The 144179-nt window shown below is 45.3% G+C and overlaps 3 protein-coding genes across 4 annotated transcripts in view; 1 reads left to right on the top strand and 2 right to left on the bottom strand.

Annotated features, from left to right (window-relative positions):
- Window positions 1-61019, bottom strand: part of LOC308144559 (triple functional domain protein-like) — a 69266-nt gene extending 8247 nt beyond the window's left edge. The window contains 51 exon segments of the mRNA XM_080515694.1: window positions 1-13; window positions 94-144; window positions 245-337; window positions 422-511; window positions 592-661; window positions 765-868; window positions 956-1022; window positions 1140-1288; window positions 1984-2079; window positions 4489-4659; window positions 4744-4937; window positions 5030-5137; window positions 5231-5474; window positions 5621-5720; window positions 5822-5964; window positions 7371-7472; window positions 7632-7822; window positions 7963-8074; window positions 8177-8269; window positions 8354-8443; window positions 9058-9127; window positions 9220-9329; window positions 9457-9523; window positions 10490-10608; window positions 10693-10887; window positions 10980-11102; window positions 11338-11453; window positions 12275-12389; window positions 12479-12628; window positions 12719-12910; window positions 13012-13131; window positions 13275-13397; window positions 13399-13443; window positions 14017-14217; window positions 14303-14323; window positions 14325-14478; window positions 15586-15755; window positions 16449-16640; window positions 17141-17263; window positions 18025-18255; window positions 19694-19825; window positions 21360-21551; window positions 21972-22094; window positions 22943-23186; window positions 24079-24275; window positions 24455-24559; window positions 26513-26705; window positions 28210-28324; window positions 31516-31590; window positions 43289-43339; window positions 60798-61019. The exon segment at window positions 1-13 is cut by the window's left edge and continues 65 nt beyond it. Coding sequence (XP_080371820.1) covers window positions 1-13; window positions 94-144; window positions 245-337; window positions 422-511; window positions 592-661; window positions 765-868; window positions 956-1022; window positions 1140-1288; window positions 1984-2079; window positions 4489-4659; window positions 4744-4937; window positions 5030-5137; window positions 5231-5474; window positions 5621-5720; window positions 5822-5964; window positions 7371-7472; window positions 7632-7822; window positions 7963-8074; window positions 8177-8269; window positions 8354-8443; window positions 9058-9127; window positions 9220-9329; window positions 9457-9523; window positions 10490-10608; window positions 10693-10887; window positions 10980-11102; window positions 11338-11453; window positions 12275-12389; window positions 12479-12628; window positions 12719-12910; window positions 13012-13131; window positions 13275-13397; window positions 13399-13443; window positions 14017-14217; window positions 14303-14323; window positions 14325-14478; window positions 15586-15755; window positions 16449-16640; window positions 17141-17263; window positions 18025-18255; window positions 19694-19825; window positions 21360-21551; window positions 21972-22094; window positions 22943-23186; window positions 24079-24275; window positions 24455-24559; window positions 26513-26705; window positions 28210-28324; window positions 31516-31590; window positions 43289-43339; window positions 60798-60867 — 6415 coding nt within the window. The 5' untranslated portion in view covers window positions 60868-61019.
- A 5832-nt stretch (window positions 61020-66851) lies between these two features.
- On the top strand, window positions 66852-69557 carry cfap90 (cilia and flagella associated protein 90; the record flags this gene model as incomplete). The annotated part of the gene is made up of 3 exons (XM_080516454.1): window positions 66852-66971; window positions 67223-67339; window positions 69378-69557. The coding sequence occupies exons 1-3, from the start codon at window positions 66855-66857 to the stop codon at window positions 69555-69557; spliced, it is 414 nt and encodes a 137-aa protein (XP_080372580.1). The 5' UTR covers window positions 66852-66854.
- A 3047-nt stretch (window positions 69558-72604) lies between these two features.
- On the bottom strand, window positions 72605-131595 carry adcy2b (adenylate cyclase 2b (brain)). Of its 2 annotated transcripts, none has more exons than XM_080516181.1 (25): window positions 131191-131595; window positions 113276-113473; window positions 109134-109295; window positions 107861-108010; window positions 104075-104223; window positions 101868-101979; window positions 99111-99238; window positions 97363-97521; window positions 95681-95813; window positions 92906-93082; window positions 92770-92810; window positions 92581-92661; window positions 90752-90821; window positions 90559-90656; window positions 89542-89626; window positions 86067-86207; window positions 85076-85204; window positions 83763-83947; window positions 80697-80781; window positions 78133-78291; window positions 75561-75707; window positions 75285-75392; window positions 74458-74572; window positions 74200-74324; window positions 72605-73424 (listed from the first exon to the last, which is right to left on the bottom strand). In XM_080516181.1, exons 1-25 carry the CDS (start codon window positions 131452-131454, stop codon window positions 73272-73274), a joined length of 3354 nt encoding a protein of 1117 aa, XP_080372307.1. In that variant the 5' UTR covers window positions 131455-131595; the 3' UTR covers window positions 72605-73271. The 2 variants fall into 2 exon arrangements, with proteins under 2 accessions (XP_080372307.1, XP_080372308.1); XM_080516182.1 differs by having other exon boundaries at window positions 86067-86204.
- Between the last annotated feature and the right edge of the window lie 12584 nt (window positions 131596-144179).

Genomic DNA, 144179 nt, shown 5'->3' with positions numbered 1-144179 from the left:
CCTCCACTGATTTCTGGAAACCAGAAAAAAAAAAAAGTTTGATGAGATTAAATTTTTTCCCCACCCGAGACACTCGGCTCTTTATCGTCTCACCTCCAGGTCCACAGATTCCAGCCCGGCCTTTACAGAGTGTTTCAGGAAATCCTACAAGGCACACAAACCCCCCCAGAAAATAAGCCCACATACAGTCACATGCAACGACGGGGGAGCTGTGGCGCCCCCTGCTGTGTGGCAACAGACGAACCTTGAGCAGCAGCTGGTACTTCATGATCCTTTGGACCGGCTTGATGAGCAGATCTGTGATCTGCAGCCTGTGTCCCAGACGCTGCTTCAGGTCCTGCGAACACAGGAGAGTTTCCCTTTACGGCAGCAGCGTCTACGTCAGGACGCCGAAAACCTCGGAGACGGTCGGGCCACAAACCTCGAAGTAGGTGTCGATGTACTCTGAGACGATGTGCTCCGACTTGGGCTTGTTCTGGCAGTACACCACGTACATGTTCAGTCGGCGTTCCTGCGCACAAACGGGAATCACGGTTACGATTCCGCCAAAGCGGCCGGAAATGCTCTGGAGAGTCAGCTGGGTCCACAGACCTGCTTGAGGAAGAGCGGCCCCAGCCTGTCCGGGTCCTCCAAGCATTTCTCCAACTCCCTGAGGAAGAAGCTGAGCAAGGACGGAAAAGACGTTCAGGTTATTCTGCCTGCAGTGTCGCTCCCAAACACACCGTTACAGTGATCAAGAGCGAGGAGCCGATGGCGCTGCGTACTCTTTGTGCCAGTCGTAGATCTGATGGATGTTGCCGAACACGATTTTGTCTTTCCCCTTCATGTCGTCGGGAACGCCCTCCTCCTTCATCCTGCTCATGTAGCCCTGAAGACGCAGCCACGGGAAGACAAACTCGCTCGTTTTCTGGTTTATTTCAGACAAATACTTGAAAAAAAAACAATCTCAGCTCACCTCCACCACCAGGCCGAGGTCTCTGACGTAGTCCCGCTCCGTCTCCACCAGCTCAAGCAGGATGTAACTGGAGCATGGAGGAAGAGCACAGATGGCGGGCTTAAAATTAGAACCGGCAGATTAAGAAGTCCCCCAACGTTCTGGTGCTCCGTGTGCGTGTGTGTGTGTGTGTGTGCAGACGTACTGTCTCTTCTTGAGGATGCTGGTCCGGCGCTCGTCCAGCTCCTCGATGGGGGAGGAAGAGGAGAGGAGCGAGTTGTCGGAGGGGTTGAAGGAGGGAGAGCTGCTGTCTCCCTGCTCCACCGACAGAGAGCTGGGCCTGTCCTCCAGAGCCTGGGGGGGGGGGTCAAAGGTCAGCCTGAGCTGGTTACTCGCATCACGTTTATGCAAATTACATCAATTACTACTAATATTTCTACTAATGTCCAGAAAATGCCTGAAGGTTCTTGGTTTTGGGCGTCGTCCTGCGTCTTCTACCACTTTATGTCACAGCCTGTTGGCTCGACATTTGTGTTTGAGCAGGTCTCTCTTGAAAATAAGATGCGTCTCAATGAGATTGGCTGGAGAACTAAAGGTCAAACTGAATAATATCAAGGACTTCTCCCAGAAACGACAGTTACGCCACACATTTCATCTCACCTGCAGCCCGAAGGTTGTAGAATAGCAAAGATTATTTGCAAATTCACATTGGAAGTTAATATAAAATGTTATTGACGGTAAATAATAAAGAAAAAGGACAGAAGAAATTAAATAATGCATTTCTGTGTCTAAATGAGTCGAGTATAGAAACAGAATGTCGACACGGTGTAACATTTGACCTCTTTGGTGTTTCTTGGATATTTGTGTAATTTTTTTTTTTGCTCCTTGTTCATTTGTTGTTAGTTGCTGCATTTTTTTCGACGTGTATTTCTTCTATTTTCCTCCCAGTTTTGTTATTCTGTCAGTTCAGTCGTTCACCGACACTCAAGTCACGTGGAACGTCTGGCGGTAAGACGGCCCGCGTCTGGCCTATCGTGTTTGCGTCCTACCATCTTGCTCTTGACCAGCTCCTCGATGGCGCTCACCAACTCGGCGGCGCTGGGCGTCTCCGAGCTGGACGGACGGACGGACAGGCGAGAGGAGGTCTGGGCAAAAACAGAGAGATGAGAGGAGGGCGAAAAGGAAAAAAGGAAAAAGAAGAATGAGAACCTGATGCATGTTTTTCTGCTGCATCTGACTTTACAATCTGGCCTGAATTCAGTAAAGAGTACGGAGGTGGCTCCTTGAACACTCTGACACCTTAAACTTTAAGAATAAAGTTCGTGCTGGAGTTACAAGAACAGAAGGCTCGGATGATCTCGTTTCTTTGTTAGTGTTATCCTTGTCAGTCTCACTTGCAATGATTTTGTGAAAATGTGTGTTAAAGAGATAGGGTTAGATGCTTCATGAGCTAATCTGAACATATATTCATCCGAGATGCGCTTCCACTGGTGAAGGCCGAGTGCTTGCGGGGTTTCTATGTCAAGCTTTAGAGAAACTTGCAAAAGTAAAAAGCCAAATCTGGAGCATTGTCAATGAAAAGGTCAAAAAACGTGAGGCTGAAAGTAGGTGAATGAAATGAAAGTGTGGAAAGGGGGAAAAAAAAATTATCGATATCTCAGGTGGTGAAGAACAAAAGAGTTTTAAATCAGGAGATAACGGAATGGAAGATGATGTTTTCTGCTTTCTCAGATGATGATGATGATGATGATTAAGAGCGGGCCTTTGGAAATCAAAAGAAAGGATGCAAACAGAGCGAGGATGGCGGAGGTGTGTATATATATATATATATATGTATGGAAGGAAGGATGTGTATATATAGTTCAGGAGACTCTCACCCTTGCTGTGCTGTGCTTCAAGACTTTCCCCAATTAGGTTTTCTGGGTGAGGCTGTGTGCCCTTCTGGCCTCGCCAGCATTTAGAGGTGCCAATTACTCGCATGGGTCATGAGGTTAAACGCACAGAGGGTAAAAGGAGATGAGGACAAGCAGGCCGGGAGGGCGGGGGGGGGGGGGGGGGGGGGGGGGGGGGGGTAACAGGTGATGGTTGGGGGAGGAGGAGGGGGGATGACGGGGAAAGGGGGGGGGGATTTCATCTCATTGTGTCTGGATCGTCATTCAGGGGAGCTGCACGTAGTGGCACTTTCCTTTTCGGTAAGAGTAAAAAAACAAACAAAAAAAACAAATTCCTTTCAAATCGCGAAGGAAAAAAGAAAAAAAAAAAAAGCTATTTTAAGAAGCTGCTTTTCTAACAGGCTCCAAGCTTTATGACGCTGTACATTTTCTCTATCGTGTAGACGCTGGTGCAGCTTTGTGATCAGTCTTTGTTTAGAGCTACATGCACACTTTCTATCTGCCGGGTGACCCTCGGCTCCGGGAGAGAAGAAGTCAAAACAAGTACAACTGAAAAAAGATGAGGGAGAAAGAGAGCGAGAGCGAGAGCGAGAGAGAGAGAGAGAGAGAGAGAGAAAATAATCTACAACTAAAGGAAATCAGGAAGTGTCTCAGAAGTGGATTAAATTACGTCTGGAAAAAAAAAATTAGAATAGAAAATTCAGACTAAAATAAAGCTGCTATCTTCAAATCTTTCTATTCAGGAAAACGTTTGTAGAAAGAGGAAGGTTTTTTGAATTGAGGGAAGGAAAAAAAATAACAAAAAAACAAGAGAGAATTGAAGAACTGACCGAGGGAAGAGACAGAAGGGGGGAGAGCGGGGCTTTTTCAGATGGAGAGGTATGGAAACTGAGACAAAGCAAAGACAGGACATAAATCAAGGTAATGCTACAGAATGGCAAACAGCAAACGATACAACCAGGAAACAAAACAAAAAAAGAGAAACAGAAATTAGTGTCAGAGGAGCCTCCGCTTTATTCGAGGAGGAGGTCTAGGCTGTGTGAAGCTGCTTCAGAAGAAGAGGGGATGCAACATGCCAGAAAATAAGAAGAAGAGAGTCATCGAGAAACCAAAAACTGGAACAAATAATCTGTGTCCCTGCTGAATTGACCTTGAAGAAGAGTTTACACTAATTTTCTCTCAATCTACAACAACTTCTGTCTTTTAACATTGGACCGAACATGCAGATTTAACTATTAGAAAAAAACTAACTTTGGTGAGTTTGCCAAGCATGAACTTCGATTGTGTTGCTAAAACAAGCAAAGGAAAAACCTGAATATCGAAGTTCTCAAAGACTGCGTGGGTTTAAGAACTAGAAGTTCCGAACTTGGCACAGGTAAGAAACCAGTGCAGCTGAAACCACTGAACAAAATCACTCCCAATATGACGCCCGTTTAAACGACTGATGTCACACCTGAAACAGTCAAACGGTGATTTCGTCGTCTCATAAGTGAAGACGCTCAGGTTCAGATCACCAAAAAGTCCTTTAAAGCATCTAATGGGAACCACGCTGCTTTTTTCTTTTTTCTTTTTCTGAATTCCAGGCCTTTTGAAACGTTGAAGCTAAGTGCAAGAAGAGAGTTCACCGGCTCTGCCTCACGGCTCCGCCCCGCCTCCCCTCACCTTGTCGTCCTGCGAGTCCGGCTGCAGCAGGCTGTGCTGCTGGATGGCCATGGGCGGAGGCAGGGGCACCGAGTCGGCGCCCTCCTCGCCCTCCTCCTCCCCGCAGCTCTGCATGCCCGAGGAGCTGGACTTGGACAGCGTCCCGCTCGACAGGCCCTCGTTCCGAACCCTCTGCGGACGAGTCCAAAGACGAGTCCCGAGTTAGCGGCTTGGCCCCGGGATCCGAGACGGGAATACCTGCGGGTTCTGCCCCACCTCCTCCAGGGTTTCGTCCTGCGGGGTCGCCGCGCTGTCGTCCGAGTCTTTCTGGGAGCCCATCGTCATCTCGCCGCTCTTCCTCACCTCTCGGCTCTTCTTGTGCTTGTGCGCCAGCTTCTTCACGTGGCCGTCGGCCTTGCCGCTGCTGAGCCGGCGCACCGGGCTGGTGAGCCACTTTCTTAGCGTGTTACCTTGGAGAAGAGGCGGAAAAACACACCGTGATTGGAGGGAAAAAAAAGCAGTTTCTCGTGCTGGCAGAACACACGGTCGTGTCGGGTTGTACCTGGTCGTTTGGGCCCCGGCGAGGTGTGGGAGCCGATCCCGTGACCCGGCTGGAGCGTGGCAGACGAGCCCGGCATGATGGAGTCGTTGCTGCACACCGACAGAGTGTCTGCGACGGATAAGCAACACCACAGTCACGTTTGTGTCGCTCACAAAAAACAAAAAACAAAAACAAAACAAAGATGGACGCGGCTTTGTCTACCTTTGTGGTTGAAGATGCCCTCCATCTCCATGGAGGACCTGGAGTGGGCGATGCAGAGCATGGAGCAGGGCACCAGGCCCTCCTGGGCCGGCGAGCGGTCGGTGGTCCTCACCAGGCACCAGTCGGGCTTGTCGTGGCACCGCTCCAGAACCTCCACCGTCTGGCCACGGCGCACCGTCAGCTCGTTGCTGTTGCTGGCCATGAAGTCGTGGATCACCACCGTCAGCTCGCAGCCGCCAGAGAGCTGAGGAAGGAAGGAACGCTGCTAAAAATGCATCGGAGCGCCAGATTGTTGGGGGGGGGGGGGATGAGCTGAGCAGACAAGTATTTATAGAACTGCGGGAATCGTTTTCTTCACTTCTGCTCGCCGGAGTGTTTGTGCTCGCTCACCTTGTCGCTGTCCAGTGTGTTCTGAGAGGTGCGGGAGGCCAGAGAGATGGTGTCTGGCTGGCTGCTGCCTTCACCCTGACTGTCCAGGTCCTCTCCGTCCCTAAAAGATGCACACATCATTCATGATCCGACATTGAGGTTCTCCACCCCACCCTTCAGCAATGCCAGTATGAACCCCCCCCAGATGTAAAGAGAGTTCACCTCCGCCCCTTGTGGTGCTTGGCTGTCGTCGCTTTGGGAATGTGGATGGGCTCCTTCAGCGCCCCTCTGAGGTGGATGGTGCGCTCCTGGATCACCTCCCTGATGTGTTTGATCCAGTCCTGCTTGTTCTCGATGCTGGACGCCTGTTGTTAGCCAACGGTTTTGAAATTAGAAAGGGGCAAGCAGACAAACTTTACAAATTCTTGTTCCACACTTTTGTTTCACACGAGTCTGAATTCACCTCTTCCATTCATTTTGAGGTCCCTTTCCCCAATTTTTTTGGGCCGTGAAATCTGTGAAAACTATTTCCACTTTGCATCCACTACTGAATTGTTTCTATTGTCAAAACTGGCTGCAACTGTTGGGCTACAAAAGGTTTCTGTCATAAATCACACGTGCAGCTTTTTTGGGGGGTTTTGTTTGCGAGGATCTGAAGTCGCAAAACACTTTGGGTTTCAGACTTGTGAGAAACAGTTGAGGGCTGTGCTGTGGGATTGTTTGTACTCACCATCGCTCCATGTTTGGATCCCTGACTTAGCTTTGAATTTGAAATATAAAATAGGAGAATTTCACTGGTTTGCTTTGAGAAGACGCACAGCAACATTTGTTTGTACACCGACACAATGAACCGCACAAGAGAGACAAATGCACAACACTGACAATTTGCCTGGACGGAGGAATGGCGGCCAATTGCAATGGATGGTTTCTGCGTGTGTGTGTGTGTGTGTGTGTGTGTGGTTAGTAATGACACGATATACAATGCAAATAACACATGGCTTGCTCCTCGGCGGTTAGCTTTGTGATTAACGTGTATTAATAAGTTGTGACGCTGCTGAGTGTGTTAAGAGATTGGCTTCATGCTGCTCCAACGGCTGACACAAATTTCAATCCATCTGTGGCAGTACTCAACAGGGAAAAACTAACAAAGCGGGGGGGGGGGGGGGGACTGAGACATGTACTTGGATGAGCCTTAATGCGTCTTTCTACAGTTATCATGGAAAAGGGGTTTCTGGTAGGAAGAGGAGGATTGTGGGCGGTCGGGAGCTGACTTGGTGGAGGCACGTCGGCCCACATAGAGACTTTGAGATACAAACATCCACCAAAACAAAAACAAAAACAAAAAACACAGCCCCAGATACACAGAAATGCTCATGTTAATCAACAAATGGAACAAGGCTGACAGGGGGAAGGAGACGGGAATGTAGGAAGAAACACAGGGTTGATCACAGAAGGCTTCCCAGACACATCGAAGCTCAAGCAATCAAGACGACGTCAGAGTAAAGGAGAGACCAGAAACAAAGAAAGGCAGGATGAGGTCTGAATGTGAAGGAAAAACAGTCTTCGACCGAAACTCAAGTTTTCAGATGCATGAGTGGCGGCTTTTTGTTTCATATCGACTCGTCACATTAACATTCTGCGATTCTGTAAACTTGAATAATGTTGGAATTTCGATTGATTTGAATTCTGCATTTGAAAATCTGTTTTGGTCGGAACCGGAAAAAAAAAAAGAAGGAGGCGTCTTTATAAAAAGATTTTTTTTTTTATTTACCTTGAGCACGATCTTGTTGTCAGAGGTCGGTGTGCGGCCCACCCATAAAGCAAACTTGCAGGGGTCTCCCTCCACGTGCTCCGTCACCCCCAACTCTGAGGTCTGGGAGGAAACAGTGATGACAACATGAGAACCTCTTCAGAAGGTCCTGAAAGCTTCTGCCTGGAAGATTCTATGTGAACTCAGGCTTGAAACAGGATTCAAATCAGTAACATCTCCAAGAAAAAATAAAAATAAAAAATGTTCCTGCCATCGACTCACAAAGAGTTTGCTCTTGTAGATGTATTTGCTCCTGCCGTTCGAGTCCTTGACCTCCTTGCTGAAGACGAGCGACATCTCGAAGAGAAAGAGGTGACGCTCTCGACCTTTACGGATCAACGTCTTCGGGTCCCAAACCTGGAAGGAATCCTGGAGGATGAGCTCACCCTGCGACTCGATGTTCTCGTCGAAACCTGGAAGAGGAGGGAGGGAAATTACCTGGAAAATTTGTGGATTTAAAAAAAACAACAACAAAAAAACCCCACACAGTTCACCACAAACATAGGAGAAAAAAACCAACTAAAACTACTACATCCAGTTGTGTGCTGTTCACCTTCCAGCATGGAGAGGTGCATGGCGTCGTTGGCTTTCTTGGGAACACTGAGCATCACCTCCAGGCCGTCCTTGATCTCTCCTTTGCCTTCCTCGCAGCATGTCAGCAGCTCCTGAGCGGCCCGACACACACACACAGAAACCATGACGACAGAAACCACGGAGATGCTCGCCACGACGTCCAGATCCGGTTGAGCTTTTTTTTTTTTTTTTACCTTCAGCAGGAGCTGATACTTGGTGATTCTCTGCACAGGTTTGATCAGGTAGGAGGAGATGGAGTTGGCCAGTCGGTGGCGTTGTTGGATTTCCTGAAGTCGAACAATGAAAGTGAGGTGAACGTGCAGAACTTGCGAGGCCAGTTGAGCTTAAAGCGATCGAAAGAGGGAACTTACGTCAAAGTAGTTCCCAGCATGCTCCAGTATAAGCTGGGTGGAGTCCGGCTTGTTCTTGCAGTAGTTCACGTACATCTGGAACTTATCAGCCTTTAAGAAGAAAGACGCCGATTATAATTAAGGAAAAGAAAAAAGGATCATCTTCTCAAGAAAGAAAAAACACTTTCACCAACAACCATCAAGTTTGACACGTGTACCTTTTTTTTCTCTAGACGTTCAGAGTCACTTTTAAGTCTTACACTGCCAACAAACCAACCACACCGATGATGTCACCAACAACCAACTGACCGACCAGCCAGCAGCGAATCAATCCCCTACAGACGACCAACAGCCTCACTAACCAGATAATCTGCTTCACTAATCATCTAAACACAAAGCAACAGAAGGATCTGCCCAACTACAAATAATGACAAAATAGAAAACGTAGAACAATTCCTCAGCAAAAGATGATGAAACATCCTCTAACTCTCAATGGAGCCGATGTACTTTCACCGCCTCGCGTAGAACAAAAGACAGAGAGCAGCTTAACTTCCTCAGTTTAAACTGAATCTGGAACTTTGGATCAACAGCCTGCAGGTTTCAACTGTCTAATAAAAGACAGGTCCATCTTTGTAAAAATCAACTAGTCATCAATCAGTTGAGATGACTTTCTAATTCAAACGGTTTTTTTTTTTTTAGGTCAGGGGGAAAAACGGGGAACGCACCCATGTGACGAAGCAATGCCCAACGTCCTCTGGCAGCTGCTCATATTTCTCCAACTCTTTGAGAAAGATGCTGCCGAAACGAGGAAAAAGAAATGTAAGATACAGCGAAAATGCAAAACATGAAATAAAATCGAATTCCTTTTTAAAAGATGGACTTCTCACTTGTGATGGAATTCGTAGAGGTCCTGCATGTTCCCAAAGATAATGTGCTCCTTGTTGATGATTCCGGGGGGAATCTCTTCAACTCCACTGGTCATCTCCCACAAGTAGGTCTGGACGGAAGAGCCAGGGAAGGAAATGTCATCTTTCATTTTTTTTTTTTTTTTTAATCAAGTGAAAAGTTGTTGCACATCTCTGGATAAAAAAAAAAATAAATAGCCTTAGTAGAGATTAACTCACATCCATGCACTCTCGCAAGTCCCGGACGTAGGCTTTCTCTGTCTGAATCAGCTCAGCCATGATGAACCTACACACACACACACACACACACACACACACACACACACACACACACACACACACACACACACACACACACACACACACACACACACACACACACACACACACACACACACACACACACACACACACACACACACACACACACACACACACACACACACACACACACACACACACACACACACACACACAGAGAGCACAAATTAGCACTTGTCATACTTTCCTCATTCACGTCATGATAAATCAGCCTGCCAACAGCTCCATTTCGGCTTCGTCCATTTACGCTGATGAATAATGAAAGAGTTACGAGCCATAAAGCGCGCTCGTAAACCAGCCAGGAGTGACTGAGATCATGCTGGTTGATTTGTGCCGCTCGTATAAATGGACGCCGTCTCCTGGCCGCGTCCGCTACATGTAGCGTCGTTTGTGCCTCGGCCGTCGCGTCTGCAACTTCTTGCTGCTGGCACAGCAAAAGGGCGAGGATGAGCGGGGGGGGGGGGGGGGTTGAAAGAGATTCAACATTTACGTTGAACTCTCTGAGTAAGTGCTCAGGCTGGACGAGGATGATGCTGGCGGGTGACCTTAATGCGAACCAACTTACAAACCACTAACGCTTCCCTGCTGCATGCTTCAGGCAAGGAGCCAATATTTTAATTACTTGTGCTTTTGGAGCAATATAACATTTTTTTTTCCCAGCAGCAGGCAAAAAAAAAAATTTAATAAATATAAAGCTGCGAAAATGCTGACTCGGCTTAGCGCGGACCGTTTAGAAGTGCGACTTTAAGCCGCTAAATGCGAAACAATTCTCAATACGAACAGCCTGCAGCACTTCTTCAATTTGCTAAATTGCTCTCGTCGAGCGATCGCGGAACTGCTTAGATATCGTGAAACATCTGTTCTTCATCCGCATCGTGTCAAGGAAGACGTTTTGCTCGTCCCACTTCAAAAGCGGCGAGTGGCGACGTACTCTTTCCTGCGAGCCGACTTGCGTTTCTCCTCGTTCAGCTCGTGGGCGGCGGCGTCCCTCAGCTTGACCTCCGAGCCGGGAGCCGTGGCCGGGATGATGTCCAGCTGCAGGTCCTTGCTCTGGCGCAGAAAAATGAGGAGAAGGTGAAAAAGGGGGGGGGACGGAGAGTTTGACCGTCCGGGCGGAACGGCGTGCGCACTCACGGCTTTGTTGGAGTCGGAGCAGATGCCCAGGGCTTTCTCCAGGCTGCAGCGGTACTTGTCCATCCGCAGGGAGAAGTCTCGGTAGCGCTTGTCCACCGCAGTCACCCACTTCTTGATCTCGGCGGCGTGGCTGTGGCCTTTCTCGCAGAAGCCGTCGGCCAGCTGGATCAGCAGCTTCACGCGCTCCTTGGTTTGCTGGGGGGGGGGGGAGAGCGTGGCCGTCACGCACACACGCAAAGGTCCAAACTATCGCCTGCATTTTTTTTTTGTGTGGTAAAGACACAAACCTTGGCTGTGATGTGGAAGTCCTCGTGCTCCTTCAGTAGTTCCTGCGTGTGATGGATGCTGGAGCCAGTGGACGTGTGTGTGGACAGGTAAAACTCCCCGGTGTCATGAATCCACTCCAGTGCCTTTCAACACACACACACACACACACACACACACACACACACACACACACACACACACACACACACACACACACACACACACACACACACACACACACACACACACACACACACACACACACACACACACACACACACACACACACACACACACACACACACACACACACCAACCATGATGCATAAAGCTGACCACTGGTTAATTTAACATTCGCCATTTCTTGGTTTCCTGTACCTGTTTGGCGCTGCGTTCAAACACCACGTACTGCTGACACTGGTCCAGCCGCCGTTTCCTCATGGTCCAGAAGTGAAGGACACGGTTTTCCCGCTGCAGAAGCTCATTGAGGATGTCTGCAAACGTAAAGCGACAGCTCGTTTAAAAAAAACAACAACACTAAATTCACTTGAGAAAATAAGTGTTCAAACCATACCAAAGGACATATCAATGTGGCACTAATTTATGGGACTGTAAAATCTGAAAAAAAATACCCACGGCCCCCGAGGCATGCATGTTAGCTGTTCCACCCCCTTGTGCTCAGATCTTATCTGGAAGAAGAGTCGTTTCCTCCTCCCCTCACTCAAATCTCTTCTAATGTGAAAGAGTGGGTTGAATTTGTGAAAATAGTTGGGAATTACCACATTTTAGACCTCATGCTTTCAGTTTCTGCATCATTAATGTAGAAAATAACGCCAAGTCTATGAAAGTGTTTCCCAATCTCGCGTCTCACATCTTCTTTAAGGAAACAAAGGATCACAGGGAGCTTGACGCTCAGCATGAGCTGAAGAGAAACCACAATAAGTGGATGTTAAATCCTCAAGGAATTAAGTTGCCGCCATAAAATAAGCTGCCATTATTCCAGCTAATCTTTGTGACCGGCTCATAATTCATCTGTGCTGGGTTTAATCTAGCATGGCGACATATATTGGCACAACACCCGTCTTCAGCTGCTGCCTCAAGCCAGGAGCATAACTCTCCTTTTTTCCTGCCTTTTAAAGATCAGAGGTAACAAAAAGAGCTTGTGGTCGTTGCACCAGTTCTGCCTCCAGTGTGTTCAGGCCTTCCTGAGGGTCAGAGGCTGAATGTTTTCACCGTTCAGCTGAGTGTCGAGGCTCTTTGGTTTCCTGCATCGTCAGCTCCGACGGCCTGGAGCGGAGCGTTTCCCGGTACTCACTTTTAACCTGCTGCTCCGGTGCTTTGACATGACTCAGCATCCCCGGCATGTTGACGCTGTTCCTGTGCATGTACTTGAGGAAGACGTCGGCGTTCCGTCTGGCCAGAGTGCACGCCTGATTGAAAGATTGACAATCGCACGTTGATACTGGAGCCTGAAACTTTGCTGTGGTGTTGAAAGCCGACGTCCTCTGTTTGCACTTACCTTGAGAAAGGCCTCTTTCTGCTCCAGGTGCTTGCTGATCATGGGGGTGACGTGGTCCGTTTCACAGTTTGGTCCCAGTTTGTCAGCTCCTCCGCACCAGTCCTCCTCTCGCTTGTATTCCTGCTCCAGGCTCTCCAACACGCTGCACACCTGCGCAGAGAAACAGTCCACTTTGCCGAGCGTTTTCTTTTATCGTATGCAGAAATGGCAAAACAACAAAACTGAATCGGGCCTTTTCACCTGCTCAGAAGTTTTGTAGAAGGCCACAGAGGCATTGACCAGCTTGAGTCGGTCCTCCATCTTCAGCATGAGCTGCTGCCAGTGGGAGGCCACGCTCTCGGCACAGTCTCTGATCAGGTCCATGTCATAGTGGTTGGCCTGGAGCAGAGCCTCCGCCTTCTGCTGCACCTGCAGGGCACTCTGGTGGGTTTTCTGCATCGGCGAGAAGAGGCGGTGGAACGCGGGGTGAGACTAAACTCCCTCAACTCCGTGAACAGAAAACACTCTCGAGGCGACCGGGTGAGCCGCGTTACCTCGATCGCATGCTGAAACTGCTCGTGTTCCCTCTGCAGTTGCTCCGCCTCCTGGAGGGAGCTCGCCGTTATCAGACCCGCGTTCAGCATGGACTCGCCGTTACGAATCCAACCGAGCACCTGAGAAAAGAAAAACATACAGAGGAAGCTGTAATCCGAGAACATGGAGATGAGACTGGGAGAAGTGATTAAATCCTGATCCCGATGTGCTGTCGTTGCAGGATTTCTGCCTGCAGGTGGCGCCTTGCGGCCGCATGCTTCACCTGCTTGACTTCGGCCTGGAGGTGTCTCAGCTGGACACACTGTTCCAGGTGCCGGCGGTGCTGCTCCGCCGCCAAGTCCAGCTCCTGCTGCTTCTCATGGAGGAACTCCAGCAGGTCCTGGACCCCGTGTGGCCATGTCCACGTCCCGATCGCACAGCAGCTCCACGCCTGGACAAAAGGACACACGATGCTCAACTCGCTGCATTGCCCGCAAATTCGACACAAGTTGCTGAGTTTTTAAACGTTATTAACTGCTTTGTGTTGGACACACGTGGCGTGATGTAACCATTCCTTGTGCGGAGCACCTATTAGCATGTGAGATCACAGGTGAGTTATTATGGTTTGTGAGTGGGGTGCCTCTCATCACAAACACTGACTGCAATCTGACCCGCGACGCCTCCACAGTATCAATATTAAACTAATGTAGCAAACACAGAAATGTGTTGCGGCAGCAGCCGCCACCGCGAGCTTGTATCCTGCTTTAACCCCCCAGCTGAATGACGACGCCGCCTGATGTGGCAAGACTGGCGACAGGGGATGAGGGATCAGGGTCAAGAAAATGTATTTAAAGCAGAAAAGAAAAGAAATAGCAAGTAAAGTTGGCAAACTTTTTTTTTTAATATTTAACAGAGTGAAGATGATGAAAGACACAGAAAACTTAGGAGATAGCATTGGGGGGGGGGGGGTGCCCTAAAAACGTGACTTTTCCGCTTTGAGGATTTAGATGTTAGTGGCAGTTCACTGACCAGAGGGCCTGGACTTCGTTGACGTACTGCAGCAGCTCCTGCCCCTGGTGGATGACGTCGAAGGTGAGGTTGTTCATGGTCAGGGCCTTGTCGGCGTGGTGCTGCAGCCTCTGCTCGGCCAGCGTCAGGTCCTCCGTGTCGAAGTCGTTCATCTGACCCGTGAGCTCCTCGTTCCACGACTCCAGGTCAGAGATGATCTGAGGGGGGAGAAATCCTTCCCACGTTAGCGCGCCAGGCTGAACGCCGTCGGAAGTTTCCCGCCGGTTTCCACGAGAGACTCACGTCGATGGCGTCCCTTTCAAAGGATGCGGAGCTGCAGGAAGAGTTCCAGCTTGATCTTCCTCTCCTGGAAGAGCTCCTCCATCTGCGCCTGGGCCTCGTCGAGCTGCTGGAGGACACTCTCGATGTGGTTGATGGAGCTGTTGTGGGGCGTCTTGTTGCTGGAGATGGCAGAGTCCCTGGAAGAGGAACAAATCCAAGAATTAGGTCCAGAGATTATTAACCTATAGGCTTTAACGTACGACAAAAATGCTTTTGAAATGTAGAAAACAAACTATTTACAGTGAATGAAAGGGCACAAAAAAAAGGTGTGGGTGCAAAACCATAATGAGGGTCAAGCGGAATCGAGACCAGATTGCAAACTGCCCCCCTGCGTATATTTTGAAGGCGACAGCTTCTGTAAGGTCTGGAGAGTGAGCGTGCGGGAGGTTAAATGTGAGTGAGCAGAGGTCGGGTGGCACTCCGCTCGGCTCCCGGCTGATTATTCATGCCGACAGATGCGCCCCTCCGCTAACAGTCCGCACTTGAACGCACACCTGCCGGTGCACACGTGTGGTTCGCTTTCTGCACGGGACACGGGGAAGGGTGTGCGGCGTGACGGCCGCCTCCCGGGGGAGGGGGGGACGGCAACACAATTAGACACGTGTTTGTAAAGGAAGGACTATTATGCAAGTCCTCGCAGAGGAGCCAGTGCAGCAGGAAGAAAAAGGAGGGAGGAAAAATCGAAAAGAGGGAGTTGGAAGGAGGGCAGGAACATCCTCTGCATAAAAATAAAGCAAGACAGTGAGGGTCAACTTCATCCAATCTCCAACACTGGAAGACAGACACTTTGCCTGCATATTTTCAGTGTTTTTTTTTTGTGTTTTTTTCTTGCTGAATTTCACTCAAAAGCTGTTTCTACTGACACATCCCTGCCAAAGCTCTGCTGAGAGAAGACTGGAGGAACACAGTTATGTAAGAAGACATGCAAATCTTTTGCTTTTCCTGAGAGGGTCACCGCATCTTCTCTTTGGCAACACATGTGCATCATCATCATGTGTCACTGGGAGCTCGCGTGACTTCTAAGGATGATTGACGCTATTAGTTCGACCTGTTTAACCCGCTGCCTCTGTTTGCACTGATAGTAGCAATGCACGATTTTAACCCGCTGCCTCTGTTTGCACTGATAGTAGCAATGCACGATTTATTTTTGGACTCACAACAGAAGTGAAATTCAGTCTCGTTCTCCATTTATAGTTTTTTTGGGCAAAGAAAAGGGAAAAGAAAAAAAAAAAAAAAAAAAGCACCTGAGCTGCTGAATGAGGTCCTCTCCCTCCTTGATGACGTTGACGGTGACCTGCAGGGTCGTCTGCTGCTGCTGACCGAAGCGCTTGATCAGATCCTGGACGGCCTCCACCGACTCGGCGTAAACGTCGTCCAGCAGCTCCTTCTGGAGGTCCTCCAGCCACGTCCACAGCTACAGAGGGGAAATGTGGCCATACTGGTTTTTAAGGCTGACATTAGGGCGAACCGCTCACAAAATGAACCCAGACAAAGCAAAGACCAAATGGCTTCAGTTAACAATATTGCAGTAAAGACACTGTAGACACACTAATAAGATCAAAGAAATTCAGATGAAAGACCACAGATGAAACAGGGGTGAACGTTAGGTGCCGTGTAGACACTTATTATGGTTTACAGCCACGGGTGTACTGAGCCTTTCCTTCCCTTTTATTCCTAATAATCGTCTCCACGTCTCTGAAATTCAAGCTGATCGCCAAGATTCACTCGACGCAACGGTCGGCAATACTGCTTTAACTTTTGATGACGAAACAATATGAAAAGTTTAGTCCAGTCTGCAGACGGAGTCGCTCAACTCATTGTGAGACGGTTTGGGATTTTATCCCCTCGAGTGAAGAAGTAATCGAGCAGACGGAGGGGCGACAGACCATGTTTTCACCAAAACTATTCTCACTTGAGAAGATCCGAGAGAAACATCCACAGGTTGCAAACCGTTTGTCCGTTGCTGACTAATACAATTAAAACACACACTCCACATTTGATGTGGCGATTATTTCCCACTTGCTCCGTGGGAGCTCTCATCCACATGAGCAGCCCACCATCCACTTCAGCGTTACGTCACCCTCTCTCTCTCTCTCTCTCTGCCCACCTCTTTGACGTGCGTGTGGAAGGCGACAGACATGTCCAGCAGGACTTTGCGCTGCTCCACGCGGCGGACAAAGTCTTGGATGCGGTCTTCGAGCTGGTGGGCGGCCTGGTAGATCTCCTCCGGGTCGCACTCTCCCGTCTGGGCCAGCTGCTCGGCCGCCTCCAGCAGCTTGTCTGCATTGGTGTACGTGTTCTACGCCGCGGGGGGGGGGGGGGGGGGGGGGGGGGGGGGGTTCCGGGAGAGAGGAGAGGGACAGCGGTTAGCGTTTACAGCTTGGATAAACGTGTCTTTGAAGGTGAGCAGAGGGCGAAATGAAGAAATCAGGGATAGACGAGAAGAGAAAAGAAAAAAAGGCAGGAGGAAGCCTGAGAGCTGCACACAGAGAGGTCGGGACAGGAATGAGAGATGGAGAGTGGGTGAAGGTGAGAGAAAGGAAAAAAACAACAAACAGAAACAAACAGCTTCAATGAGGTCGGATGTCAAAAGGTCGACGTTAATATTTTCTGGTAAAAGCTCTGCTTTGAAATGACTTTTCTGCACTTTGCCATCTTGATATTTGCAGTTATTGCGAGGAATTGTCAAAATGTTATGTCAAAAAGAGAGACTGAACAATAATAACTATCGTGAAAGGCAGCGTCGAGGTTCACTCGTCAATGTTGAGCCCCTTCGCCTTCAGACAGGAAGTGTCTTACCTGTGCCACTTCCTCAAAGTCCTCGTGGCGTTTCTGCAGGGCCCGTGCTCGGTGGAGCGACTTTCCCACGCCCGTGTGTTTGCTGAGGAAGGCCTCGCCATGGTTTTCGATCCAGTCCAGCACCTGTGCGGGGAAAACACTCGACGAGTCAAGACGACGCACAGCGAGCGGGTGAGACGGACAACCACAAGGGGGTGCTCTGAGGTGGGCCTCGTGTGCAACGTGTGCCGACGGTTATCAGAAGTGTGTGCGGCAGCCAGAACAACCATGGAATGATTAGTTAACACTGCGCGAGGCGCTACCCCCTGAGCCCGTCTTCACACACTCCCCCTCCCTGCACCCTGTGTCCGTCTCGGCTTTTAACAGATGAACAGCATCTGCACGGACATATGACCCAATTCAGTTGCCATAGCAACAGTTGCCATGTCGACACATTCAGGAATGCCCGTGTTTTGTTTTTTTTGTGCTTTTTTTGGGGGGGGACTGTAAGTGACTGTATTATCATATTGGACTATTTGATTAAAGCACGCTCGCTGTTCTCGTTTTCGGGCTATTGCTTTTCCTTCTGTGCAGAGAAAATTTACATTTCAGGCATTTACTCAACATTCCTGCCGGCTGAACTCGCAACTTGCTCAAGGACGATGAAATAAACATGACTGTGGCTGAGATCAAACCCTCTATTAAGTGCTGAATCCTTCTACCCAGAAGGCTAACGTGCAATTTTCACATTACCGTTTTACTAGCTGGAGAGAATCTGGCCATCAACTTTGTCCCTGTAACCTGCCAGCTTGAAGAGCCACACAGTGAATTCTATAGAAGTGTGTGTGTGTGTGTGTGTGTGTGTGTGTGTGTGTGTGTGTGTGTGTGTGTGTGTGTGTGTATACCTGTTGGACGTCCTGTTGAAAAACGCAGAGCTGCAGGCGCTGGTGCAGCCGCACTTTCCGGTGCTGCCAAATGTTCTCCAGCTGCCTCTGATGGTGCAGCACCTCGTGGATGATGTCCAGGACGTGGTGCACCGCCTTGGAGTAGTTCGCCGACGCCGTCAGGGAGTCGGCGCCGCCCGGGGTCAAGGGTCGCTGCAGCTTGTCCAACAGTGCTTTGCCATCTTGGCTCACCTGATGGGAGAAAATATGTATATGGATTTAAATACGGCTCGGCCAGCAACTTGTGTTCACACACTTTTCAAAATCTAACTAGTGTCTGTCTGAGAAATAACAAAAAAAAGAAATGTAATGAGAGGCTACTAGTAAAACTCCAGAGCAGCAAACGCGTTTTAACATATTTTCAGTTGATTTTCTGTGATTATACAAGCTGCAGTAGATGGACAGTATGTTGTGAGATTCTTGTATAGTGGATTATTAGAAATGGCATAGTGAAAAATTATGAAAACATCTGGAATACTCTCTTCGTAAAAATTAAACACAAACGCTCCTTGATTGGGGAGGCCGGGCCTCAAGGGGTTGATGTGATCTGGCAATACAGAATTGAACTACATAGAAATACACAAAAAGCTTTCAATAATCAATCAATATGAAACCTCATTTCCAACAAAGTTAAAACCCCGTAAAAAAAAAAAACACGACTGAGGAAACACAGAAAACGGTCATTAGATTAATTGAATTTGAAATTCTCTGAGAAAACTATGAGGCCAGAATATAAAATAAGAGCATCTGCGGTGGTGTTAGGCTGCATTCGTGTCTGTCGGTGTGAGGGGCTCGCACATCTGGAAAGGCTGTCACAATGCTGGAAAATATCAAATAACAACATCTGCTCCTATTGCAAATTGATTATTCCAGCAAGACAGTGAGGCTTCAGTGTGTAAAGAGTCCAGGTGCTGAACTCAACACATCTTTCACTATTAGAAAACAGCTCGCTTATTATATAGATGAAACTCCAGCAAAAAACAAACAAACAAAAAAACAACTGTTGAGCAGCTTCAATCCTCATCAACAATGAACCCAGACTGTAATTAGACTAAGTGATGTAACACAATGGTAAACAATTGGGGTTGTAATTTAGACGTTTGTCGAATTTCTTTGACTTTTATACTACCGATAAAAAGTTATTTTGGCGGGTTTAAACTAAAAAAACCAAAAAAACCCTGCTTGACAGCGTTTCTTCAGCTGCAATAGTTATTTCTCCTGATTTTCTGAAATTGACATGTGACACAGGGAGATCTTTGCGCAATCACACGTCCACCGAGAGCAGAATCGATCCAGAGAAAAGCTGATTCCATCATTTCTGCATTCAAGGCGTTGAGCGCATCTTTATACCTTTTACCGTCTCACAGCGTGGCTAAATCAGAACTGAGGATTTAAAAATGAAAGGCAATGTGAATCATGGACTAATGAGGTAGATCAGAAAGAGCTTCTAAGAAGTGTACTCATACCTTACATAACCATAACAATGCTGCGAATTAAACATTTCATTACATAACACCTCAGGTCTCGTTCACGAGTCAATTTTTAGAAATTGCTGTCGAACCCATCATAAAGGCACCAGTGTGTGTGTGTGTGTGTGTGTGTGTGTGTGTGTATGTGTGTGTGTGTGTACCTCGGAGTATGCAGCAGTGATGTGTTCATACAGGCCTTGATGATGGTGGATGCCGTCTTCAAGGTCCTGCAGCTCGGAGGGCAGATCCACCTCGCCGCACGCCTTACACCACGAGTCCACGTTACTCATGTACTGCAAGGGGGGGGGGGGGATGGAGAGCATATCGCATGAAGCAGTTCACACTGGACATGACGTGACACATGAGGATTCATACTTTGTGCACAGAAGAAGCAAAAAATCGCCTGGGGGGATTATTTTCCTTTTGTTTATGGAACTCCTGAGACTTTTTTTCAGATGCGTTATCTACGGGCTGATCGCTGCTGTGCGCTGGCAGGCGGCGACTTCCTGCAACGTGCCGAGGCCCCCTTCATGTGGGAGGGATGCAAAAACAAAAGCGGTCAGACTGAACCTCTGAAAGCCGTATCAGCAAGTTCAGCTGATCTCTATCTAATTAAAAACCTTGCAGAGATTTTTTCTTCCGTGACAATGAGAAGAACATACATGAGCAGAACAAAGACTTAAAACAAAAGCTCTGTGTGTCTGTGTGTGTGGGAGGGGATAAAGGCTGGGGCGAATCCTTTTGGGACACAGTTGCTTCTATTTCAGCTCAGCAAAACATGAAAAGGCCGGCTCGGTGACAGCGATATTCCAGGTCGGAAAAGTCGCACCACCCATGTTCCCCGTGTTGGGATTCTGGGCCGGGAATCGGTCCACAGTGGTTCGACTAATGAGCGCAGATCGAAATACCAGCGCATAACAAATACTTTAGTCACGCCCTGCATAGGTTTATGTAAATATATGGAAATGGAATGCATATGTTGGGCTTTATAGATTTAATGAAGCCAAATGGGTATTTTACAACCTGGGGAGTGTAAGTTTCTCTGTTCTTGTTCAAACACGAGTGGAGACCAGGTCAACATGTCAACTGGCTGGAAAAAAACACACCAAGGGAAGTTTTCCTCTATTCCGCTCCCATTAAAACTGACTTTAGAGATTAGTGGAGCATTTTAAGGGACGAGTTTTCACGTTTTCCAGAGTTGAGAATAGAGAATACATACATTTCTTCAGTAGATTCACAAAAGTCCTTTCTATCATATATTAATCTAATTAATGGTAGAAAACCTGATACTTATTACCAAATATCCATGAAGAAACCACATAATCAGTATAATATGATGACAAACTGAATGTTTCACTTAAAAAGTTAACACAAACAGCCCCTAAATGTCTTCTGATTCTGTATATAGTATATTATTGAGGATTAAACTGAAGCAAAGGTGACACAATATGTGATTGACACTTCGGCAGTGGCTGGATCTCTGACTCGGTGCAGAGGAATCACCCAAAAAAAAGCTGCAGATGTATTTCTGCTGGAATTAGGAGACAATCTACATCCAGCAATGATCGGATGATAAGCTGACAACTGGGAAAAGAAAGAAAACAAACCTCTCAAATGTGACTTGATGAGTCATACTTGGGACTTAAAAACAAAAAACCTGAATGAATCCTGTATCGACATGCCCCGCTCTCCACAGGTTCTGCTTTTCATAACCGTCAAGTTAACCAAACAGTTTCAAAGCGGTCTTAAAATGTTAAGCGAGATAAAGAATGTGCAGGTTTCACGTTAGAATAATGCTTTCGGCACCGACAGCTATCCGCGCCCTACCTGGTCACATTTCTGGTGGAAGCTGGCCGACATCTCCAGCAGCGTGCTCCGCTCGTCCAGCGCGGCGGCGAACGCCTTCCACTCCTGCTCCAGCTGGCCTGAGATCTGCTTGATCTGCTGCGAGGCATAGTGACCGGACTCCAGCAGCCGGTTCCCCACAGACATGATCCGGTTGATGTTCACGTACACATTCTGGACGGCCGGACAGAGGGGGGGGGTGTCAGAGTGACAGTCGTGAGCAACGTGTGCGAGAACCCACTCAAAAAGAACAATCTGGACACAATGTGGATGGGTGGAGAGTGCGGCGAGGGATAATCGGGCCGCTGCTACTCTTTCTCATCCAACCCCTGTGGCTACACCGGTTCCTCGTCTCAACCGTTTCATAATGCTTATGCAAGGCCGACTGTGGATAAGAGAATAGGATTACTTAATACCTGGTTGTGTTGCTGCTGCAAACGCGCGGAAGACGCGCGAGTGCACGGGAGCGCACAACAAAACACTGGAGGTTGTGGCTCAGCGCAATAACGGTGTTATTATACAGCGCGGGTGCACGGACTGGAGTCCAAGTGGGCGGAAAGCTCATCCCTCCCGCTGCGAATCGCTGTGCCTTACCATGCAGTTCATCGCAAAGTGGTTGTGCTGGGTTTGCAGCTCGACGGCGTGGGGGTGGTTGTTGCCGATCTCCGTGTAGCCTGCCAGGAACAAGCCCTTGTTGTGCATGATCCAGTCAAACATCTGCCGATGCCAGAGCAGACACACAAACACACAGAGACAGAGAAAGTGTGTGTGTGTGTGAGAGAGAGACAGAGAGAGAAAAGGGGGAAAAAAAAAAAGTTAGCAAATGAACACATGCACACTCGGATCATCTGTAACTCGTGCAGATTGCTGCAGGCGCAGGTACAAAGACAAACAGCTGGGACTGAGCCTTGCGGGCGAGTTTTTGTGTGTGTGTGTGTGTGTGTGTGTGTGTGCTGCTGCAGTGTTCACACAGTTGTCATCTTTCCAGGCCAGAACACAGAGAAACGGACCGCCTCTATTAAGAGTATCCTCTCAGGCTCTCCTAGAGAACAACTCGTGGCCTATGGTGTCCTAGCAACAAGCTCCTACTACTGCAGTGTATCCAAGACTGCAGCTCGCGCTCTGTTGCTGCAACCTGCTATTTCATTCCACTCACTCAAACATGGATCTCTCAATCTCCCCCCCCCACCAATGCCTCATTCTATTTTGTGCTGCAGCTGTCAACATCTGCGCTTCCTGCATGGCAGCCAGAGGAGGTGGCCGCGTACCTTCCCCGTCTCTCGTGCTTGAATCGTATCTCGAGTGCAACGGCGTTTAGTTTTCACTCCTGCTCCCAGTTTTATTGGCGACATAAAGTTAGATGTAGTATTTCAGGATGAAAGCAGAAAAGCAACATCGGTTCATGACGGCTCCACAATCCACTTCAATCAATTCCTCTCTGTGGGCGTAATTAAGTTTTTGTTTTGGTTTGTTTATATTGGCATTTGTCTGCCCTACAGTGATTCCCCATGCTGGGATTATCGACAGCCGCTATATGGCTTCTCTGTTCCCGGCGGCCCACCGACCTTCTCGGCGTCCTGTTCGAAGAGGCGGAGCTGGAAGCACTGGTCCAGCTGCAGCTTGCGGACGTGCCAGGCCTGGTGGAGGTGCTGCCGCGTGGAGTGCAGCTTGTCCAGCAGCTGGGTGATCCGGGGCACCAGGCCCTGGGTGTCGGCGTTGCATCCTCCGCCGCCGCCGCCGCCGCTACCTCCGCCACCACCGCCGTTACGATTGGAGAAGGACTCGCTGCTTTGAATGCGCTGGAGCAACCTGGAAACAACCAATGCATCAAGGTTACGGCTGTCACACGACACAGAGCGAAGCATAAACACAATATTGCATTAACAAAACAAGCATACAAATGACAAAATTTGAGTTCGCCTGTTGTGTTTGTTTTCTTTTTTTTTTTAAACTTTTTTATGATTTACAGTTCAAATAAATCCTCAGGTATCTTATAATAGCCTTTTCACAAGTTCAAAAGTTCAATCTCACCTCTTTAAATCCTGTCTTGTCAACTTTGACAGAATCTGGCGCATGCCTCTCATAATCAGAACGCCCACACTATTCAAGATTAACAGGATTTTCCTAAACTACCGGTAAACAGACCATTGCAGTATGATCGTCCAGTCACAGAGCTTAAAGTACCGTAAATATGGGCAGGAGGAGCCACTCATTGAACATTTCTCGACAATTCAGCCCCCCCCCACACAAAAAAGATCTGCTTGTCCTCTTAAAAAAACATCTTTCTTCCATTTGTGGCTCTTTGAGAACGTCTCTAAGTTTTTATTCCTGCATCAAGTGCTCGTGATTTGACACAAGCCGCGGGACACAGAGACTGACCTTCATGCCCACAGAGCTGAAGACAGACTAACTTAAAGTTGCTAAATCTAATACAGACACTCGGCACTGCAATATTCACAAACGCAGAAGATTTTCAAAATATAAATAAACGCATGATCTGCACATCTTTACGTTGGCAGACACACACACACACACACTTCCCTCACACACATTTGCTCTTCCAAATTCAGCTTCTGCAACACGAACATAAAAAGGCAAAGTGGAAGAGACAAATATAATCCTACACTTTCAGTTTTATCCTTGTCAAAGCTTCTGTTTAATGGCAAAGCTGCTTTTTTTCTTTTTCTCCCCCCCCCCGTACCTCTGTCCTTCCGTGTCAAGCTCCTCAATCGGCGCTTTTATGACTTTCTTCTTCAGAGTGGCATGTTCTTCTATCATCCGCCTGGCTCCTTCCAGGTCCTGTGGGAAATCCTTCCTTGACACGGTTTCTTGCATCTCCTCCAGTCGCGCCAGCATCTGGGTGGCGTGGCCGGAAAACTCTTCGAACGCGACGCGCACCTGAACGGTCAGAAGGGGGTTTTGAGTGCAAAAACCATTACGTATCATTCAAACGAAAACAAAAAAAAAAAATCCTCCCTGCTGCTCGCCTTCCGAGGGGAAATCTCCTGCGGCAGATTAGAAATTGAGCAGATGGCTCAGAATGGAGGGGGGGGGGGGGGTTGGTGGGCCGGTCTCACCTCTATCCATTCTTCGTGGTTGTAATCCAGACTGCCGTCGAAGTCTGCCGTGAGCTGTGAGGGGTCCACCACTTTTGTCAGGCCTTCTAGCGACACCATGGTGGTCTGCAGGAGGAGAGAAAGTAAAGGGCAGGAGTTTGACGGAGCTTCCGCTGGACTTAGAACTAATGCAGCTCACTTGAGTGAGCGGTTAAATGCTTCTAATCTCTCCTCTGCCGCCTCCAACTGCTGTGGAAATGTCGGGATACTTCGTAAAGACGCAGGCAATCCCTCACTTCTAAATTGTTGCAATGCTTTTTTTTTTTTTTAAAGTTACATCAGAAGCCTTGTAATCAACGACTTAAGCGCATTTGATCCCCTTCCTTCTAGGATAGGAACCTTTACAGCTTCATTATGCCAGAAGACTTATAGCAGCTCCACACGTCTCTGCCCCCTTCTACTCTTAACAATTAAACGCTTCCCCACCGGGCACCGGTCCTCCGTGATCAACCGGCTGTCGTGCTCCACTTCAGAGTCGGGTAAAAGAAAAACTCTGATCTTCTCCACAAAACAACAGTTGCATATTACAATATCAATTTCAGAGAAACACCAAGGAAATATCTCCCCGTTCGGTTTCAGTGCCTCCGTGTTTCTGCTAACCCACCTCCGCACAACACCCCCACACACATGGCCAAAGACGGATGGAGACAGAACGAAGCTGGATCGGCTTTGTGTAGGCCTCACAAAGCAGAGACGCACTGGTGTCCTTGGCTTTAAAAGGAGAAGATAAAGGAGAGTGGCTCTTGCCAGCGGAAAATACTGATACAGCTGTATTTGCCATTGTTGTTAGCCAATTGATTTGTATGGATGGCGACGCTGGGAGCACGTTTCTCCCCCACTGAACCGCACGCTGTATCTACAATCAAATATGGTGGCAGCAGTCACCTGAAGATGGAGAATCCTCATGCGGCTGCCGGAGAAATGCTCCGTTTCCCGGTCAGAGAATCAACGGATTCGCTGCAGTTTTAGCAACATCAGATCTAAATGCAAATGCAACGCGGGACAAAAAACCGGCCGGGTCACATGACAACATGTGCACATACCAATGCACACGTAATGTGGCCCAATCAATGCCCCGATGCGGCACGGCAGGGCAGCTTGGGAATAATTGAAGCCTGCCCCGTAGCCATTCTTCCTATCAAGCGATCGATATCTTATCGGTAGGCCACAGCGGACCCGTGTGCGTACGAGGGAACGATCTGGAGCGATTTCCACGCTCGCACGGCCAGGCCACTTTCCGTGGGGGCCAGAGCGTGTGCCAGTTTATCTGGAGCCGCTCCCACGTTACATGTTAGAGCAACAGAGTTTCCACAGGATGGAGCTAATGTTGATCGTTACCACAGTAAGTAGGACTGAGGGCGGAGGGGGCTGCTCATCCAGGCTTCATTAGAGAGCGTTTAGTTAGCGGGCTATGAATCAGGAGCTGAAAGAGCACGCCGATGCTCATTCGGGGAAGAAATACACCTGCTCTGAGTGCACTCCACTAATTAGCTGTGAGATGTAAAAAAATAAAAAATAAAAAAAATAAAGAAATACTGACAGCATCACGACGCTCGGGATCTGCTATGTGCCAGTTTTGGGCTTGAATGTGATGAAATGATAGAGACAGCTGGTTGGTGATGTACGCAGCCGGGGGGGGGGGGGGGGGGGGGGATAGAGAGAGAGAGAAAGAGAGAGAGATGATGAAATGTGCTGACAATGAGCAGCTCGGGAACGCGGAGGAAGAGTTGAAGCTGGGGGGGGGGGGCACAGCGGCTGTTATCACAGCTCAGCTGACAGAAAATGGTGGACTTCATATTTTTTTCCCACTTTTACAAACATGCGGACGCTTATAAGTGGAGACTGAAATCCATATAAAAGAAAAAAAAAAAGCATATGAGAGCCAGATCCATCTTTGAGTGTGCAGCCTTTATATGCAAGTGTGATATATTTCCTTAACTATATACTGTTATCTGTGCAACACCCCGTGGAGGAATGATCCAAAAGTTCACACCCAACCCAAACAAGCACAAATCCTACCTCGAATTCAAACTTGGAGCTGCCAAAGTTGGTCCTCTGCTTCTGCCAGAAATTGTCGGGTTTGATGATGAGGGCGACGTGGATGCAGGAAGGGAAGGACTCCTGCAGGATCTTCAGCAGAGGCTTGATGCTGTCCCACTTGGAGCCGCGCATATCAACAATGACCGTGAAGCCATGTTTACACACCTCCTCGCTGGGTACGGACGGGAGGATGGTGGCGATCGGCGAGAGTGGGAGGAATTAAAGAGAGAAGATTGGAGGGAGGGGGGAGGGAGGGAGGGAGGGAGGGAGGGAGGGGGGGGATCCAAGAGCGATTGGAGAGAGTATAATCCAGAGAGAGACAGATGACAGGCGTGGGAAAGGATGAGTGAGGGATGATGGAGAGGACAGACAGAAGAGAAGATGGAAAAAGGGGAGGGAGAGAGAGAGAGAGAGGGAAAAAAAAGGAGAATCAAAACAAACAGTGAGATGACGCATTTTCTATACTGTGAGCAGCCTACGCAGCAACCACTCATCCAACACACCCACCCACGCACTCCAACACACACTTACATCCACACCCACACACACACACACACACACACAAAATACACCTGCGAGGGAATGAGTCACAAATGTGTGCATAAATATATATATATAAAAAAAAAAAAATACAAATCAGCATATTTGTGCCGGAGCAGCCGTTTTCCCCTGTGGTGCTGCGCTCCTGCTGGCATTAATATCATCATCTGACAAGAACTCCATGTACAGTGCTGGGAGCAAAACGCGCTGCAGATACGCATCAAAGAAACAATCTGTACTCAGGACTCAGGGAGCAAACTGTGGCTGCTCCATCTCTCACTCCTCAACATACATCCTGTCCTCACCATATCCAACTTATTTCATCCGGACTTCAAATCCCGCACGACTCTACACAACCCCCCCCCCCCCCATCCGTCACGCTCGTTCAGCTCAGCACAGTTCTTTTCAGACCTCCTTCTATTCTTACATCTCGTAAAATCTCCATCACATCATCTTTTTTTTTTTTTTTTTGGCTTCCCTGCGGTGTGCAGAGGTTCCCAAAAATAGAAAAGAAAGATCGCAACACGTGCAACACATTGACATGGTGGCAGTGTGGCGGCGATCCGCCGAATGACAGCAGAAGGAGAACATTCGGGGTCTGATTTTCAAACACACACACGCACACTCACTCACACACACACACACACACACACACAGAGCAGATGGAGAGGGTTGACGGGATGAACAGGAATGAGAAGCCCGCAGAGCGACGCTTTACCTGGGAGGTGAGGAGCCGCTCGCTCGCAGTAACTGCCACCGCCGCCGCACCGCTTCGGCTACTGCGACACTTTGTTTTGCTTTCACACACACTTGCTCGCTCGCTCTCTCACTCGCGCGCGCACACACACACACACCTCCTTGCACATGCGCTCTCGGCTGCATGTCAGTTTTAATCCACCCCCCCTCCTCTCTCGCTCTCTCTCTCTCTCCTCTGTAGCCTCAGCTCAGTCTCTCGCCGGCTCCCTGCAGCTCGTTTTTCAATTATTACACTCTGCGTTTCCCGTCTCTCCTCTCACATGCTTGTGTCGGCTGCCTCACGTGCTCGCTCGTGGGGCTCCGTGCACTTGCTCTGGGTGTGTGTGTGTGTGTTTAGAGGGGCTTCCCCTCTTCGACACGAGACGGCACAGAGTGTGTACCTCGGGATGCCGGCGAGGTACGCGATCAGTCTCCTCAGGTCGTCCGTTCGTATTCTGTCGTGGTTGCTGCGTGATGGAAACGTTAGAACTGGACCTCCGCGTCTGTCTCTGCCACCTGGGGGAACAAATAAAAACACTTCTTCGGTTGCGTATACGGATCAAAACATACAACTTTTTTGTACAGACAACTTTTAAAGGCTGAATCCACCGAATTCTTTTTAGTAACACATTTACAAATTCAATATAGTAAAACTATGGGGTTATATTTGTGCCAAAATTCTGAGCGAGCGATGGGAAAATTTGAGCGCCAAAAAATTTATTGTGCAAGCACACTAATAACATTTTGAGGAAATATTTAAATTGCGCAAAGACAAACTTGAGATTGCGCGCTCAAAAATCATTTCTGCGCTCAGATTCTTCCTCTGCGTGCTCAACCTCTCTCTCTCTCTCGCACTCAACCTCTCTCTCTCTCGCGCTCAACCTCTCTCTCTCTCGCTCGCTCAAATATCTCCATGTCCGCGCTCAAGTTCTGCTGTGCGCTCGCTCAAAATGTGCAAAGCCCAAATGTGACAGACACGGTTGTCCACCAATCACAGAAATTTGGGGCGGGCGTTGAATTCTGATTGGTTACTTCGGTTTCTGGAAGTGCCTCATAACCGACGAAGAAGAAGAGGAAAAAACAAACTGCGAAGGAAAACAGAAATAAGGAAAACTAAAGATAATGATCCTGGATTACAACATGTTTTCCCCCGCAGTTTGTTTTTCCCTCTTCTTCTTCTTTTTCTTCTTTGTTGGTTATGAGTCACTTCCAGAAACCGAAGTAACCAATCACAGTTCAACACCCGCCCCAAATTTCTGTGATTGGTGGACAACCGTGTCTGTCACATTTGGGCTTTGCACATTTTGAGCGAGCGCACAGCAGAACTTGAGCGCGGACATGGAGATATTTGAGCGAGCGAGAGAGAGAGAGGTTGAGCGCGAGAGAGAGAGAGAGGTTGAGCGCGAGAGAGAGAGAGAGGTTGAGCACGCAGAGGAAGAATCTGAGCGCAGAAATGATTTTTGAGCGCGCAATCTCAAGTTTGTCTTTGCGCAATTTAAATATTTCCTCAAAATGTTATTAGTGTGCTTGCACAATTAATTTTTTTGCGCTCAAATTTTCCCATCGCTCGCTCAGAATTTTGGCACAAATATAACCCCATAGTAAAACTACTATTTACTCTGAAAACCGCTTTACTCTTGCTAATTATACAATATAAGCATGGGAACGCCGACAATATTAGATTAGGTTGGTTTTTTGTTAAAAAGACACTGCAAGAGCTCAGCTTAAAATCAGTGACTGGACATGTTTATTTTCAAGAATTATCCCGTACAGCAGAAACAAAAATGGATGGATGTTAAAAAGGAGTATTGGGAGAATCATGCGGCAAAAAGATACTGATGTAATATTCAATTATCAAACAATATATACAGTGCAAGTCTGGTCTATGAACCCCCCCAACTGATTGATAATATATAGGCCCCTCCCACCGTGATTAAAGCTACTGTACATGAAAATACATGACTTATATTCCAATCAAATATCACTGATTAAATAAAGTACACTCCGATCCAGTGGAGGCGATAAGAAGACGAGCACAGTCGTACATCAATGACGGCATACAAGCCGTGGAGAGGCACAGAGTCGAAGCGTAGAGGTTGGAGAGTGGAAATGCGGCGATCATCGCAGCCTTTCTACTCCCGTCAGTGAAGGACGTGAGCCAAGCGGTTAACACTCGCCTCAACAGATCTCACAGTCCAAAAATGCGTCTAAGGCTAATTGGTGAATCCAAATTTACGGCTGAGTGTCAATGTGTCTCATGGTGTTTGCCCTTTAATGGACTCATGACCTGTTGAGTGTGTAATCTATATTGTCATATTGTTATATTTTATTCCAAAGGGCTGAACGCTGTTTTTCGGTTAGAGAAAACGATTCCCCCAAAGCTGGGGCGATCCGTCCTTTCAGAGTCATGAAATAAGTTTTCGATCTGATGACTGAAATCGAGGACCCAGTGCTGCCAAACGCTTCATGTTTTCACGTTATGTAGGAACTGTACCACGCGTCTTTCCAAGGATTTCCACACAACACTATTTCTACAGTGCTGCTGCCCTCCGGAGCCTTCCAGCCTCAATCCATGCTCACTGTCCCTTTTTTTTAATTGGTAGTTGGGTATCATTAACAGAGCGCGGTCATGAGGGCGAAGCTTGAATATCAGGTAGTAGAATAATATTTTGCTCCTCGTCTGCGACCGCCGCTGCTTCACTCACGTGGGAACTTGTAAACACAGACCCGACTGTGCTCAGCCCGCAAATTAGTGAGTTCAGCCGGGTTGTTACGCGCCTCCAGGTTCGACCCGGCTGCTCGGAGGGAGAGAAATCAAATGCTCACGTGGCACCAGACGAACACGCTCTCTTTTTTTTTTTTAGGGGGGGGGGGTAGATTTGAGATAATAGGCTTAGCTCATTTACCCTATTTTTCACATCACTCCCCCCCCACACATCATTTCAAAGCCAATTACTCCGCCAGCGACCGCCACGGGATGTGTGAGCTGACAGCAAGTCATCGCCATGGTAACGCTGGCCCCCGTTTCTCCCGTTTTGAATTTTCGGTGCGTTCGACTGAGTCACCGCCCTAGTTGTTGTGATTCTACCTGTGACCTTCGCCACAGACACGGGGGGGGGGGGGGGGGGGGGTCGCAGAACACTCTAATTAAGATATATTGTTATTCTGATCTATCGGTGCTGTGTGAGTGTCTCTCCAGCACGTATAGATACACACGATGTACACACTGCTCGTACGCTGGATGAATAATGTTTTTTCTGTGTTGTACAAATAATCCTGCTGGATGTTCTTGGCAGTCTGTATCTCCATTTCGGCCTCCTGTGAGTTTTCTCTGGCAGGATTTGGGTGCGTGCATGGCTGAGCTTTACTGGGAGGGGTGGAGGCAAAAGCCCGGGCAGCTCGAGTGCTCTGTTCCGCGGTCGTGACAGGATGTGTATTGCGAGTCGTCTATGTGTGTGTGCGTGTGTGTGTGTGTGTGTGTGTGTGTGTTTGAAGAGAGGTCAGGGGGTAAGTGTCTGGGCCTCAGTCTGACCCTGTTATTATGTCCACAGTGCGTCTGTGTGCGAGCGAGAGACGGGAGGAGAGGCCCCTCCACAGCTTCGCCCTCGGGACTCTGCGCTTCCCCGTTTCCGCAAGCGACACTCGCCCTGGTCACACTGCGGTGGCCAGGCGGTTTTGTAAAACCACACACACACACATAATCTTACCTGACAGAAAGGCAACTTTCTCTTTGAGGATGGGGAGCACCTCCATCGCCCTCATCTCCTCATTTCTCCTGAAACCTGCACACAAAGAATGAGGCGATGAGATTTTCAATCCAAGATTTTCTCAAAAGTTTAACCCTTCTGTCACTGTTTGATTTATTTTTTTTTGTTTGCCTTCCTTGAAAGCAGAATATTGAAGGTTGCAGCAGATTTAGTCCACATGCAATGTGGAGATCAGTTGTTTTTTTTAAACTCCTGGAATTTGAGCTTGAGATGTGCGATTCAAACTTAAACCACACGAATACATTGATACCGAAGAAAGAGGCAGAACAAATAATAATGGTGAGACAAGTTGAGCCTGAGCACGGGGGGGGGGGGGGTTGAAGGAGGAGAATGTAGAACCGCTCATGAGGGGAAACAGGGTGCAGGAAACATTCAAATCCAAAAGGCCACCTCCGTTCTTATTGATTTAAAATGAAACAAGGCAGCACGGAACACAAAAGAACTCCCACCGAGGGAACTTTCACGTCTGACAAGGTAAGAGCTGAATGGAGGAGAAAAAAAGCCGCAATCACGTTCGACAAATGATTCTTAAAATCAACGAATGAATGGAAATTAGTGGAAGTGGTAAATAAATGTCCCACAAGTCAGAGGAGAAAATGGAACTAAACACAATCCAAATTGGAGCCTCCATTGGGGAAGTGGGAGATTATAAGCTAAATGTGCTTCCTTGGTTTTTCCTCATATTCATAAGTTGCAACCTCCAATTCAGTGAAAACATCTGATGCGTCTGAAAAAAAAAAGATCTTGCAAAGAAAGACATATCAACATAACGCAGTGGTTGAAACTTGACGGCGTGAGGAAAAAGTATTGATAAACCCGCTGGGAATCCATAGCAATCAGATGTGGTGTCGGTGGTGTTTGGAGAGGAGGTCGGGGGACGGCCACAATCGTTGGGATTGATCTTCTGGGAACCGTGGACGCCAGAGTGAGCCGCCGAACCCAACGACAGGCCGACACCGGCACTCATAAACCGCGAGGCAAGAGTTAATATCGTTGGTTTGAAAAACCCCTGGACGTATTATGCTGCTGACGTCCCAGCAAAATAAATTCCCTTCCACTCTCAGTGAAAAACTGCACTCGCAGTATTTTTTTATTTTTATTTTTTTTAAATGGCACTATTGGTGAAGGCCAACAATCTGTCAGCTGCGTAACGTGACTATAAATATAGTTACTTTACTCACTTCCACTCTGTTTGCCTTCCCTTCAACTGCTGAACTGCGACATTTTCCTATAAATAAGTGGTACTTGATCGTATTCGCTGGTGAATCACGCAATAGTGGCTGAAGCTTCAGTCGCCCAGTGAAAACTAATATTCTTTTTTTTTTTTATCACCACTGGATGCCTAAATATACTTTACTATGAATAAAATACTCAAATCTTTAGCACTCCTCAACAGGCTGGTGTAAATGTTGCTTTATCTGGAGAGAATGAGGAGAAACAACAGGAAGATGCTCAATGGACACCACTTAAATCGTCCACTTCCACCAAATCCAGCATTCTCAGCCACTTTCCCCGTGTTGGTCATGTTCATCTACTCAGTCTTAGTCTCACTCGAATTGATCCGATTCCATTCAGAGTACAATTGGTTAAAAACAGTTGGCGGGTCAACAGAAGTGACTCTCTGGTCGACAGACTCACCAGCAGAATGAGGCTAATGCCAAAACTTCAAAACCAGAATTCAAACACACTCGCTGTTGAGTGGAGGACACACTGTGTCCAGGTTTCGTCCTTCAGGCGCCGCAGAGGTCTGGCGTGTGTGACTGATGACCCAGACACCTCCTGTTACCCACGTGCCCCTTTGTCTCTCGCTCTGACGTCCCCGCGTCCGACGAACTTCCCCCGTCTCTCCGTGCTCCACGTGGACATCTGACAAACGGCCCCACGACTTTCCATCTGATCGTTCGCAACGCGTCACAGCGGTGAGCTCTACTCCGAGGGCCTTGGGAGTGTTTCGACTGTGCAGCACTTTGCAATTTGTCTCCGCGCGTTACATAACGGCGCACTGTAAGGAGGAGGAAGGAAGAAAACCTCCCTGTCGTCCTTTTACTATTGTTGTTCGACAAGCACGAACGCATCCGGCTCTGGGGCGCCGAGTTGTATTCCCGTCTCCGCTCTCAGCATGGCGCTGTATTTACGGCGCTATGCTAATGAGATGGTAATTCTTTCCCTCCACCAGAGGAGACGGATGGGAATCGGGACTCGTCTCTATTTTTACTCCTCTTCCCCTCCCCTCGTTTGTCTGCAGCCCCCCCCGAGGGGTGCCGCACACAAATTAGCGCCATTAACTACATTTCCCACCACGCTCCCGTTGTGAGTGGGTTTGTAGTTCTGTGTATGATAAACAAAAGGCGGCTGTTGTGAATGCGGAGCCCAGGCTTGGCCTCTTTCTGGGATAGATCATACCTTTTTCTGAGAGAGAGGGGGGGAGAGAGAGGGGGGGGAGAGAGAGAGAGAGAGAGAGAGAGAGGGAGAGAGAGCGAGACTGTGATGCAGCTAATGACTGCTACCTTGGTTAAGCCAGTGATTTTTGAAAAAATATTTGAAAATGAAATGTGAAAGTAGAAATTCTACCTTGCTTTTGTGCAAGTTTGCATCATGTTTTTGTTTTTTTTTACAGCCTAATATTATGCACTCTTCCGTGGCCTCGTATCATAATAACTCAGAGACGGGTGCATTTACTTCTCCAATTTACAATCGAAACGTCGAGAAGGAGCAAGTAACCGTTCTCAGTTTTTAAGACGTTTTCCTCGGCTCCTGTTTGCGCGCGGCGTTGCATGAATTAAAAGCCACGTCTGCAGAGCGTGGTTCTCCGAGCGCCAGCTTTCCTTTTCATTTTGTTTTCAATCAGCAGAGAGCAGCTGCGGCCGCGTTGTGAGACGGCGCTGTGCTTTTGCTCCTTTTTGTACAAGCGACCAAAGAGATTTCTGTTTTAAAGAAATCTCAAAATCTATTCGACGAGAGCTGGTTTTGTAACCGCCAGCCACATTATATGGATGGAGCGGCTGTTTCTGCACTATCCAGTTTGAGTACTGCAACAAATAAATATATCTACTGGATTATGTTAACGCCTGTCAAGAGTTCGTCCTCATAACAGTGTTTTCTCTTGTTCTTAATTGCTGCGCTTCTATCATCTGCCCAACGGCCTCCAGGTATGAAATAATGATTGCCAATTGATTGCATTGAACATAATTTATCGCAGTGTTTGGGTACATTGTGCAGGTAGATGTCACAGTAATGGGAAAATTTGCAGTATATTTTGCAGGCCTGCGAAGAAACACCCAAGTGTTTAAAGCAGTCTGTAATTAATCCATTTATTGATCTAAATCACAATAATGGTTGGATATATAAATGTTTATGTGAACACGTTAGCTGAATTTTTCTGACGACGTCTTTTTTTTGGTGTTTTTTTAGGAGCACCCGTCTGTTTTGATGCATCAAGTAAAGCGGATTCAACGTGGATCTGTGAACTTTGACTGCCTGAACCTCTGAACTGAATCAGCGCAGACTTCAGCGTTACACACAGAGTTCACCAACTGCATATTAAAACCTGCAAAATCCCCCCCCCCCCCTTTTTCTTTTTTTGGCACACTGCCATCAAAACACTGCCTCATACATTGATTCCAGTACGAGCCGTATCGGTGCCGCTTAATTACATCAGCGATATCGTTGCCACGTGAAGCTGTTGGCGCGTGTACGTGGAGGTGAACCGCAGCATATGACGGGTCCGCATGCGATCACCGTGGAGAGACTCGTCTTCTAAAGGAGACGACCATCCTTGATGTTGCCCGCCGACTTGCCGCCTGATTGGCCGGCTGCCACTGAGCGGGAGGATAATCAAAGGTCAATGAAAAAGCTAATGTTGACAAGATGACAAGCATGAAAACCGTTGCATGTTTGCGAGCACCGGCGTGTGGACTGGGAGCTCACAGTGGGAGCTTTGTCGCCGCGTGAATTCGCTACTGTACCAGTGGAAAAAAAATAACGGCCACTGGATAAAGATCTGCTCAGTCACACGTCGGCTGTTAACGCGCCCCACTTCTCAACACCGTCCATTCATCATGTTTACACAGCGACAGACTCACGTGTACTTCTATTACCAAAAAGCATCCAGATCATTGACGACATTGATCATCGAATGGCCTCTAAAAACAGAATGTGTACAAGATGGGACATCATGTTACATCTGCGGTCATTCAGGTTTTTTCTTCTTCTTTGTAGTGCCGTATGACTCATCAAATCACATTTTTTAGAGCTTTTTCTTCTTGCACGTATTTTCTGTGGGAAGAGACAATGCTGCAGACCCTGGACAAAGCTACTGTCTGACCGGTAACCGCTGAAGAACCTCTTGAAATGAAAAGCACATTTAGAGATTTTTTTTTTTCACCCCTGTGCAAGCTAAATGATCATTTACCGTCATCTTGTTCATTGTCCTGTAAAACAGCGTCAAACATAAGATTAAGTGTTTCTGTTGGGTCCACTTCAATAAATGACTTCCGATATATCTGAAGCACCTCTCGACAAGCTCAAGATGAGAGCACAGAAGTCGCAGGATCTTGTAAAGTGTGCTTTGGATTGCTGGTGCCACTCCAGCTCCGTTGTCGTCATATATTTCAGTCTGTATGATTGAATGTTGACGCAAGCCTCTCTGCATATTACCTCGACTCCTGCTCATGAAGAAATGACCTTCACTGTAAGTGTTTGAGAGCAGATTTTCTTCCCCTTCTAAACACCAAAGGTAAGTTTAAAGACAAGACCCATCACTTTCCAGTACTCCGCACTGTTCAGGGACTGGAGAAAGTGGCACGGCAGCTAAATATAGAGTGGCCAGGTCACACACACACACACACACACACACACACAGAAGCTCATGGGCTAAAAAAGTAGGGTTTCTGGGTAAAAACCATGAGTTTAAGGGCGAAAGAGAGAGTGAGAGAGAGAGAGAGAGAAGAACTCGGAACATTTTGGAGCCAGCAGCTAATCATTATGTCATGAGCAGCCAGAGAAAATACAGAGTGTGAGAAAATGATGAGGGAATCAGGCAAACGGCGGAAAGTGAGTGAAGGCAAGGGGAACAAAAACTGAGGACAGGGAAGGTGGAGGGGGAGGCGGAGGTGGACACCATGGCACGGGAGCGGAGGGAAAGACTAATGATAGATCAGTCGATGCCAAATAATCCCTTTCTTTTTCGGGGCCCGAGCCCGAGCTCTGCTACTTCCTACTGGAATGCGAGGAAGTAATATAATAATGATTTTACTTTCCCCTATGGTACACGCTGCTGCATTTTTGACAGACGAAACGTGCTCGAACCGTCGTGAAAGTTTGCACACACACGTCAGAAGTGCTGAATCGTTTCACATTTTCTGGTCATTGCACACGCGTCTGGAAAAATGGCGCCACAGCGCCCCTACATTGTTCTCACATCTATTATGAGCAACATGCTTTGACACGCTTCACCTATGTCCAGGAAATCTGATAGTAATAGCCACCGAATGGAATTTGTCCCGTATATAAAAATGTGGCCAGAATCTCAAAGGGCGTGGTCATGGCGCCCGAAAGAATATCTGATGGTTCGCCATGAAACAGGAAGTGATGTGTAACTCTGCTCTCCCTGCTGCAATCTGCCTGAAACTTTACATACGTCATCACAGTCCTGCCCTAATGTATATTCACAGTTGCAGTGCAACCGTGTGGCGACAGGAATTTTACATTTGTGACACTCTGGTGTACTATCGTCATCCCATTGCACTCTGGCGTACACCAAACCTCAACGTGCACCAAGTCCTATGCTGCTTGCAGCTTTCGTTTTCTTTACTTTTTCACATTCTGCTTGTTCTCCCTTCTCCACTCTTTTTTGATGTATTTCAAGTAAAATCAAGAGAAATGTGAAGAATCCAAAAGAGTTTCTTGAGATAAAGCGTAACCGTAGGAGACTAAGGAGGGGCGCGATGGCCTAACAGCGTATCCACCCACGCGTCCCCCCGCCCCTGTACCTGTCAGCTGGATGAGGGCGGAGCCAGTATGGGCGTACTGCCACTTGTGACTGGTGGCCCAGCAAGCCATGCCTAACAACCCGTCCGTTAATTGTGAGGAGAATCCACGAACTGCTGTGGATTTGGCCGCCGATCGCTGACGGGAGAAATGCAGACGGCTGCTACCGTCAGCTAATGATAGGCCGATGCGGCCGACGCGCTGAAGGGATCCCAGTCCACTGTGGGCACAAACGCTGCAGCTGAGGCTAATCCCGAGATTCCTGAGGGGAGATATTCCGATCCTGCAGACGACCGAAAACCGCCCGTTTCGGCGTCGTCTACGCGTCCGTATGGAAAAGCTGCAGCACACATTTCCAAGCAGAAAACCGAGCCGTTATTGTGGAGCTGCCAAACTCCGTGCGTCCGTGGTATCAGCGTGCACCTCATGTGGCATTAGGTGAGCTGGTAATCTGCCCGTCTTTTGGAAAGGCAGGTTCCTGGAGGTAATCCTCATTGTGAAGGAGGGGCAGCAATTATAATATGCCTGCACTGCATTTATGAACCTGGAGAAGCTGCTTAGCGTGAGGAAGGAAGACCTGAGAAAGACGGGGTGGAGGGGGGGGAACCCTGAGGATGCAGGAGAAGCTATGGAGATTTATGATGTACACGCAAGTCTCTACTGAGAACTTGATCAATAGTCACCATTATTCCTTATGGAGCACATCTGGACGTAGTAGTAAGTGGCCGTCAGCATGTATTGAGTCTGGAGAAGCACGACCTCATCCAACAAAGTTTGTTCTCAACAAATCCTTCACTGCACATCAACAACAGGTATACTCTATAACACAATGCAAATGGCTGGAGGAAATGTCAATATTTTTGAAAATGACCAAGAAGGTTGATACTATTTTAGTGACATAAATGAGTACGTCAAGCGGTACAGAAAGTAGTGATGGACAGAAAGATGACTGATTCCCGCAGCAATTGAACAAATTAATCTCAGAACTATTAAGCCTTCTTTTAATTATAATATAAAAGCACTGACTTTCTTTTGCAGCACTTCAAAGTCAACAGACTGAGCTGTCACTGAAAAAGTTATTATTACCTTGATGATGCTCTAACTGAAGAATAAGGTGAAATCCTTGTCCATAGCTAAGCTTCAAATCCACTTAATTCCACAAGCTGGGATAGACGATGCTCGTCTGCAAGCTTGTAGACAAACACAAACCACCTCCAGGACGACTCCCAACATCCCTCGGTTGATTGTGTGAAGCTGGTGAAGCACGGTCATCACTGACGCGGCTGCACCCACAAGTTAAATGGGGCAGGGGGTGATAGCGTGACGCCAGAAATGTCAAACATCCTTTGTTGAAGCTGCCACACGATGCCACTGCAGTACATCATACGCGGGTCGCGGAGGTTACTGGGTCACTAATGCGTGTGTATGCGTGTATGTCGGGATATGTCGACTCTCGGTACACACCTCAGAGACTTCAGAGTGGCACGGGGGGCCTGTTTGAGGTCAAGTGGGCATTAAAGTCACTGATACAACAAAGTAGTTTACTCAACAACACTGCTGCAAGGCTGCCCCAGAGCGATTGCGACAAATACCTCGGGGAGGGTCTGAAGCGGGTGTGTTTTTCTATGTTGGTTACAGGGGAAGAAAAAAAAAAAAAAAAAGGGAATGCAACAGCTGTCTGGCCATAGACAGATGGGGTGGGTGGCACAGTCAGCTGAGGGAGAGAGAGAGAGAAGGAGCCGTTGCCAACAGTCAAGCATCTTCTTCATTCGATAAAAAAAAAAAAAAAAAGCCATTACATGTAACCTCAATCTCATAACGGCTCCCCCAGCAGCTGACGGGAACCTGTCGGTTTTCCTCCACCAGCTGCTCCGGGTCAAAGGAAACCAAAACCGCGCGCCCGTGTGCGTAGCGTCCCTGCATAGCTGCGGACTTCCCACATTCACGGCGTACCGGACATTCCTTGCTGAGGGATGTGCGGGAATGGTCAGAATTCCTTTAGACCGAGGGCGCCGACCAGAATAGAGTGCCTGTGACACCGACCCCCGACCGACTCCCGATGACCACCACACTGTGAAATTCACTGAGGAAAACAGATATTGGGCCGGGCTTGCAAACTTGCTTCATATTCATGAATGCCGTTTACGATGTCGATTCTGACACCTCCGTGACTTCACTCAAATAAGCTCAACAGTGTGTGGTCTGCAATTAGCATTTTCGCTGACCCGATCTTTCAGATGCGACGTACATGTACCCTTAAAATGCCAAGCCCCTGCCACACCGACAGTTTTAAGATTTTTCATCAGCCTGACGAGCGGTAATTGCCAATATCTATCAGCGCAGGCTGTTGTTATTGAGCTGAAGCTGAAGTGCTGAGCAGCTGCCAAAAACAGAGGCTATGGGTTGTTTTTTTCCCCCTCAGATCGTTGCTGAAGCAATAAGTTGTCAAGACAGCCTGCACACCTGTCCAGCACAATTTGGAAAAGAGTCTGATGGCGTCAGATCAAGAACACCTCCGCTTGGAAAAAAAAAAAAGAACAAACCGGTGGGATCAGCTGGTGTGAAGACGGGGGAACCTGGCTCGGGCCTTGGCAGATATGAGTGCGCTGGAAACAGCCGCCACTTACTTTCACACAGCTGTATCATACTCCATACGGATTCAGTGTTCCATTCTAACCATCACTGCCTTTGCTCCTGAACCTACACGCTTTTCTATTCTTTCTTACACACAGTGAGCCTCAAAATGCTGATTTCTATTGTTAGTTTCAGGTGTAGAGTTTAGCGCTCTTGTGTAACAGAAAGAAGATCTCAGTTCCATGTCTGACTCTTGACAAGTTTGCATGTTCTCCCTGAGCCCCCCCCCCCCCCCCCCCCCCCGCCACAATCCAAACCACATTCTAGCAACGCCATCTCCGAAATTCCCCCCAACCATTCTTGCTATGACCATTATATTCACGGAGCTTGTTCTCCCGTCTCTCCTGTCGCCGTCCAGAAGCTCTGATTGGCTGCTGCAACGCCATGCTTTGCCGGATGACAAAGAACCGAGGGGAGCTCAGTCGATTGGCTGCGGTGATCCGACACAGCTGTGCGCCTGCAACAATGAGCCCACTGTCTGTACAGCTGGCACCGACTGTAACACTGTAACACACACAAGCAAGTGAATGACCAGTTAACGACAAAGGCCGAGTAATGACAAGTTATTGCTGCGCCTTGTGATTGAGCTTGAATTAACCATATTCTTAGCTGCTTTGTGAGAAATATATGTATATATAGACGAACGCCTGAACTCCATTTGAACCACTGTGAATGGCCCACTTGCTACTCTCACATCTTCAAGGCTGTTTCTCAAAGCCTCACACGTCGGAGGTTCTTCAGTATTTTCCTTCTCAACACTCTCGAAACCATTTCTCCAGCAACTCGTTTAGTTTAATCCGAGAGAGGGCGGACGTAGTCCACGAGACGCGATTTTTCAACAAGGGATATTTGTGTGGCTCTTATCCCATGCTGCATTGAAAATGAGGAGCTGTCGATGGAAACAGGGTATCATTATTGAGAAACACAGAGAGGACAGCGTGAGCAGCTCAGTATGTGTGCTCGTTTCCAGTCCGCTCAGATTCGGAGTCCTGCTTCCAGTTTCCCCCCCTTTTTGTCCCTAAAATCTGAGTTTTGGCTCAAGAGACGGAGTGGGAGAAAGAGAGAGAGAGCGAGAGCGAGAGAGAGAGAGAGCCTCCTTTCCTTTGCCTCCGTCTCGTCCTGTTCTCTCCATCCGTCCAGACCTCTAATAGCAGGGTAGACCAACCGAGCGACAAACAGGCCTGGGTTACCCCAGCGACCCAAACACAGCAGGGGAGGAGGAGGAGGCAGGGAGAAAAGAAAGGGAGAAAAGAGGGAGAGAGGGAGGAGAAAGAAAAGACGGCCTGTTGTTGGTGCCAAGAGTTCATTCGCCGGGGTCTTTTAATGCCACCTGATCCTATTCTGACAAGGCGTGACGAAAGTGAGAGGAAGCATTATCTGCAACACTGAGTTTCATCCATATAGAGCTAAAGTGACAGGCGGGAGAGAGAGATGAAAAAAAAAAAATGCTAATTTTACATTTGAGGGTAGCAGACAGTATGATTTGTTAAACAGCGCAGTCATCATTTCAGCTACATTTCATAATCAGCCACTTGCAGCTCTGCCTGCTTGCTCCCGCTATTCCAGTCTAATCGCACGCGCCCTCTACAGGAGAGAACCTCCTCCTGCAGGACTGCAGCAGCAGCTTAGTGAAGATTTACACCAAATCATCTGAACAATACATTAGTAGATAAACTATTTGGATTTCCAGACAGACAGGCACAGATTGGGGGTGTGGGGATGGAGTCCCAGGGAGGCCGGGTGGTGGTGGTGGTGGTGAAAGTGAGACAGTAATGGATCCGCACCAGCTTGTGACACTCCCTCCTCGCAAAGCACATCTGTCTCGGGCCAAAGGCATTAACATTATGCAAGTCCTCTCCCGTCACCCAGTCAGACCAGTGGCTGAGGAGACGAGCAGATGGATGGACCTCATCCCACTCCTCCTCCTCCACCACCACCACCACTTGCCTCTGAACCCAGGAGGTGATACACTGGTGAGCAGAGGAAGTTTAACAGAAGCACTTCCCTTAAAGCGTGATGCAGAGTATTGTGGAGATGTAATTGCTTTTGTGTCGTTTTCATACCCCCCACCCCCCTTTTTTGTTTTTTTTTTCTCTGCAGGCAACTGAAGCCGCTTCTGTCGAAGCCCTGGGGCCGAGGAGCAACCTGCCAACTCGCTGTCCTCCTTTGAATCTGGGGTTGGAGCTTTTTTGGGCTTTTCGGTGGTGCGACTGCTGATAAATGTCCAGCTGAAGTTCATCATCGGTGTGCAACCGTCTTGTTCGGACTTACCTACGGCTCGTGTAAAGGGAGAGTCTTAAACGTCTGACTCACTATATGTCTAATTAAATCATAAAACCAGAGGCGGATGACACCGATATGGAAGAACTAACCAATCTAACCACTCTAATCTTCTTTTGAGACTTTCTAAGAAACTGAAAAAGGAAGCATTAAAAGGACGCACTGATAGAAAGGGGAAGGGGAAAAAAATGGTTGAAGGATGATGGGATGGAAAATTGAGCGAATCAATCATGATAAAGGAGACGGCATATGCGTCCATCTCAACTAATCATGAAGAGCCTGCTGTCGCTATGGAGACGGCTGGCTGGAGCCAATCACAATCTGGTGAACATAGGATGTGGTGGTGGGGGTGGGCGGGTGGGGGGGGTCTGGAGGCAAAAAAAAGGAATAAAGGAGGTGTGTGACAATGACCTGTCACTGTCACATCGGCACACTGAAATATTAAACGTGTGTGAGAGTTTCTAGTTTTACTCTCCTTGTGGGGTCCAAATCCTCACAGATGTCACAAAAACTGGAGAGCAGTTTTTTTTTTTTCACATCAAATAATCGACTTCATATATGTTTTTCGGGTTTTGGGTCACAAAACGAGTTACTTTTACTTTTACTTTACTTCTTTTACTTTGCTGGGTACTGGAATTTACAGGTACCAGGCAGGGGTTAAATCTTAAACACATATATTTGACATTTGAATCTAGAATAAGGAAATGTATTATCATGTAGTGGGCCAAATAACCAAAGCAACACAGTGTATAGGTGACAATCTTATAGTAATCCTGTGGTTGAGTTATTGTATAATAAATGCTTGTTTTACCTGCGATCTGGCTCGATACATCTCCTTTTGGCTCTTTAGGGAGGGATCCATCTGGAGACAGAAAAATACAAAATACCATTAACAACAAGGGAAACCAAAATTGCCTGACAGTTTGTACATGTTTATGGTTCAAGAACTGGTTAGTTTAGTTAGTTGACGAGTGCAAAACAGCATGTATTGCCAGAAAGAGCTTAAATGGGTGGGAGTGGTACAGTTTTTGCAACTTTGTGCAGCGAAGCGGTTGTGTAATGTTCATCTCTCCTTTACATGCAAACAGTGAGAAAGCGAAATACATCTATTTGAAATAGACCAATTTTTCAATCAAATTAATTTACGGGAAACAGAAAACTAAAAGCAGAAAACAACACAGAAGTGCCGTCATCAGAAAAGAAAAGCAAAAAAAAAAAAAGAAACCCGATGGTGCAGTAAAGCTACAAAACCTACACTACAAACAAAACTAAGACTTGAGTGGTGGTGAGGAGCCAGGACCTCCGGCGGAGTTCATAGTCCTGATGAGTCGAAGGAACAAGCTGCGGCACAGTCCTCCTGTCACTGAAACAACAGTCCCTCATAAGACAAAGAGAGATCCTCCACAGTCCCAAATGACCTTTCACGCATTCCACTCTGATCAGATACCAGCTCGTCTGCAACCGCCATGTTGGATCCAGGAATTTGCTGCACGAGTTACCAGTCACAATCAAGAGGGGGAAAGGAGCAACCGAGAGAACCAAGACGTCATCAAAGGGTTTTGCAATAGCAATTGTGATGAAAAGCTTTCCCAACAGTCACTTCTACACTAAAGTGAAAAAGAACACTGTCGCCACCGTCTTCAAAACAGAAATCAGAGGCCCGATTTCTCAGAAAGCACATCGATTCGAGTGAATGTTGCAGCAAGGAAACTTGAATTGGACCCTGTCTGTGTGCTCTAAAAGAGCATTTCGAGTTCAAAGTGGACCTGCGCGAGTAGGAGTCATCTTCTCGTCAGCCAGTAACTCATGACCGAGGCCCACTGGTTTCTCGGCCGACACAACAATCGGCGCATTGATCCAACCTATAGCTTGTGTGTGTCGGAGAGAGGGCCGCTGCTGTGACTGAGGGGGAAGATACGGTCGGTGTCATGTGCTGTCAACATGTAAACAGGCTGGACGCTTCACTGGTGGAGCCAGTGACACATGCTCCTTCTGTTCTGACTCAGGATTAGTCCTTCCTTGTTTAATCAGCGACGTACCGCAGAAAAGCTGAACGCTGCACTTGGTGAAAGGGCCGGTACTGATGTGGAGGACGAAATATTAACACATACAAACTGAACTTCCCTTTCGTGGACGGAGACCTCGCACCTTCTGTGTTCGTTTCTTCTGTTTTCAGAGAGCTTGCGGATGTGCAGCAAACATCGTAATACCACTGATGACCTGTGGGGGCAGTGTTGTGCAGTATAGCTCATGTGAGACTAGCAAAAGGAACAAAGAAAATAGAAATAAGGATTTATTCGAGGGAAAGATTGTGAGACGTTATGTGTGGAATTAAGCAAATTTACAACTTTAACTCTCCCGGACAAAAAAAATTAATATTCAGACGACTTATTTCATCTGTTTATAACCCGTTTCAGCGATGTTTGGATTAGAAATGTTGTCCCATATTAAACCAATAACACACACTGCCCTCTAAAGCGTGTAACCATGCCAATGTACATGACGCATTGGAATATGAAGGCAGTGACGCATGACAACGTTCGACATGCCTGTTGTAGTTTACGTGCGTAAAGGAAACCTAATTGGGCCAACAAAGACATTACGTCTGTAATATCTGGTTCACAATAGTTTAAATGACACAATCATTACAATGAAAGTAGCAGGAACCTGCTCTTCTGGTCTAGTATGTATAAAATATGAACGAAAGAGCTTTGAACAATAGACGTTTAAATTTGCATTTCAGATTGAAAGGTGTTTTGTCTAAAAGCCAAATAGAAGGTGCCATTGAATAGGAAGTATTATTAATGGTTGATTACTTCCATTACTCTCATATGTCAAACGTGACAGAGGCCTGTGTGGAACATGTATTTAAAAGAAGAAAACTGATCCAACACTCACATGCCCCAACAAATACACAGTTTGTTTCGCCAACATATGTTTTGTTTGTGTCATTATGGGATGATGAGGAAAGGTGCCAAAGAGACTTAACGCAGCATATCAGTTGTCTCCAAACTCGGATATCGCGTCCTCAAACAACCAAGTTGTAGCATTTCAGAAAACAAACTAACAAAACTGCCTCGAGGAAGTCTGTTCCTGTGACTTGAGTCGAGTATAAATGAAAACATTATATTAATTTACAAGAACATAGTAACTTCATAGCCACAGTAACAGAGGCAGAGCTGCCTGCATGGGTCTCTGACAAATCCAACATCCTAATAAATATTCAAACATCATCCAATCTAACACGGGACACTCGGCTCCCTCTCCTCCCTGTCCTGGTGTGTGTGCGTCACGCTGGTTTCAGAACTCATTCATGTGATTGGAGGAGTGTGACTGTGTACAGTCACAAATCGTGATCTCAAAGGTTCATTCATATAATTGTTAAAACAACATAATGTGCAGCTCAATCGAACAGCCAACTCATTTCGAGTCAAAGGTTGTGTTGTGAACAGAAGAGCCATGAAAACATTTAGGAACAATACATCATTCTACAGTGGTGATGATCGGATGGAAAATACTTGGTTAATACGATCTCTACATTATGATGCAACATTAGCTTACTGAACTATAATGGCCGCATTATAGGTGCATTCCAATGATCAATACCTCTTTACAGCACGTCTACGTTACTAAATGCAACATATAGACTCCCTGTCACCGCTGTGACTACAGTGTTAAGCAGAGTGAACTGCGCGTGCCATAAGTACGACAGAAAGAGCGTGTATACTAGCAGAGGGACTGCTGTCCAACGCAAGGGTCAGGGTCAAGACCCGGTGTCAAGGCATGCACGTCTTGCTTAAGAGCTGCTGAACAACTAGCACGGAAGAACACGAAACACTTTCTTTACAATGACAATATCCTTGTCTTCTATTCAAGCATTGGTCTGTTTTTTTGTGTGCTTTTTTTAACATGCATTTGCTAATTCGGCCTTTATGATAAAGCCATCTTCATGCCAGCGATTCCCAGAAGTGCACAAAGTATGGCAAGGTACCATTTTAACAACCTTTGGCTTGTGGCCACTTCCATTAATGAACGGGGCGGTAAAGCGCGCGAGTTAAACGACACAAGAGCAAACTTGCTGTTAAACGAGAGCCAAAGCCACGGGCCTGGTGAACATTACATAAACACAGCATGGGAAAGCAGAGCCGAGCCGTCGAGAGAGGCACAAACACCTCGAGGGATTTCTCTCCCAGTCCGTGTACCTGGGAAAAACTTCACAGGGAATGAATGAGATGAAGGGTGGTAAAAAAAAAAAAGAAAAGAGGGCAGAGAGGAAGGCAGGAGAACAACCAAACACCAACATACTTCACATTTTTGCAATGCCAGAGATGTCCACTTAAGCCGCACTGTGCAACGATGTAATGCCCGGCTACAGTCGTGGTTGCCTGCAAGTTATCGCAATCCAAACAATGAGACGTGAAGCCGAGCCAGACGTCAAACATGCACGCATTTAAAGATAAAACACGCTGTATGTGTGCTCGTCGTGAGGCTTTTTTCCCTCTGCGATGTGTCCGTTGGAGCAGCGGGTTAAACCCAACCACACACAGACATGCATACACACCGAGCCAACTTTTTCTTTTTCTTTTTTTTTTAAAAGACCATGCTAGGATAAACCCGCGGCTGAAACGTCAGCCAGGCCGTTTGGATAAAAGTTAAACAGGTCACGCACGCATCAAAAACGCCGTTGAGGAAATGACAAGGCAAGGAAAAAAAAAACTGCAACGGGGGTCCCGCAAAACCTCCAAACTCGTCTTCTCTGCAAGACGCGAGTGAACTCACCGAGACTTGAGCCCGGCCAAACACTGGCGGTACTGTACGCTACACTGAGCTCCCCTCCGCGAGACGGCTCGCTCTCGTCCCGACACACACTGTTCCTGTCTCCGAGCCCGCATTCACACAAGACCACCCTTTCTCTGGGCCCCTGGCCTGCCCTGCCTTCTCGGCAGGCACACTCATCGTTTGACTCACGCGCAAAAAGGAAAAGACCCCCACTTTTATTTGAAAATTCCTATTGTCTGGCTCACGCTCGCCAAAAATGAGGTGTGAGGCACAAAAACAATGAGCAACTGCGCTGCCGGAGCGGCTGTAGGAACTGTGGAGGTGGAGGGGGGGGGGGGGGGGGGGCTGGAGGGGTGGGCGCCAACGTTTAAATGTCAAGGGGCACAAACGGCGCTTTCAACAACACGGTACCTTAGGGATCATCCTTCTGAGAGGATTTTTTGTTGTTGCCTGGCTTGTTGCATTACGCATTGCAGATTCCGCGAGATACTGGGGGGAAACTGAACAATGGTCCTGGATTGTACATTGTACCAAGGAAGACCTTCAGCTGAGCGACTGGAATTAATATGTAGATCGGGGTTTCACCACGACGGCCTTTTTCTCCAAGATCTGTCGGCAGAGTTTTGTGTTCCCGCAAGATGAAAGCCTTCTGTGTCGCCACTATGTAGAAAGATTTACCCGATATCTAAATTAAAATCATTTAACTAGACCATTTCTTTTACATGCCTGTGGAGCTCCAACGTGATAATTAATATCTTATCGAGTATTATCAACATTTAGAAGTTCAGCCACCAGGTGAAAATTACTGGTTGTGCATGTTGAGGGGCAGTATTGTAGTTGAAGCTCTGTTACTAATCTACCGTAATCATACTTTATTAGTTGTCACCGCTGTAGGATTTGAACCCGTGAACTCCCGATGCCGAGTCTACTTCTCTCACCTCTGTGCCACATCTGCCCCCACGCTTTGAAAGTCTAAAAGCTGCTTCATTTCCACCATAATTAATTAATAACGCGACAATGATGCCGATAGGCAGCGGGGTATCATTTACCAGACTAACGTTGGTGAGAAAGAGCAGGCTCACCCATCAATTACATGAAAACTGTTATTTTCAGTGGTGAATCAAACGATGTAAACAAAACTCGTAACACGTACTCTCACAACAAGCACGCGGACATTCGTACGGGCTGACGGCTAAATTGGACGGCTATTAGGGGGGGGGGGGGGACTCTCTATCATAAAAGTGCCAGATGTTATTGTGGATCTACTTGCACATGTGCAGAAGCACTATTAACTACAGCAAGGTGTGCATTCGCAGTAGCAGCGTTTTGTCCATTATTACATAAACCTTTCACGGGAGAAAACATTGCATTTCCTGCTGGCGATGGAAGCCCTTGCTATAATGTAAAGCTTTTCACACCCTCTCGTTTCCATTCAGACGTTTACATTAGAAATCTGCCTTCGCTGTACCTGCACACGGCAGTTCATGCCAAGTCTGTGGGCCGTAAATGTGCAGATGGCCATTAATAAAGACAAATCAGGGACATGCAGGTCCATGCACACGTGATCGCGAGGCTTGAACAGACTTAATCAGAAGGTTTGACCCTCATCTAACCCCCCAAACATGACTCAGCTTTACTCATACCCCACCTTTGACACTATACACAATTACAATCGTTCATTGTGACTCTTCACACCAGCCTCTTGTTTCAGTCTTTTATCTGTGACTATGAAGGGATTGATTACTGTGAGCATCCAATCCAGTCGTTCTACATTCCAAACAGTTTATCAGTGTGTCTGTGCACGTCTTCGCGACGGCACATCAGGCACACGTTCTCCTGTGCAACCCCGTCGTCAACCAGTTGCCCGGCGTCTTTCAGGCTGAGACTCTCGGGAGGGAAACGACCTCCGGTGGATATTTAAGAGGCCACTGCTTTGCAGACTTGAAGTCCATCTTGAGGACTCCCCTCAGAGCCAGACTCTAAACCCTGTCCCTCTTCACTCCTGGATCTGATGAAGTGAACCTGAAAAGTCTCATCTGGCCTCACTCCGACAACAAGGCCCTCTTCAGTGGCGGGTCCAGTGTGAAATCCTCCCGACGCTCAGCAACCGTGACGTTACCAGAGGATCAACACCTTTTTTTTTTGCTTTTCGCACTTGGCAAGTAAAAAGAGGAGGTGAGAGCGAGCCACCAGAAGAAGAAGAGCGAGATGGGGAGGGCAACAGTGAGATGGCAGTTTTGAATGCACTGGAGACCCGGTGGAAAAAAGAAAAAGGAAAAAAGGAGCACAATGGTCTTTCAGGACTTGTCCCAGTTTGGTTCACTCTCCTCCTCGCCGTCTCTTTCAGCTCTCCGAAACAGGAGCAGAGACCAGTTTTAGTCTCTCGCAGTGAATCAATTGCAAGTTAACCCAATTTGTTCGGTGCCCTCTTTTATTAACCAGCTGAAACTCTGTTAACATCCGTCCGTATTTAACTCCACTTTTCTTTCATGTGCCTTTTACTCGCTCTCCCTCTTTCTTTCCAACTTTCACAGCTCCCTCTCTCTCTCTCTCTCTTCTTTCCACTCCACCTGCGCTGAACAGACTTACTTTATATTTCACTCCAGCAGAACAATACGATCATTCGCTCGATCCGAGGTGTATTGTAAAAGGCTCCTTTTATAACGACGTGCAAAGTGAAAAATGGCCATCAGCAAAACCTGATTCCACCACAAACCGCCACCTGCACTCCCCACACTCTCCCTCCCCGCCTCCATCCTTCCCTCCCCTCCGACGTACCTCCAGTCGTCTCCTTCTCAGCCTTCTCTCCATTTCTCTCTTTGCCCCCACGACTCCTTTCCCTCTCACGTTCCAGTTTGGTTTAAAGAAGACGGCAGGAGCGGGAGATTTTGTTTTCCTTTCTCTCCCCACCGTCGCAGCAATTCGCGATAGAGAAATTACCGAACGGGAGCGCAGCAGATGAGAGGGATAAGTGGGACAAGCTCCTTTTTTTGAGCACACACAGGGAGGCGAGGGGTTTGAGTGTGTGTGTGTGTGTGTGTGTGTGTGTGTGTGTGTGTGTGTGTGTGTGTGTGTGTGTGTGTGTGTGTGTGTGTGTGTGTGTGTGTGTGTGTGTGTGTGTGTGTGTGTGTGTGTGTGTGTGTGTGTGTGTGTGTGTGTGTGTGTGTTACATGAGTACATTTTTACACATTAACAGACTAGTTCCTTCGCTAATATGCCAATGGACTAAACTTAATATTAATGTATGAAATAACTTTAATCCAAACTTTAAAGCAAAATGATACCCGCAGATGACAAACTTCTCTTCAGCCACTATGAAAGTGAGAAAAATACCTTGTATTGTTTGCGCCGACGCGCTCTACATAAAACTTGGTTTCAATCTGATTGCGCTGAAGCGCGATCTTTGCTTCCTTTGAACTGAACCTGTTATCAAGGCAATAAAAAAAGTGTTTCTCTGTTGTTGGTTCTTATCAGAGAAAATATCGCTCTTATCTGAACCACAACCTGTGTGTCTGTTAGTGGGAATTTGGAGATAGCGCAGGTTGGGTTGGGTTTTTTCTTTTTTCTTTCTTTCTTTTAACCGAGCTGGCTTCGTATACGGCTCCTTGTAAAAGTAGTAACCATGGGTTTACATGGTGGCTGTTGTTGCCGCAGTGACGGACACAAAACAACACTTTGATGGGCTGGTAACCTGTCCAGGGTGTCGCTTGACCTTCGCCCCATAACATCTGGCGTCACGAAGGAATGGATGAACGCTACAGACTCTGCAGACAAACTCTCCAATCTGATTCACCAAAATCTGACCATGAAACCAGATCTCCAAGTAATAACAAAGGGCTTTGCTCTTATATTGTATGTTACCTATGTGACCTTTATTTTGGTGAGCAGCATCCGAGGCACGTGAAAGGACAGATAAATCTAGATTCAGAAATGTTCACGACCAACAATACAATGATTGTCGTCAGAGAAAGTGTTTTTAATGAGCGGAATCTTGTTATGGTTCATGTTTCTGTGATTAATTTTTAATTTCTGTAAAAGTGAGGAATTCCACTCGAACATTTCGATCAGAGCTCATAGTTATATTGAAAAATAATGTGAATAATGCCCACCTTCCCATTCAGTGCAGTCAAAATATATTACTATACACTGGTGAAGGATAAAAGTTAATTATCCATTTCTTTAAAATGTATCATTGCTAAACTACATCCCTGCAGATCATTATCGGTACATTCAAAAGAACAGTTTCTGCAGCAAAACATTTAACTTAATTAACATTTTTTGGTGGGTATTTTCTGCTTTAGTCTGGAGCACAAAACCTGAACCCCGAGTTTAACACAAACATTTTAGGAATAATACCAATTACGCCCTTAACCGCTGACAAAGTTGATGTCATTTTATAATCTTTTCTAAAAGTTTCAACCAAGACACTGAGAAGAGCTGGCTCAGTAATATATATCACACATGTGAAACAACCTTCATCCCTTTATCAGGAATACGCTAAAACACTTACTCACAACATGTTGTTGTTATATATTTTACTTCAAGATTTAAAAGCACGCACCCATTCATGCCATTTATATGATCAATGGATCGAATAAACTGTTTTTTTTTAATAAAACTTGCAATTTACACGACGATCAAACTGACAAGACTTTGATTGCAAGTTTAAAAATACTGTCACGTTTAAATAAATCCATCAATCCGATGGACAAAGTAGAAATGAGATGCTTTCTTGTCTATGCTATTATAAGGAATACTGCAGAAATAACACCACTCAATAATAAGCGGGTGTTTTTGTCCTATATTGTAGTATTTGCTTTCATTTAGAAGAAAACAAAGAGATGCACTCTTTACCAAACAATGTTGCTTGACCGACAAAGCATTTATACTAATAAAATACTGATCTGTGAGCAGTCTTATAGTGCAATGATGCACAACAAATTTTTTTTGGAGCTTCTTACCTCACTTGAACCACCTGTACGCCCACGCACGACCACAACAACACACACGATAATCCCAGAGAACAAACAGCAGATTAGATTAGGTCAGCGTGTGTAATCCAACGAACTCTCACCTCTCACATGCCTAATGCCGCGAGAGCTGACATCATCAGTCCGCCTCGCACGCGCAGACACATCAAGAGTGTGTCTGATTTGGTCAACGCGTCGGTTTTTCCCTTCGTTCACCATCTCATACTGATTTTGTGTTACCAAAACATTGCATATGGATTTATCCCCCCCCCCCCCCTCCAGTTTGTGTATATGGAAATCCCATTTTTAGAACCAATTTCTGATGTTTGGCCACGATAATTCATCTCTCTTATTAAATGCAACCCAACCCCACCCTACCTCATAGGGAAGCGGTTACTTTCTACAGGCGTCCGACAATCAGGGAAGTGAAAGCTGTTGCCCTCCGTAACCGAATCTGCCGTGTTTTGTACGACTCCCCGGGTTGTATTACTGCGGCACAACCGAGAGTTCGTGTTGACATCATCTGTGCTCTGGGCTGCAAACAAACCCAGCGCCGCCATACTTTTGAGGTCAAAATATTTTCCCTTTCCCTTTACTTTGACAGTCGGCCTCAGCGCTGCACATCGACATCCTGAATTTTCTTTCAGCGTTGCTTCATTTGCGTGGAAGATTCTGCCGTTGTTCACTCTGGTAGCGCATATGAAACAAAACGATGCTTATCGCTGTTTTTTTTTTTTTTTTTTAAGACCTCGTAAATCCTCCCCATTTACCCTCCGACTGTTTGCTTCCAACCACTAAACAGACTGCGGTTCAGACAGGAAACTATTACCGCCGGCATGAGAAATTCACCTCTTGGCTCACCTCGTGACATTTATTCAGCCTAGACTTTGCTCACAGAATACGTCATCGCGACGCCAAAGCAAACCTGACCCCGCTGACCAGGTCTTTACAAGCTCTTTCTGTGATACGAGGATCCGGCACTTCTGCAAAGCCGGATGACATATTGCGCCAGCGTGAGGATATACACATCCACCACAAGAAGTTCGAAAAGAGCCGGTGGAGACGGTGGTGCTTTGAGCAGAGCAGGAGGAGATGGTGTAGCTTGGGGAAAGAAAAAAAAACTAAATACAATTACGAAAAGCTGAGAAAATGCCGGATTCAGAAAGATCACCACCACACTTGACCCAAGATAGAATCTAAAGATATAAGTGAGAGAAGAAAAGAAAAAAACAAGACAATTTCATGATTGTGCCGTTTAATAAATACCCTTTTTGGCAAAATTCACTTTGCTGTGATTTCCCCCTCATCACATACAAGTTAAATATTACCATATATTAATGTAGCGTGAACAAGAATGTTTCATTGTAGACATAGAATCATCACACTAGTGTGATAGATGCATCAAAAGTGTTGATTTCAGGCTAAGGCAAAAAAATTTAATAAATGTATATATATATATATATATATATTTGTTTTTTTTGAGCCATCCATGAAGGCGGGGGTAAAACCACCACGGGGCAAACACAGAGACAACTTCCACACATGCATACCGAGTGGCAGTGCAGGGTCAATTTAACTCATAGCATGTCTTTGGATTGCAGGAAAAGTAAAAAAAAAAAAAAAAAAAAAAACCAGGAGAAAAACCTGTGCAGGGAAAAGTGAAACATGAAAACTGCACATGGACCAGCCCGGGACTGGAAGAGGAGCAGATTTTCCATGATACGTCTCAGGGAGGAATAAGAGGTTATTCAACATCGCGATGCACATCACATCTCCCCCCCCCCCCCCTCCAGGAAACGCTCTGCTCCGCAACAGTGTTCCTCTCCATGCCTTGAAGTCTGGTAAATGAGTGTCTGATCGCTAATGATTTACCGAAACTTTGGCCCATAGCGCCGCAACCTTCAACACACTCCAGCTCAAATACAGATGCCCCCCCCCCCCCCCCCCCCGTTTCCTCCCACTCACGACGACCTCGGAGCAGATTAAAGAGAAGGTTGAGAGGCTCCGGCTTGCAATCTGCCCCCGTGTACCTGCTCATGTTAGAAGATCATCCGTTTAGTCAAGAGAACCTCTTTTGGAAAATTAATATCGACAAAGCGACTTCCAAAATAAAAGCAAGTTCAGAGAGGAATAGGACAATTCTGCGACAAATGAGTAAAACTGATGGCTGCCAAGTTATATTATGTCCGTAATTCTTTTAGCTCACAGTATAAAAAAAAAAAAAAAAAAAGCATTTCGTACGTCGATGAGATCCATTTAAATCTCCATCCATATCCACATGGCAGCAGAAATGGGACGCTTTTTATCTTGCAATGCTAATGTTTTCCAAGTGCTCTGGCTCAATGTAACCATCCACTCAATGTTGCTATACTGCCCCGCTTAATTTTACAAGGGACGAACGCTTTTTCTAACTGGAACGTTGCATTTCTAATGCTGCAACAAAGGCAACAGTTCAAGTGGGAGCCCATTTTTTCTACCCTTCATGTTTCAGCTTAATCTGTGGGCCCTTTTTCTAAAAAGAGCTTTTCCCCGCGGCCGTCCATTAGCTTTTGATTGGAGCTGCCTTTGCTAAATAAATGGCTCAAACTCTCAACAGTCCCTTTTACCCTCCAGCTGGCTCCCACTTATTAATGCTCGCTTTGCGCTCTCTCTCCACAACAGTGAGTGGAAATGCCCGATATTTCTGTGTGCAGAAGTTAAAAAACCAACAAAAAAAAAACCCCAAACAAACCCTTGTGGTCGAGACGCAAGACTGAATGTAGTCGACAGCGTGAAACAGGGGTTATAGTGAGATGAGAATATTGTAAAAATAAATTAATAAAAGCCCTTTTTAGTGTGAGTAAGTGTGAAAAAAAAAACTACTGACAAAAAGCAGTGACTGCTGATTCCCCCCCCCCCCCCCCCCCCCCCCCCCCGTACTGTGAACCACATGACGTCTAAAGGCAGACAAGAGCATCTTCCACCGAGTCTCTCGGTGCTCGCAAACCTTCTGCAGCCAAATGGTCTCAGTCGGTCCTTTCATTGCACAATTTGACGATAGTAATCATCATCACGTCATTACGAGATTACAATCTTGTATTGAATTTGAGACAATTATTTTAATTTGCCTGTATTAAAAGAAATTTAAAAAATCTGTGACTAAAATAAAAGTTGTACTCAACATTTGATTGCATTGTTAATAGTGCATTTCCTTGTAGAAAGTCAAACTATGTGTTTGGTGCTGTACATTCACTCATATCAATGACCTCAGTCAATTTGTCCCCGGTGAACACTTCAGAATATTACTGGAATACACTGAGCTTGAATAAACTATAATATGAGACAAAGTCTTGTTTAAAAGAATTTATTTATATACAAGTTGTATTCTGTAAACACATATTGTTGTTCTTTTGTTTGTTGCTTTTTTTTTAAAAAAGAAAGTGTAAAACAAGAACCCATGCATTGCACGAAGAACACTTATTGATTCGTGATATTAATTCCCAACAAATCACTCTGGATCTTCGTCATAGTTTCATCAAGCGCTTTCAATCAAAGATTTTTTTATTAAATGCTAATTTAGTTCTTGGATCTCAGTGGGACGATGCCAATAACAAATAGTTCTTCAAACCTTGTGCTGCAATATACAGGATTATAATGGACTTGCATTGACTTTTGATGTGTGAATTGCTTCATTCTGTTAAACCTTTTCAAGCTCAAAGCTACTCGAGTCGTGCAGATTTCACACCTGGCTAATGAAAGCTATTCGAACCCAGCGTGATTGTTGAAGGTCACAGTTTGGACAATACAAAACAACTGTATGTACGAGTATGTACCTTCACTGAGTTTGGAGCTTTTACAACTCGTGTTGTACATAATGAATAGAAGTTCGAAAAGTTAAAAATGCGCAGTTTTATATCGACCGTATCATTGCAAATTACCACGATCCTGTGAAATCTCTTGTATTTCCAGCTTCAGAACGAAAGTGACCGCCCCCCACCTCCTCCTCCCAGGTGATCTCATCGCACTTATCTAAGCTATCAATGTGCATTGTGGGAAATAGCAGCTTTGGGCAGGTCTCACGCTAGCAACTTAAAACCGGGATATCTCAGCTTGTCCTGCTGTGATTACACCCATCTCTTCCTAGTCCCTCACACAATCTCCGATCATAAGGACTGTGCACATCTGCCAGGAAACCCCCCTTCAAAGGGATGTCACGCTTGTGTCAGTTCGTGATAATCATGGACACTGAACACGATGTGAAGGGGAGGAGAAAAAGAAACAAATAAAAAACAGCGGGGAAATGTATCACAGAAAACAAACATGTGACCCCCAAAAGTCAGCCTTCATTCATTCGTCGGGGTATTGATCTGCGATGTTGCGTCCATCTGGTTTACTCCCATCCCATGGCGATAAAAGAAATCTGCTTTGTGCAGCATTAGGCTGTAGCCTCTGCTCTGTGTCTGACTTGGCAGCTTTAAGCCTGGAGGAAACCAAACCTTTACTGAGGGACCGCAATCAGTCTCCATCTCCTGGATCAATATCCATTAGTCTCAGAGTGTGTGTGTGTGTGTGCGTGTGCGTGTACAGACCTCATCCTGTGTGAATGGGCCTGAGTCATAAATGCCCGGCTGTGGATCAGATTTCTTCCTCGGTCTCTCCTTGCTTGTCCGTTTCACTTGCGTTGCACAAACACACACGCGCTCATTCAAAACCTTCCGGCCAACCGCCGCCGCCGGACGCTCATTCACGGGCTCGCTGCGAAGACGGCCGTAAATTTTCCGCCGTGGAGAATACGTCGCCACTGCCAGCGAGTAATAACTGTATAAAAATCAACACCAAATCAGACCCTTAGTCATCGGTGTAGCCAGAGATATGTTTGGAGTGGAATAACTTGATGATTGACAACATGCCACAACAAAACTCCCAACTCCGGCGCTCTGAGGCCCGGGTATTAATTCCAGTCTGGGAAGCCGGGGATGGAGGGAGAGAGGGAGAGAGAGAGAGAGAGAGACAGGGGGAAGCTTGTTATTTTTTTTCTTCTTCTTCTTTTTATTAGTTGTCATTTCGCATCAGGGCAGAGAGGCACAACGTGATGCAACAAGAATGAGATGGGAGGGGTGGGGGGGGTTAAGCAGACATTGGCGAATGAACGCTCAGGGAGCAGACAGACAGAAGGAAAGAGAGCAAAATGAGACAGAGAGAGAGAGAGAGAGAGAGAGAGAGAGGGGACACGGGGGAAAGACAAAGAGAGCAAACGCCGAGGGATGGAAGAAGAGAAGAGGATGGCGAGGAGGGGGAGCGTAGCCTGTGGCAAGACACTCAAACCTGTACATGTTGGAACAAGATTCCCAGATGTATAAGAAGGAAGTTCATAAGCAAAACAAAAAAAAAGAAAAGGTGGGGGGGGGGTGTTTGGCTCTGAAGGCGACACTCAACCCTCCCATCAAGATCAATGTAGAGAGACGGAGGTGGGCCGTCTATACTTAGACCTGTATTGGTTTCATAGCTGGTTTTTACTTGACGTTCCTTTGAAAGACGCTTGAAGAGACGGGGGACGTCACGACCCGGACGGACAGCTCAGACACAACCATAACCAACACAGGATTTGTTTTTTAAAAAAGGATTTCGTATTTAAAGGTAATAGCTATTGTAATTGTAGAGAGAAGCAGGAGCCCCAAACTCGAAAGGTTGTGAAAGAGCAACTCCAGGAGAGTATAGAGTGCAACTTTAGACATCCCAGATAAAAGATGACCGACCGTGAAGGCGTCTCCTGTGATTTATAATCTTTGGTCTTACAGTGACGGAGAGGGGGGTTGGGGGGGGGGGGGGGGATGTCTGGCGACTGCAGACAGATCATCTTCTGACAGTGTCCAACATTTCACGACTCCAAAACACAGCCACGCTGCACCGAAACACTGCGCAGCAGATTCATTTCAGGGTGGCAGAACGCCGGATCACGACCTCGTTTCTCCTGCACGGAAAAATCCTACAGGACCGTCATTCACTTTATGCATTTATCTCCTGAAAGCAGTGGCGCCCTACATACACGGGCGGTAAGATAACCTCGCCTAAATACAGATGATCCCTCCGTTTATCCGTGAGTGCAGTTGTGCACGCCAGATGTTAGGTGACCACAAAAAATTTGCAAAATTTTTTACCAAAGTCGATTTTAATGTCTTTGTACTGAGAGATTAGTTCCTCCACACTCTCAGATTGGGGGGGGGGGGGGGGGGGGGGTGAAGCTTTGTGCTGGTCAAATTTCAGATTTTAATGCTCCGTTGTTATGCCATTGCCAGCAGGAGCGACATTTCATGTAAATTCATGATCATTTCGCTGTCTTCCATATATTACAGACACAGATTTGGCGTATAGAGTACCTACAGTTTCTTTGAAAAGAAGGCGAGAAAACACAAAAGTGAACTGAAGGTTAATCGTCTGTGTTATAGCCTCTGGAGAGCAAACAAATAAAGTTAATATATACTTTAAGTGCCACATTGGTAAACAAACAGCCACTTTTAAGCTATAAAGTAGCACTCCAACAGATGGGCTTATAGTAATAGGAAGAAAATGGAGGGGGGGGGTAGCAGAAAAGTGTAATTACGCGACAAATTAACAACAGATCTGATTAAATGCAAAGTGGAATGGCTGCAGCTGTGATGGGATGCGTCTCGCCTCTCTCCTCGCGAGGAAGCCGTCGCGATCAGCTCAATACGGATGCCCAACTTCCCTCTGTGGCTTATTATCTCTCGCTAGACACAAAACCACAGGAGCCAGAGGCTGAATGTCAATACGCTGCATTCTCATCCTTGCTTACACTGTGTGAACTGCGCCTCAGAATCTGAGTTCCACCACTCCGACACACAACGGTGATCTCGAGAGCCCGGTATTCTGTATTTTAGCCCTTTTCAATCGTATGTCACAGTTTTAAGATCAGTGAAAAACAGCTAATAAAAAACACAATTCTACACACGCACACGAACTGGACAGTCACCCGTTTGAGAAGTCACTGAAACCTACATGAGCAGTCCTTCTTTTCAAGCCACCAAAACAAAAACAGACCTGGATGGAGACGCCAACAGACGTGACATCAAGCACTCAATCCAATGCACTGCCTGCAGCCAGGGAACAGGGCTGCAGGCTTATCTGGCACATGCAAGTGCAGCCCAACGGGCTCAGCAGCTTGTCGGTGTCAAAGAGCCACAACCAAGGCTGCTTTCCACTGATTCACACAGAAACACACACCCCTTAAAATACAATGCAACCAATAACCAGTGGCTCTGTTGGATGCACCAGCAGTGGAAACTCACTCACAAATGTCATTCTTTTCACCTTTTGCATTATTTTGTGTCTGTTTTTTTTTTTTTTTTTTGGGTGGCGTAAGGGCTTGAGATCACATTTATAGGACGTGTAAATCTCCACGAGGAGCCCCGGAATTCTCGGTTTATGAGCCATTGTTGCAGCCGGATGAAATCACAGTAGGCCCGGGTGAGGGCTTAGCTCCCACAGGCAAAGTGTTAGCTTTTACAGGAGCCGGGGGTTATTGTGTCCCGATCAGAAACAGATCGCTGCACAGCAAGCCTTTAATTTGGTCTTGTTTTCGTTGTACGTTTTCGGGATTGGAACCGCCGCGATGAGCAAAGTAAAGAAGCAGCAGCCTCTTGGCCTCGGTGGCTCCGGCTAGCTCCTCCCTTTGCACGGCTGCACACCCAGGCGAGAAGTGCCACGCCGTGTATTGTTTACATAGCCCGAGACGTCGTGCTAAACAAAAAAAAATTGTGACAGCGTGGAGGGGAAAAAAGTCCAAACTCACGAGTTGAAAGCGGCGAACGCTTAACCCGAACGGACACGCGTTTATACGTGGACCCCCTCCTTCCTCCTCTCCTCCTCCTCCTCACTCGGGACTTGTCAGGATTACACAGCAGCTTTGTCAACTCACTGCCAGGCTAGCTTCGCTAAGGTGGCTAACGTCTGTTAGCTCGCGGACAGGATTCACTAAAAATCTGATCGGAGGAGGAGGAGGAGGGGGGGGGGGGGTGGTTCACTAGCGAACAGGGGAAGCTAATGCCGTCGGGTCCATTGTCGGACAAGGACAAACACTACTGGCTTAAACTCGAGCTTGCATCCGGCGTAATCAATCCAAACACCATGCCGCCTTGATAGTTCGCCCCCCAACAGTGGAAATAATCACTTTCACGGAGAAATAACGTTGATTGTTGAATGGTTAAGAAAAGTGCTGCCTGTGCTCGAGAGGCGGTGTGAAACTCCCCCTCCCGGGAGGGGGGGGGGTGTCCGATAATGGAACCAAGATGGTTAGCGCTCTTGCTAACGTTGCAAAGTGTGTGTGAAGCTACCCGAGAGAGAGAAAAACACCCAAAAGATGTATTCTTGGAATATTTACAAAACTCTGCCGTCTGTTGTACACGCTGCTCGTGTCATCGGTTGGGCATTTTGGTGCTCGCGAAAGTCCCTGGGAGCTTGTTGACAACACAGGACAGGAACAATGTGTGGAGCCGGAGCCGGAGCGGCTCTCGGCGGAGCTCTGCAAGCGGGGCTGAGCGCGACCTCTCCCCCGCCCCTCGCGCCGCCGCTTACCGGTCTTGAAGAACGCCTCGATGTCGCCGGCGTCCTTCGTGGTCTCCTCCGCTCCTTCCCCGGAGCTCATGGTGGTCACAACCCCGAGCCGCGCGGGTTTAGAATCTCCCGAGTAGATCTCCAAGAAAGCGGACGGGAACGCGGCGCACGGTCGGTCACTCCCGGAGCGTCATGGAAGCCACACGGACGGTCGCGGCGCCTCGGAGGCGTTAGGGATGCCATCTGCGGCCCTCCATCTTTGGGGGTTCGCGAAACTAGAAACGATCGGTCGTGGGGGGTAGGGGGGGCACCGGGTTCCTCCTCGGAGTGGAGCCGAGGGGGAGAGTCACTGGTGAGACGGAGGAGGAGGAGGAGGAGGAGGAGGGTGGTGGTGGTGGAGGCGGGGAGGGGCCGGGTCGCTGCTCGGTGAACGAGCTAGTCGAATAAACGAGGGGCCGTGAACGCAGCACGGGGACACTGAGGAGAAGAGGCAACGTCTGAGAGAGAAAAATGAAAATGTTCAAACTACATTTAATATGTGTCTCTACTGGGGGTGGGGAATAATAAACGTGGAGTAATCCTGGAGCCCCGTGAGCTTTGTGTTTAGTGAATGGGGGGGGATAAAACGGATAAATAAAGAGTCCTGGAAACAACACAGAGGGAAAAAGGTCAGCTGGTTTGATTGAGGTTTTCTTTATTGGGACCTGTGTGATCTGAGCTGGATCACTGGGGCCATCTGCTGGTTTGAACTAGGAACTGTTCAAACTGTCCAATATTCCGCCCCATCGCTGACCTTGAACCCACTCACCCCTCCCGGCACTCAGCACCAAACCTCTTCTAAATATACAATTCAGAGAAACCAGTCAGTCTTAAATGCAGGGTTCTACCTGCACAGGAAGAACATGCAGATTCCACACGTGCTGATTTACACAGAAAGACAGGACCCACACTTGAACCCGTGACCTCTCTGCAACCAGAGTGCTTACCACTACACCACTTTGCAATAAAGCAATATAAAAGTATTTATTTTCCTTCAGGGCATAGAAGCATTTTCTCTATGGAGTCAGTTTTAGATTTAGTCTGCAACCAGCACAGTTCCAGTTTTCACAATTCTGTGCATTTGAATAACCATCACAACATTCAGCAAATACAGTTCTGATCATGTACTTTAATAAAGTGTTTATCAGTTTCATCCTCCAATTATTATGAGCCTCAGATTTTTGCATGCTGTCGCAAACACTGATGTACAAAATAGAACATCACTGCATTTGTAGTAGAACTCTTGTCTGAGTGAAGCATCGCCAAGCTTTTTCTGGTACACCAGGTCACTTTTCTTCTGTCTGGTTTCCCTTTTCCAATTCACACATAAACAAATATGCTTATTTCAAGTTTAGTTTCTCCCAAAGATGTCATCCTCTTTTCTATCCTCGTTACCTTGAAACAAACAATTAAAGCAATATTTTGGATTGTTGGAGGAAACAGAACTACCTGGACGACACACATCCATATCTATTTGTAAGGTGAAACAAATACTGTTTACGTTACTAAATAAATGTAGTTTTATCAGTTTATATGAATTATAAAAAAAAAAAAAAACAACAAAAAAAACAAACTATTAGAAAATAAGTTATTAATGACAAATTAACAAATATCTGGTAATAAATAATGCAAAAACTGATTATTTTTTATTAAAACTGCGCAAAACAGCATAACATGTTTGGAGAAGAAATATGTGATGGACTTTATGCTGAAACAAATTCATACACTTGCTCGTATTGCTCTACGCAGGCAGGTATTTAATGCATCAGTGTCACTGAAGAAATGGACATGAAATATCGTATCCTTGCTTTTCAGCATTTTATCATTATTAACACTTCTGCACAGCGTGAACATGGAATTTCTGTTTAATTTGTATTTCTTCCGTCACACTAACGTGTTTACTTGAACCATCCAGCAGGAGGCAGACTGACACTGGGAACTGCTGAGCTCTGGAGAAATACATTAATTTCTCAGAAGTACAGTAAACACTAAACACAAAATAAATGCTGACATTGTTATCCCACACATTCACAGGTAGAAGATGTAAACTGCACAAAAAGTTTGCTCCTCATACCAGGCCTCAAGAAGGCGGATATACTCTCTAAGGAAATAAAGATTATCCCTATGTGGGAAGAATAATGAGTCTTATTGTTCATTGAGGTTGTTTTTGAGTTAATCTTGACACTCAAAACTTAAATAAATAATTAGAATAATAATAAAAAAGATATCTGTTTCACAAAACATTCTTGAAACTAATGAAGAGAATTGATTTTGGGGTCTTTAATTATGTCTAAATCTGTTTTCTTCCCTCTATGAAGTTGCTCTCTTTGGTATTTTTTAAAAATTATTCTTTCAGTTGAATGTCACTACCCTTTTTAAACTAGCCTTGTGGGAGTCATTTGTTGTTCAGGTTCACAGCGTAAGTATTTGGCTTGTGAAGTATTTCCACTAATTAGCATGAACTGATTTTTTACATGTAATTTTTTTTTTTTTTTACATTTTTACCTGAAAGCCTCATTATTCTCTGGATGTGTGTGTGCGAGTGGTGTCATAATGATGAACACTTCAAAGATCCAGAGCTTCTCTGATTAAAGGCGAATGCTGAAAGGACAGAAAGATATTATGTCCGAGGCAAATAGAAAAAGAATCAAATAGAGGAAAACAAGTATCCGTGGTGACTCTCTTTAATAACTCGGTCCTAAGGAATGACTGACCCCGGCCTTCGGGTGGCTTCATTCCCAAAGTTACTCCTTCCAAATAGCAATATGTCCCTGTGAAATGTCAACTGTAATTACTCCTGCGCTTCCAGACAACCTCTGAAATGAAAGAAAGCAGGGGGTGATCATGCTCCATCTCTCTCTCTCTCTCTCGTTCTCTCTCTTTCTCTCTGTGCTTTCGGTGGTCTCTTCAAGACGCACCATCATGGAACTCCAGCGTCAGTGTCTCACTCAAGACACGTTGAGGTGGAGGACTGGAAGACGACCGGATGTTCCTCCAACCGAGCCGCAGTCGCCTCGTTGTGGTTCTTCAGCCTCCTTTAGTTAAAATGTAATGTCCCTGTTGGGAGACAGTAAGCCGAACAAATTCGTCACTATGAAGTGTGTGTTTTTCCACGTGAAGCGCTGGAGCGAGACCAAGATGTCCCGAAGTGAAGGTCGGACCGAACGTCCGCCAAGCACCGGACAAACGCACAAGAGAGGCTCTATCATTCACACCAACAGGCTATTTAGGCCTCAAACACGTGATTTTGGACTGAGGAAAGAAAGTTGTAGTACCCACAGGGGGAATTCTACAAAAAAACAACAACAAAAAAAGACTTGAACCTCAAAGTGTGAAGTCTCACATATGATAAATCGAGATCTTTATGTGTTGTGATTTCCGTTTATAACTCGCCGCTGCTTCCTACAGACTCTTCGCCAATGGAGAACCAGGATTAACGGATCGTGCACCATCTGTACCTCCGTACTCCGGCAGGTTATTTATGCATCATCTGGAGCGCCGCGCCGCGCAGCGCTGGAGGTGTCGTCTGTCCAGGGTTATAAAGTGTGATTGTGCCGCTGCGGGGTCACGCAGCAGATGCAGGGGGGGGGGGGGGACTTTTGAAGGGCCTTCGAGGGACAGGCGCTCCACGCTCCGACGGAAGACACTGGTGCTTCTGCGTAAAGATCTGCTGTCACTTATTTTGAACGTCTACTAAGGGGATTTAGTCAAATGGGTGTCAGCGTTGCAGACATTTTCAGTGGTTTACGCTCAGACTTATGGGACCAGGCTTGTTGGAACCTCTGGTCAGAGCAGATAAAGGGCAAAAATTGGGAAATGTAAAAAAAAAAACCAGTGTATGACTGCCACAATATTGTATAATTATATTAAGACCTGGCTCAAAAATTCTATAATATATCATTTCTTGGTGGCGGAAATTCTGGACAAACGAGGAAAAAACAAACAAAAAAATAACTTGACAAAACACAGAATATTTCAAATTTAGGCTCGACGGCCAATAACTCTTGACATAGGTTGTTATATTATAAAGGGAAAACAACATGATGAGTTTCTCTCAACAACTGAGTGTTATATTTGTGGTTTTGCATCAGCTTGAAATTCTCCAAGAAAATTAGTGATTTGAGTAAAATAATATATATGTTGATTTCTGGGTATTGTCGGTGTTCTGCCTGAAGCAGGTTGTTTTTATGGGTTCAGCTCTAAATGCAAATGCTTGAAAAAAAGCTTTGAGCAACATGACCACACCCTCTGGTTACCACGACCACAGCTACAGTGAATTCATGCTTCCATTAAAATATCTCAATGCTTTCCGTGGACATAAAACCCCCCAAAAAAACAGGAAAGAAAGGTGGATTCAGGTTTTCAGTGAATATTCGGGTGAAACAACAACATGGTGAATTCAGAGGTTGTACTTCCTTATTCAAATATGTATAATATTGATTTTAACAACACTTATTCAGTCCTTCCGTCTATTGATCACTGTACACATTGTGCAGCTCACATGGCCTCCTGCTGCTCCACGACTCAGTGATATGAGATCAATGAGAACTTATGCATTAAATTTTAATTTATGTACATCATGCAAATGCAATTCAGCTGCTTTTCTCCCATTATGAAGGTGGCTGCTGTATTTATTTACTCCTCGTGTTTGTGCTTCATGCTTCTGGGCCAACTTATACTCATTTGAATGGTTTTGGTTGGCAGAAGATAATTGTTACCGTCAAAACCGTTGGCTCGGCATGAAAAGAAAAAGATCGAATGCATAAAGTTGTTTTTTTTTAAATGAGTGGGTTGAAGAATTTACTTACTTAGAGTCAATTATAAACACACACACACACACACACACACACACACACACACACACACACACACACACACACACACACACACACACACACACACGCACGCACGCACGCACGCACGCACACACACACACACACACACACACACACACACACACACACACACACACACACACACACACACACACACACACACTAAGCCGAATTGGGTTCAATTTAATGCTCGGCCCTCCAGAGCCGTAATAGATTTTTTTATGCGGCCCCTTAGAAAACGTAAGTGCCCACCCGTGTGCCCTGCCCTCTTGGGAAAATAGTCGGCCTGGAGGAAGTGTTAACCTGAAGAATAATGATTTTTTTTGGGGGGGGTGGGGGGGGGGATTGTGTTGAAATTATTCTGTCTGCTAATAATATAAAACACATTGCTTTGCAGCAATATGTTTTATTATTCGACCTCTGTCCTTAAACGCTACATATATTCTTCACAAGACAAAACTCAATGAATGCATTCAACACGTGACTTGTTTTTTTTATATTGTTTAGGCAACATGATTCTGTGGCACACAACAATCATGCAATATGAGGTCCAATCTCAGCCTCTGCCTTATGGCTTGTATTAAATTATAAGGTGTGCAAATAGCATTTGGCCCAAGAGAAAAGCACAGTTTATTAAGGGACATTTTCATATAATTGATTCTGGTTCCTCATTGGAGTTCCATGTTTGGTTGAATGTGTGTGTGCATACATGATATGCCACACCACTACCTCCACCACCGAAAAAAAAAAAGCTTCAAGTCACCCTAAATAAGGCATAATGTATGAATATATATAGGACATTTTCTCATAAAGTACTATTTAGATTGAGTCACTGATGAACACCTTTCTCTATTAACATATAAGTGGAATTATTACAGAACCTTTCAAAGTTAACAGTAAAAAAATAAGCTCAAACATGACAGTTGATTTAGTGAATTATGTGTGTTTGCTATTTCTTTGTAGACAGATTTAAACAACAACAACAACTGAAGATATCTATGTTTGTTTTGTCTTTAAGAGATTTATGAGTATGAAAATAACGGATCGCCCCTGAAGGCAGCAGGAAGTAGCTCGGTATCTTAGCAACCACAGACGCTTTCCTGCTCTCGGTTTTGTTCGGATCTTTATTTTTCTTCTTCTCACTTTTCTGAGGTTTTTTTCTTCTGCTTCTCAACTTTAGGGGGAACGTTTGTCTGTTGGCTCTATGGACGTTCACCTGGAGGCACAAAAGAAACCTTTGTCTACTCTGTCTGCCTTCAGTTACATCCCACCGCGGCGAAATGACCCCAAAGAAGCGTCGTACTTCGGCAGAGAGTCAAGGGTAACTTAGCTGCTGTGCTAACTGAAGCTCACCTCTCACAAACATGTGCACAAGTTGATTTTAATAGTGTAACAGCATCGCAATATTATACAATATTCATCAATTTGTTCACGAAACTCTCCATCATGTGCAGGAAATGAAGTAAAAATAGCATTTCTGTTAGATTTATGGGAACATTAAAGGGAAAAATATGAATATTAAATATACATTAATATTTGTCAGTTAATTGTAAGCTCTTTGTCCATGGGCAGGCCCCAGATGTGTCCACATACGACCAGTTGTTCAACCAGCCTGAGGGCTACGATATGAGGCTTCACCGGGATGATAGAAGACACAGTAAAGGACGAGGACTCGAGACAAACCAGGAGGTAAGCAGCTCATCACAGCCATCCCTTTGAGATGTCAAGAGAAGCAAACAAACAAATATGAAAGTGGGTGTTTGTTCAATGACAACACACAATTTTGTACGCGAGAGTCACGAAGAAACAAAAGGCAGACGACAAAGCATCAACGCCCTCGTCAGGAAAATAAAACGGTTTCATGTTAGCAAACAATGTGGTGAATTACAGCGAGAAAGTCCAAGCAATCCAACAAAGCCAAACAACTGCTGACATTAAAAGCGTGGAAGGAAAACAATGCTTTCTACATACAGAGAGAAGAGAAAGAGAATCAGAATCAGAATATATTGAAACCCTCCCTGCCCCATAACAGCCTGCAAAATAATCCCAAAAAATGCTTACATAAGAAAGAAAATCAGTGAACTAATTTGAATCTAACATACATTGAATTCATTTTAGGTTTACAATTCATCAATTTCATGCAAAAACAATTCAGTTAGCTCTTCACTGTAAGCAGCTCCAGTTTTCAAGCATGGCTAAATAATCCATAATCAATTATTTTAGGTGAGTTTCCCCCTCCTGTGGTAAATTATGGGTTTTAAATAGGTTGTTTTGAACGCTTTTCTCTAATGGAATCAGAATTGCTCCAGTCATCGAATTATCCAATGTCATTTCATTCTGAAAAGGTTTAATCTCCTCGCACAAACCCTTCACAGTTGTTTCACAGAGAGTTGCGACACGGAAGAAGCTGTAATAGTTGCTTTTCTCGTCGGTGACGTCAGTGACCTTTGACCCGCGGCCACCTACTCACTCCACACAGACCACAGAGGAGGCCGATCAAAACGCCACAGCCTCTTTAAAAGCTCACGATTCACCGTCATCACCCTTTCCCGGAGTACCTCAGAGTGCTTTGAATGGGCATCCTGTGAAAATGACTTTCAAAAGAGCATGCATTAAAAAAAACACCAAAAAAAAACCGTGTTCCATATTTATGAGTCTGGTAACATTTTCCACCACTGCGTCGGCTGACATACATCTCAGAGAATTATGACATTTGTTTATGGCTCCTCTTTTTGAAGCCATTTCATCTGCGCAGAGTAATTATTCATGTCAAGAAAACTGGCTGGCAGTGAGTTTCTGGGTCAGCGGAAGCAGATATGGAGGTGAACAAAGCCGCCGCACACGCCGCCGAGCTCGTAATTACAGCGAGTTGAGGTGCGGGCTGTCAAAGGTGGTGACAGTTCCTGCCGAAATAGGACGTTTCCCCTTTACGGGACTCACACCTGAATGCAATCTTTATTTATCGAATGGTTCAGAAGACAGTGAGAGCATGCTGCTCGTTATATTCGTTTGAAAAAACATAACTCAAAAACATAAACTCACCACTGAAACCAACAGAGTCAAAGAAATCCCAGTTAAAAAGACTCACGCCGAGGCACACGGCTGCACTGGATAAGACCCAGAAACTCCACTTTTCTTTTGAGTGTCGTATCATCTTTTCTTCTCTGGGCTTATTATGCGCTGTAACATGTTGTACGAGGAGGGAAGTAATATAAGCACTATTACAAAAAACGGTTTAATAAGGGCGTGATTTGTGATCAAAGCAGGAGGGGATCTTAAAAAAATAATTTAAAAAAAGGTCTAATACAAGAATAATTGCAAAAAAAAACCCTCACAACAGAAACATTTACATGTCCGTCTAGCCAAACACACATTTGATATATTAAACACACTCAAAATGTATTATGTATGCACAAATGTAATTACACACACATTATTATGCACTAATAATTCTCATCAGATGGAAATATCCTTGCGCGCACAAAAATATTAAGACGCGTGCACACAATTGTCCACGTGCACTCACATGGAGGTTTGCTACAAAAGCAGGCAGATACATAATGATCTGGGGGATAAAAAAGATGCATCGGACACATTCCTCCACAATGTGACATAAAAACACGAATCAATTCTGCATTAGTGAGGAAACGGTTTCTCGTAGAAACGTCACGACCTTGAACAGCTCGCCCTCGTGTCTCTCGTCGTTTCGTCCCGCTTCCCTTCCCAGGAGACGTCCAGAGTGGTGCCGGTGCTGTCCTCCTCCGTGTACGGCCACCGACTGACCCCCGCCCTCTACCAAAATGGCCGCCAGCACGCGCGCGTGGCCTGCATCAAGGCCGAGTTCTTCATGAAGAACGGGATCGTCTGGAACGTGGCTGAGGGATACGGATCCGTGACCCCCGTGTGAAAGCCTGGAGATGTCGGAGCGCTCACTGTGGCGGTTTGAATTATTGACCCGCGGTACAGTGGCGCAGTGGTTTGCACTGGCAGCGTATCCGGTTCCTTCCTACAGTTCAAAAACGTCCGTATGAAGTTTAGATAGATAGATAGATAGATAGATAGATAGATAGATAGATAGATAGATAGATAGATAGATAGATAGATAGATAGATAGATAGATAGATAGATATGATATAGAACAATCTTAGTTCAATTAACCTCATTAAGTCATTAGTTTTTTCCTCTTTCTTCTGTTCAGGTATTAACAACATACTTTATTTGACCTGTTTTTGCATGATATTTCTGATGAAGACGGGAGAATCCAGTCGAAAACATGTCAAAGGTATGTCTTAAAAACCTTCTTACCAACCTATTGGCCTACTAACTAGACTAGATGCAACAGGTTCAAAAACAGGCACGCCTTTTATCAACGAACAGGAAACACGAGTTGTGCAGAAGCCCCGGGAACAAACTCAGAGAAAAGCAGATTTGCAAAGAGGACAGGCCAAACAACCAGGGATTCAGGGGAAAATACAGTCTACATGTTAAAAAACACAGTCTCCACGGGGAATAGATGGTCTACATGGGGGAAATCACGGAACGCATGGGCAAAACGTTCTGAAGAAACAGCGAGAAACAGACAAACTGACAAAAAGGCAGAATTGCAGCCCAGCTTGCTGCGCGGCAGCAAGGTGCAGACAATCACACGCTCAGGCGCAGGTGAAACACATCAGGGATGGGAGCAGCAATCACACATCAGGAGGACAAGACTTCAAACTAAGGCTACGTTCACACCGCAGGTGTTGTTGCTGAATTCCGATTTTTTTTTGCCGGGATTAACTTTTTTTTGGTGTGATCATTTTCAAACATGACCTGCATGGTGAACGTGATCGGACCACATATTTTCGCATCCCAGAGTGATGAAGACGACGTGACGTCACACCGAGCATGCTATTTACTCATGGCACGCCGGTCAGCACCAGGGTTGCCAGATGTGACTCACTGTTTCCGGTCCGAATGACATAAAACCAACACACCTCAATAAAAACCAGCACAAATGTCAGCCTGTTTAGAAATCATGTTAAAACCGTAACCGAGGCCTAAAACCTGAAAGAGACAAGACAGAAAATGTGAACGGTGACGTGAAGAAAGAGAAAATACTCATCAAAAAATACCTTAAATGACAGAGCTCCAACCCAGTTCAAATAGAATAGAATAGAATAGAATAGAATAGAATAGAATAGAATAGAATAGAAATACTTTATTAATCCCAGGGAGGGAAATTCTTCCATGTTAAAGCAAAGGTCGGAGAGGGTTTTACCTGGTTCCGCTCCTTTGTGTTGCTTTTATTAGGAAGAACGATGTGAAACTTACAGGAATCATGTATTTAGTTTAGAAATGTTGCACGACCCCCCCCCAAAAAAAGTGTTGTTTGATTATCTTGTCTGAAGTGTTCTTCTACAACAAATAATCTACCAAACCAACAGTTCCGTACGCTCTCTGTTGATTTAGTCTCATGTAAACACATAGCCAACCCTTTTTTTGTGTGCAGAAATTCCGAACCCACGCAACCGAGACCGACGTCCTGCTTAATAGGATTTCTGTTGAGTTGTTGTTGTGGAGTTTAGACCTCGTCTCATTTGCTTCTGCCTTTGTGTTGCGGCAGAAAATTGAGCTTTTTATTCTTAGAAACGGGACAGTGTTTTCAATCTGTTTGCTGTCAGTGTTTCTCTAAGAGGATTAGGTGCTAATACACACAAGGTGGTGTTTCAAGGTTGGGATAGAGAGAAGAAAAGAAAAAAAAAAATCCCCTGGGAGAGCATTTAGTTGCTAAGGGCTCTGTGAAATAATGACTCCGCACCTCAAATATGCACATTCATCTTCAGAGGTTCAATCCTAAAGTCAATGCAGACGGAGGCTTTCTGGCATGTACACACTGCTAATAATACACATCGGAGACTTGTGATTTAGAACCATGTAAACGTGAGAGCAGATGAATCTATCAAACTCTGTGTTCCCCGTCTATGTTGTACAAATACTACCGGACAGATCGAACTCACAAGCATGGAGGGAATGAGTGTCAATCTCTTGACCAACATCTGGAATCCAGGAAGAACGATGGACCAAAGGCTTTGCCTGCTCTGAGATTGTCACAACTTGATTTGCTCATCTCAAAGAAAACTGAAATATAACGCTTTCTAGTATCTATAGCACACCTTTCAAACCCCCGAAGCTCATGCATTTAATAATGAATCCATTTGGCTTCATTTGATGGTTTTGTTTTGGTTCTTTTTGTCAAACCAGATCAGTGAAGGTGGAAATACATCATATTGGTAGATATTTATTGGCGGAGTGCAAACTGTATACTGTATATATGTATCGTTTTGGTTCTAAATGGTCAGATTTTCTCCAGTAATCACGAAATAAAGAGCTTAAATGAAAGACCTGGTGTTTGTCGTCCTTATCATACAGCGATGCAGAAATAAGTGGCTTTTTCTTTACTCCAAATCTGGTCACACACACACACACACACACACACACACACACACACACACACACACACACACACACACACACACACACACACACACACACACACACACACACACACACACACACACACACACACACACACACACACACACACACAGTGGTAGCCACATTTGAAGACTAATTATGTAGGTACAATGAAAACAATCAAGTTTGACTTGCTTAATGTCAATATTTTTACTTTACTGTTCAAATCAAAGGTGTAAACCTCTCCTAACATTAATTTTATTTGCTTTTAACATAGCAAAGTACTGGATACTGTGCGTCCACAGAGAGGCATTCATTAAAGCGTACTGGTATTACGCAATCCGTCAAAGTGATGAACCTGCGGTTCATGATCGTACCGTAAACACGCTCATGATGAGGCAGAGACAGGCGAGCGGTGAAACTTATATACAAATGTTTAATGAATAACAAAAGGAATGGCAGTGAACGGCGACGCACACATGCTGTTGGGTTGGTTGGCGTCTCGTGTCTGATTCCACCTGCTGTCGTGGGACACAAACTCAGCGCGAAAGCTATAAATACAAATCACAGGTTTTTGGCAAACTACCCATCACGCTGGCGAGGCCGCTGCCAGAAACAGCTCAATAAGACAATAAACTATTGTAACATCCATTTGCAGTAAAACAAAAAACAAAATCTGCTCTTTTTTTTTGTTTTTGTTTTCGGGCCAAATTGGGCAGATAGAAACACACGCAGACGCACTCGCATACACACAGTTCAGCTCGCTGGAGTATCAGGCTCTGAAGCGCTGCAACGCTGCCACGGCTAATCAGCTCCACACCACTGCTATCGTACAAGCGGGCGGGCGGGCGGCGGCCGTCCGCTAATTTAGCAAACCTCGGGAAGGTCAGGCACTCCTTTCGGCGGTGATGAGACTCCTCGGAGGAGAGTCCTCGTGGCACTCGAGCTGTGGAGAGCATCCGGAGTGCGGCGTTGAAGGAGTTGCGGCGCGGCCACCTCTGGTCCCATCTACGTCGCGTTGCTAAGGACAAAAGTGCTTCTTCCACGGCCGGGCCGTCCATTGTTGCTGCGTGCTTCTGTTAATGGGTTTTACTGACAAAAGCATGACAAATGACTCCGACGGCCACTTTGCGCGTGCCGCTGTGTCCTGGAGTTCTGTGTTTGTTCAGGGCATCACCGTCCCCTGCGACAGAGAGCGGGTCATTTCCGTGTGAACAAAGTAGGTCTTCAGCTCTCCTTTGCCCTTCACGTTGATGATGCCGCGGCAAGAACACATGTACCCGAGTGTTGATAAGATTTCACTCGTCTCCTCTGTTACCTGAGCACAAACAGAAAAAATCAACAAAAAACAACACACTTACTAAACCATTTAAACCCACGTTCACGGTGTCATGGTGTTATTCTTAGGCCTTGTTTGAAGTTCCTCTACGAGAATCCAAACGGGAAAAATCTAAAGTCTTGGAGCCACTTTTATTTGTTGATGTTTATCTCTAATACGTTTCTGAACGAAATTCGTCGTTACACGCAGACAAACACGTATTTTCAGCGTTTATATTTCGTGAAAGATACTCGGGTTTGTCATGGAAATGGCTGAAGATTCCCAAAGCAAGATCCCGTTTGTACATTTGATCTCGATTGGAAAAAAAAAACGATTAATGATTAGTTTCAGAACATTTAAGAAAATTCTCGTAGATTGAAGACTCTTTCTTTGAGGAAGACTGTTTTTTTTTGTCGAGCTGAATCAGTCAAATGTCGAATTTTCGCAACTTGGATATCCCAGAATTCCTTGGGTTTCAGGTTTCTGAAGATGACGTTAGTTAGCAAAACCAAAACACAGTTTGATGATGTTTGATGACGCCATTGCAGAAGAAGTTACAGTAGCATGCGTAGTTGCAGCATTTCAGAAAAGTGGCATTTTCCTGAGTTTCCACGGAGACAGAATCGTTTTTTTCAAGCAGTTGCATCTGAGGAGCTGTTTTCATGAAGATGTTGTGTAAAATGCATGAAAACTGGAAGCTAAATCTATTTGCTGAGTGAAATCATGGCCAAAGTGCAATCTGCACTTCACATGTCTTGCTCGTAAAGGAGCCCACCTGTATTTTTCCCAGCACTCCTGTTGTCTCCATCCTACTGGCCACATTCACACTATTCCCCCAGATGTCATACTGAGGCTTCTGCGCCCCAATTACCCCTGCAATCACCGGCCCATGGTTTATCCCTGAGGGAGAAAAAAAACACCAACAGACAAAAGGCTTGAGGATGAAACGCTCGGCGTAACCACACAGCGGTGTTCAGACCGAAGCTGATTAACCGACGACGCTGTGATATTAAACGTGAGTCGCTGTTCTGACCGATTCTGAGCCTGAAGTCGTTGAACGAGTGCTTGTTAATGACGTCCAGCTTCCCCACGAGGGCAAAGGCAAACTCCACCATGGTGCCGATGTGCATGTATTGTCTGTCGTGTTCCTGAAGGAAATGAAGGAAAACGGCTAGAAGGTGACAACAAATTTCACTTCACTATGAAAATAATGTATGATTCTCATTAAGATAAAATCCCTACTCTGCTTCTATTCTGCAAGATGCTCAGTTTGATCCTGGCTCAGGGGTCTCTGCTTCTCTGCAGCGGCTCTCTGAAGTTATCTGATAACTAGTCATTAATATATCTTAACACTAGAATTGTTTTCAAAAGGAAGCACAGAAGGTTTGCTAGTGTAATATTACACACACACACACACATTTTGGCAAAAAGGTTCATACACAACATGCAATATGACGGAATGTTTGGTTGCAATTACATGTGTTTGTATGCATCCGATGCCACTGTTATATAGATATATATATATAAGATATTTCAATGCTTCTTGCAATGTATTGCTCTTCTTTTCCCCACAGCTTTGACTTTGTGACAGATTCTAAATATTGTGTATTTCAAACGTTTTTTTTCAGAGCACATAAACATGTAGACAGAGATACCGCTTCACGGTCAAAAGCACACTAAACCAACAATTCAATACTTGTTTTATTCTTAGTTGCTCACTATCATCAATCTATTTGAACGAGCATACCGACAAGGAAGCTTTACACCAGATCTTAGCAGTCAAACCCAATGTTTTGAAAATCTATCTGGACAGCGTTAACTACTTTGGACGGTGTGATATGAGGACGTGTGACACCTCACCTGTGCACACTCCGGTCCAGGGGTGACGTTGAGTCCGGTCGCAGCCATGTACGTGCTCCCGATGGTTTTGATCTTCTCCACGCCGCTGAACTTGGGCTTGGACAGCAGCTGTGGACGCGTCAGGAACACAGAATGTAACTCAACCATCAACTTTCCTGGATGTCTTCGCAGCATAATCACCCAGCGTGATTGCGACAGAAGAAAAGCAGCAGGAAATAGGTTTTTTTTTTTTTTTTGTGGGCGAGAGACAGGATTATGGGTACAAGAGTAGTTTACCTCATCAAAGTCGGCTATGATCTCGTTGAGGAGACGGAGGCACTCCAGTCCCTCCTTATTGACGTCGGACTCGGTGTAAAACTCTTTGAAGTCTGGGATGGAGGCGAACATCACACACACAGACTCGTAGGACTGGTGATAAAGGTCCTGATAAGAAAAGATGGGATAACGAGCTGTATGTCTGGTATTGATCCGAGGCAAAGTTGGAGAGCGGCTATTTCGATCAGTCAGAGAGAAAAGAATCCATGAGCTGAACAATGATGTGGGGCTTTTTGGATAAATAAGAAGTTAATCATTGCTTGTGAGGACTCTGACTTGATTATGAGAACCGCGGACGGAAGGACAGAGCAGTGAGGTGACACGTTATTATGGCTTCATCAAACAGGAAGAGAGGCAGATATGAAATGACAGAGAACAAACAAACTGCGAACAGAAAATGTCTCGAAACTCACGCCTCACATAGTTTGTCTCACCCTGGGGAGGTGATGGTTTCGGTCTGTTGCCAGACCTCCGGTCCTGAGTTCCCCAGCTCTCGGCTTTAGGAGATTTTGATTTCTACTCTCATCTGCTGTCCTGGTTTTTTTTTTTTTTTTTTAAGGTTTTACACAGCCTAAATCCAGGATGTCTCCTTTCAAATACAAGAAGAATAAGTAAAGCCGCTCCGAAGTGACGTCTGAGGACGGCGTGTCCCCTATGAAGGACCCAGAGCCTCACAAAGTCTCAGGTAGAGCACAGAGGAGGCGGGTGTAAAGAGGATCTCAGAGGGAGACAAGGAAGGCAGCGATATTAAAAGAGGTGAAGGGTACAGGTACAATAAACCCGATTCCCCCCTCACAGAGTCGTAACAGTCAAATCTCAACAGTCCTGCTCCTATTTATAGACCTCAGAGTGGCAGCTCTCATGCTCTTTGGAGTGAGACACCTGTGCTTTAGCCTCCGTCTCATCTCACACCAAATAACAGGAAGCCTCTCCTTCGTTTAACCCCCCCCCCCCCCCCAACACACACACACACACACAGCAGCGTGTGATGCCTTTCTCTCTGATGACAGCCACAGATTGCCTTCAGCCGACGGAGCTGCACTCACACGTCTCTCGAAACAGGAAGTACACCTGCTCGAAAGTATGTAAATATCTAATCATCCCATCACGGGGCCGTGATCCCGTGCACTTCGGTAGGAGGACACGGTTCATGCGGCCCGATGAAGTTCGAACCGAAGGGAGGATGATTGGAGCGACTCTGAACGCTGCGGCCAGACACTGTGCGTGCAGCTCCTTTCTAGTCTCCTGCTGCTGCTGCTGCTTCTTTTTGAAATATATCATTCTTGTCCTCATAATTAAAAAAAAAAAGTATGCTGATTAACTAGTTTAGAGACCAACCAGGAGGAAAATATCCAGCGGTTTTCTCAGTGAAGGTGCCTTGTTAATCATACGGCTCCTGATGAGTCACTCCACTTTGCAACGCCTTCCTGCTCCTGAACATTAAATAAAAGGGTTGTTATCAAGCTCCTGAAAATAATTAATTCATTTAAATCAGGCGGTAATCACAATCTGTGGCCCCATGTGATCAGAGTGGGTGACGACTGGATTAGCCTGAGAACCTAAACGCTGCAGCAGGCACGGATGGGAATATCGTAAGTAACTTTGAGCAGTAACACATTAGTAACAGACCACTAATGTTATCCATGCAAGTGTCCTTTTACTATTAAAGCTTGCAGTTTTGATTGGGCTGGAGAAATACAATATAGCTAAAAAGAAAACAAAAACCTTCGAGTAAAATACATCCTGCAACTTGATTGGGTTCTCGGACAATCCTGTGTATTTTTGTTTGATGCATTCATGACCCCGAGTCGAGCTTTTCTGCCAACGGTACGACGAGGTCGATAGATTTCACTGCTGCGTCACAGATCTATCATCTCTGGTCTCAGCGTGCTGAAACGTCTGCTCCTTCTCAAGCCAACTGAATGGAGTCAACTGAACCCGGTCATATGTCTCGGGAAGATGTTTCACCCATTATCCAAGAGGCTTCTGTTATTCATCCAGGCTTGTTTGCTATTTTCCAAGACATACAACCAAGTCGAGTTGACCCGAATGAGAAGATGCACATATGTTTGCTCATGTCTTCAATCTTCTGTTAACAAATGACTAAATAAGTCGGTTATTATTTTGATAAGGGAAAAAAGTCCAAGCATTCTTTCTTCATTCTTACATATTGCAACGGCACCCTATTGAAATCTCTACTGGGGTGTTTTATGACCTTCGGGGGTTTATGTTTGACACGCTAACTGAAACTTCTTGCTGGTTATTAAGATGTTGGAATTAATTGCAAACGCTCCCTATCAGGAAGCACAAATGAAAACTGATACGGTTGTCGTGCGGAGATTAACCTCACCACTGAAGTCAGTAGAAAGCACATTTTTCCCGCTTTAAAATTCTAAACTTTAGCCGATCACTCACATTCAACATTGACGCCATCGCGCAGTGAGCGCCTGGCCGAGTGCGTGCATATAAAGCAATTTACGTAAGAAGCCCAATTCAACAGAGACGGAGCAACGTGGCGTCTGTTCTCATCCACCTCATTCTTCCAGTTGCGTCCCAGGAAGTGCTCGGCGACGTGGGCGGGCAAGACGTTCTCCAGCAGCACTCGGTTGAGGTTCTCCATGGTCTCGATCTCCTCGCACTCCCTCTTGAACTTGTCCCTCCACAGGAAGTCCAACCTACAGTAATATTCATTCTGTTACAGGAGGACACAGAGTGGAGAGACACCTGGGTCATTCACACCAGACACCCTCTCGGTATAAACCTCCACCGAAAGCAAAGAAGAACAAACCCAAGTTTTACCCTCCAGTTGTAATACGGACACGTTTTTAAAACCGTTGTAAAAGCCACACGCGTCTTTCTTTCGTCCTGCAGCTTCAGAAATGAGAGACTTTCTCCGAGATTGGCCACCTGCCTGTGTCCTCTTCCAATCATTGCCTCTGAATGGAAAGTTTATGGGATTTCTAGGAACATCGAACCCGCCGAAGCTGAAGGCCATCCTTGGTATTCATAGAAAAATTAATATCCCTGCAAGGTAGTACTGAAACAATGCAAGCAACCGCGCTACTATTGCTCAAGGAAACAGTGAGCAGACGTGACTGTTTTGCATAAAAGATAGCCACAGCTCAGTTTGTTCTTCTTCTTCTTCTTCTTTTTTTTTTTAATCTTCTTCCTTTTGGGTTATTTGTGCTTGGGGGAGTTTTGAATACATTGAACTGTGTCAGGAAGACTCATATATCGAGGTCAAAACGTCCCAGGAGTGTGTGCTTGTGCATCTGACGTGGTCCCCTGAACGCACCACCATTGCTCATCTGCCTGTGTATTTCTGGACGCCCGAGGCGACTTGTGGGCCGGGCCCCGGTGTGTGAACGGATACGTGTGTGTGTGTGTGTGTGTGTGTGTGTCTCCTGCTCGATCCACTTCATTTGTGTGGTTAGCAGTCTGGATGATGCATGTGTGCACTGGATACGCTTCCCTAGAGATTTATGCACGGTGCCAATTTGGAAGACTCCAACAGTGAAGGTCTGAGATCTTCACTTATCGTGCCGATCGCCGGTGGTGGAAGTGGAAACATATAGACTGGCTTCCAGCTCGCCGGGTATAGTTAGTCTCAACCATTCTGTGTTTTTGAAGCGCTTGAGCACGTTGAGAGAGAGAGAGAGAGAGAGAGAGAGAGAGAGAGAGAGAGAGAGAGAGAGAGAGAGAGAGAGAAAGAGAGAGAGAGAGAGAGAGAGAGAGAGAGAGAGAGGAACCCCAGTACCTCCACGAGTCCAGAAAAGTAGGGCAGAACAAAAAAAAAATGGAGCTCATTCCAGATGCCGTTTAGAAAGCAAGCTAACGAGCCCGTAAATGAGTCTTGCTCCGCTGCGCATCTGCTCTTGAGGGATGAATTACAGATGCCTTGTTTCTTGTAACCTGCTTTCTCCTCCCTCTGACTAAATGGCCGGGAAAAGCGCTTATTACAGGCTAATGATGAAAATTTGCTGAGGCACATTTGTTAACAGCGGCGACCAAAAAAACCCAATTTACATTCCTGCATGTCTTGCTCTGCACTTTTTTGGGGGGGATTATAATTTTTTCGTGTGACTGCAACTGATAAGAATTGAGCGTTGGCAGGAATGAGCCCATTAACTCCTTGACAAGTACACAACAAAGACTTTCAAATGTGAAAAGTTGCGTTCCTAAAGCAAACCCCCCCCAACACATCCCTCCCCTTTTGGCTGACCCAGAACACACTCGGCTGACGGGGCCAAACGTGGCTCACAGAGGAGCCCCAGTTTGGAGCACGAAGGCTCGGGAGATGTTGTCTTTCTATCCTGAACATCTGCTCCGAGGTCGGAGATGATAGATTTCCCCCCGCCCCCGCCCCCCCCCCCCCCAACACCCAACAGCTATAAACACAGACACTGAGATGTGTGTCAGCTGAGCCTTCAGCCAATCCAACACCAACAAACTGGCTTTTAAAAAAACAATAGTCAAAAGGTGTTTATTGGAATCCAAACAAACTACTTCATTGTTCCTGTAGACATTTGAACTGAATTGTGATGCATAGTTTATATGTCTCTTTTTAATGATTAATCAGTCTGTGATCGCTTATGTTTGGATGTGTGTGTGTGTATATATATATATATATATATATATATATATATATATATATATATATATATATATATATATATATACACACATTTGTGATAAATAATTTTGTGCGATAGATTTGTATTATTTGAAGTTGTATATCTATTTATTCTAAATGTATCCCATACATAATTAGCATAATCAACATATCAACGAACTGGAAATAAGTCGTCTTTGTGACTTTTTTGTGTCATCCTTTGATTGTTTTTTTTTAACATGTCATCAAACTGTATTAATATATATTTGGATGTTTTATTTTGTATGCACATGCAGGAAATCCAAATAAGTTAATTCTGATCTTTCAGTATACCCGGACACAGTTCCACTTATAGAAAAATCTGTCACTCTTTGTGCTCGCGTATTCATTTCAATAAACAATTTTCTGACGCTCCGTGATGGAGATGTGTAGAGAAGCGCTGCCGCCTCACTCGTCTCACAGTGACGTCTGAGTGATTTTCTCACCTGTCTGGCTAAAACCAGCAGGGTGATGAAGAAGATGAAGAGAGACACAGATCCCATGGTCTTCAGATCCTTCAGGACTCCGGGCCTGAAAACAGACAAAAGACGATCGCAATGATTTCTGTTTTACTCGTCAAGCATGTTATATAGTGGAACACTGACAAGAGTTTATGATAATTCATTAATATACAATGCTTGTATTGTTATATTATTCCGTTTTTGTAATCGTAATGAGCGGTAGTTGGCCCATCATGACTTTTACTGGCATACTTTATGCTATGTGTACTACCTCGTGGCTTGTCAACTCCCATATTGCATCTATTTCTACCAAATTGAGATTTATTTACTCCCATATGCTTGATAGAATGTCAAAACTCGAGTTCGAGAACTCCTTTTTCACTCAGTACAGCACCTGAAAACCGATCTCACTGTGTGAGCGTAGCAGGATTTATGCAGGATCCCACTTGAATCAGCCTTTAAATTAATCTGCTGACGTCCCAGATTTTTCCCTCTCTGCTCGTTTTGCATCCAAAACCCTCACTAACACCGGCTGCGCAACATCAACACACTCATAAAAAAAAAAAAAATCTATATTTTATTTCAGGTCAGTCCCACATAAGCCTGCCTACTAGAATACAGATCACGTATTCATCCACGGCTTAAAATAGTCCTCTGCAAACGCTATATTTTCTCTGGCCTACGTAACGTCAACCGCAGCGGAAGCAGCTGTTTTTACAGAAATCACATCAAATAAGAACGAGGCAACGTGTCTGTGACATGTTTTCACACACGCACTCACACTCACACATCTTCATTAAGACATAATGGTTTGCAGCTTAGCAACAGGGAAGGTTGAACCGCAGCGAGAGGAGGTCAGTCGCTGCTGGACTCGGCGTCTCTTGATATGTATTGAAAAAGCAAACAAAACTATCATCCTCGGTACGTGTTATGTAACCGACCAGCATGTGATGTGCCAGTCATTTCTTTCATTTCACCTCATCTTCACCCCCCCCACACCCCCATCTCCTTTTATTCCTGTCAGAGAAACAAACACAATGAGGTGCGCTGTGATGGATCCCTGCTTTATATCTGCTGGTTGTGTCTCAAACAGACTCTGAAAGACGGAGGCAGAATTCAATGTTTGAAGGAGAATTACTTTTAGTTTAGTTTAGTTACTTTTATACAAAGCAGCAAACAAGAACTTTATTACAAAAAAAATTAACCGAAAAAGGTGAAGCCCGTGGCTTATTTAGACGATCCTGGACCATCAGAGGATGACGAAGTAAAATCAATAATCAAAAACAAAGCTAAATTATAGATACAGTTAGAAATCACTTTGTTTGGATAATAAGTAAATATCAAATCAACAATTCACAGCCTTTAATTATTTGACGTCTTAAACTCTTTTTGAAAACACAGAGAATTACACCTTTTGAGCTCATCATTCAGTCCCTTCCATTGCCTCACTCCCAAAACTCACACAGTTTTAACATTATATTTTTAACATTACTTTAGAGCTTTCAAACATTAACACCCCCTTTAAATGATTAAATTGCCTTTCTTTGAAAAAAAACATTTTTGAATACCGTCTGAAATACTGTCTGTTCATCACACGGAACAGAATTTCTCATAATTTCATAATTTGATTGGTGGAGTCCTGATATCCAGCTCCGTTTAGGATCCTGATCGCTCTTTTCTGCAATTTGATTATTGAATCCAATTACAATTATTTGGTTGAAAACCAGTCGCAGTAACACAGAGAACTCTGAAGTGTCATATGTGGTAAATATGTAGCTATTATTTTCAATTTCATAACTTTGTTTTCTCCCCGAGCGAAGCTTTGGACACCGTTTACGATTGAAGCCAAACACTGGTCGCCGTCACCAGGCTTTGGTCTCCACTGGGCTCCAGCAGCATGTACAGTACGTTGTTCACCACTTGTTCTATTTGTGAAAGCCACAGTCAGCTCGGTGGCGTCTGTCGCACCAATGCAACCGTGCGATCTGCCGTTGTTATGTGTGAGAAGGAAGGTTGGGAAAGAGGAGTCACCGAAAATGCAACTTTTTGAAAACGCCGCTATTGCGCATGTGAAGCGCAACCATATATTTTTCTGCACGGGTGTGAATAGATTGTCCAACGCAACACCAAATACACCGTATGTATGTATGTATGTATGTATGTATGTATTTATTTATTTATTTATCAATCAGGGTAAAGACAACTTCCATATCTGCAAATATCACAAGCCTTTAATTGAAACGTTCTCCAAATCATAAAACGTGTGGTAATAATGATGTGTTGTGAATCAATATCAAGGCGATTCGCCTTTGGCTGCTCTGTTAAAGCTTTTTGCAATCATTTATGTCAGATTAGTTTAAACAAAAGAGCACAAAATATCATTCTTTATTGAAACTAATGGCGAAACTGTTAAGCGACGCCTTCAATATTATGCGTGTCTTTATTTTATTAACGCACTCTGCAGACCTGTATTGTGCATATAAACTCTGTGGATGTACAAATTAATGTTAAAGAGTCAAAAGAGGGGCGAGTACAAATAAAGTGTCACAGCAGTGAAGTGTTAAAACAAACAAACAGCTTAATTAGGCAGTCCGACTCTATCTCATACGATTTATAACTGGGCTCATGCACCTGCAATCACTTCTTTGGCGAAACAAGAAAGAAAAAGACCTGTAATGGCGAGAAAAAGGAAACAAAGAGAGAAGTATGCGTAAGAGAAAAATTCTCTCCTGGTGCCTCAAAAACTTTTTGCATAATGGGATTTTATTTTCTCTCTCTCTCTCTCTCTTTCTCCCTCTTCTCTGCGGCTGTCAGTCAAATATGGTAAAATAAATTCGGCTTCATCTACACGGACGCCTGCATCTCGGCCTGCCACTCATCCTCCCCGTCTCCCGGGGTTACGCTTGACTGACGTGTCACGTGGGATTTGTGCTTAGCTCAGCACCGCCGCCTCCCCGGAGACCCCCGTCCGCTCTCATTAGCCACTCTGACATGAGAGCAGGTGGAAGCTTCAAAACACACAATGCTGACCTTGGGCGTGCGCGTCGGTACCTGTCCAGCGTGTCCGTGGGGTACAGCGCTTTGCTGAAGCCGTCCAGCAGGGCGGCGTGCGTCTGGAGGATGATGATGTTGTAGATGACCACCGCCACCAGCATCACCACCATCTTCAGCTCGTAGTTGATGCGCAGGAACACGGAGCAGGACACCAGGCCCAGGATGCAGCAGTAGATGAAGTACTGGAGGACACGAGCGGGAAATAAAACACACGCTGGAAAAGCCGAGGCGAGAGTAACGGCCAATCTCATAAATACATTTGGCCATTCTCATACATAATGTGATTAAAATGGTAATTATCCAAGAAATGGAAATGTATTTTTTTTTTATTGGCTTTTTCTGTATTGGCTTTTTCTGTCATTATTTTGATAATTGATTGCGTTACTGAATAAAGACTAGAGAATCTGAAACTCTGCGTGTGTCTGCCACTCCCTGACGACTATCCCTTCCATGCTGCCACTACCAAGTAATAGTGGAAAAGGTATTAATAAAGTAGCAGTACAGGTTAAAAGGTATCAATAAGGTACCAAGCAACCATGAAAAACTATCAATAAATTTGCAGTAACATTGACAAAGTGTCAATATGGTAGCAATAAAAGGGGAAAAGTAATGTGATATATCTGAAAAGGTATCAATAATTAGGTATAGGTATCAGCGTTTCTTTTTTTGTTGTTGCAGTTTTTGTACAATCTGAGACACAACACTCTCTCAATTATGGTTAAATTAACGGGTTAATTTGATTTAAAATTGCCAGTTATCTTTAGACATGGTGAGCAAAGATCTGTCCAGGGGAAATTATCTGTTTCTTATGTTCAATGTTCAGACGTTAGAGGCTCAAATTTTAGTGTTGGGCTTTAATCAGGAAGTTCGTAATAAATCGAGCCAGTCACACACACATTTTTAGAGTGTGTGCGTGTGTGTGTGTTTGCGTGCATGTGTGTGTGTGTGTGTGTGTGTGTGTGTGTGTGTGTGTGTGTGTGTGTGTGTGTGTGTGTGTGTGTGTGTGTGTTTGAAGGCCACGCCCATTGAGAACATGAATAGCAGCTTTGACATTGAGGGTTTTTCCCCAAATCTGAGCCGAACATGAGATTTAAATAAACTTCTCAGTCTGAACGGAGACTTTATTTTTACTTTACGGATTTGAAACACACGAACAACACATCCTTGTTTAAAGATAGAAGGGAAAAAAAATGTACGAAATGCTTGAGATTAATTTTTGGATTCCATTCTTCGCGCTGGTAGTGGCGTCGCTCCGATTCACCCAGCTGAGCTCACACTCCGACACACTCCGACACACTCCAGTATCTCACCGGCAGATAAAACCTGTTCTCGCCCGTGTTTTCCTCCAAGTCGTCCACCGTGCTGTCATTGGTGAGATTGACGGGTTGAGCGGTGGTCAGGATGTCGGCCATGGATCCTCCAGGATCCTCCACAAAGAACTAAACACACGGAACACAAATACGTGAAGGTGTAGAGCAGGGGGCTGCAACCTTTATCGCCAAAAGCTGTTTTCGCAATTTTCTTTTTAATAAAGCCCCAAAACATGTAAACTCCCTGAAATGACGGAAAAAAACATTTTGCTTTAACTTTTAAAAATTGGGACAGAAGCAAAAGTTTAGGTTGCATCCATAAAATGTCACAGGTACATGTTTTATTGTGTTTTTAGCTCTTTTAGCCATTATTACAGATTTTACCGCCATTATTACACGTGCGTGAGCCTCTCGGCACCATTACGGAGTTTCCTTGTGGTGAGAGCAGTTTTAAAGGTTTTTTTTAAACAACACATTTTTTTTCTTTCCCCCATTTTCTTTAAATTTTCCTTTTATTTTTTCCTTTCCATAATTTTTTTCCTTTGCATCTCATATTTTTTTCCCATTTTTTCTTTTCCATCTTTGTTCTTTCCTCCATTTATTCCTTTCCCTTTTTATTTATTTTAGTTCATCCACTCTTACCATATTTTGATTATCAATATTAGTTCAGAAGTTTCAGCTAATTTAAAATAGTTATTTTGTTTTTGTTTTTTTCAATTACAGCTATTGTGCTGTTTTAGTTAAATGTGCTGTTTTTAGCCTAGATTAGATCATTTTTGAAAAAAATTTGCATTGTCTGCAAATACAATAGAAATGTAAACAAAATGTTTATTTACAAATAATTTGCCACTCCAGGGGGTTGAAGCTCCAGAGCCGCCGGCCTCCCGGTTAGAAGGATGAAATGCGATGTGATTCACGTTTTTGAGGTCAAGAAGTAAGAAAACTGGCAACTTGGGTGTTTCGGAGGATCGATATGTTAATGTTCCCTCACCATGTTGAAGACGGCCATCACCAGGATGAGAGCGGTGGTTGTCATGGTGAGGACCAATCGCAGCCAGGGGTTGTTGGTGACGATGATCCGAGAGGAGGTGGGGAACCACGTCAGGGCGCAGAGGGAACCCTTCCTCCCCTGCTGTGAAGGAAACACAAGCAGTGACTGCAAGATAATAGAATAAAGCAAAGCTGCGAAAAGTTGCTGCTTTTGAATCACTACTATGACTAAGGTGAATTAAACCGTGCTGAAAAAAATCTAGAAATAAGTCTTATTGAATAGATTCCGTTGCTGCTCGGTGGTTGGTTCAGTGCAAAGCGAGGATAAAACGCACAACCACATCTGGTACAAAAAGTTGGATCTGAGCTTCAATCAAAAAAACCAAAAATAATTTTTTTACTTAAAGGTGTACAGGAGGATGTTCTTTTTCCGGGTGGATCATCAAGACTATTGGTCCTCCCAATTGTCAATCATTCTGGTGATATATTACGTAAGGCCGTCGTACGTGCTCGTCCCTAGGTAGCGTGGATCTATTAGTTTTCACTTTCTGCGCATGCGCGCTTTCAGGTGTATATGGTGAGCTACGCCTTCAGCGAGCTCACAGTTCTCACCGGGTACTTTGAAAATGGCAGAGGGTCGCAAGAGAAAAAGTGTCTTCGAAGTGCATGAGAAGAAGAGAAAGGCTTCGGAAGAGAGAAACAAGACCAGAGTGTTTTTGGGAGAGTCTTTCACACGATGGCGTGCGCTGAAAGCCCAGGTTGGGCTTCCCACTGACGCTTCAGTCGCCAAGTTTCTACTCGACAGGTAAAGTTTGGCATTCTATTTGGAGAAATCCATTTCAAATCACTTCCAGTAACAGTTATCTACGTCTATATTGTAACTTTCCAGTTGCAAAAGTGCAAATCTTCTTGTAAAGTGAGCTTGTGTGAGCGATGCCGACTTGTGACTTGTAAACAGAGCGTGCACGAGGAGAACTGGGCTCGTGCATGTCTCTCGCACACGTTTTAGTCGGCGTTCCGTCTCGGGAGCAGGTAGAGCATTGCGCATGTGCATTTTTTCAAAAGGTCGAGAGGGCGGTTCTTTCCTAAAATTCGGGAAAATCCTCTTGTACACCTTTAACTCTAATTACAGTGTAACGCTGGATGTTACCTGTCCTAGGATACTTGACAAACTGAAGACATTCAATGCACGTTCTACTTTTATTAGTCTCATTTACCTGTCAGGTATTTATTACAAACAATACTGAATAACAAGTAAACCATCGAATATACCTATTTTTACAACGCAAACTGAACAAAACCTGCAAAAAAAGCTTCCATTTCAAAGAAATGTGGTCATATTTAAATGTTATTACATTTTGAAATGATTGTTTTGATGCAACCTCGGTCACATGATATGTTTAAATATGTTAATATTACAATAATGGATTAAATATTACATTATGTGGTTTATCACATTGAAAAAGGGGAAGAAGAGCTCAACATTCTTGACCATTATTATATTACTGGTTGTTACATGTATCCCTCAATAAGATAATATTAGTTGTTTCTATCAACATTTCCACACTGAGTGACTCCAGAGTTTCCCCACCAACCGTTCAACAAGCAGGAAGTTAATGGGTTAAAAAAAACCCCAGCAGATTAGCTTTTCAGTTTTTGCTTTGTTCTCTTAGCAACAACTCAGCTTGGGAAGATGTTTCCCCCCAGAGATGTAGTTGATTACAATAACCGTGTAATGCACATTTTCACAGCTGAACAGAGCGCAACCTTTAGTTCTAATGTGCCCCATTAAGAACGACCCACACAAACACAAACACACACAAACACAAACACAAACACACACCCTACCTGACATGGTCAGTGTCAATTCAAGGTTCGCTCGAACCTTTCAACATCTCTCTCTCTCTCTCTCTCTCTCTCTCTCTCTCTCTCTCTCTCTCTCTCTCTCTCTCTCTCTCTCTCTCTCTCTCTCTCTCTCTCTCTCTCTCTCTCTCTCTCTCTCTCTCTCTCTCTCTCTCTCTCTCTCTCTCTCTCTCTCTCTCTCTCTCTCTCTCTCTCTCTCTCTCTCTCTCTCTCTCTCTCTCTCTCTCTCTCTCTCTCTCTCTCTCTCTCTGTCTTTTTGAGGCTCTCTCTCTTTTCTTAATCCATAAAGTTGATTTGTGTGTCAGGCACGCCCAAATTATCAATAATTAGTCCGGAAATGATGTTGGCTCATCTCTTGAGATGGAAAAAAAATGAGGAAGAAATGAGTGCTTGAGAGAGTATTGATTGCCCATAAAACACCTGTGACAGGTACATGTGGCAGCTTGAAAATAACAGCCACAGCAATCTATCTGTCAACGCAACGGGAGGGGTGGGGGGAGTTGAAATCTACATTCGACCACATAGCCGTCACATATTACGGCTGTGTGACGCCGTACTGCAGCAGGAATCACCTGTTCATGTCCGTGATGATCAACTCTTTACTTCTCCTATAAAACCACTCACCTGGAGTGGAGTTTCAGTAGCTGAATGAGGGATTCAGCTACTTAATCTCATCCTTTGGGATGGAACACTGCTGGTGTTATGGGTTTTAAATCTCTACCACCAGAATAGCCCCCCCCCCCCCCCCACACACACACATATAATCTAATCCATCCCTTCATAAACGGCACTGTCATCAGCATAGAGCAGTACGTTTTCTAAGAGAGTGAGTGAGTGAGTGAGTGAGTGAGTGAGTGAGTGAGTGAGTGAGTGAGTGAGTGAGTGAGTGAGTGAGTGAGTGAGTGAGTGAGTGAGTGAGTGAGTGAGTGAGTGAGTGAGTGAGTGAGTGAGTGAGTGAGTGAGTGAGTGAGTGAGTGAGTGAGTGAGTGAGTGAGTGAGTGAGTGAGTGAGTGAGTGAGTGAGTGAGTGAGTGAGTGAGTGAGTGAGTGAGTGAGTGAGTGAGTGAGTGAGTGAGTGAGTGAGTGAGTGAGTGAGTGAGTGAGTGAGTGAGTGAGTGAGTGAGTGAGTGAGTGAGTGAGTGAGTGAGTGAGTGAGTGAGTGAGTGAGTGAGTGAGTGAGTGAGTGAGTGAGTGAGTGAGTGAGTGAGTGAGTGAGTGAGTGAGTGAGTGAGTGAGTGAGTGAGTGAGTGAGTGAGTGAGTGAGTGAGTGAGTGAGTGAGTGAGTGAGTGAGTGAGTGAGTGAGTGAGTGAGTGAGTGAGTGAGTGAGTGAGTGAGTGAGTGAGTGAGTGAGTGAGTGAGTGAGTGAGTGAGTGAGTGAGTGAGTGAGTGAGTGAGTGAGTGAGTGAGTGAGTGAGTGAGTGAGTGAGTGAGTGAGTGAGTGAGTGAGTGAGTGAGTGAGTGAGTGAGTGAGTGAGTGAGTGAGTGTGTGTGTGTGTGTGTGTGTGTGTGTGTGTGTGTGTGTGTGTGTGTGTGTGTGTGTGTGTGTGTGTGTGTGTGTGTGTGTGTGTGTGTGTGTGTGTGTGTGTGTTGCAAATAAAAGTATGTGAACTCACCAGAATGTGACCGGCAAAGCAAAGCAGCAGGATCAAAGCCAGTAACAGGAAGGCGATGCCAAACGAGATCCCCAGCACAGCGGTCCTGCAACACACACACACACATTTATCTGACTTGCATCCCTGAACACACACACTGCTGCTGTAGCGGTGGCCTGGAGGTTCACAGGTTCAAATCCCACTGCTAATCCCCGAGTATGACCCTTGACCCCCCCCCAGAAGATTCCCACCACTCTAACAATATACCATGCCAACAGTCTTGACCATTATTTGTAGAACAATCCTACACACACACACACACACACACACACACACACACACACACACACACACACACACACACACACACACACACACACACACACACACACACACACACACACACACACACACACACACACACACACACACACACACACACACGTGCGCGAGCCTCTCGGCACCACTGGGTAATTCACTTCCATTCACAGTGAGGTGCTCGTCTCCTCGTTTCTCAGAGGAGAAATACAGTGCGGCTGATTCACAGAGCCTCTCCATGAAAATGCATGATGTCACGTCTAAACGTGTGGAGCGATGCTGAAACAAGGGAGTGTAAGAGAGATGGAGACGGAGAGAGAGAGAGAGAGAGAGAGAGAGAGAGAGAGAGAGAGAGAGAGAGAGAGAGAGAGAGAGAGAGAGAAAGGAATTAAAAAATCAATGGCCCTTCAGATGCTGAATTAGCTCCCAGAAGCAGTAAATTTGCATGACTCTGAACCGCCCCCCACCCCCCCCACACCCCCCCCCCCCCCCCCCCATCCCCCACGCACCTCTCCACCCCACCCCACTTCGCCGTTCGCCATTAAAGAGACGCCACACTTTGATTCATCAGATCTATATCACTGGCAGACACGGTGCCCTTTCCCCTTAGTGGGCCTTTTAACATTCCGCCCCCCCCCCCCCTCGTTCATTTGGCCCGGGGTGACGAGACAGCGTCCAACCGTCACCAGAGTTTTGCACGAAGCGCGGCGAAGGACTTACTTGGGCAGGACGAGGACCTGGACGACGAATATACAGCAGAATATAAGGCAGGCGCAGGTGACGTAGTACTTGAAGGCGGGCAGGGTGGTGGATCTATACTGTGGAGAGACGGTACGACTGAAATGTGTTGGTCTGTACATCCACAAAGGACACCGTGCGTTCGGCGAGCGTCTCTTTGTACGCCTCGACCAACCTCCTTCTCCAGGGCTTTGTTATGGAAGAACAACGAGATCCTCTGGATGTCCTCAGACTTCAGCCACTGTCTGCAGACACACGTGAGGCCGACAGTAAACAATCTCTCTCGTCGCTATGACTCATTACTCAACTCTAAATTACACGCAGTTTTATGACCAGGGCGCCACGTTTCATTAAATCCAGTGAGCGAAACCAAAGAGGTTTTTAAGAAAAAAAAAAAAAAATTCTTGTTTCATGAATATCAAACAGTTTATGATATGCAAATATATATATATTTTTTTTATATAATACTGCTGCGGGGTAAATTACTGTATTATACTGTGAATAATGTCAGGATCATTGGGAAATATATGTAATTTACACATTTAGCCTGTTAACAAGACTTTTTTTTATTTAAATCAGTTTTTCTCTTCAGTTAATTCACACATTCACTCGACTGGAGAACCATAAAACTTAAGCAGGTGTATGAACAAATGCATGCTTATGTGTATTTCAGTGACATATATGTTTCCTAACAGGTTGTCTTTTTTTCATTTTCTTTAAAATGTGCATTTGCTCACACCTGCCATCTTTCCCCCCCTTTTTTTGGTACTAAAAAGTGCAAAGATGAAGTAGAATACGTAAAAAAGAACATACTGCTACAACATGATGCTATTAATCGGCTCCAGGCTCCTGCCATTCATACCTCTTGTGTCTTAAAAGCAGACTTTGAAACACACAGTGCTTTTTGACTTGAGCTCTGAAGTGAGTTTATCCTGAAAGGAGCCGCAGTGACGCAACTGTTACACACTCAGTATATTCTCCGATAACTCTCTAATACAGCTTTACCCTTGACTGTTGTAACTTTTCAAAATCTTGAACAATTTTTTATGTGCTCTAGTCGGTCTGCTAACTTGCTTGCACGTGTCGAATTTGAAATTGGTGTCGAGCAGGGTTTTTTTTTTTTTTTTTTAAAGCCACACGTGGCTCTTCAGTTCCTCTGCCATGGCTCACTGACACTTGAGGAAAATGATATGGATATCAAAGTTTTTTTGATCTCATTTCATTTGAACATCAGACATATTTTCAAAAAGACTCTTATCTCTTGCCAAAATGGCTACACTTGCTTAGAAAATGTTTAAAAACCCCTCTAAAAGGAACAATAATATCAAAATGGCTAAAACAAATAAAATAGCTATTTCGGTGAACGCTTAGGAAAACATAATAAAATTAATTAAAAAAAGTCTACCATTCTAAATTGTAGTTATGAAACATCCAAAATGTGATATAAGATCCAATTTATGAACAAACGCATAAGCGGTTATCTTCATCTTTAATAGTCATCCATAATTTGTGCCTCTGAATGTATTTTATTTGCTTGAAAGTCACAAAAACGATTCTTTTGGTCATCAAAGTATGCCGACCTTTGTGCCGGGTCTTCAGGACTGATTTACCAAGATCCTGTATTAAAAAAAAAGAATAAATGAACAAGTTGCATGGTCTCGCAAACAGATTGCACTTTTGGGTTGGATGAGATCAACTAAGATCAGCTTCAGTTTGTTTGTTTTTTTTGGTCATTATATTCCTGTTTTTGTCATATCATCATGCTGAACATCACGTTCAGCACTTCAATGAGGCAGGAATGCCTGATCCATACTCATGAAGTCAATCATAAATTAATTGCGTCTGTTATTTTGCACGTCCGAACTGTTCGTAGATCAACTTCAAAATATGCTTCTGTAAAACCAGTTTTGCATTTGATTGTTATATCGGAGAGTACAATACAAGAGTGTATTTCAATTAGAAAGGTATTTGGTGTATCAGTCAGGTGTGACTGACATTCCTTACTTTTGTGAGTTGATGCCGTCGATGGTGCGAATCATTCGCTCATTGAGCTCTTCCTCAAACCTCCTCCGCTGAGACTTGGACCTGAATTGGGAGGAAAACATGAAACACAAACAAAAACTCCACGTATAAATCCATGAGGAAACGTTGTGAATCCGGAGTGACGCGTCGGGTGACGAGCGAACGGCTCACCGCTCTCGCCTCTGGAAGTGGTACTGCCCCATCGGGACGTCCTGGAACGGGAATCGGGACAGTAAACGATCTGGACACGTGAACATTTGCGCGTGAGGAGGAAGACGAGAGAGAGAGAGAGAGAGAGAGCACTCACCGTCGTGTTGATCTTCCCATTGTCGGTGGTCATGCTGTCCCTGTGGTGGAGGTTGGCGAAGGGCTTGGCGGCTCCCCAGGACTCCAGGTAGCGGGTCATCCGGACGGACGCTCGCATCTTCCCACCATCCAGCGAGGGACGTGAGCGCACGCCTAACAGCGGGCTGTGTCTTTCCGTCTGAAACCAGCGTGGCGGGGGTCAAAGGTCACAATCAGGGAGTCACCATGGTGAGTCCACGTCTCCACCCTCTCGTCCACCACTGCTCACAAAAGGTTGGTCACAGAACGTAAAACACCGTTGGACCTGTAGAAACTTCTTACCACCAGAGTTTACTTGGATTTTCTTAACTAGGAGATATAATTACGGGGGAAAATTGACCAATTTTGAGCTACATTTAGATGTTTTAAGAGTAGATGATACAAATTATCTCAGAGATTAAAATCCATCATTTACAACGGAGTGTCTTCCTCACGGCGTTCTGACCTCGGAGGGCGCGAAGCGAGAACGACTTGGCGCTTTTGGAAAAAAAGTGGTCACTTTCCAACTCTCGACTCGGGCGGCATACCCGTCGATGTTTTGAACTACTTAAAACACTTATAGAGTCACGAAGGACGTAGCTCTCCTCTTATTCTGGTCCGAGTGCTCCACTTTGATGCTGACTGAGACCCTGGGAGTCCAAAGAGCAGGAGGAGGAAGAGGAGGAGGAGGAGGAGGAGGAGGAGGAAGAGGAGATACCACGCTCAATACTGCCGGTGATTTATTTTAATTGCGCACAGGAATGGTACTGCGAGTGACCTGAACGTGGCGCGAATGCCGGCGAGGATTGGAGGAGACGCGACGCGCCATGGCTGCGTTTATTTCCCGCGGGTGTGCCGAGCGGCTCCGACAGTGACGATCAATGACAGTGACAGAGGAGATGACACCTCCCGCGATAGATGCTCCATATCTGGCCCTGATCCATTCGAGGTGGCGGGGGTGCCTTCTTGAAAATGTCACAGAGCACCTGCAGTCCTCCTCACACACCCCCACCCCCCCCGATATCTGACAGCATATCGACATGTTTAAATGGGGAAAAAAAGCGGCAAGAAAAGCCCCTGTAAGGTCACAGTGTTACTATAAGAAGTACTTTTTAAATATGCACAGACTTGGCTCGGGCCGGAAACAACTGGCTTGCCTAATTGCTGCCTGGAGTGCGACTAATTTAAGGCTCTGCTCAAGTGTTGCCATCCTGTACCCACATATTTAGCAAGTGGAGAAAAATATTCCAATTTCCCATCAGAGCTGAGCAAAGAGAACAGGAGCTGCTTTTAGCTGATAGCGTGTTAACCTGCTGTTAATAAACCGTTCAAGCAATTAGAGCTGGAAAAACGAAGGCCCTTCACAGTTGTCGGACTCTGATTTTTGCCTTGTTTTTTTTTAAAGTCGTTTAAGTTTCCGTCGCCCGCGATCACAAGCAAAAGTGTGATCGCTCACCGAGGCACCTCCACTGAACCCGTCTCGTCTCGCTGGATCTCGGAGACTCCCACATGACAGGATCGAACAGCAGAACAACAAAAACAATGACAGGATTTTGAAGAATCCAGGCTGTGAAGATACTGTCTGTTAAAGTTATTAAAGTATTTTCCAGAGGATGCAAAAAAAAAATAAAAAATCCAAAATGAGCCTGAGGTTTATGAAGTGTATATAATCAACACTTGATGCCGGAAGGATGGAGAAGAAAGGACTTCCGGCCGACACTTGGAGGAGTGGGCACATTTTAGCCAAATTATGGAGGGAAGAAAAAAAAAAAAGGCAGCAGATGCTTAAGGACATATTTTTTGTTCCATTTGCCAAAACCCATGAAACACTTAGCGCAGTGTGGATGATGCCAAAAAGCTAAATTCTATACAGAAATGTTCCCGTCCGATCTTTGAAATGTCCTGGTTTGACAGACGGACCCCGTGTGAAAGAAAATCCACTAATTATGCATTAAGCAGAAAGATTTAAAAAAAAAAAGAAAAAAAAAGAAGACTTCAGATGCAGTGTTGTCAGAGCGTTCTGCTTTTGACATCAGCCCAGTTACTTTCCCGGGCTTGTCATCGTCGACATCGATTAGCTGCTCGCTGTCCTGTCTTGCAGGACGGAGACATAAACCGGAGCAGCATGTCCAAATGTTTATAAGCAGAGATGTTCGTGCTGAGAAAACCAGAAAATAAGATAAGAAAGTTCAGTACTTCCACTATAAGGAAAGTCTTAAAACTCACCCTGCAGCATTGGTGTAAGTAGATGCACAAGGCACATGACAAAGCACGTGCTTCATCTCGCACAAAACCAATAAAGTGGTACAGAAGATGAATGGATGTCCTCTTATCTCGTCTGGATTCCTGCTGCCACAATTTGGTGTAAACAATATGAGAGCGTGGATCCATCCCGCAGCATGACAGCTGCAGGCGTAATGGTGTCAAGGGGTATGTTCTTGGCTCACTCAGAGTCCATCCTATTAAGACCACAGCGTACCGTCTCCTGGTGGACACTTCCAACAGGAAAACACAATACATCTACAAAAATCTAATATCCAAAGGCCTCCACTGTCACCAGGTCGAGATCCAATAGAGCAGCCGTGGGATGTGGTGGGAACAGGACACCCATATCGTGGATATGCAACCAAGAAACCTGCAGCCACTGATGATGATGTTAATACGTCAATAAAGCTGAAAATCTCTGCGGAATGTTTCTCGCACCCTGTTGATACGATGCCAACAAGAGTTAAGGCCTCCGGCCGGTACCGCGTCTGACCTTGGGGTTGATGACCAGGTAGGTGACGACTCCGTGCTCCTTCAGGTAGGAATCTCTGCCCTGTCCGTCTCCCGGCTCCACCTTGTACGAGCTCTTCAGATGCTCCAGCGTCACCGACGAGATGTGGACCCTCCTGCGCACAAGTAAGTGGGCACGCAGTGAGAGGTGAAGAGCCTGCGTCACCGGCTCCACCAGGCACATTATTCACTTTGCAGCTTTCCAGCGACGCTAAACCTGTGCCTTCTCGGCTTTTGTTCGCCACCATGGAACAAGCAGACAGGAAGAGATGGATGTGTGTGTGTGTTTGTGTGTGTGTGTGTGGGGGGCATATTTTTCAGATACCTTTCAGCTGGCATTAACAGGAGGTAAACCATTTGCAGCCCGGTGAGACAACGCTGTAGCTCCGGAGAGCTTATTTTCAGTGCAACATTCACATACCCACCGTCCAATTTTTTTCCCCCCAAGCCTGCAGTGCGAGGATAATGGAGGCATAATGGCCGCATAACAAATGTGGATCTGCTTGGTTAAATGAGGGAGCTGTAATTGACTAGAACGCTTATAATAGGTGGAATTGGACCAGACATTCTCCATGTCCCTCTGTGTCTGTGCATAGACATTAAAAAACCAAAAAAAAGGAAGAAAAACTTCACTAATGAGAAATGGATGATGCACTTTGTGTGAAAAACACACAATCACCATAAAGTTGAAAGCAGCACTGGAACAACAAGGCGGTCAAGTTAAACATTATTCAGGTGATGAATAATCCCCATGTTTTTTTTGTTTGTTTGTTTGTTTTCATTCAGGCAAACTGCATCGTTTGTAAATACTTACATACAACGCTTACATACAATACGCGATAAACATTAACAATGGTGAGCACACAGACATTCATATGGACTGAGGACAAAGTTAGAATCATTATAAAATGACCAAGTCCCAGGAGAATATGGACTGGGAGTCACGACACTCTGGAGGCAAAACATTGTTCTTATTGTCCATCGACTCGCTCATATGCAGAACAGGTATTTATCATGGAATTTCAGAAAAGTTGCATTTCTCACCGTTTCCATGGAGACGGGGGTCAAAGTTTTTTTTTTCAAAAATGTCCACCTTTGCTGCCACAAAGCTGTGTTTTCAGTAGCTCAGAACACTGAGGTCACTGAAACTGACACCCAGAACACGACAGAGGTTTTGGGTTTTCGCTTGAAAAACGTTGTCGCTTTCATGCAACCACTGATCCACACTGATTTCAGGGCTCAAGCCAACCCTTGGTGGTGTATCGCTCAAATATTCAGATATGTGTATGAGACTGCAAGGAGTTCCACGTCGTATAAAAACTGTCAACAACATGGAGCAGCTTTACATTTCCAGTTGTTGGTTAATCACGCGATAAATGAACGTGACTGACGTGTTTTTTTCATCGGACCTTGAAAATGATTCAAGCAAGATATAAGGCCACACATTTGTATTTTGTACTAAACCTTGGGGGGGAGATTGTATTTGTAAAGGACTGTTACGATCAGAATATTTTACTTTGTCCTTGAGTGAGCAGGAATGACGAATCCAGATAAATTCCTTTTCTACCGTCCGATTGCTTCAAGCTAAAGCGAATGGGAGAAACACTGTACGTCGGGTTCATCAGCCGTCACTGGGAATTAAACAAAACACACAACACCTCTTACCCCGGCACGCCCCCAGCCTCCATGTGATTGGCCAGAGTTACGTCGTGCGACCAAACGTCGTACTGCCACTTCCGAAGGCCGATCACGCCGCAGAGGACGTTCCCGGAATGAACGCCGACGCGCATGTTGATGTCGACTCCGGTGGCGTCTCGAACCTTCCTGCGATTAGTGAAGAGGAGGCAACGGACGCTTAGAAAAGTTGGACTTTCTTCATGAGAAGAGAAGGTTAAGATAGAGCTGGAGGTGGGATTAAGTTAGTGTAGCTGAGCATAAAGAATGAAAGCGTGTGATGAAGGCTTTACGCAGATGGAGCTGCAGAATGAAACATCAACTTGATTTTCACAGAGATCTTCGACTAAATAACTATTATAGAAGAGAAATCATGCTGGATCCTTGCAGAGTATGTCAGAATAGTTCCATCACCTGATAAAATATGACTAAATATAAAAAAAATTAATAAATATGTATATTTCAAGCAGATATTACAGAAGATCTGTCTCACATGTGGGAAACAAAGACTTTGACCACCAAGTCACAAATCTGGAGAGAATGTTCCTGGAAGAATGTAATTTGATTCCTTATGACACCAAAAATGAAAATGAAGCAAGATTTTCAACAGTTATGATGGAGAAACTCAATAATTCTAGATATGGGCAAAATAACATCTTTTGAAGAATAGATATATAAAGAATTAAAGGTGTCATATTATCCAGCTTTTCAACAAATTCGAGTCTCGTTAGTCCAAAAACATTGTTTTCAAAGTTTATTGCTCCAAATCCAGCTTTTCCTTGATTTTCCATTTGAATATTGGATCAAAGGAGCTGCATTCAGAATCTGCTGTGTCTGTGTGAGCTGGACTGGCTCCGCCCACACACGCCCATCTTGGGAAGAGGTGGAAGTACTTCCGCTCGTGGTGCCATGTGCCAGAGCAGAGCTGCCTGATTGTGGGAGGAGCCTACCTTGAGTGTGATTGGCTAAACCCCCGATGACACAATGTCGGGTTTGATTTCTGATTGGCTGGTTGGAGCAACACACTTTTTAAAAACTGGAACAAGCCAGGGAGAGAGAGGACACACTTTCTTCACTTCTGGGGCGTCGTTCCAGATATAGGGACACATATTACCAACCATTACCATTACCACTATTACTAACCATTAGAGAAGTGAATTTTGCATAATATGACCCTTTAATGCCGATATATGATTCTGAACTGAGTTGTTTGGTCCCATAAATTTGGAAAATCCCTAATATATGGCAAAAGCATAGCAACAATAACAAAAAAAAAGCAATCAGGAGAAATTAGAGTAAAGATACACCACTCACAAAGGCCCAGTGGCTAAAAAGGGTAGAAGAGATATTCTAACTAGAAAGGCTGACACGTATATTCAGATTTCAAGAAGCACAAATAGAAATAAATTGAGGAAATGGACTGTAAACAACACTGAACACTCTCTCTAAGGCTAGTGTGAAATGAAGAACTTGAATTGGTATATTTTTGTTTTCTGATAAAGAATGAAAAATAAACCTAAAGAGACCATGTCTTCTTACATGTTGTCAATATTACATACGTTCACTCGGGAGCGTTATCACATTGCATTCACAGCGTGTTTACTCTGGAATTCAAACAGATCCGAGTCTGGCATTCCTTCTGCTCAATCTGCTCCGCAGTGTTTGTTTGTGTTTCCGTGTCACGGGGGAGGGAAAAAAAAAAAAAAAAAAAACAGAGAGGGAAAGATCTGGTGTTTTACTTGATGGCCTCACACATATCCAGGCCCATCTTCACGCAGTTCCTGGCGTGGTTGGGCAGCGACTCCGGCAGGCCGGACACGCAGTAGTAGCAGTCTCCCAGGATCTTGATCCTCATGCACTCGTTCTCCTTGGAGACAGAGAGGAATGAAAACGAAGCGTTGGTATTTGTTACTTCCTCACCTCCAGCCAACGAGCCCTCCGTGTCCAGCGTACACCCACACACACACACACACACACACACACATACACACATATCAGCTGCTCTAACACCCACATGTGGGACGTGCAGCCACTCGTCCTTGGACCGGGTTTATGTAACGAAGCTGCCGGACATGAAGCTGAGAGAAAGAAAGAGAGAGAGCGAGAGCCTGACTCAGCTGATGGGAGATTGACTCTGAGCAGCCCACACAGCGAGCGGCGCTGCAGGAAGGCCGAGCGAGGCTGCGGGACACACGGACACTTTCTACAGAGGCTCCGGCCGGTTTGACTGACAACCGCCGGACAGATCAAATGTGTACCGATACAAAACGTCGCTCTTGTGTTTTGTGCAAACGGGCCCTTGTTTGTTGCCGCTTCAGGGGATGTTTTACTAATTGATATGCTTTGAATGCAACCTCGTTTGGAAAAAATATAAAATTTTATCTTAAATTTCAAGCTTGATCTCAATTCTGTTTCTTTTTTTTTTTTTTTTAGCAGCGAGGACGATCGGTATCTTTCTCTCATCAGTCACCACATGAAGAAATGAAAGACACCGACGTGTCCACCTGTGGCCCGTGACTGAGAAACACCATGTCGTGTCTTAAACATCAAAAGATTTGTTATTACCTCCATCAAGGAGATTATAAAATCACACGCGTTTATTTGTTTGTCTGCGTGACTTTTATGAAGGGATCTAAAACCCGACTGAGCTGATCTTCATGGAAATGGATACACAGGTAAAATAATTGTTATTTTTCATTTCGCTATATATGATGATGTTGCGGTGCCGACCCATCTATTTGTGCTCCAAGTTTTTGTGCTTCGGTAGTGATCATAGCCGTGGACGTGCCTCCGCGGGCTAATGCTCGGCGAGCTATAGAATAACTACACCTCACCATTAACTGGGAACCAGACAGCCGTTGTAATAGCGGCCGGGGACTTTGATCACACCAACCTGAAGTCTGTCCTACACAATTTCCACAAATTGACTTTGACAGCAACAACTGCAGAGGAACGTGGCCGGGGATCAAGACCCTCACCGGCTACAGAGGCAACACCTCATCCACAGACATTTATAGTGGCCGACTCCAGAAGAAAGCTACCTCCATCTCTAATGACCCCACCCACCCACCCTGGACACCACCTGTCCTGCCCCCTCCCCTCCAGTAAAAGATACCAGCCACTAAAAACTTTTTATTCTACTGCTGTCACTGCGGTTGCTGTCACAACATTTCACTGCTGCTAAGACTGTTTTAACATTGATAGAGTGACAATAAATGACTTGTATTGTATTGTATTGTATTGTATTGTATTGTATTGTATTGTATTGTATTGTATTGTATTGTATTGTATATCCTCACATGCGTAGCCTGCCACTTTAAATGACAAGTGTGGGCAAATGGAGTCATAGCATGACAACCTGGAAAAAGGTAAGAATATGTCTTATCTTGGGTTCTTTGAAATCATGAAACAAAATCATGGGACCACCAAACTAAATAAATGAATGAAGGCAGTTGATCTGGATGTGAAATATGTGTCTTTTCCCCGTGTCCATATCAACACTTAGCGGAGGTCAGAAATTCTACAAAAAAAGGTACTTCCAATATATATATATATATATATATATATATATATATATATATATATATGAGTGTTTATGTATGTTTAAAGGTTTACCTGACTTTTTTCTTCACTCTGTTCACTAATATAAGTATACTGTGCACGTGTAGACGGGATCAGAAACAGGAATTTTGTGTTTGTTTGTTGCGGTCATTATAGAAGTGCACTGTTGTTCTTCCCGATTGACTAGTATTTGTCTTAAATGAAGATATGTCTTCATGTATATGGAATATTTGAGTAGCTTCCCAGCATTCAACCTAATTGAAGCAACAGTTTCCAGTCAATTGTTTTTGTGCAAACTGTACCTAATGCACGCAAAAACACTAATTAGAAACCTTCTGTTTGCTCATGATAGTGCCAGTCGATCGCCAGTAAACTTAATGTCTATCTATTTGTGTGAGCCTTCAATACAACCTGCTTCACCAAAGAATTGAGTCAATCATATCAGTACTTGGTATCGGCAAATAGCTAAAGGTTTGTACTCTGACTTTTACTGTAAAAAATGTGCTATTGGTGCATCCCTGATGGAAACCATTATCTAGAAGATTTTGAGAACTTTCACTTGTATAAATGTTTCCTTCTTCCAGGTAGTGTAGGTGAGCTTTGGCTCGTTCAGATGTGGCGTTGAAGCACGACATCCGACAGGAAAATTGCAATCCAATTCATTCCAATACGACCCGATTCAATCCAACCCCGGCAAAATGAAACTTCCCAAACTTGCCAGAAGAGCACTTCTGTAGGGCTGCTCAAAAAAAATGATTTCCTCCTGAACGAAACGAACAAACCTGGAGTACGAAAGAGGCGAAGATTCCTCTCAGAAGGCTTGAACTTTTCTTTTTTGGCTCTTTCATTCATCACTTTAAAGTTAGGGATTATTTTGCACATGCATTTTAAAGGGAAAAAAACCAAACAAAAAACCAATAGTGAGATTGATTTACCTTTGCTATCTGGTCAAATTTGCCAAAAAGTTCATTCAGCATGTGCACGAGTTCGCCTGGGGAGCAGTCGCTGGCCAGCCGGGTGAAGCCCACAATGTCTGCGTAGAGGATGCTGCCCAATGAGAAAAGAAAGCAAAAGTTATCCTCGAACACATTTCTGCTTACCTCTGTTATAATAACAACCCCCCCCCCCCCCCCCCCCGTGAAGAAGAGACGCAAATGGCAGCCGTGTTATTAGTAGAATAAGCAAAGTGATTGCAATTGAATGTCCACAAGCTTGTAACTATGAATTATCCAAAGGACAAAAAGCTTTGGGATTCATAGTTGGCAAAGTAAAAAAATCAAACTGATATAATGCACATTACTGTGTGGAGAGTAAATTACTCCGGTCATGTACGGAATTTTTTTCTTCTTTTTTGTTGCTTTTTTTTTTTTTTGTCCCCCCATCACTCTGGCGTGGTGCACTTCTCTCCTCTTTCCCCTTCACTCGGGCTCGGTAGCATGTTTTATTCATCCCACTGTAGTCGTGGCCCTTCGACCGATATTCATTTTGCACTAATGGTGCTGTTTTCAAAGAGCTCTCGTATAAAATCTCATATTAGTTTTGTTTACACTCTGTATGAAGTGCCAGATGAAGCAAAAACAACTGAACTGAACTCCATGTTGTTTGTTTTAAAGCCATCTCTACCTGACCTTTGCTTGTAGATTATAAGGAGAGCCTGTGAGGGATGCGTTCGCCTTAGAAAAAACCCCTTCCAAACATAGTATTTTAAACTATATATAAATAATTCTTTAAGATACGAGGCACAAAACAGAGGGAAATACACGTTTGGCAGATTATTTCTACCTCTCCTTGTATTCTTCTACAGCAAATATCCGAATGTGATCACTTCTGGTGCATAGTTTATTGTGCCCCCCCCCTCCTCATAATGGTTTAGTCGTTTAGCTGCCTATGGATCTGTGGAAGTGTCTCCACAGGTAACTGACCTACAATATATAACAACTTCACATGGAAGAAAAGGCACACAAAGCCACTTTGATTACATATTGACTGTTATAATAACATTTTCAGTGGTACATTTTGATGCATTTTGTCGCCATGCAGAAATATTACGTTATTGTGCATGGCAACACTTAATTGTAAAGCGTTTAATGTGAGCTTACTCTTCCTTTAGTGTGTCTGTTATAGTATTGTCGTCAAGACCAGCTAAATGTGGTCTCTAAACCAAGACCAGTCTCGAGTTCTATAACAATAATCTACAATTCATAATTACATAAAGCTGCAGGGATAAAGTCTGGTAGCTTTTGGTCTGTTTGTCGAATTAGGAGAAATTACATGACATTTCTGGAATAACTCAATAAAGCTATAGAAACTCAACAAAAGCCATATTTATATCTATTTTGGATTGACAGAGACAGACAAATCCCAGAGAACTGACATGAGCAGATGTCTTATCCAAGTGTTAAAAAGCTGAATTATTTCATGTTTCCAGCTGAGCAAACTCGGGAATGTGACAAATCTGTAAAGCTCCTCTCAGCACATGACCAATCCTCAGGAAGCAGCACCAGTTACTCCAGCTGCAGAGACGATGGTGGAGGCAGTGGATCTCCGCTGTGTGTCGGTGTGGGAGGGTGGGGGCTCTCTACCACCTGTCCTTGGGTGTGTTGCTCTTTGTTCTGGAGAGATTGCCCCCTTCTTCCCACTCACCCTCAGCCCCGCCGCGTTACAATTTGTTATTATCGGAGGGGAGTAATAGGCGGATCAGCGTGAGGATGCACACCAATAACATGAGCCGCGGCGGCGTTGTTTCCCCGGGCAAAGCTCCTGCAGGGTGGAAGACGTGATTTCAGAGGACATTGGATGGAGAGGCTCTCGTGGTAAGCCCGGATTTGTGCACTCTGCTCTGTTTCTATGGGCCCCCGCCAGTAGAAAGGGGAGCACGGCACCGGGAACAGAGCACATAGGATCCTCGTCATTTGGCAAAGTGACCTCGGAATACAATGGAGGTGGATTAACTCTGAATTGAATTCTGCAGTGGCAGCGAGAAGGAGAGAGAATAGATGGGATGTACGGAGAACATGGAGAAGAAGTGAGGGAGCGATCCAAACACAAGAGCAGGTGGGGAGGAGAGCACAAAGGGAGAGGAGCAGTCGAGACGGGAAGGAGAAATAATAAGCTTTATTAAACAGGGGAGGGGGCGGCTCACCTGACATTGGTGTGCCGCTGCACGTAGAGGTTGTGGAAGTTGTTGGTGCTCTCGGTGCGGCCGAAGTTCGGTCCCTGCAGCCTCTGGATGATCTCGGCCTTCATGACCCTGGCAATGTGGGCGGGCAGCAAGGACAGCAGTAAACGCTCCTGGAGAAGGAAAAAAAAACAAAAAACAGAAGATCACGACCTCCAGGAACTTTATATGCAACGTTTCACTGATCAGGGCATCAGGCTAAATCATGTTGATTCTATAAACTTTAATCTGCACCCCCCCGACTTTATCTTTAAGAGGTCATGAGACTTCAAAACCATCTGGACTTCACTCATTGACTGAGCTGAATCTGTGGTCTGCTGGACTTTCAGGGTGGATTTGATGAATAATTCAGTCGAACAACTGTGATTTCAATCAGCAGGCTTTATTAAATTGAAAAAATGTGATCCACATTGAATCCATGTCTCTAAATTTGCCCACTGAAAGATAGTTGAGTGTGTACTTGCACATTCATCAACTTAATATTCAGTTTTATTATGACTTGCTAAGATATTACTTTCAATTCAACACACGTGTTCATATTTTTTTTTTATTATCATTTTTTAATATATTTTGTTGCTTTTGTGGTCTTTTTAATTGAATTTCAGTTGATTTTGTTTATATGTTTCATCACTGAGTTCCTTTTTTAATATCAATGCTGACTTCAGCTAAAATACATTGGATGATAACAGAGTTATCGTATCATTTACAAGTTAATTAAGGAAAGATAAAGATAAAGTGGAAGGAAGAAGTCTCCGTGCTGCTCATGTAGTGACATGAAGCCAGAAGTAAATTGCATTTTTGTTTAGAATATTCTTAATAGTCCTCTTCTTACTATTCAGCTTGCCTGCCTCTTTAAATGATACCGATTTAACTCTGTGCTCGACTCTGACTCTGATGCTTCTACTTGTTAGGAATGGAATGAAATTACAGAATCTTCTGTGCACTGAGCATTTAATCCGTTTTTCATAGTGCAGTGTTATTATGTTTTTTGGTAGTTTCAGTTTACTTTGGATATTTCATCACCTTTGCTTGGAAATAATATTTACTGTAGTTTGAATGACAGGAAGAACAGATTTTCACATCCTCGTTGTTACGGGTTCATTTTCCAGCAGAAAGCAGGAGGTTAAGGTTGCGGCAAGCCGTCAATCACGTCTTGATTATCAGCTGATTGAGGTGAGATGAGAATAAATACCCCACGAACTGCACTGAAGTGAAATTAATTGTGCTTTATTTACTTCACTTCCCCCAAATAAACCCCAACATTTTATTTATCTTCCCCCTCTGGCAAAATCTGTCCTGCTTTAGTTAATGGCAGCGAATGACACGTGTTACTCAGAGAGCCAGATAAGCAGTTTGCTGCACTCAAATGTTCCGAGGCTGAAATACAGCGAGGCGGCCGTCACCGGTGACCTGGCTCACTTTTAGAAGCTCCACTTCAGCTGAATGCACTCAGAGTTTTGGGGGGGGGCGCAAACTGTTGTGGCAGGGAGGTTATACGACACGAAGGGGAGTTTCTCAGTTGGGGTTTTTCAAACGGCTGACATACGCTCTTGCTGTCAAGTTTTCGATATTAGAAAAACACTTGATCCATCACCTGCAGCCGTTGTGTAACCTTGCAAGTTTCTCGCCTGGATTTAGCACAGCGGATGGAGGCTCGTTCAGGGGTGATTTTTTTTTTTTTTTTTTTAAGGTTGCGTGGGCAGGTGTGTGTGGGTGTGTGACGGAGGGGAGAGCGAGTAGCATGCCTGAGGGGGTGTGTGACTCATAAAAGTGGCTAGCAGCTAGAGAGGGTCATTACATCGTTCACACACACCACAGGCTCATTTCCTAAAACACAGCAGCAAATTAAGCAGAGAAAGAGGTTCGGGGCTAAAAATAGAAAGCCAAACCACCCGCTCGTGTTTACTTATTCAGCGCCGGAGCAACACGAGCGGCCCGCTGCGAGCGCACGGCGAGGGGGGGGGATAATAGCCTGAGGAGATGTGGTGGTATTAATCATGTGTTTGATTAATGAACTAAAGTGATCTGCATTCAGCTGCTGAATGAGATCTGCTTAGTGATGCAGTGGCATTTGCATGCTCACACACTGGAAAACACACACACACACACACAGACACACACACACACATAGACTCTGAATTTAACTACAACCACTACTTGTCTAACTTTCACCCTTACCCTAACATTATTTGAAGCAGCGTGTGTAAATGGCTTATATAATATTGTAGCTCCTGTTTAATCACTACATTTTTCAGTTTATTGTTTAATGCTGCTTCCTGTGGGCGTTTTGGAGGATCAAAACTTTTTTAATTTAACAGATTACTCGTCTATTGACAGTATGAAGGTTATCGTCCCTTCACTTGACTATAAAAACTATGTAAACATGCAAATGAAGATTTTTTATTTTTTTTTTGCCAATGCAAGGTGAGTCAGACCCCACTAAATTGGAGTTGGCTTAAATTTTGGAGCCTATAAACTGGGTAAAACAAGAATCGGCACACACTTGCTCAAATAAGTTAACTTTAAGCAGTCACTGCCTAAGAGTTACTGTGAAACCTCGGCCAAAAATAATGTATTTTGGAGTCCAGCACGTAGGTTCTCAGCAAGGATGCTGGATGTCTCACGTGAATGAGCACAACTCTCGGACCAAACGTTTTTCATACACACATAAAACACATGAAACCTCCTTATAACGGTGCTGTAACTCTGCCACAGAAATACACCAACAAAAGGAGACGATAACATGAAGCAGACAAGTGACAGCCGGAATAAAGCATCCCTTGCGTGGACAAATGACAAAGTAAAGCTTTTGCTTTAAAATTTTTAGATTAGTTATTCGAGAGACCAAAAACCTGGTTTTCCACTTAACCCTGGACTGCAGTTTGATACAAGAATGAACTCAACAATACAGCACGAACCAAAGAGCTCCTCTAAATGGACCAAATACCGCAAGTCTCCAGCTTCAGAGAAAACTGTATCATGCATTCAAACGTGCTGTTGTTGTTGCTGCTGCTGTTGTGGCTCATTTGCATAATTTAATTACTCTCAGTAAGTTCTGAAACTGGTGGAATAAAAAAAAAAAAAAAAAAGATCTGTCAAATAGCTTTAAGAAGAACAAAAAACAAAGTTGCACAAAGTACATCATAACTAGCAGAATGCACATTTTGGTACAGTGCTCGTTTTCTCTACATTACTAAAGCTTTGACCAGGGAACAAGGAAATAGGTCTTACAGTATATTTTACAGGAGAAAAAAATTACATAATGCACAATCTTGAGGTAGGAAATAACCTTTGTCAAATAAAAATAATATAGTGACTGCGAAGCGAGCAGACCACTGGCTAATCATTGATAATTTTCATTTCCCTGGGTGGAGAGAACGGTTAATGTCAGGGCAAAGACGCTAATGTCAAGCAAATGTCACTGCCTAATGCCACTTTGGACATGAGCAACTTCCCAAGTCCTCAAACCTGACGGGACTGAGAAGTGAAATGTTTTGGCAGGAAAAAAAATCTATAATACGTCCCACTTATCATGTGAGAGAGAGAGAGAGAGAGAGAGAGAGAGAGAGAGAGAGAGAGAGAGAGAGAGAGAGAGAGAGAGAGAGAGAGGGAAAGGGTGGGAAAGTAAAGAATAAGAGGAAGGGAGAGGCGGCAGCTCGGCCTAAATTTCTCGTGTTTTGAGCCAATTGCTCGGGTCGGCACGGCAACGCAGGGATGTCTGTGGATGGAAAGTGACGTCCGGCTGCCCACCTGCTGGTGCTTCTCAAACTCCAGCTTGATCGGAGACTTGATGCAGTTGCAGGTGTCTTGGTAGGTTTGCTTGAGGGCCAGGTCCATCAGGTGCTTGTGGTACGCCCCAGCCAGGTTTCCACAGGTGAAGATAATCACGTTGGCCAATATCTGACACACACACACACACACACACACACACACACACACACACACACACACACACACACACACACACACACACACACACACACACACACACACACACACACACACACACACACACACACACACACACACACACACACACACACACACACACACACCAACCATTAGAGAGTCAACAGGGTGACACATGGCTCCAGATATATCTGCGCCTGTAATTTTCCCCAACATACGACCTTCCACTTAAGCCTATATTATCACCTCATAAAACCAGGCAATAGGAGACCCTTCTGCTGTGTTCTCCCTCGCTCCATCAAGCTGGGGAGCTTTAAAATGTGGACCCACATATCAATAAGTTGTCCTTGGCACTGGACCCAAGGGCAATGAGCATCTTGGAGCATGTTTTACTGTTGGTTTACTTTGACACTATATTGTATCGTGTGCGTTTATATGCATGTCAGAGATAAAGAGGAAGGGATAGAAAGGAAAATCTACTGCTATTAGTGTTACCAGCGTGTTTACTTTGACAGTCGTGTGTGTGTGTGTGTGTGTGTGTGTGTGTGTGTGTGTGTGTGTGTGTGTGTGTGTGTGTGTGTGTGTGTGTGTGTGTGTTTGGATATCTGGCAGTCAACTGCATGCACTATAAAATCGATTGTACTTTACTTTGAGTGTTATCTGGTCTGTTTGTCCAGTTTTATTGAGGTTTGCTGACTGTATATCTATATTATTGCCGCGTGAGGACATTTCTCTTCCGCCATGAGTTCGCCCACCTGCTGGGTTTCTAAGAGGTGTTTCCCAAGCACATTAAATGGCAGTTTATTTGACTCCGGAGGCCTTGTTGAATGTGCTTTGTCATGATAATACAGGACAGGTTCACTTGTTTTACAGCCCGGACCTCATTAAATTGTTGTACCTTATCATTGTTAATCGTGCATGTGACGGCCTCGCCGATTTGACAAAATGACCCCCCTCTCCCTCCCCATGCAGCCATTTATCTGCTCAGGAGACCAAAACAGGAAACTCACAGCAGACCCATCTCAGTTACCCCAACAGGAAGGCTAAGACGTTGACCAAAGAGCGATTTCAAAAGCCTGGTTAGTTCACAGGCTCGATGATCTTGTGTCCTTACCTGCCAGACTAAAGGTTCCAGTTCCGCTGCTTCAGAGGTCAGACAGACGCTGAGGGTGACGGTGTGTGAAAAGCATGTGATGCCGCTGGCGATAATGGCTCCTCTCATGGAGAAGGGCAGCATTGTGTAGACAACAAAGACGATGAAAAGGAAGAAGGATACCTGGGGATGAAAATCGAAGTGGTAGTTAGCAGGTGATTGTGCAGATTGCGTCCTGGTTCCTCGTCCCGGGAGGCGATGATGAGCACGCCTCTCTGTGTTTGACTGAATCACAGTTAAATATCGGCGCCTGTGACAGTACAATATCATCTGCGTATGCCTATAATTCAGATGTTAGCGTGATCGCACTGTGAACAAGGGTACATCTTGATTCTACACTGCGCGCTCTTTACGACCAAAGGAAATATCCCTTGTCGCTTTTCCACAGGCGAGGATTCTCAGAAGACAAGACTCACATGAAGAAACATGAAGAAAATGAAACATTACAACAGCAGTTTTGAATTCCTACGATGGAGTCCAACGGAGTCTCTTGTTCTGTTTCTTCCCTCATTGTCTGCAGTGTGAATACAGAGCACATCGCAGGGGGCTGCCAGCTTATCTCCACTAAAAAGATCAAATGATGAAGTGCGGATTCTGTGGTTAATTTTCAGAGATAAGTGGGCTGGTCACTTTTAGGTTAATAGGGAAAAAAAAAAAAAAGTCCCGTCTTAAGCTGCCATGAAAACAAAGACATAGAGCATCAGCGTCACAGATACTGAAGCTGTTTTGTTTCCACTACATCTGTAATCTTTCTTGCTTGTTTACTGTGATTACCTCTCCCCTCTGACTGGTTTCCATTAAAGCATCCAAATGAGGACGTTCACTGTGAAGAGACTCCTGCATTAAAACTCAGCGCATGTTTACCTCTTGACGGCAACAATGGCACAACATGGATGACACACGAGACGTCGGTGGGATTCTTGCATATTGGTATATATCTTGGCGCCCGTTTCCTTGAATTCAGTGGATAAAAGTGAAAGAGAGATTTAACATCGGTGCAGGTTTAATGATACCTTGAGCATTAACCTCGTGCTCCGTCCCTGTCCACTTCCCCTGCTGTCAGTCCACCTCATCCTGTTATGGTGGTGACCGGGTCACACTTTCGACAGGGACGCGAGATGAACCGCGACCTTCCTGCCCGTCTGTTTATTTCCTTTGTCTTTTAGTCCCGGAGAGTCGCTCCAGAAACATGAATGAAGTAACAAAGCAACCGCTCGAAATGAACCAGTTTTACCTGCGAGACCCCGCCGTCTCTGTTAGTCTTGTCAGAAACTGTGAATATTTGCTGTGCGACACTCCGTATTGCTTCGAGGGAAGGACTCCTTTTTACGTGTTTCTCACGTCAACATCCAACATGCAGTGTTTCATCAAAGACGAATCTCAGCTCCGTGTGGAGTTTGCATGTTCTCCCCCCCCGTGCTCGTGGGTTTCCTCCAGGTACTCCGATTTCCTCCCACAGTTCCAGACTCATACATGTGAGGTTAATAGTTTTACTTTTAAAAATAAAATTGAACCTTAGAGTGACTGTGAGTGGTTGTCTGTCTCTGTGTTTGTCCTGTGATAGACCGGTGACCTGTGCAGGGCGCATCCTGCCTTCGCCCATAATGCTGGGATTGGCTCCAGCGCTCCATGACCCGGCACAGGATTGCAAAATGAAGTTGAGATGAGAGAGAGAGAGGGAGAGAGGGAGAGAGAGAGAGGGAGAGAGAGAGAGAGAGAGAGAGAGAGAGAGAGAGTTTTTGCGTGGGCTTAGACCTTCTGTTGCCGAGGGAACCAAGAAAGGGAAGGATGCTGACGTGGGAGCAGATGTGGTGTTTTGAAGGTCCTTTTCGCTGTAACCTTCAGCTCTTAACCCTAAACTCAGACTCTGAACTCTGTAACAAGACTGAAAAAGGAAAAAAAAAAAAAGGTGGGGGGGGGGAGAAAAAAAAAAGTTCCGTCTCATTGGGCGCCCGTGCTGAATTGAGAGTGGCAGTCCAATTTCAGGTGCGTCACCTTCTCCTGTCGACCATGCAGGCAGCGAGGCGAGCTCCATCTGCATCCTGATGCAAACCTGGAACACTCGGCGACGAGCGCCGCAGGAATCCTCACTTCAGGTCCCTCTATTACTTTCCCTCCTCTCGCTTTCTCTCGTTACCTCTCGTTTCGAGTGCACGTCTCCTCCTCCTTCTATACGTTTCAGACAAGAGCAGCAGACTTACTGTATCTACAAACCACACAGGCTTGGATGCTCACAACAACAACAGAAATGCCTGAAGCTGCTCAGGAGGATTTCTAGACGCACAGCGGCTGTCGCGTATTTGCGATCGCACACAGGTATGTAAGTGAGAATGCGTCTACATTCCGTGACCGCCACGTTTAATCTGCCTTCTGTGACGTGCCTGTGGCGTTCAGGAGAATCAAATGAACTCCAGACGAACAGCGAATGCGTCGAGATAGGGTTGAGAAAGAAGGGCCCGTTTTGCCTGTCAGCCTCTTTCTTACCGGCCTTCCTTTTCCCTCTCTCTCTCCCTCTCTCTTTTTTTTTTTCCAAGCGTCACTGTTATTAGCTCAGTGTGCTCCATCAGACATGCTGTTCCCTCGGTAATCGCAATCAATCCAGCCTGCTGAGAGTAGGCTGTGGTTCCAACTGTTCCCTTTTCATCAGATTTCTGCTCTCCTGCAAGTTTCTGTCTTTCTCTTCTTGGACGCTATTCTTTGAGTTCTGTTTTCATTCATGTCTTTTCGCCGATTCAAAAAATGACAGACGACTAAAGAGAGAAGGACATAGAAATAGAAAAGATTAAAAAAAAAACAAGCCTATTAACAGACGGGACTAGAAACAGACAGAACAAAACACAGAACTTGAGAAATGTGTCAAAGCACACACTTTGATTCCATTAGACTGATTACAGTAAAAAAAAAAAACAAGCCATCTGACTTGTAAACGGAGAAACAGACCTGAGGACAGACGGATCTAAAAATAGACCGATCGACTGACTCAGAGACAGACCAACAGCTCTAATGTTTAACAAACTGACAGAACGACAGAACCACGGTCCTCGAAAGAGACCCGGAGACAAAAAGATCGAAAGACAGATTCTTTTCCATTGTTCAGCTGGTGGAAAAAAAATTAATAAATAAAACTCAGACCACCTCTAGACACAGGAAAAAAAAAAAGGTCAACTTTGTTTTAAAGATTCCTCCCCATGCCGGACATTGCATGTTGTTTCTTTGGCCATCTGGAAGAACACACAGTCTGGAGAAGAAAGATAAATAAATAATCATTTAAAAAGAAAATCCAGCTTCAGTCCCAAAGCAGCCAAAGTCCTTTTATACAATTGGAAGAGCCATGGTAGAAGAATGAAGTGATTAATAATGCAGAATGATTATGATCACACAGGTGTCTGATGATAAAAATATCTTCATCCCGGAGGAAGGGGGGATGGATGGAGAAGAGGAGCGGAGAGGACATTTTAGGTAGTGGTGAAGTGGAGAACGGAGAGGAAAAATGAGACATGATGAATAAGAGGAGACATGGCATAAGCACAGGAGAATACGATTCCTGAGAGAGAGCGAGAGCGAGAGCGAGAGCGAGAGCGAGAGCGAGAGCGAGAGCGAGAGCGAGAGCGAGAGCGAGAGCGAGAGAGAGAGAGAGAGAGAGAGAGAGAGAGAGAGAGAGAGAGAGAGAGCGAGAGAGCGAGAGGAATGGAGCCTGGCTCTGAAAAACTAATGTGGCTGTCTGCTGATCTGTTCACCTCCAGCTCTCATCAGGCCTCATTAACACAAGGAATTAATTCTCCACGTGCGCACACACACACACACACACAAAGGACAGAATTGGGTTTGGATATTATTGGTCACAAGTGTCCTTTTTCACAAGTTGAGTTTAATGAAGACAAGTCCATTGTTTTTCAACATTGTTTTTCAACTGCTACTTTAAATGTTGCTATGTGAACGAGATAGACTTGAAACCAACAGTCCGAGTGAGACGCCGATTAAAAATGACAAGTCTTTTCTTTCTGAATTGACTATAATATCAGCGAGCACCTGCATCAGAAAAGGCTTAAGCGGGTGAAACTTCGGCGAGTTTTCGACAATCTTGGCCGACAAACAGTGAATACCTGATCCCAGGGGCTCAGTCTTCCTCCGGAGAACATGAACAGGTAGCCCAGGGTGACCAGACAGGCCCAAATCAGGAGCGAGAAGAGGCGGAGCATCCGCTTGAAGACGGACTCGATGCAAACGAGGATGAAGATGGACAGGAAGAGGAAGAGGGCGGTGGGCACTGCGATCAGGAACGTGAGGTGGTCCTCCGTGTTCTAGAGAAAGAAAGAGAGAAAGCAAAGGATGAACTGCTTTGTTGAAGGTCGGTGCATGGCGCCTCCACCGATGTGTCACCACACGTCAATGCGACGCAGAGGACAAGGCCTGTGATTGGTTCATTTTACGAACGCATTTCTTGCACTCTGGTTTTGCTGTTTATTCCGTTTCCCGCCATTTTTAAATTGCTGGAGTTGTTTGGCTGAAAAAAGGATCCGAAAGTACGACCACTTAGCGCTGCTAATCCACGGTTTAGCACCGATTCCCCAGACACTTGACACCTCCTTGCTTTATTATGAGTTTGCGCATGAAACCTAGACACAGAGCGTCAAAAGGGTTGACGACAGCGTCGAGACAATGGACGGCCATTTGCGTTATATTGACGAAAACAAGAGTCTGGTTCATCACAAGCATCACACAAGCATCAGTGAAGACTCCTTTTAAAAATAAATCATAGTATTGTGTGGTCATGTGACACACGACCTTTTAATGCGAATATCAAAAAAGGTTCTTAATTCTTAGTTCAATCTCCCATTTTGCATTAGAGGTGAATTGGTGACTGTAACTGTGAGTGTGTGTCTCTTTGTAGTTGCCCCTGAGATATCCTGGCGACGTGTGCGTAACCCGCGATGCGACAAAATGATGAAGATCGATGTACATGTAACCCCTTTTTCCACTGGCTCGCAGCACTAAATGGAATATTAGCTTATTACCATTCAATACACCTGTAACATGTGGCAAAAAGGGAACACTTCAAATAATACACACACACATAATCTTGAACATTCCAAACTGTATTAACAATATATATTTAAACACCACAAAGAAAGGAAAAGAACCGGTAGAAAAGTATGTGTTAAAGTCTTAATGTCAGATAAACAGTGCACTGTTTATATAGTATTTTGAACAAGCTTGTTTTAAGTCACGTTGGCCGGCTTATCGTTGGAGCTCATTAACAGGAGAGCAGCGCCCCCTAGTGCTGCGAGTGTGACTGAATCCTACCCGGGGAAAATCCCTCCGTGGGATATTCAGCAGAAATCCAGTTTCACCTGGTCAGCAGGAAAACTGGGTCCGTGTCATCCAGCACAGTGACAGCAGCGTCCAGCAGAAACTCAGCCGATCCTCGTTGTCTTCTGACGTCCACCCAGGCAGTCGCACTCCAGACCACGACAGCCGTGGCTAAGCTAACAGGCTACTGAGCTGTTCATCAGAGTGATTTCTCACACACTCCGTCCGCAAGTTACACTTCTGAATCACTCGCTCCAAACCTACAGCATCCACGGACTACTCACAGTCCAGCTGAAGAACAGGAGATGATCCAGTAAGTGTTACTTCCACTTAATTGTCGGCGGGAAACACTCGTGTACCCAGCTTTTCCCTCCGTCGTTCAAGGTTCTTTCCGGAAGTCAAACTTTTCCGTCACCAAAATAAAATATTAACAAAATAAGATTCCGTCATTCAGTCTTATAACACAACAACCATGAATAATATTTTAACACAAAATACAAACAGTTTTCTTAAAGATCTCGTAACATGAACTCAAAGAAACAAATACACTGATATTTATCAGGTTATTACACTCTCCCCCCACTAAATAAAAAGGCATGCCCTCATGACTTTGTACCTTTTGCATCAAACACACACCTTAACTAATCATGTAACAAGAGGTGGGCCAATCCACTTAAAGCAATAGGAGACATACCTAACTACAGGAGTAGCAGTAATACTGGGGTTCCCAAATGTGTCATAGGTTAACCTGAGAGGCGGTCGTTTGAGTCTCGGAGGACGTCTGGTATCCGTACATGGATCGACGTCAAGCTCAGTCTCAACGTCTGTGTCAAGTTCTGCCTCATTGTCATGAGTCTGTGTAGGCTCAGGCTCTTCAATTCGCTCAGCAGTCTCCGAGTCTCTCTCATCGTCACTCGTCTCTGCACACATCGTCTGTGGCTGTTCACTCTCGTCCCTCCACAGAACATCAAGGTCAAGACTAGGCGGCTCAGAGGTTTTCTCACCCACTCTGTTTTCTAGACCTCCATCATCAAACCACACCCCATGTGCCTCATCCTCTGAGTCAGAACTCTGTATGTCATTTGCAGTCGGACTCCCTGTTTCACCGTCCAGCATGTCTTTCGGTGCCGTCGATGGTGTCTGTTCGCTGTCAGATGGGTCAACATTCTTACCATGTCTCTTTCTCCTCCTGCGCTGAGTTTGGATAGGAGGCTCAGCTTCAGGGTCAGAAACTGGGTGAGTCACAGTCTGTCCCAGGGGCAGAAGGTGGTTTCGATGGAGGGTCTTGGTGGGTCCCTCTCCATCTGCTAGTCTTAACCGAAACACAGGCAAGTTAGACATTTGACTCTCCACAATGTACGGGTTAGAAGCCCAGCGATCAGCTAACTTGTGCTTCCCTGGCAACCCCAAGTTTCGTATCAGAACCCTATCCCCAGGCAGCAACTGTGTGAAACGGATCTTGTGGTCATATCTCCGCTTATTGTCTTTGTTCTGCTTGGCAGCAGCTGCTTCAGCAATGTTATATGCAGCTCGTAACTCCTCCTTCATATCAGCAACATACTTGAGGTAGTTTTTCTGTCTAGTACCATCACTCGATGTCCCAAAACAGAGATCCACAGGCATTCTGGCCTCACGTCCAAACATCAGGTAATAGGGCGAGAACCCGGTTGCCTCATTCGGAGTACAGTTATAAGCATGGACCAAGTGTGCAACATGCTGACTCCACCTCCTCTTTTTGCTTGGCTCAAGAGTCCCCAGCATATCTAGCAATGTCCTATTGAATCTCTCAGGCTGAGGATCCCCTTGTGGATGGTAAGGAGTAGTTCTAGATTTGTCAATGCCGAGAATACTTAACATCTCCCGAATCAGACAGCTCTCAAAGTCACGCCCTTGATCACTATGCATCCTTTTCGGCAACCCATAGTGAACAAAGTACTTCTCCACCAAAACCTTTGCCACAGTGGCTGCTTTCTGGTCCTTTGTGGGAAAGGCTTGAGCATAGCGTGTATAGTGATCGGTTACAACCAGGACGTTTTCGGTGTTACTAGAATCTGGTTCAATGGATAAAAAATCCATGCACACAAGATCTAGGGGACCATCACTGTGCATATGGGACAATGGTGCAACTCTCCGGGGTAGAGTTTTCCTCTGAATACAACGTGCACATGCCTTACAATAGTCCTCTACTGCAGTTTTCATCCGAGGCCAGTAGAAGCGGTCTTTAATTAGGCCATAAGTCTTATCGATGCCTAAATGACCAGAGTTATCATGCAAGGACTTCATCACCACCTCCCTGTACTTCTCAGGCAAGATTAATTGTGATCGATGGGATTTACCAGGAGGACTTGTAACTCGATACAGGACACCCTGTTGCATCTTGAATCTATCCCATTCTCTCAAGAGCAATGGACAAGTCCCATGTTTAGTCCTATCAACTCGTGCCATATCTCCATGCCGAAAAGCTCTCCATACTTCTCCTATGGCAAGATCATCTTGTTGAGCTTCAGACAGCTCTTTTTGACTCAATACTGGCATTCCTTTAGTGCTCAGGGTGGACAAGTTACAAAATGCCTGCGGGAGGGCATGTACTGAAGGCACCAAGTGATCAACTGCTCTCATAACACAATGATCCATCAACTTAGTTACTGCACAACTCTGACACATGGCTCTCACACTCTCAGCAGAGATGTTTTGCCACTTCTGTTGTGAAAACTCGGTAGGGTGTGGCCGACGAGACAGTGCATCTGCGTCAATGTTCTGGACCCCAGACCTGTACTTTAGACTGAAGTCATAGGTAGACAAGGCTGCCAGCCAGCGGTGGCCTGTGGCATCCAATTTAGCAGATGTCAGCACGTAAGTCAATGGATTATTGTCTGTCCTGACTTCAAACTTAACTCCATAAAGGTAGTCATGCAACTTGTCCACTACTGCCCACTTTAACGCCAGGAACTCGAGTTTATGAATGGGATAATGTTGTTCAGAGGGAGATAAGCTCCGGCTTACAAAAGCAACTGGTCTCAGCCCCTCACCCTGATCTTGGTACAGCACACCACCTAAACCTTCTCGGCTAGCATCTACGTGCAGAACATAGGGTAGCTGTGGGTCTGCAAAAGCTAATACAGGAGCTTGAGTAAGTCTCTGCTTCAGCATCTCAAAGGCTGCCTCACATTTATCATCCCATCTACTCCCAAAAGGCTCAACTGGGTTAAGGTAGTCCCTGGTCTTGTTCACCTTTGACTTCTTGACAGTGGGCGGATATCCAGACAACAATTTGTTCAAAGGGTGAGCTACTTTGGAATAATCCTTCACAAAGCGTCGGTAATATCCACAGAACCCAAGAAATGACCGCAAAGCAGTCACTGTGGTTGGTCTGGGCCATGTGGTTACTGCTTCAGTCTTTTTAGGATCTGTAGCCACACCATCTTGGGAAATAACATGTCCCACGTATGTCACTGAAGGTTGGCAGAACTGACATTTGTCCAATGACAACTTAAGGCCCTCGTCTTTGAGTCGGTCAAGCACTTTTAACAACCTCTCCTCATGTTCCTCAAGAGTGGCCCCAAACACAATGAGATCATCGAGGTAGACCAAAACTTCCAGCAAGTTCATGTCTCCAACCGTTCTCTCCATTATGCGTTGAAAAGTCGCAGGAGCCCCTGACACTCCTTGTGGCATCCTTTCAAATTGGTAGAAGCCAACCGGACAAATGAAAGCTGTTTTTTCTTTGTCGGCTTCACTCATTGGAATTTGATAATAGCCACTTCGCAAGTCAAGCACACTAAACCACTTGCTGCCGTTTAGACAAGCCAATGCATCTTCAATCCTCGGCACTGTGTACTGATCTGGGACAGTACGCCTGTTTAAGGTCCTGTAGTCGACACACATCCTTATTTTACCATTCTTTTTTCTCACCACCACTATAGGGGAGGCATAAGGGCTACGTGACTCCGTAATGACCCCAGCATTCTTAAGTTGTGTTAAATGCTCTCTCAATGCCTCAACATCAGCAGGTGGCAGCCGACGAGACCTCTCTCTGAATGGTTTATCCTCTGTGGTTTTAATGGTGTGGTGAGTGCTTTTACTGCGTCCCACATCGAACTCATGAGTGGAGAAAACTTCACTATGTGCCATCAGCTTCTTTACCAGCCGCTCTTTCCATTCCTCCGAAACAGGAGAATCTCCGAAATTGAAAGACGAGGGAGTCACCTCATCTATGGACTTATCTCTGGTCTCATTGCTCGCTGCATGTGACAGCATCACCTCTACAGGAAACAGATGAGCAATTGGCGTCCCCTTGGTCAGGACAACTTCTTTAGCCGACACGTTTCTGACAAGCACAGTCATTCTCTTGGACGTCACTACAGAAGACGCTTGCAACTCTGACCTTACCAGAATCTGCTCAGGAAACCTTGAATCATCCAAATGTTCATCAGGTGAATCAACAAGAATTGCTTGTGTAGTGGGGATTCCCTGAAACTTTGGAACACCTGTCACTCTAGCCACCCCGCCAGGGCGCAAAATGACTGGTTTTGCTTGAGTAAACCACACAATCCCTCTTTTGTCATCATCATCACTAGGGAGTGGCAGGCAAACTAACTTTTCAAACACATTCTTGAAAACAGGATGAATACGCAATGTGCTCAAAAAGTTATCTCCTCCTTTTTCTTTACAACTCTTTAGTAATCGTCGCACAGTAGGTGTGTTTGTGCCGACAATAATGGATGCCTCGCCTTTAACCATGGGGTCAGGACAGACCAACACAAGGGCATCAATGGCCTCAATCACTCCTACGTCAGCCTCCATGAACTCCAGCTTAATTGACAAATAGCCATCGTAAGGGTAATCAGATGGGCTGAGACCCCATATTTGCAAAGCACTGATGGATGTCAATGGCAGACGAGTCAGGTATTTGTCATAGAAGGACCTGTACAACAAAGTAACTTGAGAACCAGTATCAAGGATAGCTTTAGCATAAACGCCTTCAATCTGTACTGGTACAGCTGCGCTAGGGCCTACTAAGCCTTCGGGTATAGTGTCTACCACCTTCCTGTCATTGTTAATGCACTTGGCGGAGCGTGTCTTTACCACCGGGATACCAGGCCGCTCCTTTACTGGGTCCCGTGGTAGTTTCCCGCTGTCTTGTTTAGTTTGATCAGGCGATTATTGACTTTCTTGAGGTTCTCCTCACCATCACAGTGTCGTTTGAAATGTCCATCCTCACCGCACTTGTAACAGAAAATCCCTGGTTTGTCCTCATCATAGCGGGACTTTTGTAACTGATCACCTTTTCTGAATGTCCCTCGAGCAGGGATTTTAGCCTGTGTTCCATAAGCATCTGATGGAATTACAACTGCTGCGGCCTTAAGGTTCACCATTTCGGCTTTCATGACACTAATCTCTTTCCTCAGCTGTTCTACTTCAGAGTTTTCTTTAGTGTCATCGTCTGGTCTGGGAACCGAAACATTACCGGACAGAACTGCGCTTTTGACATTATGTCTGCTCTGAAGCATATCTTCCTCCTCCCTCACTTCTTTTAACAGTTCACTGAAAGTAGGAGGTGCTCGAAGCTTATGGGTCATGCGGATACGTAGGCCAATCATGTCACTGGGTAACGCACCCCTCACAACCTGGTCAATGCGAAGCTGATCCATTTCAGAAACTTTGATCCCGCCTTTCCTAAACACACAATGCAGCAATTTATCCAGCCTGAGCAAATAGCTGGAAAGTTTTTCACCATCATTTTGAAATGTGTGTCGGAATCTCACAAGAAGGTCAGAAGTACTCTCAGTGGGTCCAAAAGCCACCTCTAAAGCTTGCATATAATCATGCGAAGCAGCTGCTGGGTTCTGCGTTTTCAGAAATCTGACAATGTCTGCAGCAGGCCCCTTTAAGCTTTCCACAATTCTCTGTTTCTTCACAGCATCACTGCACTGCCACTCTTCTAACAAATGCATTGTCTGCTCAGCCCAAGCATCATACTCGTCTTCTCCACTAGGGATAGGTTTGATCCCAGAAAACAGGCGAAGCTTGCGGTAGCTATGAATATCAGCAGGGCCAGGGTTACACTTGTCCACAATGGAACTAAGAGCATTGATCAGTGCTGTGTTCAAATCTAGTGGGGATGGATTCACTAACCCCTGTATGTCAGTAACAGTCCTGCCTTCCTGCTCTAAAAACGACAGCAGTTTAGCTCTAAACCCTTCCTCTGGTCGGGAAACAGGAAGTACATGAACAGGCCAGGGTCCGGCTTCCCCAGGAAGTCCAACACGGTCAGGCAAGCTTTGTTTTGTCAAGTCAGTGGAAGTCCGAATTAGCAAAAACTGTGTCTTGGAAGCAGTGTCTACACAGCGATCAACAATCTCAAATTTTCCAAAAACTTTGACTTCACTTAAAGCTCTAAGCAGTACATCGTCTGTAACATCAGAAGTAATGTCACTCAGCACTAGTGCATTTTCATGTGCTAACTTTTTTCTCTCACACCAAGCTTTGATCTCAACAGCATCCATCTTGATGGTTATAAAAGTTACACAAAATGTCTATGATTACTAAAAACACATTTAGACATCAACAGAGCATGAAAAACAAATAAACATCCCGGACGAGCCCCCACAAATGTAACCCCTTTTTCCACTGGCTCGCAGCACTAAATGGAATATTAGCTTATTACCATTCAATACACCTGTAACATGTGGCAAAAAGGGAACACTTCAAATAATACACACACACATAATCTTGAACATTCCAAACTGTATTAACAATATATATTTAAACACCACAAAGAAAGGAAAAGAACCGGTAGAAAAGTATGTGTTAAAGTCTTAATGTCAGATAAACAGTGCACTGTTTATATAGTATTTTGAACAAGCTTGTTTTAAGTCACGTTGGCCGGCTTATCGTTGGAGCTCATTAACAGGAGAGCAGCGCCCCCTAGTGCTGCGAGTGTGACTGAATCCTACCCGGGGAAAATCCCTCCGTGGGATATTCAGCAGAAATCCAGTTTCACCTGGTCAGCAGGAAAACTGGGTCCGTGTCATCCAGCACAGTGACAGCAGCGTCCAGCAGAAACTCAGCCGATCCTCGTTGTCTTCTGACGTCCACCCAGGCAGTCGCACTCCAGACCACGACAGCCGTGGCTAAGCTAACAGGCTACTGAGCTGTTCATCAGAGTGATTTCTCACACACTCCGTCCGCAAGTTACACTTCTGAATCACTCGCTCCAAACCTACAGCATCCACGGACTACTCACAGTCCAGCTGAAGAACAGGAGATGATCCAGTAAGTGTTACTTCCACTTAATTGTCGGCGGGAAACACTCGTGTACCCAGCTTTTCCCTCCGTCGTTCAAGGTTCTTTCCGGAAGTCAAACTTTTCCGTCACCAAAATAAAATATTAACAAAATAAGATTCCGTCATTCAGTCTTATAACACAACAACCATGAATAATATTTTAACACAAAATACAAACAGTTTTCTTAAAGATCTCGTAACATGAACTCAAAGAAACAAATACACTGATATTTATCAGGTTATTACATACAGAAATGACGAGAAACATTTGCTGACTTAATGAAAACTCCTCCATGTTTTTTTTTTTGTTGTTGTTGTTTTTCTAATATCCTGGTGAGGATATCCAGTCTTCGAAAGATGGAACTGGTAAAACACACACACACACACACACACACACACACACACACACACACACACACACACACACACACACACACACACACACACACACACACACACACAGATGAACAGACGCCATACAGATCAGTAGACAGTCTGAGCCCAGAGAATGTGCTAAAGCATCATTTCCACGCTCGCACAGTCCAAGTCAGCATTTAGAAGCCACACACACACACACACACACACACACACACACACACACACACACACACACACACACACACACACACACACACACACACACACACACACACACACACACACACACACACACACACAAAGCATCTCCCTCACACTCACTTTGTTGCGTATTAAAATGTGTCCAGTCTGACGGATCAGGTGCTTTAAAATTCAGCTTGTAGTTCCTTCTACTCATTTCTTGGTCTCTTTCATCTGCCTCATAAATACGAGCTCTTCAATGGGATCGGGCCCAAACGGATATCTATCAAGACAAAGTGACTTCACGAAACTTTTGCAGCTGAGAATGTGACTCTTCTTTGTTCAATGAAATCGTTTCCATCCGGAAACACGTGAAAACATCAATCAAAAATCTGGTGGAGGTCAGACTCGTCTTTTTGGAAACGTGTTTCTTTCTGTACTTTAACAACAATGATTCCTGGTCCTCCGACTCACTAATTAACTTGACCTTCACCCGCAGAGGAAGTCGATGTATGGATTAACCAATTAAAACTGGTAATTAAGTTTATTTAAAGCTTTTACTTGCTCATTATGATCTAATTAGTCGTACCCACGTAATGACAGGAGTGTCTGTGACAGGCCTGGTGACGGCGGGTAAGAACAGCCCGTTGCAGCAGCGTTCACTGTCACGGTTTAGTTTACAGGCGTGCGACATGTGATGTCGCGTCCACCAGCAATCACGCGCAATTACATGTTTGGACCGAGGTAAGAATAGACTCCAATGCTTTTGATGAAGCAGCAAACGCAGTCTTACGTTCCTACTTTTGCCCTCAACCGCGTGTAAATTATAAAGCAGACGCAGGATCGCCATCATTTGTCTTCATGGTTTTTTACCCCACTTGTTCCAAACATCTTTCCAGATTGCCTCTGAAATGCTGAAAACGGTGTGGTGTTCATGTTTGGCCACTAGTGGGTGCTTTTGTTTGGGTTTTTTTTGTAATGAAACCACACACACACCAATATGCTGTGAACATTAACAATGGGAGAACACGGATATTTTTATGGACAGACGGTCAATTTGGATTGTTCTTACCGTGACTCTCAACTATAAATCCACCAAGCCTCAGGAGAAAATGGACTTTGAGTTCTGACACTCTGTTGGCCGCCATTTTTTGTTCCGGTCCAATGGTAAAAGGATTTCACAAACACAGCGCTTGAACAGTCCCCAAAGGACTTTATGTTGTTAATCACATTCACACACCATTTCATTCACTGGAAGCCGTTTGGAGTTCAGTGTCTTGCTCAAGGACACTTTGGCGGATGAGGGAATTGAACCTCTAACACTCAGATGGAGAGACGACTCGCTCTCCCAACCGAGCCACAGGCTCCCTTATTGTCTTTAGCGGCGTTTGTACAGCGAAGCAGTCTGAGCCACGGAGACCTGATGCTTTTAAAAAGTTCCACCTTGGGAACTGTTATCAAAAAAGTTGCATTTTCAGTGGCTCCGAGCACCGTTGTCGCGTAAACGCCAAAATCAAATCAATCAATCACAATGATTTATTTTAAAAGCCCTTTAAAACACTCCGGGTGACCAAAGTACAATAAAATCAGGCGGTAAAATGAGAAAGAAAGGAATTCAAAGGCAACAAAACTCTGATTCGCCAAGACGTTTCAGTAGATCCACACACTGGCGGAATAAAAGCACTTTCACTGATCTATTCCTGATATCCCAAAGCGTCTTGTTGTATTTGACAGTCTCAGTGGAGGCTGATCTCTGTCTGGTGTCGTTCATGTCCTGATGCCCATATAAGTCATCTTTTTTTTTTTTTTAAGTCATGAATACACTGACAGGTCCCGGAGTTGTAACTAAGTGATTACATAGCACCAATTTTACAGTGAAATGAGCAGCAGTGTGGGCCTGGAAATGTGCCTGACTTCCATCACGGTGAAGCAGCTTTTTACATAACAGGATAAAAAAAGACGTCCCAGGCTCAGCTTTGGGTTCGCGGATGATTTGACAGTTTACGGGCTGCCTGTCGGGGGGGTGGGGGGGAGGGGAGAGAAAACAAAAACAAAACAAAACAACGGAGGCTGTTTGTGCAGAACAAATCGCTGCATGAGAGCGTTTCGCTGTGTATTAACGCGGCAGCGCGACGTAGGAAGAGGTAGTATGAGTCAGGGTCTGGCGAAGGAATTCCCAAAGGATGTGGCTGCTGACGCCGAGGCAGCGATACACTGAGGCCCAGAGCGCAGACGTTGAATACCAATGAGAGTGTGAGCAAGACCGCAAACCTACACAGACGCGGGAGCGACGGCTCGGTGACACAGACTTTCCTTTAGCATTGAAACACATTGAGCAAAATGCCCACGCAGAATGTGGACGAATTACAGGGAGGGAGGGAGGGAAGGGGGGGGGGGAGCTGCTGTCTCTCCACCTGGAGCAGCTTTTCACTGATTTGTGGTAAGAAATGAAAAAAAAAAAAAAAAAAAAGAAGCATCTGCACTTTGTACGTTTCTGATTGTAGGCCATCTAATCCGGTTAGAGCTCCCTTTTTAGAGCATTTAAAGCCATTTCTATTGACGTGGCAGAAAGCGAGGGGGGTGCTGGGCCTGCCAACCATATTGTACCGCTTTGTCAACCCAGAACAATTATTTCCTTGTTTTTTTTTTAAACCTCGTCTGGCTCATCCAGCTTTACACTGGGAGGAAAAAGGGGGGAAACGCAGACAAAGCAGCAGCAGAAAGAAACAGAGAGGTGCAGCGGGCTAATTATTCAGCGGCGGAAATGAAAGAAACAAGGCAAATACGTCATCGGCGACAGCGAGGAGGGAAGAGAAGACACGTTGACACGAGAATGGAATACACACTTTTTATGTTCTGAATGTTCATGTTGCCCAGAGAGAGGGTTTGAAGATGAACGCTTTTGGTTTGGTATCACAGGTAAAGGATAGAGACGGATCCGACCTGGGAATCTGCAGGAATTCAGTGAGAAATAATAGGTAAATAAGTGCACACAAGACATGAATATAAAAATGCTTCGCTTTTACTTTTTTTTTCTCTCGAAGGTGTCCACTTCATTTTACAGTATAGAAAGTTTTTGCTCCTTTGCACTTTTTTTCTGGCAGGACTAATGATTGTTTCCGGGAAACTTTTGGGCTCATAGTTAAGAACAATACAGAATGCTCATTTTGTTTGGTTTATTTATTTTTTTATTTTTTTGCAGAGTTGTGCACATACAAGTCATCATTTGCTGAAATCAATGATTAGGTTGTGGGGTTGGTTTTGTGGAGAAAGAGACCCGCGAGAAGGATTCAAATAACAAACCATTACCAGAAAATAACACACTAACAGAGCAACGAGCTGAGAATTGCTACTATATATATATATATATATATATATATATATATATATATATATATATATATATATATATATATATATATATATATATATTTATATTGAGTTAAATGAAGTCAGGCTAAGGCTCGGCCCTCTACTGCAGTAGTGTCATTCGCCTCAGATAAAAAAAAGTTATGTGATCAAATCTCTCTGTTTGGAGTCTGTATGTTCTTATTGTTTCCTCCCACAGCCTAAAAACCTTACAGCTATATGTGAATAAAGCTGTAAAGAAGACGGATGTATGTTTTAAAATTGTGGTGAAAAACATGGAAAAGTTCCTTCTAATCAGCTGCTTTCAACTGCAGAGCACTAAAAAAAAAAAGGCTTTTACATCCCTCATGACACTTATAATACACAAAATGTTGTTGAAAACTACTTTGTACTGTTTAAAATTTCATATTCAGCTGGTTTTATAACTTTTCATTTCAACCATAATGAGTGATTGTTTGTCTGAGTTATTAGAGGTTTTTTAGAACTTTACACTTCGTATCAGATCGCTTTTTTTTCAATTAATATTAAAAAGTGCACAAAACATCACAACGAAAAAGAGGCAATTCATAACAAACAATGTTGAAGAAATGCAAACAAATTCTCACTGATTTTCTACAACCTTCATTTAATTTACTTAGTTTTTGCTCCGTTTTAGGTCTCAACCACTCAAACACTCTATGGTGTTTCTTGACAATAAGAGCTGCTTTATTTACTCATAATCACTTATTTCAATGCATAAATCAACTCTCCTTTTGAAAACAACAAAACCTGGTTAGTATTCTGCATGTCTAAATATGAAAGTGATTACCAGAGTCAGTGGGTGGTGTTGCTCACAGTTTTGTTTTTTGTTTTTCACTTTTTCACTTGTTGGATTTTAATTGATTGCAGAAATACAAAATTTAAAAAAAGAAAAGAAAAGGACTGGTTCTGTAGGAATGGCATATTGAATTAGTGTTTTGCGCAGAAGCTCTCTATTAAAAATACAAATCTCTAAACGAGACAAAAACATGGCAGAGGGCACGGTACCGGGATGTTGTACTGAGCAGATCTGAACAGTGTGAAGTGCATATTTACATCCAAAGCTTGCAGGACGTAACACAAACACGAAGAAGAGACACGGAAAGGAAAAAAAAAATGGAAATGAAGGCCCCCGAGTGAACTGTGGCTGAGCAGCAGATAGAAGTTAAAGCGAGAGAAACCCATTTCATGTGAATGTGAAGAAATTCAGGCTGCGTCTGCTGCAGTGCCGTAACAGAAAGTTCTTCCACGGGTCTTTTCAGGACAGTCTGGCTCAGCCTCATGGTTAAATGTACATCCGGAGGTTTTGTCGCGGGAATAGTCTGTGGACTTTGTAAAATAATGTTAGACTTAAAGGGAAAAGCTTTCTGCTCAGTAAAAAATAAAAAGTTTCGATTAACACTTCAAATCTTTTTTGGTTTTTGTTAAGAAATGTATTTTGCGGGATTTTATTGTTGTGATCTAGATCAAAAGGAAGGAGCCTGTTGATGAAAATTGCTGCAGAAGAGTGTAAATTAGCATGTAGTTAATGAGTGTTTTCAACATGCGGTTATGAAATCTTCTGCAATAGTGCTAATGAAGGAGTTATTCAAGGACGCTGGACTTAAAAAGCATCAAGACCCCTGTTCATATGTTCTCTAGTGGAAATTGCTAACTTCTGTTGTGTTTTGGGTATTCAGTTCCTCAGCAATAATGCTCAGAGTCACCGGGTATGCAACTTTTTGAAAATGATCCGTCTCCATGCAAACAGAGAACATCGAACATCGCTGCTGCAGCACATGAGCACTGCGAATAGTTCTGTGAAAGCACGAGGGACTGTGTTGGTCGCCGTAGCATTACTGAAACCTCTTAGCCGCTCGGTAATGATAAAAGCTCTTGTAAACTGTCTTTACCAAGATATCCTGACTTCTGCTGGTTTGAATCTGCTGTAATCCATCCATCCATCAAAGCAGTAATAAAAGGTGCAGGAACTGAAATCGCAGTCTATTTGCGTACATTTTAGCATTTTCGGATCTTATTAAACTGGCCACTTAACGTCTTCAGGTGCTTGAACCCAGTCGGTCCTGATCACATATGACTTTTCCAATCCACCAACAGGGATTGAATTATGTGGGGTAAAATGCCTTAAATCTTCAAACTTACTGGCACGAGTTTGTTTGAAGAGTCCGACTCACTTTGCAGACATAAAGGAAGGAAAGATTGTGTTGATTTTGGCCAGAGACATAAAGAGGTGTTACTTCCCAGGGAGGTAATAGTTGGGGCTAATGTCTTCCTGTGCAGTTGCTTTTGTTTTCCCTCTGTGACTCTTTATGCAAATAACCAAAGTAAACAAAAATGTCTATGTTATTTTGAGGGGGGGGTTTCTCCTCATGCAGATCAGTCGGGTGCTCGGACCACATCTCAGCCTGTGACGTCACCGTGTTCCTTTCACCCCCATCACTCCCCACCTCACTCCCCTTAGCAGCGCCTGCTTCAGCTGGTCATCCATCATTACAAAACCACCCTTCTCTCGCCACACGGCATCCATCAAATTGTCAATATAGCCCAACAAAACATGTGTTTTTTTTTTTTTTTTTGCCTCACATGAATCGTCTGGCTGTGAAATTACAGGCAAACGTGATCTGAAACAAACACTGTTGTCGTTGAAAACATGAAAAGAGGCAGAACCAGTCAAGCAATGGGAGCGGTGCTGCACCGATTTCCAATATTCCATCATCAGATTTGACATTGATCTGCGATAAACTGTGCTTTAAATGTCATTACGGCGACACACCAACGTGTAGCCGACTACACCCTTTACAGTCGATACGACTTCAGAAAGGACAAGTAGAGTTATTTTCTCTAAAAAAAAAAGAAATTGTTGATAAGCATGAGGACGGAAATGAGACACTTCCTCAGTCAAACACACCCAAAAACACACAAGCTGCACAAAATGGGTGGGAGTGGGGGGGGGGGGTCGGCTGGGGGAGGGGGGGGTTCACCTCCCTGAAAACATTCAGCCTCTCCAGCCCTAATCTGTGGGGAAAGATAAAAGCGTGCAGTAATTTTGGGAGCATTAGCTCTGCTTTGGCTGGGTTTCGCTGATAAAGACATAACACTTACAACAACATCCTCCCCTCCCCTCCCGACGCGCGGCCCCCACCTACAGACCTGCTCTCTATTTATTCCTGCCATTCTTCTTCGTTCGCCAGCAATAAATACACACGCCTCAATGAACAGCCACTTCATCACTGCTTGTCGGGTATTTAATAGGAAGTAAACGGGGAGGGGGAGAAAGAAAGACAGAAAGAAAGAAAGAGAGAGAGGAGAGGTTGATTTCGATTTGTATTGTGAATGATGGGAAATTAAAGGGGGGTAGATTGTAATTCAACTTGTGACGCGTTGAGCCCCGGAGGGCGAGAAGAACCTGGACAATTGAATCGATCAATAGGGGCAATAACAGCTATTGATTTGTCTTAAATAGAAGTAAGGGATCGATCGAGGTGGAGGTGTCACCGAGAGCAACCCCCCCACTTATTGAGTTGCAATGAATGTAACAGGACTTCAGTGGCAGCCTCCAGGCACCGCTTCAAGAGCACACACACACACACACACACACACACACACACACACACACACACACACACACACACACACACACACACACACACACACACCGTCCTGAACAAGCAGCAGCAGACGATCACCTCGAAGGCGATGCAACAACAACAACAGCAGCGGCAACGGCGGCGGTGAGTGGGCTTCCCCTTTGTGTGTCTATTTCATAAAACACAAAAGCGGCACTTGAGGAACAATGGCGTGCGTTTGTGGTGTTTGAGTGTTTGTGGCCAAAACAACTCATTTCAGTCCACAAAAAGCAGCAACACCCACACTGAACTCTCATCCTGCTCTTGAGCCACTCCACGAGCCGGGGCGTGGGGCGTTTAAAGTGCCGCTTTACTGCCACTTGTGCCGACACACACACACACACACACACACACACACACACACACACACACACACACACACACACACACACACACACACACACACACACACACACACACACACACACACACACACACACACACACACACACACACACACACACACACACACACACACACACACAGCCCAACAAACGGCCCTCCCCATCGACCGCCGCACCCCGACCCCGCCCACCCATCAGCCCATTCAGACTCACAGACTCTGGAGGAAGAGCCTCGCTCTGACACTCCAGAGTGACGATAATGGCAATCAGTCACCTCCAGCAAGGTGGGGATCTTTTTTTTTTTTTCTCTCTCTCGGGAAGATGCGGCGCTCCACAAGCTCTGGGAATAACGGAGCATATTTAATGGGAAATCAAACTTTTCATTTGACCACTCAGGCAACACGGTGCAGCAGTGGTTTCGCTCTGCTGCATCACAACAAGGAACCCTCCTTGTTGGATTGTTGCGTTTGAATTCCCACAGGCACTTTCTTTAATCCCAAATACAGCAATTCAAACAACTCAGCAAAGACAAATTAGTCAATAAATACGTCAACGGGCCCAGGTAAAGGTACATATGAAATACACGATGGTTTGTCCACATAAGCGACACTAAAAAAATGACGGTTTGTTCTTAGACCAGGGTGTAAAAATGTGGATTTTGTCATTGAGAGAGACCCTAAAAACCATCTTTCTTGTTCTGTTTGTATCAGCACTGCAATGGACAGATGATCAGACTCTGGATGAAGCCGATCTAGAAGAAGGAATGACTGTCGTGCGACAGCGACACTCCACACTTGGCGCCTTTCTCTTTGAACACCATCCAGCCACTGAAACCCACTTTATTCCACTTGGGATGCTGCTGGAGCCAATCCCAGCTTTCACTGGTTGAGAGGCAGAGTCTGATGGTCCCTAATAAGAGAAAAGGCAACTAACGTGGGCTGTGGGAGGTAGAATTTCTGCAAACCATTGAATCCAGGGCTCTGCTGAATGTAGGGCAACAGTACTCATCACTGCACCACTGTGATACCCAGAGCCGAGAGTTAAACAAGTACAATCTTACTCTTTTTGCTCTTAAAACTTAAACTTAAGAGGAGGTGACCCTTCTTTTTCCCTCTGGACAAAGCAGTACTTGTAATTCCAAACTCACCAGCAAGGAACAATCACTGACTGTAGAAATGTCGAAAAGTCATTTTTCTCACAAAAAGTAACTTCTCGGCTAAAGTTCTTTGTCAATTTATTACAAAATGACAGGATTATCAGCCTTCTGGTATATTTAGGATCAGACTGCAGTGACCTCCTGCTGCAGGGTGATCAAACTGCCCACGCCTTCATTATGATTGTCCACACTCAACTTTGCACTCACACACACACACACACACACACACACACACACACACACACACACACACACACACACACACACACACACACACACACACACACACACACACACACACACACACACACACACACACACGCACACGCACACGCACACGCACACACTCACCAGTCCTGAGGCGAAGAACACTGCCAGCAGAGCGAGGCAGGTTCCCATTACGATCAGCAGCAGGAACACGATGAGCGGGTGCTGCTGGCTCATCCTGTAGTAGGACTCGTACAGCCAGTCCTGGGGCTTCTCCACCTCCACGCACACGTCGCCCTGGAACCCCGGGCAGACGTCCCCCAGCATGTCGGGCCCCTCGGCGCCCTCGCCTCCATCGCTCTTCTCCAGCAGGTAGCGTCCGTGGGTCCACAGGGCCTCCTGCCACATGAGTTGGCCGCCTCGGAATTGTCGCTCGCTTTGTTGACAACACAACCAGCAGCAACAACAACAACAAAAAGAAAAGAAAGAAAAACAAGAACACGTGCGTAGAGAAAGTGTGCCGGATGAGGGATGCTCTCTCTCGCCCTTTTCGCTGCCTCCTCTCCCACGCAGGTCCACCTCCTCCTCCTCCTCCTCTACCTCCTCCTCCTCCTCCTCCTCCTCCTCTCTCTGCTTTTAGAAAAGTTTGCTGCGAGTGATGGATGGACGGGCGAGGCGAGTGAAGGGGAGCCAACTTTCCAGCTCCGGCAGTTTCCTCTCACATCCTCTGCTGCTCCTCCTGCACGAGCTGGCGAACTGAGTCAGGACAGTGAGAAAATAGATCCTCCTCTCCTCCTCCTCCTCCTCCTCCTCCTTATCCTCCTCTCTCTCTCTTCTCCTCCTGTCGAAGAAACTGATCAGACTCCAGAGAGAGAAGATGCTTCTCATTGCTTGAGAGTCGTCACCCTCTGCTCACTGCTCAGAGCCGGAGCTGCAATGAGGCAACATGTTACTGCTCTGAGGTACAGATGAGGACTGAGAGAGAGAGTGAGAGAGAGAGAGAGAGAGAGAGAGAGAGAGAGAGAGAGAGAGAGAGAGAGAGAGTGTGGGGGGAGTGGAGTGTGTGTGTGTGTGTGTGTGTGTGTGTGTGTGTGTGTGTGTGTGTGTGTGTGTGTGTGTGTGTGTGTGTGTGTGTGTGTGTGTGTGTGTGTGTGTGTGTGCAAGCGAAAATGTGAGAATTGAGATGTGTGAGATTAGCTAATGTGGAGAGAGAACTGTGAGTGCGTGTGTGTGTGTGTGTGTGTGTGTGTGCAAGCTGGAGGAAGAAGGGAGACACTTTTGCATGTGAGAGAGAAAGAAAAGCCAGTGTGAAGTGAAGTTGGCAGCAGAGAGAAATGAAGAAGTGTGTGTGTGTGTGTGTGGTGTGTGTGTGTGTGTGTGTGTGTGTGTGTGTGTGTGTGTGTGTGTGTGTGTGTGTGTGTGTGTGTGGGTGTGTGTGTGTGTGTGTGTGTGTGTGTGTGTGTGTGTGTCAGCATGAACACAAACCAAAGTGAGAGGGGTTGTAACACACAGAAGCGGGGGTAGAGAGGAAGGAAGAGGAAGAAGAGACAAAGTCAGGAAGGGGAAAAGAAGGAAAAAAAAGAAAGAAAAGAAAACCCCGGGAGACAGAGAGAGTGTGGGAGGAAGAGAGAGATCATCCACGAGTGATGGGAGGAGGAGGAGGAGGGGAAAGAGAGAGCTGGTAATGAGTGAAAGTTTCTCCATGTGTGTATGTATGTATGTGTGTGTTCTGGTGGTGGGAGTAAAAATAAGATCTGACGAACCAGGATCTAGATATTCCTCCTCCTCCTCCTCCTCCTCCTCCTCTTCCTCCTCCCTAAGATTCTCTGTGAAGTGAGAAAACGCCACTTCAGTGTGTCACATCCCCATCGCTTGCTTTCCGCGCAGAAAGAGCAAATCCCAAGCATACGGCTCGTCTGACGAGAATAAACACAGTTGCACGCTCTATTTTTAGAAACTACAGGTTATACAGTTTCCAATAAAAGCCGCCTGCTGGTTTCCTCCAGACAGAAAGTGAAAACGACAAGCAGCCATCAGCACGGTATCAGCCACGTCCTCCACGGTGAATACTGCAGATACACCCTGGGAAGAAGACTGCTGGCTTCAGACAGAGGATTTAAACAATCCTGCTGTTTGGAGTTTGCACGTTCTCCCCACATGCCTGCGTGGGTTTCCTCCACTTTCCTCCTGATCCGACAGCTCTAAATGTCCGTCGCTGACTGTTTGCCCTGTGGATGAACAGAGCAGCTGGAGAGAAACAAACAAGAGAGAGCAACACTTGAGAGCTGTTCACCTCCTGCCGTTTGGCTTCATATGTTGGCCAATCAGACACCCGGGATCCACAGGTAAAACATCAGGAACGTCTCGTTCACATCAGAACAGTTCACTTTTATCGGAATAGACTTTTTGTGTAACCAGTATCTCTCCGTCTTTAGTTGAAATGTATGTTTTTGTCCTCTGGTCCACTTGTTTTTAATGACATGTTGATGCAGTGGATGAAAACAATTGTAGGAGGAAATGAAGAAACACCCACTCGCTCCATTAACAGACTGACAGAGTTCAATAGGGAATTACACCCATTTGACTTCATCCCTCCTTCTTTTTGGAAGTGTGCTCTCTCTCTCTGTCTCCCTCTCTCTCTCTCTCTCTCTCTCTGCTTCACTGCTACACCTCTGTGAGCAGGGATTACTCACACCTGCACCACATTCGAATGTCAATGGAGGATATCGACCCCGAGAACCAGAGCCTTCACTTTCCCCATTTGGCCGCGGCATTTTCTGGTTTCTGGCCGTTTGATGGATCACCACGAGCTTCCCGTGACCACTAAGGGTCTGATCTATTAAGATCTGGCATAGAAGTGTGCTAAACAGAGGGTGATTTACGAAGAATAAAAGCATGAGTGGCGTCACACGCCAACAGAAGGTTTGAAATGTTTCAGGCTCACTTCCATGTTTGGTTTGCTCGCCGACTGCAGCGCTGAAATAATGTGCTCAATTCTCAAACCTATTCTGAATAGAAATCTGAATCCGGAGAAGTATATTCAGTGATGACCAGTCATAAAGTTCGAGTGAAAGACGTTTTCGTTTAGCGTTTCCACGGCAACGTTTTGAAAATGGCGTCCGTTTACAAGGAAATGGCAGAGATATTGATAACGATGTAGTTGGCGTGCCGGGCCACAGGTTGGCACAGTTGGTTGTTCTTGGGGAAAAAAACACAGAGAGAGCAACATGCTGTTGACATTAGCAATGGCAAGTCGCCTACGCAGACAGTAGCAACGTTTCAGAAAAGTTGCGTTTTCCTAAGTTTCCACAGAGGCGGAGGTGGACTGTATTCAAAAAGCTCCGTTTTCAGTGACTCTGAGCACCATTGCTTTCCGTTTTCTCTTCAAACCATTGTGAAATACGACGCCTAAACTTTGAGGTGCTACACAAAAACTGCTGAGGAAAAAAAAAGGACCTGAGCCGGTATGCGCCACTTTTTCCATCCATGAAAACACACTCAATAACAAACAACGCGCGTGCTTTCAGCCTCGTGCATAATTCCATTATTTTGCAAAAAAAAATATATTTATCCTGTTAGTAGTTCAGTGTTTGTGCAACGTCACGTTTTATTTTGCACAGTCGAACAGCGTTTCTGTGGCTTTTCCATCTTCCCCGCAGATTTTCTCCTGGCTTCCTCCCACAATCCAGACATGTTTGATAAATCAGTTGCTGACGCCAAAAATGGAAAACTCTCAATTTAGTCTGAGAAAAACGATCAGAAGTCTCATGATTCTGCTGCGTATATATATACCCCTTCCTTTTGAGGAGTGTTTCGCTTTATAGACGCCACAGAGTTGGTGCAGAAAACTGCATTGACAGGCCCGAAGGCAGATTAATGGCAACAATAACAGTTATGCTGTTTCACCTCATCCCAACTCTCACTCCGCCGACTCGCCGCATCCGGAGTATTTCTGAAATATCAGATGTGTTGGATAGTGTTTCCCATTAGCGATGCGTGTCGAAGTCACACGTCGTGTGGGATGGACGACCATGAATGGACTCACTCAGCGTCTCATGCCTGACAGGATCTGCTCAAGTGTTGCTGGAAGAAGAAGAGGGAAAATGACAAAAAGCAGCGAAAGAGACATTTGGCGGAGCAATTTTCACGGCGAGGAGTCTGGAGCCGGGAAATCGATCGTGGCAGAGAAAAGCAACACGGGAGGGGAAATTCATCGAAAATGACTCTCCAGTTTGCTAAAGTGACGACGATAATGACACTGCCAAACAACACTGCCGTGTCCTGATGCATTCAAATGTCCAACACATGTTACACTGCTGCATAATTCAGAGATAAATGGAGAATTCCACTTGTTTTATGTGGAATCTAGCCTCAAAAAACAAGCTCATAGTCAAGTATCCATTGATTTTAGGGTCTTTATCTGTAACAGCTATGACAGTTGCAGACTATGTAGAAAAATGTGTTATTTAATGTGGAAAACATTAGGAAGTATAATATTAGGGGATTTTAATTGTAAATAGATAAGGAAAATGATCTCAATGATCAATTATGTGGGTTAGGAAGAGGGGGCTCTGTTCAGCCTGAACAGCGTTATTAGTCTGACTTCAGCAGGTTCAGTCGGTTCAGCAGAGGATCGACATAAGAGGATCAAGTTCTCAGTGTCAGTCACCTCCTGAATGTAAAACAAGTGTCGTCGTCAGAGATCAGGCCTTCTGGAGCAGCGCAAATATTTATTCTAGTAACAGGAAAAGATGGCAGTGTGAAGGAGGGGTCGGCTGACTGCAGGAGTCACGCATGGTAACGAGCCAGAGACCACCACCACCACCACCACCACCACCACACCATCCCCTGACAAGCTGAGAGCCGTGTGACATGAAGTGTGATGCATTTGCAGCCGCTGCTCATTCTGCCTCCCGTCGACATGCCGGCGGCTCCCTGACCCCAAAGGAAGATCGGTGTGAATTTGTGTTTGATTGTCGCATGAAGTCTCCCTTCTGGTGGTTTCAAAACCGTCCGACAAACGTGTGATGGAGCCTTCATTTGCAATGTGTCTGTGAGTGCGTGCGTGTGTGTGAGCGTGTGTGCGTGTGAGCGTGCTCACACCACATTGCAAGTCCATCATCATATGCTTCCTGCTTGGTTGCACTGAATAAGTATGTGTAATGTAATCTAATTATGTTTGCCTTGACACAACAAAGACAAGATTAATGAACTGGGCTGAGTTACTCACACACAACAACCCATGACATTTTAACTGTGTGTGTGTGCGTGTGTGCGTGCGTGCATGCGTGTGTGTGTTTGGGACAGCTTGAACTGCGTGCTTCCACATTCTTTTGACTTTTCCTTCGTTCAGTGTGACAAATGTTGATTTCTCCCATGAGCCCTTGAGCACAGTTGCTTAAATTAGGGGAACCCCGCTCTATATCGCCGTGCCCACCCCAAGCACCCAAACCGGAACAAATCTATGCAATTCAGACTTGGCGGATGAGTAATGCAAAGAAACAAACCCAAACATTATCAGGATGCGAGCGAGCGCGTGTGAGACGCTGCTATTTTTACCATGTTGTCAAACCGCATCCCATTCATCATCTGTGCGTGTGTGTGTGTGTGTGTGTGTGTGTGTGTGTGTGTGTGTGTGTGTGTGTGTGTGTGTGTGTTCACTCTGCTATATATGGGCTGATCTGTGTAAGCCTCCACACTCCCCATCAAATCAACAACAGGTGTGGCTTTGCCGAACCACCTGCTCCCCCACCACAACATGCGTGTGCGCTCCTGCCGAAGGCGCTGACAGAATGGGAGCGCGTCGAGAGGGCGAGTGGCCTCAACGCACGGATTCAGCACGGACGCCCTCCCACGTACAGACAGGACGGAAGGCGAGCAGATGGAGACGGGACCGGAGAGCGAGCCTCGCCTCGCCTCGCCTTCACGTGCAGCGGGAGACGGCGCCAGCATTACGGTGCGTTAACGAGCATTAACAGGGGTGTGGATGCAGGTCTGTTGTGACCTTTCATCGTCTCAGCCACCGGCTGAATGACTGAGTGATCACTGCTGGTGATTATCTGGGCTACAGAGTGTATCCGCGTGTCGCTAGTTGGGGCGTATTGGACTTTTGTTTTCATGGCAACAACAACAACGACAAAAAAGAAGAAAAAAAAAAAGGTATGCCAAGGTAGGTTAATGCATCGAATCCAGTCGGGTTGTTTTGGATAGATAATTGCCATGCTTTTTTGTTGCCATGGTGGCAATAACAAACGTGCGATTTAGTGCCGTACACGCGGTGGATGTTTTTCTTTCATTCAGGAAGCAAAAGTCAGTTTTATATCAAACAACAGTGTTAATGAAAACGCAAGCTGCAATGCGAGACCATTTACACACCGTTTATGCTAATGCAAATTATTTTATCGTCCATATCGGTAGTTTAATAGTTGAGATTCACCCCTGAGAGCAATACATTCATCATCAGTCCATAGGAATGTCGAGTTCTCTTGTTTTTTTTTTCACGTTTGTTTAGCGTGTCGTGTCAACGAGGCCTCGGTCTGTGTCCAGATTTGAGACACTTCAGTTCACCGTCTTTAGGAAGAAACCAGAGAGCGAGGGAGAACATGGGAACTCCTCGCAGAAAGCTGATGCATCCATGTGGAAGCATTTTAATTCTTTCTATGACAACATGTCTGGAATCCCCCTAATGGGGCCCCATCTAGTGTGTAGTAACAGAGAGGACTGCTCCATATCACTGGAATCAATGACACAACTTGAAACCTCCTCAGACTCCAATAAAACCCTGGTGATCTGCCTAATGGGGCCCCCTGCTGCCCGGGGAAAAATAATAATAACAGTATTAAAAGATATCCATTTCACTACCGGGGCACCCCATGGAGCATGTTGCACTCTCGAACATTTCCTATCCAATGAACGATCAAAACACGTGAAACGTGCGCGAAGCCCTTCGGGGTAACCTGCGTCACTTTGTCAAAACAGAAAGCAGAACAGTGGGAATCACACCGTCGTGGCGTTCAAGCCTGTGCGCAGTCTTTACTTGGCTCTCGCTCGCTGTCACACGTTCACCTTTACCCAAGTGGGAAATCCAGCGTGATGCTGATCAATGCAATCAACTCACTGAAGCTCACACGGATGAAAAGGTCAAAGGAGAACGTCGCCCTCTCCACATCCTCCCGGGCGTCCCAAGATATCGAGGGCCACAGACAATCTAGGTTGAATAGCATCTTGTGAATACTGAATAATTGATTAAAAAAAAAAAAAAAACACGTGCACACACACAAACAAAACTGGATGGCATCCTAAATGCAGCTGAGGACGTAGAACAGTAATTACAGCAGGACTGATGATGTGCTAGAAATAAACCGAATCCCCCACCTTGATGGGAGAAAAGTGGGCTTCATCACCTAACTGGGTCTCTCTCCCCCCAGCGGTGATTAAAACACACAGCCATGACCTAGATAAGGAGCAATCAAGGTGGGAAGGTGGGAGACGGGAGTGAGTGACAGCGGAAGGGAGACCACCCACACTGCTTATTCCTCATTAAGACAAACACTCTGGGATTCATTAAGTACAACCAGTGACTTGTTTTTTTTTTTTTTTGTCTCAATCAAACATAGTAAGTTCAAAGCGTGTTGTGTGGAACCGCCTGTTTTGCATTTGATTCTGCGATATGCTATCTGGGAATTGACAAAATGCTTGACTAATCCGACTTTTAATTGACATTGTTCAGGGGATTCTTCCAAGGCTCGTTAAAATGCTGTTTGTTCCCCGCAGCAGGAGCTCGTAGATAGTAGATAATCATCGAGTGTAAAGATCCTCTCATTCACTACATCATTAAACACGATAGGCCGCAGGCTGATCTCACCCCCAATTAAACAATAAACCCCAACTGGGAAGTGTGTCAACTGCCTTCATTTCACCAAAGAATGCAGGAACTCGCATAAAAGTGATTCAAGAACAGAGGTGTCAAAGTCATTTATCTTCACCTTCATGAAAATCTGATACACGAAAAGGTTTTTCATTAGTTTCAGTCCAAAAAAGATGTTTGAAAAAGCACAAACTGAAATAAACTGATTAAAATCACTCCATGTATAGCCTACAATGTTGTGTAAATGGAATATTTCACTATTCGATCAGAATATGTGTCTCGTCGTTAACTTACCATTGTAAGGATTGTTAATCTTCAAGTTCTGGCAACCAAGTCCGCGACGTATGACCCGATCGATATTTAAAGGATGAAGAAATAAGAATATTACCAGACGTATATGAAAGCCTTATAAAAGGTTAAATGCAGTCTGAAGCATGTCGCAATGTTTCTCCGGGTTCCATAAAAAATTGGCTTTATGTAGAGATTCTTATTTTCTGTAGTCCTTGTGACAATACAGGCATTTTCTTTTTGTATACTCTACTCCAAAACAAATGTGAAGGCTTCACTCAAAATGACATCAGACTGAATGTGGCTCCTGAACCATAACGTGCGCGACGCACCTGCTAGACACTTTGATAAATAGAGCTAGGCTTAATTTGAAATGTAGCCTAAATTTAGACCTGGATTTAAAGTGGAATATTCATTGCTCAGGAATTCCACCATTAATTGCATTAACCGAGTATCGATACGGTTCCTGGGAACCTGATTTACTGCACGACTGCTCACACCTAATGTAACTACTTACAGAGCAGAGCAGCGTCCCCGGGGTGTGATGGATGGTCTGTGTTCGGGGGGGGGGGGGCAAGAAGAAAGAAAAAACAGAAGCACCTTGTGTGGAAACGTACTGGAGGAATTGGTCTGCTGGCACAGACGAGGTACCGACAGTCGTTTTCTTGGATAACGGCTCGGCAGATGAAAGGATTGAAGAGAGAGGCGAGACTGAGCCAAAACAGGAACATAAAGATGCTCTGATGCTCCATAAACAAAGACGGCCCATCCATTTATCCTCCGTCGCACCATTTCCCCACTTCTTTTTCTTTGTTTTTTTAAAATTAAATTAAACCTCCAATATTTAACACAAAGCCTCTTGCTCAGAGAAAGAAGGAAAGAAAAATAAACAGTCTCAGCTGCCTTCTTTGTTTCCTCTTTTTTTTTTCTCTTTCTTTTCTCTGGAGGAAGTCAAGTGTGGACGGTGTTAATCACTGACTTGTGAACGACTTGTTCATTCAGCTGTGTGAGAAGCTTTTCCACTCCGAGTCGTTTCATTCAGCTCAGAGGAGGGAGGAGCTCGCCAGGGTCATCAGGTCGTATGGCCTGGTTGGGAGGGGGTGGGGGGAGGTGTCCAACATTTGTGGAGGCTGGTTCAATAAAGAGTCTCCCTGATTCCTGTCGTCTGGGTCGTTTTCAGTCAAATGTCTTCAGCAGGTCCAGCTGGATGGAGACAATCATTACAATTTGATCACAGTTGACCAGACTGATTATTTTCTGTCTGGAGATGCGCCGCTGCCAAGCGCAGATGGTATACGCCTAATCCAGAAAAAAGACACACAAAAAAAGGAAGACACACACACACACACACACACACACACACACACACACACACACACACACACACACACACACACACACACACACACACACACACACACACACACACACACACAGAAACTCTCCGCTCAGGCATGCGGCGAGATGCTTGTGGACCGTCTGGCACCGCCGCTATATTTGCTTTCAGGGTGTGAGTGTACTGAAGACACCGGGAAGTTCACCGAGTGGAGAACATGGTGGTGTTCGGAGGGTCTGCCACAGGCGACAGCAGAGCGTGTGCGCCACCCAGTGTGGAGGAGAAGAATCACACACTGACGGGACCAGACTCAGGTCGCTTACTCTGGGAAACGCACTCGCGTGTTCTCGAACCCTCACATTTTAGAGCTCAATTTTTAGAACTCTCAACTCATTCTTCAAATTGCACCACAATCTAGAACGCTGATATGATCTAGAACTCAAATTGTTGCACTTTCACACGTTCTAGAATTCCATCACAGTCTGTGCCACTTTGTGGAACTGACATATTCTAGACCGCTCGCACATTTTAGAATTTTGTCACACTGACTATAACTCAGATACATTAAACATACATTTTTGAGATCTGTCACACATTCTCAATCGCTCTACAACTGTGCCACAGTTTAGAACTCGTGCATTTTAAAGTGGGTCATATTATGCAAAATTCACTTTCTAGTAGTTTTCAAACAGTAATAATCATCTCCATACCTGGAACGACGCCCCAGAAGTGAAGAAAGTGTGTCCTCTCTCTCCCTGGCTTGTTTCAGGTTTTAAAAAGTGTGTTGCTCCAACCAGCCAATCAGAAATCAAACCCTATATAGTGTCATCAGGGGTTTAGCCAATCAAAACCAAGGTAGGCCCCTCCCCTTTGACTCCTCCCACAATCAGGCAGCTCTGCTCTGGCACATGGCACCACGAGAGGAAGAACTTCCCAAGACGGGTGTGTGTGGGCGGAGCCAGTCCAGCTCACACAGACACAGCAGATTCTGAATGCAGCTCCTATGATCCAATATTCAAATAGCGACAATCTGTATATTTATATACAGACCCATTTAAAACGATTGGAAAATTTGCGAAGTCTTTCTCATTCTCGAATAGATTGTAGAAGTGACAAATGTAGATCACAGACACATTAGAATTCTGCCTCAATCGAGAATCACTCATTCTAGAGCGCTGACACATTGTTTTATTTTCAAAAGGCCACAATGATGATCACACATTGTGTGCTCAATTCTAGAACCTTGAATCATATATCAAACATTCTAGAGATTTCACACATTCCAGCACTGACAGTTTCTAGATTTCGGCCACAATCTAAAATATCACGTTCGAGAGCTCACCTTACGTCAATCACACCTTGCTTGCTCTCCAAAGGGTTAAAAAAAAAACTATGTTCAAAGGTGAGTTGCTTGAAGTGAAAGCAATGCAACTTTAGAGGAGTTACTTTGGTACACGTCAGTGGCGGGCCGTGCATTACAGGCCCAGGCCTTCACTAGAGCTGGTCTGAGTCAATCCACCTCTCAATACCTTTTCTATGGCTACAAAAACCACGTTACTGCAGCAACGCAGTATTAAAAAGTTGCATCACAGATGGATACTCGTGTAGCCGGAATAAATACCTTTACGAATGAAAAAAGATCCAAGTTCACATCTCTTCTGCTGCTGCAGCTGCAGAAGAGACAGCAGCTCCGTGGGCTTGAGTGCTGTGGTGCGTTCAATGACCTGTCAGAAAAGGCAGTCTTGAAAATTGTTTTGACAATAAATCTGCAACCAAATGTCTTTATCTTCCACTTTAGTCATCGTAGGTTGATGAAACCGCTATCAAATGAACACAACTATATTTTTGTCCACGCAGCTTGCTACAGATGGATAGTGAACTTTCTGACCATCCAATCAGAGGGCTTGAATACGCCGATGTCACGCTCGGCCTTCAATTTTGATATTGGCGACTCGGGGCCTTCTAGGATCTAGAAGGCCCCGAGTCGCCAATATCAAAATTGATATAGTCACTGTCTAAACAGTTATTACTGGAGTGAAAATAATAAAAATAAAAATTTAAACCACACACGGACTGGCAGTTTTAAAATGTTTATTAAAAAATAAAATAGAAAATAATATATTTACATAAAAATGTCAAAAAAAAAGCTGCTGTGGTTCCCTCTGGCCACTGGTAGCTCGGTGTCCATTCTGAGGGGGCCACTGCTCACATGAATGGACCAGGACACGGTGGCGGCGGCCGTCTCACCTTAGACGGCAGCCGCCAGTTTTAAAATCCCTCATTGTGTTGCAATGGGGGCAGTGTTACATTGCATCTACGTGTACACGCGTACGCCCGAGACCTCGGCGGTCCGAGCGGCTTCCCTCCTGGACCCACGCCGCTTGGCCGCGCTCGCGTTTCCAGAAGCTGGCGGCTCTGGACCGCCGAGGCGCACGGAGATTTGTTTTAATCCATACAGACTTCTGGAGATACTGCATGTCAGTGTTTTTGCTGTGATGATGCGGGCAACTCTAATCCAGCCAACGACGTCCCCACCAGCAATTCACCATCCAGTCCGTCTGCGCTGGTTCTAATTGCTAAAAAAAAAAAAAAAAGGCTGATCCAATACATCCAAATTGTTTTCCAATTTATAGTGGGCCTGCTTTTAAACAACTTGATTCATGGGAGGGGAATTATTTTTCATCTGCGGGGTGAAATGTAGGACAGCACGTGAAGAGTCAGTGATTTAATTGGGATTTTGTTTTTGCTCAGATCATTAAAACGTGAAATGGATTTCAGACTTGGAGGTGAAGATCTCATAATCTGCTTTGCCGGCGACCCCCCCGCCCCGGCTGCAGTTTGGACTGACAGATCAGAGTTGCCACATCTGAAAGGAAATAAAAAAAAGAAAAAAAAAAAAGAAGTGTAACAATACTAAATGAGCCAATTTAAAAAAAAAAAAAAAGGTGAATTTTTCAGCAGACCCTTTGGAAGTGCAGCTGCCGCAGAGTGCAAGTCGCTCTCTGGGTGCAACACTCGCTTATGAGCCGTCAGGTCATCTGCTTTAGGGGGGGGGAATAAAAAATAAAGTCATGAGTCGGGATACTTTTCTCACACACATTTCACTATGTCACACACTAACACAGACCCAACCACTGACATTAACTCCCCCTCATTCCTTATGACTGATGGGTGTAGAAAACTAGACTTTGAAACATATCCGGGCCTTCATACAAATACAAGGGGGGGCTTGGAGGATGATGACGGGGTGGGGGGGTGACATTATAGCTACTCCAACAAGTGGAAAAATAAGCCCCGCTTCCTCCCCCTTCCTCCAACGGAATAAAAAAAAAAAAAAAAAAAAAAAAATACAGATGACACGATAATTAGAAGAATCCACTTGCATAGTAATAACACCAGCGTGTGTAGTGTTGAGGGCGAGTCACAGCCTCCGACAGTCCTGTCTGCGTGTGTGTGTGTGTGTGTGTGTGTGACACGCCGTACACACGCTCCAAGTAAACACAAAGAAAGGCATTGCAAACAATTAGCGGAAGTACCTGGCAATCAAATATACACGAGATTCCGAAATGGAATCAAAATATAAATTCCCTTTCGCTTAGGGTCCTTGGTTCAGGAAGACCCACCCCCCTCCTTCTCATTTGT

Source organism: Blennius ocellaris, assembly GCF_963422515.1.
Source record: "Blennius ocellaris genome assembly, chromosome: 20".
NCBI classification, from domain to species: Eukaryota; Metazoa; Chordata; class Actinopteri; order Blenniiformes; family Blenniidae; genus Blennius; species Blennius ocellaris.
Note: the sequence above shows the minus strand (reverse complement) of the source record. Positions and strands in the feature narration are given on the sequence as shown.

What these genes read in the sequence shown, in the direction of transcription:
- adcy2b (XM_080516181.1), bottom strand. Translation starts at nt 131,454, where the DNA reads ATGTGGCAGGAGGCCCTGTGGACCCACGGACGCTACCTGCTGGAGAAG. An exon ending in ACAAAGCCCTGGAGAAGGAG is followed by an intron (nt 90,657 to 90,751) that starts GTTGGTCGAGGC and finishes GTCTCTCCACAG; the next exon opens with TATAGATCCACCACCCTGCC. An exon ending in TCATAGCCGACTTTGATGAG is followed by an intron (nt 75,393 to 75,560) that starts GTAAACTACTCT and finishes ACGCGTCCACAG; the next exon opens with CTGCTGTCCAAGCCCAAGTT.